Here is a 144179-nt window from a genome sequence, read left to right as displayed (position 1 = left end):
CTCACAAGACTTTATGTTAATTTTTCCGGGTTTGATGCTTTCACAAGGATATTTTCAAATTTAAAGAGGTTGTGTTGGACTACAAGACCAAATGTTCCATTGTTTTCCTACAAAACAATTAACAGTGGTGATAACAAAACACTATTTGGAGAAATTAAAGGCTGTATGATGTAGCTACGAGTCATAGAATTTACTGACTGTGCCACACTTTCTACTGTTTGTGTCCCTGTAAACACTAGAGTACGTCCCGTCTGCATTTCCAAATTAAACCGTATTGATCAGTTATAAATATTTTCTTTTCCAATACCATGTGTTGCTTCACATTCGCGACAAATGCATTGGCACTGGCTTCTACCTTTTTTTGGCTATAGATTTAATCAAACGTCCTGTTAAAATAAGTACAGAAAGGGGTTTCAGATCAGTCTGCCTTCTCTCAGTAGTCCCTACCAATTATAATTGTTCTTGGCTAACTGCAGAACATTTCAAACCAACAGACTATTTGTAATTGTAATCATCATATTGGATCCGCCAATTTGAATTTTGTAATTTTAACGTCAGGTTCTGAATCACCTGTCCTGAAACCCCCTTGGCAGTAAGCTGGCCGTGTCATTTAATCTTCTATTTTAATGATTATTTTCTGTTTATGCTTGGAGGCCACCTCTAACATTCAAAGGGTGGTTTCTACCCTTAAACCCGCCCCATTGCCAAAATATATAAAAATACGTGACGATTATTCTACAAGTATACAAAGTTTCATTCAAATCAGTAAATTACACTTCCGTAAGTCTCCTTGTTAGTGCTGTTCAAATGGAACAAAAATTTAATTGGCGGACATGAAGTCAAAAAATGAAAAAATACGCCGATGTTACTAAGAGACTGATCAATAACAATGTTAATCAGTTTACACTATTGCAGATTGGCTACACTATGACACTTCATGACTGTTCATTACAAGCATATGATTAATGCAATCAAATATTAGGCTATACACCGAAACGTCCTTTACAGCCAAGTGTCCTTACACCGAAACGTCCTTACACCGTAACGTCCGTACACCAAAACGTCCTACACCGAAACATCCTACACCGAAACACCCTACACCGAAACATCCTAGACCCAGGAAAAGTATGGGAAAACGTCCAACATTAAAAAAAAAAAATCTAGTAGTGATACTTACGGTAGTGACTATTCATCAGATGTCGAAATTCCATGGGCATTGCGGTGAGTAACTAACGTCTTTTTCAAATTGCCCATCGTAAAGCCATGCTTATTGTCACGAAATAATGCCTTATATTGAGAAAAGGAACGTTCTACATCACACAATGTTAACCTAGCGTATTTAAAAAGGGGCATATCACGAATATTCACACCAACAACTTCATTTGTGTTTTGGCCTTCCCATACTTCAGATATTATAGAGTTTTATAGAGCCGATGTTTTTCTTAAATAAATTCTTAAATTCTTTTTCTTACGACTTCAGCTTCCTTTCAACGTACTCTACTTGGAGTGAGTCAACAAACCGAAATTGGGAGATATGAAAGTCAAGTCACATTTCAAGCTACTGCCACTTACCAAAAGGGTGAACCATCGTCTGGGTTTAGTTTACTTACTATGGATACAAATGCTTCAAAATGATCCGCAAAATATAGTACTGCATCAAACCAGGTATCCCACCTCGTTGGAGGAAGTGAAAGATCGGGATTTGTTTCTTTGAAAAGCTCAGTTCTACTTTGCGATTTTACGAAAATGTTTTCCCATTTGACACTAACTTGTCCACTTTAGGATAAACGGTTCGGATTTTTTACACAATCGATGTAGGGCGTGTACGACACATGTCACGTAAATCATGTTAGGGTAGCATATGAAAAGAGCTTTACCAGCTTTCCTCATATAAGGAGCACCATCAGTCAGAAAAAAGCAAAACATTGTCGTATTTCACACCATAAGGCCATAAAATGTGCAAAGATTTATCGAACAGCATTGCAATTGTCACGTGTTTCGTAACTGAAAGTTATTTAAAGGCTAGCAGTGCTGTGCCTATGATTACTTCCCCTTCACCTACGGACATCCAACCCCCAGTTTTGGCTTCAAAATACAAAGCGCTCCTTTAGAAGTTGTTTGTTTGGTACAAGTTACCTCAGGCTGATAAGCAGAATTTATGACAACGCTGTTTCTACAGGTGAGAAATTGCTTGTAAATACGATAGATAGATTTATGTAGCTTATTCTTTTCTCTATGCTAATTTCTTTCAAGCCAAAGAAAAAATTGGTTACGAAATTTAGAATAAAATAACGGAAAATTATTAAAACTATGTATTTATAACAAAAATGTCCAAAATATTTATTTACATAACTTTTTACGGAAAATATGTATTTTTATGTTAAATAAAATTTGTAATTTGCACTTGCAGACTCTTAATTGGGATAATAAACTTTGTTTCGGGCATGTACGTGTTTCGAAAAAAAAATATGTTTTACATAAAAATCCGGTCCTTAGTAATAACTATATCTTTTTCTTGCAGTTTGAACTTGAAATCTGATAATTCACAATATCAACTACACTCGTAGAGGAATGATGTAACCATCAAGGATGAGTCATTAAGTTAGTGTTTTCATTTGATTTTCAAGAATATCACATTTCTAGAACCTTTTGACAACCATGCAGCAGGATAGCTTGTGCACGTCTTGTTGTTGTTGTTGTTGTTGTAGTACTATTTTCTCTGAGTGAACCGAAGGCCGCAGAAAAAAGTCAAGGGCCGTATAAACCCAAACCGTAAGTTTGACATGCCTGCCGTAAACCCTAAGTGGAATAATACGTAGTATAAAAACTGGAATCGTATCCATACCTAAGTGAGCTTAAATAAATAAACCAGTAGCTGTTTACGATGTTTTCAAACCACTGAACCAATTAGCCTCATTCTAAACATTTAAAACAAGTTTTCTATGCTTATTTTGTGTTCTTGATTTCGTTAGATATTATGTCAAATACAATGTTTTCTACATTATTTTAATCTGAACTAAGGTCAGTAAGAAAAGAATATAACAAACTTATATATATATATATATATATATATATATATATATATATATATATATATATATATATATATATATATATATATATATATATATATATATATATATATATATATCTTATTATATATCAATAAAATATCTTTAAAACGGATTCTATATATCTCCGAATAACTTTCAGAATAGAGAAAAAGGGAAGAAAAGTATTAATACCAGAACAAGATAATAATTATTCTGAAAAATATTTTCCAGAAACGGGTCTGTTGAGTATGTATTTTATTTGATGCCATAGATAACTTTCTCATGACAAGGCCAATGATTTAGATACACATAAGCCGACGTGTTCAAGATGAGTTTTGAATACTTAACATAAGATAGGGTTAGAAGATAATGTCAACAGACGAGGTGTTGATCCTCCATCTCTCTTGCTCTTGAAGACGCATAAATCGATAAGCGACCGTTAAATTCGATACGGCCATGTCATCGATTACTTGAAGCTGACACCCGCTGCACTCGAAATCTTAATTGAGTTACCCTAGTTCACTCCGGATTGGGAACATTTCCTGAGAGTCTAAACTCTTTCCTCTCTACCTCAGGGCACACGATAGCCATACATCATTCTCTGCGCCTCTCATCTGACGGCGTCTATAAAAGCTGGACAAGATGGGTTCCGAAGGATTACACACTTTAATCTCTCTTTAAACTACTCTTGTACTACTTTTGAGAGAAAATGGAATGCTTAAAGATTTTTTTGTTTCTTTCTTAAACAGAGCAGCACTAAAGCACGTCCGGGTAATAAAGTTCTTAATCTTTCGTTGAAGTTAACATTAGTTAAGAGAACAATACCCTTTGATAGTTTTATTAAGTTTCTATTTAGAATTTTCCACACCATTTTGTTTGAATTTTTAAACATAAAATTAGAAAACATTTATTGGCCTAAAATGTAACAACTTAAAGCAGAACACACGTTAAAAATTACATTAAAGTGAAATAATATTTTCATATTTTCATAGAAGCTTATAACATGTGCGTTAATATAGGTCATTTCAGGTTCACGGTAACGAATTTGGCACCCTTACCAGCTTACAATATAACTATCGGTGGCAGAGCCCAGTTCGATTCCGGGCTGGAGCTCATGTGGTTCGGATCCCACCTTAAGCTTTGATCCACGTTTCGTATAGCCTCGCTGCTGAAAGGGGCGCTAAACTCTCAATCAAATCAACCACCCAAACAGCAGCAATGTATTTGATATGCAAGGGCCCTATCTGTTTGCTATCACCTTGCATCCAGGTTTCCACTAAAGACGACAAAATTGAAGTAAAATTCCACCAAGTCTCTTCCTTTTTCCCAGACAAACTTTCCAAAAACAGTGCGCGGCTGTCAGTGACCCAATGCTCATTTCAACAACGGAAACCCATCAACATCCATAGGAGATAAATTAGAGACTTTCACAAGAATGTTTTTCTTTTTTTAAGCTTCGCCTTATCACTGGACACTTCGTCCCTCTGAAGGACAACACGAGACCAAATGGAATATAATGGCGGTATAATACTAATTACATAAATATTACTGTGTATGTTACCGATTTCGGTCGGATAAAAACTCAATTTTTTTTTCTGATTGCATTTTAAAGTAAAACCTCTCCTGGAAATCTGACTGGAAAGGCATGGTTAACTCAAATTAATTAATCAATATTTTTACTAATATATTATTACTAATACTAACTATTACTAATATATTATTAAATAAGTGAGTTAAACGAAATCAAGTGCTACTTATGCTTTTTTTTTATTTGAAATTCTACTTAATCGAATCCGACAGAAACACAAACTTCAAGAACAGGTTAAAAATATCCATTGTACTCTAGTGGAACTCGAACTAACCTTTAATAGTACCTCACGATCTACAACCGAACGCCTTAGACCACTTGGGTAGGGCGACAGTTTGTAATTGCATCAAACGTGTTTCGAGTAGCACCTCTTGTTACATAATGAAATGAAATTACATTTTTGAGTTTTACATCTCATGATTATGCCGGCTAGGCTAAAGGAGACGGTGATGATGAGAAATGAATGAAATGGTGGAATGAAGAAAGTGGGAGGAAACGGGTGAACCCCAAGAAAATCCACGCACACGGTGTTTGTCAACCATGTGTGTGTGTATCAAACTCAAAAAAGGGGCGACTCCCAAATGATGCATGAGATTGCAGGTCCCATCAAAAAGGTGTCCATGTAATAGGGTGCGATTCAACACAATGTTGATCTTTTTCTTTAATACATGGAAACCATTTATCATACAATGTTTATCTATTTGACTATAATTATAACAATGTCTTAAAGACACAAATGTACTTCTTGCAAAAGATCGTAATTTTCGACATGGCAAAAGGCGAGAGTTGATATCTGGCAACAATGAGCAAAATGGACCAGCACGTTTAAGGAAGGTGGTTACAAGTTTATTTAGTGTTATTCAAAAGGAAGAAGAGGATCTATGAATATGTTAAGAATCCATACTCCTCTGGAATAGCGGTTTACAAGGGCGCCAATTTCTCTGTAAATTTGGGGGAGCCATTCAGATGCAGAAGTTATATATATGAATATTTTAAGACAAATTGCACTCAAATTATGCCAAATATTGTATATTCATAAATACAATAGGGGACCCACATGAACTTTGGGGGGCCCGGGCCCCCTCGGCCCCCAGGATCGGCGCCCTTGCAATTTATACCTTAATGATGGCAACGGGAAGGATAGTGTTTAAAATTTTGATAAAATTAATTTCCAAGCAAATTAAAGGAAACCATTTTAATTTGATTTATACAGTTCAATTTGCGTAAAACGAAATCTATCACATTTTTTATCCTGGTGGTATTAACAAAGCTTACGAAATATAGAACACAAGAAAATTGTCTTTAGAAATAAGAATGAAAATTAACTCTTATTTAACACTTATCCTGGGGTTCAATTCAACATATGGAACTACATTGTAGTTATAGGTTCTGTGACAAAAAAGTAACAAATCAAACATTTACGGAAACTTCAGCAGAAATTTTTCGTTGCCTTCTACATTCATACAGTATTTGAAAACACACAGAATTGACACCACCAGTCTTAAAAGTTTGGTTACTATGATTTTTAAGCCAGAAGTGAAAAATGTTGAACTTAGTGCAATTTGTTGTAGGATGTGTCTGACTGCTTTCACGAGTCTGTCGTGGAATATTCGAAGAGGTTCGAAATGCATTATCTATCATTAAGAAAAATCATCTCTGTAACAACGTGAAAGTTTGGACATAGAAGTACATGATTTTGAGTTTGTTTTACGTCTACTCAAGACTTGGATAGTCTGGCGGAATAAAAACGAAAAGTGTCTGCATCAACTGCCAGGATTTCGTATTCCACTAACTTGGAAAGTTCATTTAAGCAATCACGACTACTCCAACCATCTAGGTGCGAGTAAATGGAGTCATAAGGTAAGGAGAACATACTAGACTATTCATGGAATCTAAAAACCTAAAACATTCTTCGGTCGATCAATAAAATCGCGAGTGATAAGAAAACTTTTAAAATCAAATTCCAAAGTAACCTTCAAAGATAACTAGAAAATAATTATATAATAAAATAATGGTAATATTTGTTATTAATTTTAGACCGACTTTACCTTTAGTAGTATAAAATTTTCTTTTACTACTCTAGTACAATTTCACTTTTGATTTTAAATGCTGTTCTATTACCTTCAACGTTATTTTGGGGGGAAGAAGGAGGGGATTGCGAACATAGGCGGCGCCAGGATTTTGGTAATGTGGGTGCAGGCTAGGATACGAAAATACATCCCAACATTGTTGCCGGAACGCTCTGCACTATTGAGCCTTAAGATCTCGAAAAGAAAAAGCTAGAAAAACACGGTATGATAGCAAGTAACTAATGGGAGACTTAAGAAGTCACTCAAATATATGCTAACATAGGAAACAATAAATAGGCCTATACAAAATAGAAAGGAATATTGTAGGAAATCTGGAAATCGAAATTAAAGTGGGTGCAGCTGCACCCACTGTGGCGCCGCCTATAATTGCGAAAAACCTTTTAATATAGATCCCATTTCTAAATACGAAGGTGGATTGGAAAGTTCGACCTGACCAACAAAACTAGAAAATATTTGGAAAAGTTATGTTTTATTTTTCCACGTAATTTCTCTCAACCGAGATACATTTACGCCACCTCTCCGGTAACCCTTCTGTAACACTTGTAAAAAATGGTTCCTCGCGCCCAGTACAGCACGTTTCACTTCTGCATCCGAAGAAAATCGTTGACTCCCAAAAACTTTTTTAGGCTTTTAAACAAGTGAAAGTCCCTGATGGTCAGATCAGGCGAATAGGGCGGGTGCGGCAAAAGTTCGAACCCACGCCAATGAATTTCTGCCATGGACGCAAGGAATGTGTAAACGAGTGCATTGTCTTGGTGAAACAACACCTCTCTTCACAGCATTCCTGGCCTTTTAATTCGATTTCTTCATGCTAACGTCGCAGAAGGGTGCAGTAGTATTCAAAATTGAGTCTTTTCCAAGAAATCAATCAGGATAATGCCCCAGAAAATTGATGTCATAACCATGTTTGCCGACAAAACTAGTTAGGCTTTCTTTGGGACAGGAGACCCAGGTCGTTTCCATTGTTTCGATTGTTGTTTTGATTCCGGTGTATGACGGTGTACCCATGTCTCGTCCATAATCACAAATCTGCCAATAAACTTCTCCGGATCACTTTCAAACAGTTCCAAACGATCACGGGAAAGGATGAGTCAATTGCGTTTGTATTCAACTGAAAACAACTTGGGTACCCATCTCGAGGACACCTTAGAGAACCCTATTTCGTTTACGATAATGTTTTGTGCTCTCTTAGAAAATACAGTGTCAGCTATTTCTCGAATTTTGATCTTGCAATCATTCAAAATCAGGTCACAAATTTTATTGAGATTTTCTATAGTGGTTGACATTGAAGGCCTTCCATTGCAGGAGTCGTCTTCAATGCTGTTTCTGCCAAATTTAAATTCAGCTACCCACTTTCTCACCACGGAATATAAGGGTGTGGGTCTCCTTGTGTCTCTACCATGTCCATATGAATTTCCTGTAGTGTTAAGTTCTTTTTATGAAGTACTTAATGACAACTCGATTTTCTCCATGTCACAAATTTCCGGCACTTCCGCCGACTTAGCGCCTTATACTCCTCACCTGAAACCAGTAGCGTAGCCAGGATGTGTGTTTGGGGGGGGGGCAAGTGCTGTTATAGGTACATATAGAAAAATTGCAAACAAAAAAAAATATATAAACATAAAAATATATATATAAAAAAGTACAAACATCAAAGTACCAAAGTACATTGTCGGATCTCTTTGGGAGGGGCGGCCCCTCCGTCCCCCCTTCCCTACGCCACTGCCTGAAACAATAGAAAAATGAAATTTTACACAGTGACTACAAATGGATATGATACGCAGCTAATGAAAACAAACAAAGAATAATTGCTTTCTTCCTACTCAGTCACGAATTTTCCAATCCCCCTGGTATTATTTTATCTGAGTTGCCATTTTAATTTGATGAACGAGGTGGTATAAAAGTAAATAGATTCGGTAGAGAACCGAATCCAACACACTCAAAATTTATTCCCATCTTAAGACTGATCTTCCTAATTTAATTCTATATCATGCCCAGCGTATGAAAAACACTTAATTTGTCATATTAGACAGTGGATGAATTGGTCGTCATACAATCACGAAAACTAAAGCAGCAACAAGCAGTGAATTTACCCGAGGAGATCTTAGGGGACAAATAGTATCTGGGTGGAATCGAGACCGAAAAGAAAGACATCAGATTAAAAAACACACTCCTATCGGTGATGGATGAGTACTAATATAAATCTTTGATGTATCTAAAGACTGCTATACACTACGAGATGAATCCTAGGAAATATCTTAGGCTAGTTTTAGACAGAAGCATTTATCGCTCTTCTCCATGATTTGTTTGCTACGTCACGACAGATGCTTATCAAAATGCTATCGTTCAAAAGCACCATATATTTTTATTATATGAAATATATGAATATTATATGAAATTTTTGGCAGCACATCTGCTACAAGAAATGTTACGATAAATGCTTTCGTCTAAAACTAGCCTTAGAATTTATCTTCGGAAAAATGTTATGACATATCTCGTAGGAAATCCTATCGTTTTGTGCCATACACGTGAGGAATTTTCGTGTCTCATCTCATGACGTTCTTCAATATTATGAAATAGTTCTATTTAATAAAAGTACAAGATTGATGAGTTCCTATGCTGACTACACTGCACACCCTATTAATATTAATATCAGACGCTATATTGTTAAATTAGATACCTCTAAAAAAAAAAAGACAAAAATCTTGAATAGAATAGAATATTTATTGTCATTAAACAACATTTGTTGCAATAGACATTGTCAGCATATAAATAAATATATACAAAGAAAGAAAGAAAAAAGTTACAATTTACACTTGGCTTCAAATTCGTTGATACTATAAATAGAATTACTTACAAGAAAAGATTTACAATGCTTTTTGAAATCATTATCACACATCATTCGTATATGCACTGACAATGTATTATATAGTTTCATTCCTGTATATTTATAACTTCTTTGTGTTATACTTAGCCTAATATAAGGCATATTTAAGTCATCTTTATGTCTAGTATTATATGAATGGATATTGTTACGATAACCTAAACTGCCCTCATTTTCTTTAACGTACATAAGACAACTATAAATATATAAAGAGGGAACTGTCATAATTTGTAAATCCGTAAAATATTGTCTACACGATACACTATCAATTAAACCTTTTATTGCTCTTATGGTTCTTTTTCTGCCATTTAAAGACAGTCTGGGCACCTGGTGAATTTCCCCATAATATTACGCCATACTGTAGATGAGAATGAAAAAAGGCATAGTATGCTGCAAGAAGCATTGTTTCTGTAACTGTTGTTTTCAGTTTACGTAATAAAAATAGCACTCTAGATAATTTCCTGCATAAATTTTCAGTATGTTCACTCCAGTTTAATTTCGGATCTAGATGGGTTCCCAGTAGTTTTACAGAATGGTGCATATGTACCTCAGTCATATGATTACTAAGAAAAAAATATATAGTCTCTGTTTTAGATTCATTTATATAAAGTTTATTATGCTTTAACCATATAGATGATATTTCAAGCATTTCATTGCTCTTAGTTTTAACACTTACTAAATTCTTACCCGTATTCAGAAGAGTTGTGTCGTCAGCATATAATACAGATTTACACGGTAGAAAACTTGGGAAATCATTTATATAGATAAGAAAAAGTAAAGGTCCTAACACACTACCCTGAGGTACCCCTGCTGTTACATCCAAAAATGTTGATCTTTCGTTAATAATACGGACAGATCGACGTCTATTACTAAGATAGGACTTAATCAATGACAACTCAGTTCCCCGAATATTATAATAATATAATTTTTCAACCAATATATGATGTGACACCGTATCGAATGCTTTACTTAGATCTATCAATGTTGCACACGTATTTAAATTATTTTCGAAGCTATCTAATATGTGTGATACTACGTTTTCTACTGCTTTAATCGTAAAAGGCCAGATCTGAATCCAAATTGCGAAGTGTGGAATATTTTATTTTGTTCAAAGTACATTGATAATTGACTTTTGGTGCATTGTTCAAAAACTTTTGAAATAATTGGGACTAATGATATAGGACGGTAGTTATTAGGATCACTTGTATCGTTTTTCTTATGTATAGGTACTGTAACTGTCATTTTAAGGCAGTCAGGAAAGATTCCATCTGAAAGTATCCAATTAAATAAGTAAACCAAAGGATCAATTATAACATCTATTATTTTTCGAAACAAATTATTAGAAAACCCATAAAGATCTTCACTGTTTGAAGATTTTAATTTGTTAACAATTTGTAAAACAGTCCTGGTATTTATTCTAGTCCACTGAAAATTCGAGTTAACGTTATTTAGGTTTTGCTATGCTAATAAACAGGGGTGGACTGGCTACGTAAAAAGGGCGCGGTCACATACTCTGAGAGGGCGCCGTCCATCTGAGGCTTTCGCTTGTATGGAATACCTACACTCTCCTAATAAAAGAAAGTGCCGGGGGGCTTCCCCCGGAAAATTAGTACACAAAAAAGAACAAAAGATTAACTAGCTATTGCAGGTAATCACGATAGAATCATACAAATTCAATATTTTCATGAACAGACAAAGAGACTTTGAGTATTAAATACGAGGCGTGTTTCTTAAGTAAGGTCCGTTTTGTTGTAGACACTAGTAATTCGGGCGCATACCGTAACTAGCGTGTGCGTCGTGTACCGACATGCCTCGGGAACAACTGTGCTCAGTTTCAACTCTGTAGCTGACCTGTACGGTTGTGTTCTGTGCTTTCACAATGTTTAAGACTATCAAGTCGCCCGCCGCGTGTGAGGTTCGCCCAGTGATATGGGTTTTGTCAGCAAGTAACCTGTCTGCTGCAGAAATTCATCGACAGATTTGCGAAATGTACGGTGATACTGTTATGAGTGCAAGCAAAGTGCGTAAGTGGGTACGAGAATTAAAAATGGCCGTGACAACGTCCATGATGAGTACTAAGGTGGCCCTTCTTCGATTGCAGACGATTTGGTGGCTTCAGTTGAAGCGAGGGTTCGTGAGAACAGGCGCTGCACAATAACAGGTCTCTCAAACGAATTTCCTGACGTGTCGAGATCAGTGCTTTACAAAATTGTTTCTGAACACCTAAAGTTTAGGAAACTGTGCTCCCGTTGGGTCCCGAAACTCCTAAAGAGGACCACAAAAACCAAAGATTTGAGTGTGCCATGAAGTTCTTAACTCGATATCACGAAGAAGATGACAGCTTCTTGAGTCAGATCGTAACTGGAGACGAAACATGGGTTTCGCATATCACGCCCGAATCGAAGCAACAGAGCATGGAATGGAGACACACACACTCGCCTGTAAAGGTGAAGGCCAAACAGACTCTGTCCCAGCGAAAATCATGGCGTCGGTGTTTTGGGATAGGCATGGTGTTTTGTTGGTCGACTTCATGCAACGAGGAACCACTATCAATGCAGAAGCATACTGCCAAACCCTGTGAAAGCTACGCAGAGCGATTCAAAACAAACGACGCGGCATGTTGACAAAGGGCATTGTTCTTGTCCATGACAATGCAAGACCTCACACTGCAGGTCAGACCCGCGATTTGTTGGACAGTTTTGGCTGGGAAGTTTTAGACCACCCACCCTAAAGTCCTGATCTTGGGCCGAGCGATTACCATCTGTTCCTCTACCTCAAACAACACCTCAGTGGCAACCGTTACAATGATGATGATGATGTGAAAACGGCACTGAACTCTTGGTTATTAAAGCAGGCGGCAAGTTTTTATGAAGAGGGTATTTTGAAATTGGTTGAGAGGTATGATAAGTGTTTGAACAAACTTGGCAACTATGTCAAAAAATAGAGTAAAGTATGTACTTTCTGAAAATACATTTACTTTTTTGAAACAACTTTTCGTTGTGTACTTATGTTCAAACAGCGTTACTTAAAAAACACGCCTCGTATATTAGGCCTATATAAATCTGCACACTTTAACTGAGACTACAAAAATCACACCAGTTGTTTAAATTCTTTGGCTACATTTGTTAACAGCCTAATTATAACTGAATATTTGAGTTAAGTTTGGGGCTTATGCTATTTTTCATACTTCTGTTCTTTTAAAGCTATGTTCATCATAACATTAACTTATATATCATCTATTTTTAAAACCGTTAATAAAAAGTATACATGAAACATTTACTACAAATTAACAAAAGTAAATTGAGAATTATATACCTACCTAGCGAAAAAAGAAATTCAAAAACAAAACTGGAAAATGAAAGTAAAGTCACTGCTTTATGCTTGAATGAAACTTCGCATCTCCTTGCTTTTTTCACACATTTTGTCAATAATAAGATTGTTGTCTATTTTGGTCAGGATGTCTCTTTCTGAGTTCATCAAGAACAATGATTCCAGATGTTCATCTGTAAGTCTTGAACGGAGTCTTGTTTTTATGTAACGCCATTGGCGTCTCTAACGGCGGGAGTGGGAGGGAGAGACATGTAAAAATGATCCAAAATGACCGAGATTAGAGTGAAATCAATATATTTCGAAGTCGCTGAGATCATTAAAGGAGCAGTTCGAGTTAAAAACAAGTTTGGTGCAATAGAAAGAGAAACAAAAAAATAAGAGACCCGTATTTTTTTATATCTTGATAGGCCGTCTCGTTCAGCTTGTACAGGCATTTGTTTTTGATGAATCGTAAATGGTGACGTCATGGGTGGGATACGCGAGAAACTCAATGTGAGTTAGCAACCACTCCTTTGGACGCAGCTGATAAACCTTTAATAGTGCATTGGATTTAATAGATTGTGTTTTGGATTTGTTAGCAGTCTTGTTCTGTATTGAATTCTTGAGGGAAGTTTTTGTTAGTTCTTTTTCCTATAGCATTAGTATAAAAAGAGTAGAGAGAGACCAGTAATTACGTTTGTTGTGCGAAACAGTGTTTCTTCCAGACATGTTTTTAGGGTGGCACTGTCTCCCGGAGCTCTGAGAGATTTCCCCGGAGGAGACCAAAATAATACGTCTATAATATAATAAATATAATAGTACTGTGTAAAAATAATGTGCCTCCTCGAATACTAAGTGTCCCCCGCCCCCGGTTTTTTTTTCTGGAAGAAACACTAGTATGATGTAGAAAATACGTGTTAGTACACCGCGTGCCGTGTCTGTGAAGTGAAGTAGAAATGCCTAACAGCTGCTGTGTTTTCGGTTGTAATTCTTGTGTAATTAAAGCTGAGGACATAAAGTATCTTTCCTTCCGTTTCTAAGTCGTGAGAAATCACCAGATCGATATAAATTATGGCTCAAGAAAATCAATGGGTAAAAATATACAAAATAAAATCACTCGTATTCCAAACATCTTGAAGAGCCTGCCTTCGAGAAGTCAAGTTTACTGAAAGAAAAGTTAATGCCAGTGGCGGATCTAGGCTGGGGCCAGGGGCCTAGGCCCCCAAGTTTTTGAGTGACAAAATTGATTTAAGCTATTATTTAGATATTTTTGAAAGTTTTTAGTAAACATGATATACATATCGTAGTCTGGGTTCTGACTCCCCCCCTGAGTTTTTACCGTCTAGATCCACTTCTGGCTAATGCCAGGAGAATTATTTACACGCAAACTGAGAAAGAATGCTGTTCCAAGTATATTATTGAAAGGTTTTAAAACCGAGCCGTTGAACAAGCACCGATCTATGTTCAGTTACCAACGTACAAATATCGTACAAGACGCAATTGACGGTTGTAATCAAGACGAGCCATTAGAGGGTAATAGAGATGATGACACTCATGATTCTGAAGATACTGCTTTAGAAATAAGCTATACAATGTGAATTAGGAAGTGAAATATACCGGCTTGTAGAAGGAATCAGTGACGATGACTGTTCCTCAAGACATTGATTCATTGTTTAATTTCTCTGTATCATGTGAAAATGATGATGAAACGGGTGATGAGGGTTGTTCCGCGGACAGCTATGCGAATAAAAGAAATTTAACCGGTGAAGTGTTTTTCGTGTTCTGGCAAACTTTACAGATGTTATTTCAATTTTGCCTGATATGTTACTCTCCTGTACATACCTTGAAGGACAAAATTATAGGGTCAGCGTTAAAAATTGCAACAAAACGTGAAAATGAACATACTTATGTTTGGGAATCGGAAGAATGATTAAAGAAAAGGTACTTAGGTGTTGCAGCAATCTCGTCCGCCATCTATTTACATATTGGTTTCGATTTTTTTTTTTTTTTTTTTGAAACGCTGAACTCATGCTTTATAGGATACGTTTTATAATATTATAAAAATGTTTGTACAGCCCATCATCAGATATCATTTTCTACATGCAGATGATATTTGTAAGTCTTTGCAATCACTTCTGGAAAAGGAAACCGCACTTAGAACGTGCCACCGCACCTCTCACAAATGAAATGCTTGGCACTGTGTAGTATGTAAGCCTGCTCTTGCTCCTTGCCCACCTATGACGTCATCACTAAATCTTTCTTCCTCTGTTACTCACTAACGACTGAACGTATCGCGATCAAACAAACACCATTCCTTTTAGAATTTTCAACCCTACAAATGGAAATAAATTGTAAAAAATGCATTTCTAAGTCGAACTGCTCCTTTAATGGTACCACCAAAGCCTAAAACAGAAAGGACAAGGCCGTAGGCTGAGTAAAGACGGGACTGGGGGCGGAGCGTTGGGGGTGGGAGGGTTGATATATAAAAATCATCCAAAATGACCGATATTAGAGTCAAATCTATAAATTTCAGGGTCCCTACGATCATTATAATGACATTCCCAAAGCAGAAACAGAAAGAGCGAGGCCCCAGGCCGAGCAAATACTGGCATTTGGGGTGGAGCATAGGGTTGGTAAAGGTGATATATAAAAATCGTCCAAAATGGTCCAATATTAGGGTCAAATCTATATATTTAGGGGTAAATCTTATATCATTAATAGCATTCCCACGCCGAAAAGAGAAAGAGCGAGGCCGCAGGCCGAGCAAATACCGGGGTCTGGGGTGGAGCCCTAGCTGGCCAAAGGCTAGCGAATTTATAAAATAATTATGTACCTTTGCTTTCTTTTTTTTTTAATGTGTTCAGAGAGGAAACTGTGCGCCTTCCCGAGGCTAAGACGGGTCTTAGCTCCTCCCGAGGAGGGCGCAGCGGGCATCGGACCGGTACTTGATTATGGCCAGTCCACCCCTGCTAATAAACTACTAAAATTATAGATTTGATTTTCAGAAGAAAAGTCTTCACTTTTTGACTTATCACTTAATTTCCTTATGTTATTTACAAAATGTTCATTGAATTCATTGGCGGATATTGGTATGGGGTCTTTAATATTGCATTTTCCGATTTCCTTATTGATTATAGACCAAGCCGCTGCACACTTGTTTTTTGAATTATTTATCCAATTTTCGTTTGCAGTAATTTTTGCTGTTTTAATCTCTTTTCTGTATATCTTTTTAGCAATTTTAAATCTCTCTTTATCTCTAGATAACCCTGTTATATTAGGAATATTATACAATGTGATTAGTCTATCCCGCTGAGATCTAAAATGTGGCGTGTACCAATTAGGAACTGTTTGTGAATGTTTACTTCCGCAGGTGGTATACCTCTTAATCTTTTCTGGACAACATTCATTTAAATATAGAATCAAAGTATTGATAAACTTCTGGAAAGCTTCGGAAACATTGGTACATTCAGAAAATAAATTTTCCCAATTAAGATTCCCTAATGTATATCTCAGATTTTGTATGTTAAGTTCACCTAACAATCTGAATCGTTTAGTTACTGGATAGGTAGCGTTCATATGTGACATCACAGGGAACAATAGCAATACACCTTTATGGTCAGACAACAAAGGTTGTACAGTACCACATAACAGGCTAGCTTTGTTTTCATTAGTAAAAACATTATCTAAACATGCAAAGTTTCTTGTGGGCTGATCATTAATATAATAAAAGTTATGAGACCTAAGAACATCACATAGTAGTGCTTTAATGGGTATACTAATAAGGACGTTAACATTTATATCGCCAATATAGAATGTTGTATGATTTTTGTATTTATAAAGATAGCTGTTTAATTTCTCCCAACCACTAAGAAAAATATGCATATCTGAATTCGGTGTCCGATACAACGTAATAACTATTACTCTGTTATGCTTAAGTAACACACCAGCTACCTTAAAATGTTGTTCTATGCAAAAACAAGTTAAGTCAAGAACAGAGTATTCAATACCTATACCATTTTTTACATAAATGCCTACGCCACCGTGTAATGTTTTATCCCTACAGAAAATAGTAGCTAACGTGTAACCTATTGGTGTATACATGTAAATTCCATCACTTGTTAGCCAATGTTCGTTGACACATAAAATATCACAAGGAAGAATACCTAAAAATAACTCAAGTTCGGCTAGTTTGTTCCTTATTGATTGCAAATTTAAATGAAATATTAATAAATTTTGCCTATCCATATGATTATTACAATTTTGAAAAAAGTTGAGATTGTTTTTCACATCTATTAAGTCATTTACATCATTCAGTTCAACACTCTTCGTTAGACTTGAGGTTTCTACCCGGCCCCACATAGTATTCAGTGTATTCATGGAGTCGGGTGTATTCAGTTTCCCTGAACTAACCATGGCATTCTTATTGCTACCTTAAATTTAGATTTGCCATAAAGATCCCTATCAATTATTTCACAAATTATGTTGCTCAATATTCTTTTCCCTCGTTGGTTGAAATGCATACCATGTTTCGTGTACATCTCCCTACTTAATTTATTTAAATCCAGAATTTCGACATTTTGGAAGCGGTTACACAAATTCTTTAATTTTACATTACTATTTTGAATTGCTTTGTTCACACACGATTCTTCAGTAAGATCATGCCTGTGTAAAATGTTGCTTACAATTACCTTACAGTGGTTTAGTTCAGAAAGCTTACACTTAATTCTCTTCACGACTTCACTTCCCTGATTACAAGCCACATCGTTAGCTCCACTTAATATCACAATATAGTTACCCTCCTTGTTTACTGTCTGACTATTAACACTGGATAATGTATCCACGCTTTTAGCTCCTGGCTTAACAAATTCTTCTACTAGTATATCGTGTTTCAAATCTTGGTTCACTTTTTCAGCCAATCCCCTACTTTTTCAGACTGTCAGCATATATGAGCACCTTAGGCTGTGTCTTAGGAGTTGTCCTTGCACTAATCATATTCATCCTTGCACTACCCTTCGCGTTTATGAAATTCAATTTCTTCTTGTTCATTGTTCCCAAACTATCTATAGTTTTGCTACTAATATTCACTGATTTTGGATTGTCCAGAGCTTCACTTTCAAAATTCGCTAAAACACTGAATTTATTCGCACACTCTACTGGGCTAGCTAGTACTGGCTCAGGTTGATTATATCTCGGCCTATGTCTATTATAACATACTCTTGTCCATTCATAGTGTGAAGTTTTGTTTGCATTAACATTTGATTCTAATACCTTCACTCTTTTTATTAAATCTTCGTTTTCTGATTTCAATAACCTCATATCTTCCTGTAGAATGTTTATGATTTCTAGCAAGTTACCGGAATAATCATCAGACGAATTCATGTTCATTGGGCCGCCATGTTGTTCACATGTTGGACAGAATCACTCTAAATCTTCATCAATTCTATGTTCATTTTCTATTTTACCACACTTAAAATGCAGCCATCTGTCACAGGAGTCACACAAAATTCCATTTTTCACAATTCTTTTGCACTTTGCACAATATTCATCGTATTTCAACTTAACTTTTACAGGAGCACAAGTACTCACATCATTGCTACTGGACGCCATCTTGGTGCACCACATTTTAGATTTATAGGTAAAATTAAATTCTTTGCATGAAAAGACATATTTATAAAGAAGAAATTTCTGCAAGGAATAGAATTAAAAGCAAAATAATACACCTATATTTTATGTTTACAAGTGTAGGTTTACTAGTGTAAAATCATTATAAGTGTTTTAATACGGATGAAATAAGTGAAGGACAATATTTAGAAGCAAGAGTCCAGCTATTTTTTCTAAGATATGTTACAATTTTGGAAATTTCTGTTCACATTAGTTTAGTTTAGGTTAGTTCAGCTTAGTTACGATTAGGTTAGGTTATATTATGTTATATTAGATTATATTAGTATAGAGGTATATAATTTCGCTTTTTTCTATTAATATTAGGTTTGTTTCATTAGGTTAGATTTGGTTATGGTGTGTTAGGTCTAAGTACTTGCATCTTCCATTTATCCTGTAAATTTTGTATTTTTTACATTCTCCTGGACCCCTTCAGTGAAACATTTACAAAAGTGAGTGCATATAAAATATGACCGGTGATACTATTTTTCACCACCAGTGTATGTATTTCTGCACGGTTTACAGAAGCTGTAACTTCTGTTTACAAATTGAGCGCTAATGATACCATGACAAGTGCTATTCAAACTCATATCATTGGCAAAACCCACTCGTTTTCACTACCTTCGCTGAGCGCCTGCTTCCATCGGATGCACCCCTTCGCTAATGCTCGGACCCCCCCCCCTTCCTTAACCCTGCCCTGACTAACATAGTTTCGTGATTTTCAGTGGCTTTTCGGTTTTTATACTATATATCCGGACGCTGTATTTATAGGCAAATCGTAAAAAAAAAATTGTTTTTCAATAATTGCTTTTGATTGTCCCCTTGAATTTTATCTATGCCATATGAGATACTTTCATGTCGCTCAGCACAAATAATTTAGAAAATAATAATAACGAAATGTGTCAAATTATAATTTTTCAAGAATTATTTCGAGTGGTGTGCCAAAAGTAAACCTGCGCGATCAGAAGATAGCAAAACATGCCGCATCAGTTGTTTGTTTTCACTTGTTTTGTTTTCGCTTTCTCTCACCTGATGTCGCTTAAATCGAAATCTTACGAATTTTATTTTCGAAATAGAGCGTGCAGTAAACAAGAGAAATCTCATAGAATCGTTCAGAACACAGGAAATGGCATGCGATCTGATGCCATACACGTTAAGATTTTAACTCTAGGATAAATCGTAAGAGATTTCCTAGGATCTATCCTATAGTGTATAGCAGGCCTACCTTGATGTTGGAATTCCTACAAATATTTCGATAGGTCTCATATGAGACTTCTTCCCCCTTGAAAACTATCTTTCCTTTGTGCTCTTCTTCTTCCTTTCCTCGTTTTCCTTCTCTCGCTCGCTTGCTCTTGTTTCTTTTCTTTCCTTTCGAGATAAAGAGAAGAGAAAAAGACGGTGGGCATCTGAGAAAAAGAGAGAAGCAGAGAGAGATAATAAGAAGCAAATGAGGAGGAAAGAGTTTCTTCCATTTTTGGCGAGAAAGTAAACTAAAGAAGAAAGGAAAACCAACTATGACCTAATCTGACCCACCACCAACCAACTTTTTTCTTCTATTCTTTCCTTTTTCTATATCTTATTCTTACTTCTCTTTTTTACTTTCTTTTCTTTTTAGAGGGAAAAAGAAATAGGTCAAAAAAGGAAAGGAAAAAAAGGGATGGAAGACGAGAGAAATATAAAGAAGAAGAACCGCTCTTTTCTCTTTTTTTTCCTTCTTCATCTTCCTCTCTCTATCTCTGGAAGGAGAAAGAGGGGAAGAAGGCGTGTATGTGTGTGTATGTGTGTGTGTGTGTGTGAGAAAGAGAGAGAGAGAAAGGAGAAAAAGAAAAAGTTTTCTCACTTTCTTTTTCAATATGTCTCTCTTTTTTAAAAAAGAGAGACAGAGCAACCCGTGTAGTCTTTTTTTCCCGAGAGAGAGAATCCCCAACCCCTACCACTCTGAGTCGGACCTCTCACTTTCTCTCTTTTTTTCCCCTTTTCCTTTTTTCTTCTGAGTGAGAGAGAGAGTCAGATAGACAGACAGACATTTTTGAAAATGAAAAGGAAAAGAAAGCAGAAAGGACAGAAGAAAAGTAGAGAGAAAGAAAGAGCGAAATATTTCCCCCTCTATTCTCTGCTTCTTTCCTCCTTTTCCCAAACTTGCTCACTCTCCCTCCCATTCTAAGGGTCTCTCTATCCCTCCTATTACGCCTAGAAGGGCTAAGGGGGTTTACTTCTCTCTTTTCTTTTTTAAGGGAAGAAGGAAGAAAGGAATGGGTGGGATCTTTTTTTTATTTCTTGGTGGCAGGAAAGAGGAGGGGGGAGAAAGACTCTGGAAAAAGTAAAGAGAAAGAAAGAGAGAGCAAAAGAGAAAAAAGCAAGTTCTCTTCTTCCTCTTTGAAGTGACAGAGGGAGGGGTGCAAGAGAGAGGAAGAGAGTGTGTTTTTCTTTTCTTTCCAAAAGAGAGAGGAAGACGGAGGGAATATTTTTCTTTTTGCCTTTTCTTCTTCCTACTTCTCTTTCCTTTCATAAAAATGAAAAGAAAAAGAAAGAAGAGAGAAGGGCAAGAAAAAAGACGACAAGTTCTCTCTCTCTCTGCCTCTCCCCACTCCCGAAAGAAAAATAATTCTTCCTTTCTTTCCCCTTCTGGAAGGAGAGAAGAAGGGAGGAGAGTGAGGTTAGAGTAAAAGATCGAAGGTAAGTGAGAAGTAGGAAGAAGAATAAATAAGGAAGAGAGAGAGCGACCAAAGATCTTTCTATTTCTTCTCTTGTATCCGCCCCTGCTTTCTATGCCCGAGAAAGGAAGGGGTGGGTTAGAAGAAAGAAGCAAGAAAAAGAGAGAGAGACTGAGGGGTTCTTTCTTTTTCTTCTTTTCTTAAGAGAGAGTTTTTTTCGGGGGGTCGCTCTCTGTCTCGTATGAGAGAGAGAGAAAAAAAAGGAGTCTCTCTCTTTATATATATATATATATATATATATATATATATATATATATATATATATATATATATTTCATAATTCCTTCACATGATCCTTGTTGTTATGCCTATAGAACAGTGGTGTGCAATTGAGCCTGACAGCCATAACCGTCTTTACCAGTAAGGTTGAGGGCCGCAGATGATGATGATAATAATAATAATAAATAATATAATTAATTATAATTTCTATTATTACACTACAAAATTAAAATATTAAAAAAAGAAGTATTTGAAATATTACATGCCCACTCAATGTGACAAATGAGGGTGACTAGCACCGTTTACAAGGGCTGGAATACTTACATCTATTCCTGTTGTTGCGAGCCACAGAAGATGTAAAGAGAAGAATCGTCAAGACAGCTTCTGAAGCGATTCTTCACAATTTTCATGGTGGAAAATGCACTTTCACACAAATAAATACTACCAAACATTGACAGTATTTTCCGACCAAACTCACAAGTGTTAGAAAGTAGCCTGAAAAAAATCTTCTTTCTCTGTCCTTGTGTGAAAGAATGGGTCAGCCTGAAGGTCACTAAGTTCGAGCTGTAAATTTGGAGGTTATTTTCGATGTCCGTTGTCAATGGATTTGTAAATAATGCAATGTCGTATTTTAGTTTGTCAAAATCTGAGAATCTTACATTAAATTCATTCATAATACTCTCGATGTCTCTACAGAACTCAGCTTCCATTTCAAATTTAATATCAGACGATTGCAAGTTGGAAAATGTGCTAAATTATTTTTCGCTAAAGCAGAATGGAAAACCTTCAATTTGTTCCGGAATCGATTCATATGCCCCATTAGATAAGAAACTACTTGACCTTTTCCCTGTAGTTTTATGTTCAGTTCGTTTAAATGTCTGTAAGATCTGATTGAAATGCCAAATGTGAAAGGACATCAGCATTTCGAAGCTCCTCTTCTAGGCATGTGGTGTCTGATGGAACGAACTGGTTAAGAAAATCAGGGATTTCTTTCCTCAGTTAAAAAAAATCGACAATTCCCTGCACTTAACCATCTAACGTAATTGTAAAGAAATAGGTCTCCATACTCTGATTCCGTGTACTCTAAAAATTAACGAACCTGGTGATGTAAAAGAGCTCTATTGCCACACCTTATTATATTAATAGTTTTGACAATCTTTTTGAGGACTTCGTCTTGCTTTAATGATTTGCTACAAAGAGCTTCTTAGTGAATAATGTCCGTACCCTTTGCAATGTCGCGAGGACGATGCACGTTAAACAGTTTCTCTTTACTCGAAAAATTTTCCTGTGTTGTTCGTATAAAAATCAGAAGCTGACTTACATCTGTCTCATCGGTATTTTCACCAAGGCACAAAGAGAAGAAACGGCACTTCTCGATTTCGTCCCCCCCCCCCCCCAAACTTGATCACCCATTTCTAACATTCTTCTCTGTACAGTCTGATGAGAAAGTGATGCAGATTCGAAGTGATTCGCTAATTTTGTGTCACCAAAAGCCTTTGCCATTTTTACTGTGCATTTTATCATTATAATTCCGTCACTGAAAGGCTTATTGGCTTTAGCAAGCTCCAGAGAACCTACACACGAAGTATGCAACGCATAGGTTTGAATTGTATTTACTTTTTACTAAACATACCTGTTTGACACTTCAATTTTTTCTTCACATCTTTGATCAATACTTTTCGAGCCTCACCTTCATATTTATTGATTTTCATGTATAGTTGAATAATCTCTCTTACACATTGTATTCTTTAGGCACAGACACAATCTGCATGCATATTAAAGCATTGCAGCTTTCCCACGTGATTTGTTTCGAAACAGTCATTTTTCCAACGCTCCTAATATACCCAATTTTCATTTTCTATTTTACGATTTTCTTCCATTCATTTTACCAGTGCAACAAACTCAAAACAAAATGAACACTTGTACAATAAACACTTCACTTCAACGGCCAATCACTGAAATGACGAGTGCTAAAATCCGAAGACAATCTTTAAAAAAGGAAAGAAAGATTTAAAATAAATAATAAAAACGGACACATTTCCAAAATTTCAAACGTTCTAAGACAGAGCTTATAAGATAAAAATTGTGTAGTATTTGATCATACTACACAATAAATTTTTTCTACAGCTACTTGTTTCTGCTTTATCCATTATCAACGTGGTAGTTTATGCAGGATGGTCCAAGACAATGCACTGCTAACATTGTTGAATTTCTTACACGACATTTTCAACATGCGGATAATTTCAGGTCGGTTTCCATACCAATTTCATGGCGGAGAGTCTTGGCCCCTTAACAATACAGACTTAACCCATGTGACTATTTTCTGTACGTACCTTAAGGAAAGATTTTTCTACATCATCCCCAAAATTTAATGGAATTCACTTGAGTGTGCAGTGAAATTACGGAAAACAGGGGTCATCAGGTAATCCCCATCCATCCATCCATCTTAGCTTAAAGGAAGTTCAAAATTAAAATGGTTGCCATATTGAACAAGTTCTGCATAGGATTCTGATTAGAACAATTCTGCATACATCAGACGGTTTACTTTCTGAATCTAATGAAGACAGTACTATGGCCGCAACATTTGGCAAATGAATGAGGCAGATGCAGTTGACAACTGGTTTTTCAAGATCAGGGGTAGACTCAGAAAGTGTCCAGATCAACCAGTCTGGGTATGCAGCAGTGTTTTCCGAAGAAGAATTTAACCAAGCTCTGCAAAACAGCATGAAGTCATTCGTAAGAAAATTAGTAGACACTCTTCAAGTACACAGGACAGAGGTCAGAAATCATAAATTTGGGCAGATATTGTACTAAACTGCAAGAAGTTACCAACAACATTGCCAGAAACAGCCTATGTTGGTCACTTACGGAAATTTCAAATGCACCAGTCAAACATTTAAGATGAAGCAAAAACCTTCTCTTATGCTTAACTACATAAACTGCATACTTGATCATTATACAGAATGATATACCTTCAAGACTAATGGAGATTTTGATAAATGTTAATAAAAGAAGAAGAAAGAAAAAGAAGTTAACGAAACGAGAATAGTGACGAAAAGTGGACATGACTCCTAAAGTAAGAGCTCTATATTGATTTAGATTGCCTCAATTGCATGTCGTCTCATCTCGTTTTGTTACTGAACACAAGCATTGTGTATTCAAGTTTCCTTCTGGAGTTCTCAATTTCAAAAAACATAACTACTGAAAAGTTCACAAAAAGACTGAAGCTTGTTTCAAAAACCGATTAATATTTTTAAGATGAATAATGTTTTATTATAAAGATAAATCAAAACTCAAATTAATCCTCAGATTATTAGTATGTTTAATAAGCTAGTCCCTGATACAATATCTATACAAATTTACATATCTTCTTATTAACAACAATTTCGTAACCATAGTTGAATTTAAGACAACATAGAAGTATGTTTATTACTATATATAAAATGGCTTTCTATTTACATTTTTATACATTTTAAATGGTTGTCACAGATTTTTATTTAAAAAAGTAATCTTATTTTCAATTAAGTTCCTTAATTTTGTTTACAACTGAACACTAAATTTTAAAACAATTTTAAAAGTGATACGAAAAAGGTTATCTGTATATATAAATTAATAAATGATTCTTCAAATTTGAAAGTCTTTACAATAATGTAATACCACACACATATATTTGATACTAATAAAACTTTTCTTTTTAAACTAAAAGCACCAATATATTTAAACACAAAATAGGTGTATTACTTTTATTTAGTAACGTATGTGAGCATCTTCTCAAATTGTTTCTCCCATACAATGTTCTTCGTTATTTACTATGTACAAAAAGATACTGTTAGAAAAAAAAAACCCTTACGACAGAGTTTCATATACATCACTTACATATCGGTTACTTTCAAGAATTCCATTGGAATGTTACACAATAAGAAATCTTGAAATATGTATATATATTATTTTAAAAAAAGATAAATACATATCTTGTGATGACATTTTATTTGCCATTTCAAGTTTCTTCATTGTCACTAGATAGAGCTATTTCATCTTCATCCCCTCCAATGGCCCGCCAAAATGCCATTACAGCCTGTTCAGCATATGCTTTGCGTTCCTCACTCGGGAGCTCCTGTGCTCGTTGTTTCATTTCATGTAATTTTTCAAAGAAAGTCTCAAAACTAGAAGTGTTCTCATTTTCAACACCAAACATTTCATACCCTTGCAATAGTTGATCTGAGAAAGAAAAAGGGAAAAAAAAGTCAGATTAAGTTTGTAAGTTTGTATCAATTCAATACAATAAAATAATGAAAAATTTTAGCAACGCACTCTGAATTAACATTACAATTACTGATGGACACAAAAACCGGTTTTTCGATTTTTGGGAAAACCGAAACCAGTTTTTAAAAATTTCCAAAAAAGCGGTTTCGATTTTCTCCATAATCGGTTCGGTCCGGTTTTCTTCAAAACTGGTTCCGGTTTTTTCCAAAATTTGTTCTATTTCTGACCAGAATAGTGTTTCGTTGTTCTCCCGAAACCGATCCCGTTTCCACAGAAAGTTTTAAATGTTTTCCAAAAGTTTTCACCGAAACCGGTTTCGGTGAAAAACCGAAACGGTTTTTGGAGAAAACCGAAACCGGTTTCGGTGAAAAACTGAACCGGTTGAGAAAACCGAAATGTCGGTTTTTCGGATTTCGGTTTTCTAAAAACCAGTTTTGCCCATCCCTAATTACAATACTTTCTAGGAAGGTAATTGTTGATACCAATCAAACAATTAATCGGATATAAAAGTATCGCCAGGTAACAATAATTCTTTCATTATTACAGAGGTTGATTTACTTATATTGAGCCGAATTTGACTGTGCCACTTATCTAAGAAATGCCGTGTTTTCATCGCTACTGTGTTCAATCTGCAGGATACCTCTACTGAATATTGCCCGGCATCGGAGTTTCCATTGCAGGGGACTACGTTGAAGCTGGGCCATGGGTATTGCATCCCATTCCTCTTTACTCGCTTTCATACACCAGAGACGTTGCGGAATAGACGATGGAACAGGCACCGCTTCAGGAGTCCGAAACCAGAATAGTTCATTGGGCTGGCATCTAAATTCTTGACAAGCATGTCAGAGAGAAGAAAATGGACGAAATTCTAGTTTCCTATTCCATACGCAATAGAATTCCATGATGTTTTCGCCGTGTGGCTGGATGCCTTGTCTTGGTGCAGTTCAGCCTGATTCATAATGCTGAGATTTCATGCTGGTACATTTCAATCAGGATATGAGTCTGGTAGTATGGAGCATTGATTTTGACGTTTCGACCCATCTTTTGGAGACGCAGTTTGCCCCTGTAAGAGAAACCGACCACAATCATGAACCCTTCTGAAGAACGTGCTTCGGCCTTTGGCGTCAATAGGTCTGTATGTAATGGCACGAACTAAACCACAGTCTGTGAGATAAATCCACACTTCATCAAGGGCAACAACAAACTTCCAAAAATCACCCGCTTCACGTTTATACAGCTTCTTGCAGTTCCTTTTTTCGCTCAGCCACATGACATGGTTTCAGGGCGTGCACACTGCTCTTGCGAACGACCTTGAGGCGTAAATTCCTGTAATAGTCCTGGGGCTGACAATACTTCTGTATGCAAGTCCCTGTATGGAGGAAATTGTTACTGAAATACATTCTTGCGTCCATAAAGAAGTAAAAAAAAAATGTTGGGTGTTTGCCCCTCATCCCCCCCCACTTTTTTGCAATGGCGGCTTCAAGATGGCGGCCATGGAAAATCACCTGAAAATAATTTTAACACTTTGTAACTTGTTAATAAATAAACATTGAAACGCCGTTTTACGCCTGATGAAGGAAAATGGACATAACATTATTTTCAACTAAAACAGGGTGTCTACTGAAATTCCAAAATGAAATTTCGTGACTTTTCGTGGCCTTTTCTTTACCAAATCATAAAATTTCCTAACATTTTCAAGAGTAAATTTGGGTGCAAATTAGGCCGAATTTTCATCCATGCGATAGAAACGTATTTTGCTTGCGATCTGGTGGCGTCTAAAACCGACCATAGACATTTTTGGTGGTGAATTTTGACGTTTTATAGAACAAAATTTTCCAATCTGTACTTACATTTGCACAGTTAAAAAAAAAAAAAAAAAAAAAATCGTGACCCAAAAGCTAAATTTCGTGACTTTTTCGTGACTTTCATGACCGTTTTCTGATTTCGTGACTTTTTCGTGACATTCGTGACTTCGGGACCGATAGACACCCTGTAAAATTAATCATGTGTGGCCGCCATGTTTAATAATGGCGCCCTAAATGGCAAAAAATACTGTTTCGTTAATGTATCTTTTGTCTTCAGCATTAAATAAAATACCATGCTACCAAGATATTGAATATTTATGAAGTATACAAAAGAGTTTACATTAAGAGCTTTCGAACGGTATCAGAATCATTGTTCTATCTTTAAAAATAACAAAAATATTCCACTGTGTATAGAGCAAAGTCTTCTGACCTGTCAATGGCTGTAATTGGTACAGCATTCGAATGCCTTGAAAATTCCTTATGCATTTTCTTTTCATACGTGTTTGTAAGTAAAGGAACTTTATAAAGTATGTTTATTCCTCTTAATAATAATAATAATAATAATAATAATAATAATAATACCGTTTATTTCTTAGTTTCCTTGCTGTTAATTTAGTCTCGAGCTAAAGTATAACTTACAATAGTATTAACTCAAAATAATTTAGGTATATAGATTTTTACAATCAATTTTGTCTTTTGCGACACTTCTGCACTTACAGAATAAGCAGCACTCCATTTCTGACTTCCGACACATTTTAGGTAATTACATGGTTGAATTAAATTCAGCGAGAAACCATTGAAGCGTTTTGTGGGCATAATGGCTCCATTGCTGAGTTCAAATCCAAACTTTAGAAGGTCTAAATGTACTCAGTGTTCATCCAAACAGTGTATTTGCATATGGGTATAGAATAAAGCTCTTTTCAAGGGCTCAAGAGCGCTGTTGCTTGTAGGAGGGAGATCCTGAAACGACACATTTTTTCCATGTGTATACAGCCATAGTCTGAGTTCATCTTGCAAGTCGTACCTTTCTTTAACACCTGAACAACATATTCCTCAGCACACTGTAAAACTTGGTGAAGTGGTTCACATGTAATTCCAAATTCTTTCAAATACGCCGTAGGGTTACAATGTAAAGCTGCTTTCTTTGTACCAACTTTACTGGTGTAGTGTGCACCAGATAAAGCGTGAACAGCAGGTAGAACTTAAGAATATTCGTGACCCAAGAAAGCTGCTATATAATGAATAGGAACAATTCTCGTGGAACTTCCAATACCGGCACGAATCCATAATTCGTTTACGCCCACGCTTTTAAGTTTTTCAAAATGATATATACATAGTACCATTAGGTCAGTGTCAGAAGTGACAAATACTGTTTTTCGACTTCTATTTTGTGCTGTATACTGTGCATGAATCATCATTCTAAAATCAGCTTCTTCTATAGAAAAATGATTCAGTTCTGAGAGAAGGAAGGGCACGCCATTACGAATGGTGTTACAGTTGACAAGCAAGTCGTCTTCTAACCCGGTGAAGGCGCTAAACGTATGGGTTTGAGAGGTTGGGTGAAGAATCATTATTTTTTGAACGCTTTCAGTTATGAAATTTTGGATCATCAACTTGTTTCTAGAGGAGAGCCAGAATGCTTTTGTTTGAATAGGGAGTTGCGTATCACCCGATGTTTTGGTTAGTTCTATGATACAACCAGTTTGTCGGCTTAATCGTTCAGAATGTTTTGGAGAAAACGCGTGGTAATTGTCAAATATGTGGCCGACTCGGGAGGCATTACGAGCAAAGAGCAGACGCATATGAAAGGTAAGTGGTAGCAACATCAGAAAATGTTTTATGATCCTTAGAGACTACTTTCCTCAGACAATTCATAACATCGAAAATGAAACATGTGTCCTCTTCCATATGAAAATCGGTAGTGATAACCTGAAACTTTTCTTTTCAGCTCTCTAACAGAATGCTTTTTTCAGCCTTAACAAGGAGTCCATGTTCATCTACTAGTTTGGACACATCAGTCAAGTCGTAACTGAACAAGCACTTCAGATCGTAGCCATGAACTTCAGCTATGTGGACTATCTTCGTAGCTAACGTCTGTGTAGTGGTCCCTTTAATTTTCTTTTTCTTCGGCCTCGGCAGCGTACCATAGTTAGGGAACTTCACATGATGAATTGTATCCCAGATACTTTTTGACTTTTCAACAAATCTTTGTGTTCTGTATATTTCATCGAGTTCTTGCCCTTTTTTCCATATGTTAAGTATTCTCTCTTTAAGAGGCCTCATCCCGGCGAAATTAAAATACCGCTAATTTTACAGTAATCATGTGATATCTTCAAATAGATAAAAGATAATTGAAATGTGGAACAAGAGCGCCCTAGACAATATTATTTTGCGGGAGGTACCGTTATCACAAATCACCTAGTGGCTTTCCGTTTTCAGCCGTTTAGAAACGCGAAAATAAATGCCGATTTTCAAAATGGCTCGAAATCGAAAGCAGATAAGTGAATCGTGATAACGGTATCTCATGTGAAATAATATTGTCTAGGGCGCTCTTGTTCCACATTTCAATTAACTTTTATCTATTTGAAGATATCACATAATTACTGTAAAATAAGCGGTATTTTAATTTCGCCGGGATGAGGTCTCTTAACTTACTAATTCAACATTTGTCTGTGTAACCAGGTTATGAAGAATATTCACTTCTTCGAGAAGGTTCACCTTTGAAAGTATGAATTGCATCATAGTAGCAATGATGTTATCTGTGTGCCGAGTTTCTGACATTGAAAGTTCATGATGAACTTGAAAATGTGATGATGTTGAAATTGATTGAGTTATTTCTCGATAGAAATTTGTTATTGCCAATAATTCATGGAATATGAGCTCCCACTGAGCAACAAATTGTTTCAGTTTGTACGCCCTATAATTCCTGATGTACTCTTCTGAGATCTGTTGATTGTCTGCTCCAACGCCATATCAGTTCCCACTGCTGTGAACGTGTGATCGAATCTTTTAACATGTTTCCCTTCCAAGAATACGTTGAATACTTCGGAATGTGTTAGTTCTAACCTCCGCATATCCTCCAAGTAGAGAGAACTCCAACGTTGGTAATTAATACAATCAAACACGGCAAATAAAGGCTGAAGTTGTTGAACAGTATACAAATGGAGGTTCCATAGTCCTTCTCTGTCAATACGTATCAGGTTTCTAAGCAGTTTAACCATTCGTAAGAAATTATCCCAGAATAGAAACTGCTCCGATGATTTCCTACGCTCTGCATAAAGGTCTGAAAATTACTTAGAAGACGTATCATCTGAACTGACAGGTAAGCACTTTTACATTGTCCAGAAAACTTAAAAACATGGGCGTAAACGAATTATGGATTCGTGTCGGTATTGGAAGTTCCACGAGTATGGTTTCCATTCATTATGTTCAGCTTTATTGAGTCATGAATGTTCTTAAGTTCAACCTGCTGTTCACGCTTTATCTGGTGCACACTACACCAGTAAATTTGGTACAAAGAAAGCAGCTTTACATTGTAACCCTACGGCATATTTGAAAGAATTTGGAATTACATGTGAACCACTTCACCAAGTTTTACAGTGTGCTCAGAATATCTTGTTCAGGTGTTAAAGAAAGGTACGACTTGCAAGACACTTGATGAACTCAGACTATGGCTGTATACACATGGAAAAAATGTGTCGTTTCAGGATCTCCCTCCTACAAGCAACAGCGCTCTTGAGCACTTGAAAAGAGCTTTATTCTATACCCATATGCAAATACACTGTTTGGATGAACACTGGGTACATTTAGATCCTCTAAGGGTTGGATTTGAACTCAGCAATGGAGCTATTATGCCCACACTCAAACATGCAATTGCCTAAAATGTGCAACGTGTGCCTGTTTGTGTCGGAAGTCAGAAATGGAGTGCTGCTTGTTCTGTAAGTGCAGAAGTGTCGCAAAAGACAAAAGTGATTGCAAAAATTTATATACCTAAATTATTTTGAGTTAATACTATTGTAATTTACAGTTTAGCTCGAGACTGTATGAACAGCAAGGAAACTAAGCAATAAACGGTATTATTATTATTATTATTATTATTTATTACATTACAAAAAGTGGTAGAGGAATAAACATGCCTTACAAAGTTCCTTTACTTACATACACGTATGAAAAGAAAATGCATCTCGCTGCACAGTACTATCTCGCTGGCTGCCTATACGAACGGCGTTTGCATCCTTTCTGCGTGTTATCCCATCTTCGTGCATTGAGATAAATCTGCGTTTTTTCGCATATGGGTGATGTATGCACCCAAAGCAAACACACGTATTTTCTGTTTTCGTTTCTTCTTTCTTCCTGCTCCTTATCACCCTTATCGCTCATTTCCGTAACACATTGTGACAATGTTGTAGACGTGATTGGTCCATTTCCGGATGTTCTGCTTTCTTCTCATGGGTGCGTTCTATCTCATTGAATTGCGTTGACTATGGGTAGTATTTCGTACATTTAACCTTTTCCGATATCTCTTCTCGTTCTCGCTATATTCCACATAATCTCATTTTGATCCCATTTTTATGCCCCGATTTGACCCTTTCAATGCGCTTGTTGGCCGATATCAAAAAATACGTGTCGCTTTTTTTTTCCAATATTCTTTATGTCTTTGTAATCTTATCATAATCGGTGTGTTACACCTGGGTACCCTGCCTTGTAAGTGATGACTAAGAGACCTTACGGAATACGGCTCCGAAGTGAAAGAGCCCTAGGTTTTTTTCTTTTAACTGGAAATTCTTCGAATCAAATTTTTTTTTCTATAATCTTTCTGAATAAAGATTATTTTTAACCGCAATCTGATCTTAAAGTTTTTTATTGAGAAATTAAACCTTTTATTCTACAACTGAAGCTTTTTCTTTTGCGCCAGACTGTATGGTTGTAGGTGGAGACGAGGAAAGGAATAATCAAGTAAGGACCTAGAACAGTGACAGAATCACGAATTTTATATTTGTTGCTGGTTCAGTTTAACAAGCCTCACTCCTAGATGAGTCAAATTTGTTAGATAGAGGAAAGAGCCACAAAATTCTTTATCCTTATGTGTGTTGCGTAGTAATACCGATACATTTAATCAATTTCTTAGCTATGCACTACGTACATACCCTAAAGTGTGAGAGGCTTACGTGGTAAAGATGCTTTACAAATTTCTTAGACGACAGAAAACTACAGTAGATTGATATCATAAGATACGAAAAATTGTTCGTGTTTTGTGTCAGTTCAGTTCGTTACTATGGGCATCCATTTCTACAGAATTCTTTACTCCAATCCATCATTTTCTCAGATACCGTTTATATCTATTATTCTTCCTATTTTAGGCAGAAACTGATGTACATTGTTCTTTGTCTGAACAGAAATTTTAAGTTATGTAATAATAATAATATATCCAAATATTAGATTTAGTGAAGTTTGAGTGCATTCAAGTGAAAATTAAAAGTACTAAGTATTGAAAGTTAATTTTTGAAATCTATGTACTATGAGACCCAGACAATTACGTTAGTCTGAGTCTAACAATCACTGGTACATAATTATTTTACTTTTTCGCAGAACTTTACAATTTCGGTGGATATTATTGAGCTTTCCTACAGTAGTACCAAATGTTCTTTATACAAAGAGGCTATTTGCATAATGCCTGTATCTCGTGTACCAGAAATTTGATTATATAAAACTTCGGATTTCAAACAAAATATAATTGGCCAAATTGGCCATCGGCAAAATGTAATTAGTTTACAAAACAAGTGTTTCCATGGCTAGGTGATGTTTCCTCTATATCCTCAAACTGATCTCAACTTTAACGTATATTCGTTAGGATATTGTCTACCTCACGGTGAAACATGATTATTTTTAGTACAAGGTTCGGATTTTATTATTTTCCAGAGATTCTTTCTTCTGCATTGTGTCATTTACCTCGCTTTCTGTATTACGATTTTTAACTTTTTTTTTTTTTTTTTTTTTTTTTTTTAATCTATATGTTCACTCATGTTAATCACGGGATTTATGTTTATTCAATATACGCTTTTAAGTAATTAATATTTCTACTCCTTTTATATGGGATTGGTCTATTTGTTTTCGGATCTTTCATTTGTATCAATTTTAAGGGAAAACTTCGTCAATCTCTTCATAAACCTGAATTCATAATTCATATTTCAGTAGATAATTAAGTGCCACCTATATTGCAACAAGAACATCTCCTATAGCCAAAATGTGTTTTCTTCTGTGTGTCTTTCTAAGTAATAACTTATTTATTTGAGGTATTCTGTAGTATCGGTACTATGTAATATTGATTCTTTCTTGTGGTTACCCCAGAGAGACCGTAGTTCGGAGTAGGTTTAGTGACCACGTGAGACCAACATGTCACCACACAAATTTTAGCAGATTGTGCCCAGACGTTGGACTCATAATTCCACAGGTAAGGCTGTTTCTCGTATTACCAGGTCGACTACTATGCACTGCAATAGCTTTTAATGTAAAAGGTGAGATCAGTGAGTCACCACAGGACATAAGCCAACAAGAAGTGTGAGACCAACCTGGCACCACGTGGCCGTAAGGAAATATTTTATGAGACCAACGTGGTCTCACGCGGCACTTAACGTGTTAAAATAGAACGATTTGATAAGAAAGGTATAATATATGCTTGTACAGGGTGCAAGTAACTCTGTCTATTAAAAAACGTTACTAACTTTATAAAAAAAAACATGGCATTTACAAGAAATAAAAAACTGTGTAATCACTAAGGTGATAAACATGTATTGCTAATTTGTGTTTACATTCAAAGTGATAAGGGCAGACTAGAAAACCTAATACCTGACACTACATGATCGTAACTAGATCGCATGCTGTTACAAAGTATGGCAGTCTGTTACGCAGGCGCAAAGATAATGGTGCAGTGTTCGCGAACATTGTGCTTCAGTTGATGGCAAATCCAAGTACTCATATTTCAAATTCAAGTCCCAATGTAATTAAGCATAAACTCTTTGTCAAGTTCTTATTCGGGATACAATAAATGCAGATGATTACCTAGCCATAATTCATAAACATGTGTGGTCTAATTTCCAGTTGGAACAAATCTATCTAACTTGTCCTACAGTGATGGTTACATAAGCACTAAGCGCTATCGTGGTGAACACAATACGCCAGCATGTACTGTTCAGCGTTATAGTGGTCAAACGGAGCATCATTGGACACAGCACACGATCGCAGCTGCTATGTAGTGAGGACAACCTCACTAGTGACTATTACACCAGTGAAGTCGTACAGGACGAGATCACACCCTTTCGACAAACAACTTGGGATGCCATATTTTCCAAAAGGATAATGTGCGGCTAGATATACATCTTAGAATGTGACACCACTTTCGAGAAAAGAAGAGCTGAGTTGAGTTTAACGTTCCGTTCGGCAGCGAGGCTATATGAGACGTGGACCTACTGATTAACGTGGAATCCGAACCACATGAGCTCCCGCCGGGAATCGAACTCGGGTCTCCCACGCCAAAGGCGCATACGCTAACCACTTAGCCACGGAGGAGCTCTCGAGAAAAGAAGAGTATTATTATTACCTTGCCCTGGATAGTTGTCTGAAATGTCGTTCATCGAATGTGTGTGTAGAATATGGTTATTCGGTACTTTCTCTTCATGATCTTTTAGGAGAGACTGTCGATGTCTTGTGAACTCGTATACAAACAGTGTGGCAGGTGATTCCACAGGAACACATCCAATGACTGCTTGATGCGATGTCATAGCCACAACGTGTAAAACCTCTGATTCCAGCACGTGAAAACCTCATGCCATACTTATTTATCAAGGTTAGAGATGTTGTGAAGTTGTTATCTTTTCTATCTAGCCAAATGCAACGAATCTGTAGTACACTCACACTTGTCTTTATTCGTGTTGCTATCTTCACACATATCACTATACACATATCTACTGTAAACCCACTCACACACATACATATTTCAAAAATAGGAAATACTTACCTATTCTTTCTTCCATGGCTTTTGCTCGTGAATTATTTGTACCATTGTTGTATGCTGGACTATGAGATTCCGGCAAAGCTTCTGAATGTCCATTTATAGAAACATTTTGCATTTGATTACTAACATCTGAAACGGATGCATCGTTCTCTTGAGCATTAGACAGAAAACCACTATTCAACACTGATTGTAAGCTACCTGGAACTTGGTGTGATTTATCTGTAAAGAAACGGAATCATATATTCTACCACAAATATTACTTTATCAATACAAAAAAAAAAAAAAAAAAAAAAACAGCAAGTTAACAATAAGAAAACAACAGCAAGAATGAGTGGAAAGATGTGCAATATTTCCGTTACTTCTTTGCTTTATGTATTAAGTTATGACAAAAGCTGCCTAGCTTTTCAACTACAGGCCATCGTGTTGCACAGCCTGAAGCCACTTCCAGCAAATTCTTGCACTGTAGCATTCATTTCCTCTTGGTAGCTGACGCTCGGCAAGCAAGCAGACAAACAAAGAATCAGAGTGTGCGAGATCCGGATTATATGTTGGATGTGGTATTACTTCACTTCTCTTAGCTTCCTGGAGTATATTTCGGCACATTCGAGAAGAATGTATCTTTGCATTGCCTTGTTACAGAAGAGCTTAATTCATAGTGAATTATCCATTCAAAATTTCACCAGACGCAGAGCATCGCAAGCTGTTTCAAACACCTGTGCGCCTGTTTCAAACACACGCAAGTATTGGGCAACACATTTTGGCACCTAGCCCTTATATAACCACTGCCTATATACGTTGGATTCCAGAACATATGTTCACTTTTCCTTGCACGTTATTATTATCTTCAGGAAACGCAAATCGCGAGTGCTTTCCACAGTTTCTCGCACACATCCACTCTCCTCTGGTTTGGACTGAGGTCAATTCGTGAGATACAATGTAGCAGCTTACGATCCTTTTGCCAAAGTCATGAAGATGAAGAATCACACTGAAAAGTGAGATATCGAGCATAACATCCGAATGCAATCGTTTAATTTGTCTCTCTGGCTGGCATATGACCTTAAAATCCACAATTTTCGATCTACTTGACATTAGCTGATCGGCGAAGTTTTTGAACGCGAGCAAAATCTCTTGAGAACCATCTGGTAACTGTGCAGTGATCACCTTTCGTCACTTCACCTTCCGAACAATAAATGTTTCGGGTTACTTCCGCGGCGTTAAAGCCCAGTACAGCAAAATTTTCCAAACTTTGAACATTGTCAAATCACACAAAAACACAGTACTGCACAATCTTTCAGGACATAAACTACCATTACCTATACCTGAGATAGCGAATACCTTCGACAGGCTAAACTAATTCGGCGAAATAACATACACGCTACAAACAATGCAAGTATGCCAATATTGCAAAACTTATCATTCACCCTTGTATATATACTTTTCCCAAGAAAATCTTCGTAGAAATACTGTTCTTTCTGCCTTACCGTTTGAGGCATAAGAACATAAGCAGCGTGTACTCCTATAATACTATTTGTAACTACACGAAATATGTTCCTTTTTTTCCTCTTATGAAAGAACATAAAAAATTAGAGAAAAAATTGTTTGAACTAAAGTTCGAACTGTTTGTCCAATATAGAGCAATAACCACTGAATTAACTCACTGAATTTGTGACACTGTTTATGAAATGTACATCTGAATTACGCCTCTATTTTAACAACAATGAAAAATGTGCTAACGGGTATTTGAATATCGGGCTACAGAAAAGGATCTGAGTCACATTTAAACATATTTACATATGATATGTAAAGAAGTTAAAAGCACATTCAAATCGGAATGAAATAGGCCCAAAATCCTGTTGAGCAAAGGGTGTTAAAAGGAAGGAAACACTGGCACAGCATAGAAATGTACTTAATTATGTCACTATTTGTTTTTTCTTTTCTTCAAAAATTATTCTCTCGTGTTTCTAGTAACCTTTTAGCCACATAAAGTCAAAGATCAAACATTATCTGAGTGCACGTATGGGCTGTGTCACAACAGCAGACCATGTCTAAAATATGTTAACATAGCTTATCATTGTGTAGTTACTAACAATTGCCCATGTAACTAAATTCAGATGAAATTAATTCTTCAATATTGTTGCATCTTGCAGTTAAAATCTAATTTGGTTATAATTTGTATAACTAACTACTTTTATAACTGACTATCTCTATGACTTATGGGGGGCGCGGTGGCTCAGTGGTAGAGCGTTCACCTCTGGTGCTTAGGGTCCCGGGTTCGATCCCAGCCCTCGCCAAGTGAACTTTGTGGTGGACAAACACCGTGCTCGTGGGTTTTCTCGGGGTTCTCCCGTTTCCTCCCACTTTCTTCATTCCACCATTTCACTCATCTCTCATCATCACCGTCTCCTTTAGTCTAACCGGCATAACCGTGGGACGTAAAACTCAAAGATTTCATTTCATTTTTTCTGACTTATGGAACTCGGAGGTTCACTGCCGCAACTAAAAAAGCTCTCGTATTGACTTCTCTCCTTAGCCAACTGAATCCAGTATATACTTAGTATTCCTATTCTACTTTATATTTTTTATAAGGTATGAAAAGTTCAAAACTCTTTCACATAAACACTATTGTAGGGGTGAGATGAAATTGTTAACCTCAATTTAGATTAAGTCTCATAAATTATGATAAAAACGTTCAAGCAGACATTCAAATATTTTCAACTATACACATATCATTTACTAGGCCGCGCCTCCATTGCTTCCGAATGCGATTGCGAATGCAAACTGCGAATTCATGTGCCTCTACTAAATCTAAAGTTATGCAAATGAGAATCAAGTTGCAATATCTCTTTGAAAGATTCAATGTGAAATTTTTCGCTTGAAAATTCGAAAAGTCTTCAGAGCACGAAGAAGACGAATGTGGATAAATGACATATTTTTATCAGGAAATGAGGAGGGAGAATTTAACTTGTTGCCTCAGCTATGGCAATAAGAAGAAAAGTTTTGCGAGTATTTTAGAATGTCACCTGAAACATTCTATTACATACTTCACAAAATCTCATCTGCACTTTAAAAATATTCAAATTTTTGAGAGTCGTTTTTTTTTTTTTTTTTTTTTTTTTTTTAAATCTCCGCACCTTGCAACGTTGTCTGCTGTCACGCAAAACAAACTTTCTTCTCTCACGTAGCGCTCAATTCCTCTGCAGACGACTCTCCATTTGCACAAATTCGGACAAACAATCCCAGCAGCTTGGGATCGTTCGCATTCGCATCTTTTCGTCGGTTTTCACAATTCGCAGGTAGGAACTAGTCGAGGTAGTCCAATTTATTTACACATGTTGCGAAATTCGCATTCGGGTCCAATGGAGGCGCGGCCTTACAGGTGAACTTTTAAGGGGTAAAAATTTTGTGATCTGATAAGCTTGTACTAAGACCTTCTGCGGATAAACAACTTTTTGGTTGTTGATTAGGACCACTAAGACCATGCTTGATTTTGACCACGATGTATGTTCAAAACGACTGTATTGGATTGGATTAGATTTCAGTTTAGAATCCTGTTTAGCAGCTGAGGCCACCCGGAGATGTAGGCCAACAGCTTAACGTAAAATCTGAACCACATGAGTCACGCTGGGATCGAACTCGGGCCTCCCATGCCAAAGGCACGTACGCTATCCACATAGCCACGAGAAAGCTCCAAAAACTACTGTAACACATGGGTTGTTCGCAGATTTCCACAAGTAATACAAGGCCATCTAGGGGAATTCTAATGGTAAACTGCTGGTTTTTCTAGTGCCAAGATACAAATTTTGATATGTTGACAGCAGCTATTATGTCTATATCCGGAGGTATGTCTCTCTGGTCCGTAAAATCGACTACAAAACTTGTCTCATGTTGACAATCTTTTTCATACTTTCAATATTAATTCAAGGTTTTGTAGCATACTAAGAACGTAGTAACAATAACTGCAGATTTCGGCACCTGAAAGCTATTCGTATGCAAAGAAAGTAAAGAATTCACTTCATATAACCGATAACAAATATCTAAGCACTTTAAATAAAAGCCGTATTAACAGACGTTTCTACACTTTTCTTTTATATATATTGTTTTCTTGTGTAAAAATAGATTTAAATATTTCATATATACATACTTAAGAAACATGAGTCTTAAAACTTTACATTTTACAACTATACTGACTTTAACAGAAGTGGTAGAAGGCTGAACATAAAAGAAAAAAACAAATACACAAATCATACAAAATAATTCGTATTAATGATTATACATTATGAACAGACGTGAATTCACTGCTGAATAAAAGTGTCTTTAACTCTTCTCCATAATAATCTATCTTCCGATTCTCTTTCATGTTACTCTGCAGTGCTATTTGATTTCGCCACATAACATTCTATAAGAACGTTTCCTAGGTCACTTCTGGTCTCTTGATACTCAGTAAAGAATTGTTTTTGTCTGTAAGGCATTTTCTTGCAATGTCAGGAAAAGTTCCATTTCAGTATATTTATTTCCTTCAATATACTTGTCGCTTTCATTTTTCTGATCCATGTACTTTGTGGGTGATTCATAGTATGTATCTTCATGTTTCGCTGTGTAGTCTGAAAACAGTGAATGTCTGTGTTTCCTAGTGTGCTCATCTCTGATACATGTCAAAACATACAATGTATTCAACATTTTATTTATCTTAACATGAAGTTGTTTCTTAAGAAATGCAACCCAGCCTAGCTTAACATCTCTGTTAATTAAATTTTAAAACCCACAGGAATATTCAATCTCAGACGTACGTTAAGTATTCACTGCTAGTTTTCTATTTTCAACTTTCATCACTGACTTCCCTGCGAAATTTCTGATCATCATTTTCATTTTTCTTATATTCACCTGTAACTCCACCTCCTTATCCTGTCAATTAAGTTTTCCCATCTTGCCTGCAAAGAAAATGATGTTATTACTCGCAGCAAAAAGAAAGATGTTCCCATTTATATGTATTAATTTGTTCTCCCAATTCAGTAAACGGAACATATTTAAGTAAGTTTGTAAAAATTTTGGGAGAAATAATTACTCTATCATACTGTCTCCTTGATTTTCACCATCTATATATAGCCATATAGTTGAATATTCGTAGTGCCTTATTTATAGATGTTATTAATAACTTTGATGTATATTCCTTCGTCGCCACTAAATTTAAGGGCAAAACTAATTATTGGGTTCCGACACGGTTCAGGGTTTCACCAAACCTCTGTAAAATGGGTACTTGAGGAAACCTGGGAGAGTATAAACCGCTGAAATATGGTGATGTCATCATCTTCTGTACGTGCCGAAGTGGAGTAAGTGTGAACCCTACCTCCACATAACCTGTGGGCCACACTAACGAGATCTTTACCGAATCGAACGCTCCATGTAGTCAATGAATGCAGTAAACAAGGGCAATTCTTACTCATTCAGTTTGTCTGCCCTACTATCGGAATATAATTCTGCTATATCCACTTCTAAATCCAATTTATTATAATGTTTGGCGATTTTTTTTTAAAAAAAAGAAAACGAATCAGTGCATCAGTACTTACTTAATATGCTTTCTTCTCTTCCCCTTTTTTCCAGCTGTATCATCATGGCACTTATCCACTTCTAAGGATATTTATTACTTTTTCTGGCCGTAAACACTTAGTAGACAGGTATGCTACGATCTTTTCTGCTTTTATAGTAAGCCTTTAGTATGTCAACCGTAATTATACTTACTGGTGCCTGCCATTATTTTATATTTCTACCAGCACATGCAACCTCTTCGTGCAGCACGAGATTTCTGATTCTTCCTTACCTTCGTTCTCACTTCTGATTCATAGTTTGAACGTAACTTGAGATTAAACTGTCGAATCTCTTGCAGAATTTCTCCGTAAAAGTTTAATGTTTATGCAACGTTCTTTTTAATGCTATGACCTGCTTTCATTCACGCTTGGTTTTGTTCTGCCTTATTAAAGTTCGCGTTGTTTACAAGTGTTCTCAGGAGAAAATGAAAATGAAATCTTTAAGTTTTACGTCCCACGTTTATGCCGGTTAGGCTAAAGGAGACGGTGATGATGAGAGATGAGTGAAATGGTGGAACAAAGAAAGTGGGAGGAAACGGGAGAACCCCGAGAAAACCCACGAACACGGTGTTTGTCCACCACAAAGTCCACACGGCGCGAACTGGGATCGAACAGGGACCCCAAGCACCGGAGGTGAGCGCTCTACCACTGAGCCACCGCGCCCCAATTACTTCTCACGAGAGTTCCCTTATCTGTTATGTATCTTCATCTTGTCTTACAGAATTTATCGTTGTTAAAATTTATTTAGTTTCTTTTCTTCATCATAATCGTGGGAAGTTAAACTGAAACTTTTTATTTCACTTAATTTTCAAAGCATCAACTGTCAAAAATTAAGGAAATGAATAAGTTAGGCATTTTTTAAATTAAGAACTGTAAATGAGATCATAATGAATACAATGTTAATGAATTATGATCATGAAATTCTAGTAATCGTGTGATACTGTTGCAAGAGAGAAAGGTAAAGAAGAAAGTTTTCCAACTTACTGGATAAAAGAACAATGGTTGCAGAAATTAAAAAGAAAATGAATGGTATAATTAAACAGAAAATTTTGGGTGTTAAATTTGTAAGAATGTCGGGTCTTAAGTATAAACAGCTCTCAAGGGCTGAAATTACCTAACGAATGGACAGAATGTAACGTATCTTGTTTTGGCGATAATGATGATAAGTGACGGTAGTCTACGAAGAAAAATCTACGATCAGAAAAGTAGTACACCTTATTAACTGCACATGAAGATACGACAAAAACCAAGTGAAGAGGAGCTGTAGAAATCGACTGGAATACAGGAGAACATTATGAAACACATGTCGCGTTTTTAGAATTTTGTATGCATTACGGAAGCTTAATCGATCTTCCATCGATTACCAACTCCTCTAGACTCTTGCAGTCTTTGAATGCTTTGGATGCAGGTTTTGAGTCTGATTATTCATGTATCGACATAACGAAACACATGGCTAAATCAACGAAATATAATTTAATTGACCCAATTCTCAAATATGATTTAAAGATACGCCTAATAATCGATGAGTTCACAACTGCAATTAGGAAAGAAGCTTTGTTATTTGCATCAGAAAAGTGATTCTTGGCCTTACTGAATCGAGTACTTTCTCGTTTTTTATTTAATAGAATTTGGTAACGCGAGTGCTAGCACGTGTAATAAATTCAATGTTAAGAGCTTTACAGAAACATGAAATAAGATAGAAATTTCTTGCGAGAAACCTTATTTCTTTGCTGAGGCGATGCAGGAAGAAAGAAAACGGGGTTCCTAAATTATTAATGGATTTTTTTTTTTTTTTGTTTTTTTTTTTTTTTGTTTTGTTTTGTTTGACGTTCCAGCAATCATCGTTTGGAACTTTCAGTTAACGATGTAATTAACAAAATCACTGAAACTAATAACATGAAACATTTTTTTAAAAATAAACTTCAGTCATTGCACTCGACACCACCAGCGATAAGAACTGATACCCTGTACGCATTCCTTAAGTGTAAGATTAAAATCAATCAGACGTATGGTTCTAGTTCGATGGGTAGATCAAGTGCTCGTACTATGTGGGCAAGACAGCCAGACAGGGACCCATACTTCTTTGAGGTCCGTTTCTCCACCCCAATACCGACTTCTCTGTAAGTTTCGTCAAATTTTAGAAATGAATTTACAAATTTTAGTATAACTTATCCTAATATTGAATTTCGACACCCCCCGAAAGCTTTTGACTCCTCCCGAAATTCCAGTGAGCGTGCCTGCTACAAGGCATTAGTTAAGCATTTTGATATAGCTAGTAACAACCCAAAAGGAGACAATAAAAAAAGAACTACCTACAATGGATTAAAGATATATAACGGACAATGCTTTCATGTGTAATATGGGTCTTTTATATGACATGTTGGTCTAAGTGAAAGATCTATTGCTAGAATTTCAGAAACGTTCTACTACACTTTTTTATGTTCCCATAATCTCTTAAAGTAAAAGTTTAAGGTAGAAATATAGATCCTATATATTCTGATTCAATACCCTAGCAAACATTTTCAAATTCCCGCGAAAGCATTCGATGAAGGGTGCTTCAGGAACGTTACTTTACACATGGGAAAGTCGAATGAAATAAGGTCAATTTCTTCGACGTCTTATCGAAAACATGAAAGTGACATATTGTCACTGAGTTTCCATTCCCGTGAGTTTTAATGCTCGACAGAAGACTTGGTTTTTTACATATCGTAATTTTTAACCATTTTTTTTCACCATCCTTCATGTTTTTTATCCTTTTTGAAGTCTACCACAGGCTGATGAAGGAAGTAGCAGCTTCCGAAAGCGCTACCTGTTGCATGTAGAAGAAAATTCTGCTACATTTTTTTTTTTTTTTTTTTTTCGGTGAGTGCGGTGGGTTGCCTTTCCGCTTTTTCTCAATGAAACCGACATGTTTACAACGCAAGCTTCGCATTGTTCCACTAGTGTGGATATCATAAACCAGAAAAAATAAACTGAAGTGCTTTAAAAATTGGAAGTTTTAGACAACACAAAGAGGCCTCATAACCCAGATGTGTGATTTGCTGACTTGTATACATTTTTCAAATTACCACAAAGAACAACCCAACAGTTCATTCGAGGATTTAGAGAAGTGTTGATATTGGATTGTAAAACAATTGCGATTTACAACCACTACTTGCTGTTTGTAGCGAAATTTATTGATTCTGTACAAGTTCTGATTGTATCTACAGCAGAATGCGAATGAATTTTCTGTTTGATTAATGATATTCTGATACCTACAAGGGACTCAGTAACTCTGAAGGTAATGATACATCTAGTGTTTTTGAAAATAAATGGATCACCGTGCAAAAGTTCAAACACTAGGGATTTGTCTAATCTTCGATTGGGAAAGGAAGGCATCATGGAGATGTTACAGCAAAGTCAACCTCGACTCTCTAACAAGAAAACGAAAACGAATTCACCTGCATTAGCTGTCTGGAAGTACTGCGGTGAAGCCAGCTCGGATTGATTTGTACAGAAAAAGTATTTTCTTTTCAAATGTTGGAACAATGATTTATATCACAAAATGAAGTGCTTAATATCCTTATACAGTCAATTCTTTAGTTTCATTGGGCTTGGCTTTCACAGATAGGTGCATGAAAATTAGATATTATGTAAGAAAGGAGTCGGCCATGGCCTATGTTCAAGGTACCATCCCGGTATTTTCATGGTTAGGCTAAGGATAATTAATGGAAAATTACAGTCAATATGGCCAGCCTGAGATTCGATCGCAGTACCCTCCGAATGAGAAACCAGCCCTTCATCACATACTATTATATTAAAATTCAACATTTTATTGGATGTTATAGCAAGACTATCCATTGCTTTGGATTGATTATTTTAACAAAAGAAACACTGACCAAAGTTTCAAACCCACTGCATTTTAAACTATAATTTCATTTATGTTCTATAGTGTCTGAGGAAGGATATGTTAGATATCCGAAACCGTTATATATTATAGTTTAAAATACAGTGGGTTTGAAGCTTTGGTCAGTGGATGTTACAGTTGAATATTGAAGTACAAAAATATACAGGCACTTCTCATTTTCCATTTCGACCACTGCCTACATGTAATGCTAAACGATAACTTGCCCAGCTAATATTCGACCACCAGACAATGAGGGCTCCCCCATTTCCCTCATGATTGAAAATAATTAAGTTCGAGACATTTGGTCAAAAGATCACCGTATTGGACAAACATTTAGGAATCATTTCTTTCTGTTCGAAATCCTATCATTAATGAAATCACAAGGCTCCACCGTGGGGGAAATATATATATAGATATATCAAGTCTATAGCACTGGTACTGTTGGATTATAGGTGGAGTTATAGTTGGTAGGTATAGGTGGAGCCCTAGGTGGGGACGGCGATTTCCACGCGTTTTTGACTCATCTCAGTATGTGAGTCTTCTAATCAGATATCAAAGTTACTTAGAAACTATTAGTATTTTAAGAGATCAGTTTTTGAAATGAAGGTGTGAAAACTGGGAGATGTACATGATTTTGAATTTCAGGTGAAGTGATTAATGTGAGATAAAAAAGATTCATGGGTTTCTGGATTTCTGAAGAGAATCTCGCAGTAAAAACATTATTACTAAACACAACAGAACCTAAATCATAGCTTTTTCAAAATGCTTTATCAGACAGGGAGAGAAAGAACCAGGAAGAAAATAAATGTTACAGAATGGATTAATCGCTGATAAACTTGTGAAGCGACGTTGCGATGAAAACCAATCACGTGACAGTGCTGCCAGGTAAAAAGTAAGGGAATTTAATGAAGAAAAACCCAAGGGAGGATTGGCTGGTAAGAGTGCAGGAGAAGATAGAAATAATTCATGAAAGGTATTTATACAGGTTGACATTCAAAAATCCGGTTTTCGATAATAATCAGGTTCTTTCAGATTTCTGTGACGGATTTCGAAGTGCACTTTAGAATTTATCCATTTACGCATACTGTTTTCTGGAGGTGCCTATGTGTTTGGATGAGGCTGTAGTCTGTAATCAATTGGGTCTGGTTTGTACCTAAACAGGCATTTCTGTTCATTCTTTTTCATTTTATCATTTACTTGCTTCTTTCTTTAAATAACTCTACAGAACTGTGTAGGAGTATGAGACAGAATAAGACTTAGGGTATGGAATGACGCTAGGCTTGAGTAATACTTTAGGGCGGAAAGTATTTTAGTCTTAGAACTGAACCAGAAAAAGAGAGAGATAGAAGACGAAGTGAGAGTGGTTGCTATGGAGTTAAGAAGATAAAATGTTAGTTGTTTTATGGGGGTATGACGTTAGTTGTTTTAAGTTAGGAGTTTGTTGCAGAACAATGTCGAAAGAAAAAAAACAGAGTCAAGTTAGAGAAAGTGGATGTAATCAGGTCAAAAGATGTGAAGATGATCAAAGATATGTTACTATTAAAAGGTGCGTGAAATAAAGAGTATCCTGTAAAGTACAACGTTATGGTTTATGATTAGTGAACAGTAATGACGAAGTTTTTAAAGGAGAAGTTTAAAAGGTATTACTAAAAGGCATTGACATTGTAAGGTTACTGAAGGCAAGAGTTTACTTTAACAGATTCTATTTGAAATATCTTAACAAACTGTAACAGTAATTTTCTGTTAACTAAATACAGCACACATAGCCATCCAAATTCTAGCACTTATAAGATTCGGAGGTTCCCGAGTTTTAAATGTCAGCCTGTATGTACACACTGAATAAATCAAATATTAATTATTAACATAATAATAATAATAATAATAATAATAATAATAATAATAATAATAATAATAATAATAATAATATTAATAATAATAATAATATAAAATAGAAATTGATAATGACAATAAAAAATAAAACAAAGAAGTACTAAAAGAAACTGTTATAGTAAGAAAAGATATATGAGAAACGACATTTAATGTTGTGGGGAGTGGATTAAAATCAGACGAATGGTTCTCTGATAGAATAATAACGTATCTTACAATCTCTTTATGACAAGTTTGGCGGAAGGATCTTGAAATGAATTTCAATACTGTAATTATCTCTCGATGTGTTTGATTCAAGGTAGATAGTAATTGATGAATAGTCTTGTTTCAAAGAGAATATATCACTCTTCTTTTACATACTTTAATCTACATCAGCACTGGTTTTTATACGTACCAATGTACCATGAATACAAACCTACAACATGCAAAGATGAATCAATTTGCATAATACATCTCTGTGTATAGGGCATGGTTCTAAACTTTCACGTAAGTGACGGTACATATACATATACATATATATATATATATATATATATATACGAGGGAGGTTCAATAATTATTGTCCCCGGCATATTTAAAATACTTAAGCTGAGATGGTTGATGGGGGTGGGGTATTGTAGCCTAATGTCTTAGATGCCCATATGCTAAATTTCAGAACCGTAGCTGCTATATATATATATATATATATATATATATATATATATATATATATATATATATATATATATACTTTTTTGTCGTTTCAGATGTGAGAGGTGGCATCTAGCTTGAAAAATGGAGGAAACCGAACAACGAGCTGTCATCAAGTACTCCAGAAAAAGGGGTTAAACCCAAAGGAGATTCATGAGAACATGATCAGTGTGCTGGGTGATGGGTCTCCTCCCTGCAGGTGGTAAAGAACTGGTGCCACGACTTCCGTTGCGGCAGGGAAAGCTGTCAACAGGCCTCTGGTGCTAGTCCTCCAACAACAGTATGCATCCCAGAAAACATTGATGCTGTGCATGATACGATTATAGCAGACAGACGAATCACGGTGCAACAGTTAGCAGACGTCATGCACATCTCTATAGGCTCAGTGGAAACCATTGTGCATGAACACTTGGGATTCAGAAAAGTGTTAGCGCGATGGGTACCCAAAATGTTATCTCGTGAACATCAGAAAGACAAGAGTTCGATGTTCAAGGACTGGTTTGGAGGTTACAGGGGCAGACCTGAAACAGTTCTGTGATTGATTTGTGACAGTGGATGAGACGTGGCTCCACCACTATGATTCCGAGTCCAAACGAGAGAGCATAGACTGGTGGCACAGCAGCTCGCCTCCCCCACGCAAGTTCAAGGTGCAAGCATCGGCACGCAAGGTTATGGCCGCAATTTTTGGGATGCGAAGGATGTGCTCCTTATTGACTACCTGGAGGTTGAACACACTATCACGGGGGCCTATTATGCAGCCCTAATCCCTAAGTTAAGTGAAGCAATCAAGGAAAAACGGCGCGGGATGTTGCAGCGAACAGTGCTGTTCCACCAAAATAATGCTACGCCCCACAAATGCCATCTTATTGGTGCCGCAATCCATGCTGCTGGTTTTGATGTGTTGGAACATCCTCCCTATTCACCCGACCTCGCACCTAGTGACTTTCATTTGTTCCCAAAGTTGAAGGAGCACCTCAAGGGGAAGAAGTTTCAGTCAAATGCAGCTGTTATTGAAGCTGTGGAGGAATGGCTCACGGCTCAGCCAGAGGCTTTCTTTGAAGCTGGCATAGTGGCTTTACAGCATAGGTGGAAGAAGTGCATTACTATGAGAGGAGACTTTTTGGGAAAATAATACTCCTTGTAGATCAGGGACAATAATGATTGAACCACCCTCATGTATCTGATTCCCGACACCGAAACCAGCAAAAACGTCTTCTGGAACTTTGGTCAGTGAAGGATAGTTAGTTTCGGCGGATATATATAGTAAGGAAGTGTTAATTCTTACTTAGCAACCTAGCTATTTTTCAGCAAGTCAAACTAAAACAATCAATTTTCAATATGGTTTTCAATTCTGTTTTTAAGTTTTCGATCTTCTATATTCCACGTACCTTTCATCTGAAGATTAGGCCACATATGAGCATGTAGTGCTTGCACTACTCTTTTGATTCCGGTTGTTTCTGCAAAATCACAGTCTTCATCGTCGCTATCTAATTCTGGATTAAGTTCAACCAACTCAAAACCATTCTTTATGCACCACTCCTGGGCTGAAAGAAAAGAAGTTACAATGTTTAAGGAACTTAGTACCTTTCTAATTGCAAGAAATGTTTCTTGAAAGTACTGTTAGCACAATCCATGTTCAGACAGGCTGAGGGGTGGAAATCATTATCTCCGATTTACGTGAAATTTGAATACGTGAAAGCGAGAGAGAATCTGAGAAAAACAAATATTTTGTTTCAGTTTATAAAAAGTGCGTACATTATAGTTGACTATGCGGAAACCAGTGACAAACGTCATATATATATATATATATATATATATATATATATATATATAAAGTAAATCACGAAATCAGGTGTTTTTTTTTTTAAAAAAAAAACAAGTACAAATATTGATACGTAGTCCTTTGCACAACAATTACAAAACACTTTTTTTTTTCATGAAAAACTCTCAAAATTTGACAAGAGTTGTAGATCTGAGAGTATTAAATTTCCTGAAAGCAAGAACACGCCACTTTGCCTCTGGATTTCGTAATCAAATTTTGAAAACGTGTAAGAATGTGTAACCAATATGCAAACAATGTGCAATCACATTTCCTATACTAAAATTGAAACAAAAACATCTGCCCAACATTCAGTCCATCATTGTGATTTTGCAGAGGATTGATCTGTTATTCTACCAAGAGAAGTACAGAGCTATCATTGGCAGAATGATGAAATATCAATTTTTACAGCAATAACCTTTTGCAAGAATGAGACAAATGCTTCGCAATTGTAAGTGATGACACAGGAAATGATTCTTCTGATTGTTTGCTAGCACTTCAGAAGACTAAAGAAACTCTTGGTATCAAATCAATCAGAAGTAGCCAGATAGGGCTGCTAGTCATTTTAAAAACCGATTTCTACTTTTTGAACTTTCAAAATTAGCAGCTTCCTCAGAATAGGTTTTTAGTACAAGTGGACATGGAAAAGAACCCTGTTATCGGTTCGAGGGTCTACTGAAACATTATGTCACTAAACATACCTATCGAAGCACGTAATAAGAGTCATTCAGAGTACTACTAGCTTTGCGTAAACAGTACCCAATACACTATTACAATTATGTGTATATTTTTATGCACAAAAGAAGATTTTTTTAAAGCCAGTTAAAAGTATCAAAAAGTGTCACTCGCTGTTTTTCCACCTCTGTTAGCGCTATCACTTCTACCTGGTTTTCGTAATCATCCCATTCCATTCTATCCATAGGGTTACGTGTAGAAATATATTCCTTTCTACAGCAGTACTTACAATGTATCATCGCACATTCCAGCGCCTGATTCGTGCATTCTCCTCACAACCAACAGTATTACGGCCTTTGGAACCTTATAACAGTATTATAGCTAGACTGGGTATAATAATACAACATTTTGATAATTCTGATTTGTTTCTCACAGTTTTCTTTCCATAGCACTGGAAGCATTGGTCCCAATCTTATTATTATTATTATTTTAAAAAAATCTTTGTTACATAATTTAGAGTCAAACTGGCTTCTTTAATTCTCACACAATTCCTGTAATATTTTCAGAATTTTTGAGACTGTTGTTTGTGAGGAAAAAAAATTAAAAATTGCTTTGTAATTGTCGTGCAAAGTTTGATTTTGAACACAGGTTTACATTTACTTGTTCATACTATGTAGGAATGAAAATACATAAAAAAGATTCATCATCTGGGTTGAAGTTTCCTTTTTCTTTAAAAAAAAAAAAGAAAGAAAAAAAAAAAGAAAAAATGACATTTGACAATGACTTCCACACTGTCAACTTTGACCTGCTATATCTTCGATACATTTTTTTAAACTTAAACAAACTATGTGTCTTCTTCAGATTCTCTCCTAGTTTCACATATTCAAATTTGAGGAAAATCAAAAATGACAGTTTTCCTAGTTTTATTTTTATTGCCCGTCTGAAGATTGATTCTGCCTGTTGTATTTACGCGTACATAACATTAACTTTCTTCCAAATTTTAGCTCCAAAAAAGTATAATGTGTGTTTTACACGGAATAATTCCAGCAGCTACATGAAACCACGTGTGCTTTCCGTGGCTTTTGCGTATAACATATAGATATTAACAGAAGAGTTCAAATACTCCCACTGATTTCGTCGGGAACCCACAAACAATTCGAAAACAAAAGAAGTATCTTTCAATATTACTAACTCATGTACTTTTACGTAAGTGTACGCTCACCAAAATTAACGCTGTTAAATACTCTTTTCGCAAGAATTTTATTCCGCACATGGTGCCACGTTGTTTCCATAAAATGTTGATTACCATATTAATGTATAAAATGCTAATACTGAGAACTACCAATAGCATTTAAAAATTTTGGCTATATGACTTAGAAGAAATACATACAGAGCTTTTCGAAATTCATTTCAGCAATGACATATATTAATGATATACTCTAATACAGACTAAGTATTATACTAACCTGCAACTTTACACAAACCAACAGGCGGGTTTTCACCACATCGATCACAAAGTAAAATATTAATTTCTGGTTCAAACTCTTTTGTAAATGGTAACCAACTTTCTACCAACTCTAACGCATTTTCCTGAAACAATCAAAGTAACTATTCACAAACTGAAAGAATACATTTCTTTTCTGTATAAAGTTAATATGATCATCATTCATGTTAAAACAAGCTTTTAAAATAAACAAGCAAATCAGAGCATTCATCTCAAAATTGTAAGCAGCTCTGTATATAGAATTTGTTCAACATTATTTTAAAGGTAGTTTATGAGTATCAAACATTTTCTCTTATACTTATCTTGACGATTTTTGTTCTAATTTTATTTTTATCTTCGTTAACAAAACGAAAATTTGCATGCTTGCATAACGTTCACAAGATGAACACAAACTCTCTTTAAGACGCTCTATAATGGCCTTGATAAGGATATTATAACAGGTTTACTATAAACGTTGTAAGACGACAAAGAAATTACATTTCTGGTGTGAACTCCTACAAACAGTAACATGGAGCAACCTAAAACAAGTGGTGTTTTTGAACATTATTACGCATAAAGACTGGGAACTTCTAACTTTTACATTACGAATACAGCAAGTATATATAAGTAAAACTGAACGAAATATTAGACAAAGCTAAGATACAGTACATTGAATTTTCAATGACCCAGCTGTTTGGTATCAAAATTTAGTAATAAACTTTCATACTTTGTTTTATTTATTCTACATTGCAGCAAGAAATTTACCTAGATTTGATAGAAGACATTACGAAAAGTTGGGCAAGAAAATTGGAATATCTTCTGCTGACGTGTAAGGAAATCTGCCTGGAAGTGAATGGAGATAAGAAAAAGAAGCTTGTGGTGACAAGTAAACGCTTTCTTTGTTATCTCCATTCACTCCCAGACGGAATTCGTATGGAAACAAAATAGCTTTTTCAGTTTAACGTCCCATGACTATGCCCTTTAGGTTAAAGAAGACGGTCATTAAGGCAAGTGAATGATGATGGAAGAATCGTGAAATGACAATGTGGGAGTAAACGGGAATACCCCAAGAAAACCCACGGACACGATGTTGTCAAATACAAATTTACTTAGCTGGGGATCGAACCAACGATCCCACGCATCACAGGTTAGCGCTCTACCACTGAGCCGTGTGCCCCCCCCCCCCCCTATCTCATATAGAGACAAGTATAGATAGTTTTCCTGTAAAAGTCCTAATTAATATTATATATACGAGACAAATAATAAAATGGATCTAAACAGTGATTATGAGTCTCATACATGTACACAGATTTACTCCAATCCAGGAGTCTACGTTTCAGCAGCAACAGTATTAAAATAGTCTGCCCAACACAGGAGACAATAATCGATGCTTACGAACCATTATGCAGTAAATGTTACAGAACACTGGAAAAAGATTACTGATTTAGTTGGACGGAGTTTAGCGTCCGTTCCAGCATTCAGAGTATGTCGTTGCTGAAATAACTAATAGGCGTACCTCAAATATTACGATTTTGAGTTAACACCGGTATCTCGCATAATTTTTCAGGATCTACTGATCACCGTACGAATAATTAGCGACAGAGGCCTCATTCCTAAGGCATCAAATTGATGATAAAGTAGATCTGGCGCATCAGATTTTGTTTATTTTTGCTCTCCTTTAAAGTAATGAAAACTGACATACGTCTATTGGTTATTCGAGTGACAATATGAGACGTGACCCTACAGTTTAAAGTGAATTCTGAATCACTGTAATGCGTTCAAATTTCAACTCTTCCACCGGAAATTGAACCCAGGACGTCGTGAAACAAAGGCACGCGCGCCCTATTCACTAGACCAGAGAGGAAGGCTAAAGAGTGGTTCAGTATCCCCTTGGAATTTATAGGACAACCAAAGGAAAACATGTGATGATCTGTCAATGTAAATAAAAACGATTTTTGATGCTCCTCATAAAAGTTGGGTTTCTGTTTCAGAGAAAGGAAAGTAGACTATTGTATCATTAATGCCATAACAGTTAACTTTCTTATGAGTAAATACTCAAACGAACACTCTTCACCCTTGATAATCAATTTTCCGAACCAAATTCAATAATGCATGCAAAAAATTTAAAACATTTAGATTAATCTCTAAATCACGTGCACATACATACAAAACATTCCTATGCTGTATCAAAACTATTATCGGATTATTTTAAATATTCTTGCTCTACAAAAGGAAAATCGCAGGAACAGCTAATCATTTCAGGGCGCAGAGATGCGAGTTCGATTCCAGCTTCGTGATAAATAATTTATGCGAGAGCTTCTTTCATATACCGGTACTTCCGTCTTCCTCAGTATCGACGTTTCCTCCATTAGCTTCCGCAGTATACCTGCAACACTTAAGACCTACTTTTCACTAATAATTGGCATTGCTTTTCACATTTCCCTATTTCGTTACACTAATCAGAATTCAAAACAATAAGAATCAATATCAGAATTCAAACTTAGCTTCTGCTACCAAATTATAATTTTACTACTTCTTTCGATACTATTTATAGCTTTATTTTACCCAATTTCCACGAAAACCTTCAACTTACATTCGGAATAAATGTAATGAAAATTAAATTTTGGAAATATTTTTGGCAAAAATCTGGCCTTTCTGTGGTTCCTGGGAGAAATATACAAAATACTAGAACTTATCATTGCTTATATTAAAATGTTAGAAGGAAAAGCTACGTTAATTTTAGCTGTTGTAGTTATTAAATAATTTACTTACTCAATGAATAAAATAGTTTACTTACTTCTTTCCCACACAAACGGTAGATAAATTCTAGATTTTCTTTGAAACGGCAGCAGAAAATGGCCAGGCAACAAATGGGAAACTTCGGAGAGAACTCAAATTAAACCACAGTTCCCTCCGAAGTTTCCCTTACGTTACCCAGTTAGTCATACTGACTATATGGATTTCCGATACTGAAGAGACCCTAAGAATAATCGAATTTTCGCAAACCTTGCTATAAATAAATAAATTTTAAGACACATTTACAAGAATGAAAAAAAAAAATTAATATCACTTACTAAATCAAATCACGACAAATCCAGCTGCAAATACTTTATGATACTTCTGCCACATGCTGAAGAATAGTAATAGTATTGTGAATAGTAATTGTTATTCAAATACGAAACTTCATATGTATATATATATATATATATATATATATATATACCGGTATTTCTTCAATCTTCTACTGCCAGTTATGAGATTAAACTTTTTAAATAATTATTCTATTCAATGTTGTATCTTACCAGAACAGATCGTCATTTGAATATTATTTGTCACATACGCAAACGCTCTAAAACTAAACAAGCAATATTACTGTACTCCCAGGTAAGACGAGCATACATTTCATCCCACCGAATCTATGAAAAAAAAGAAGAAAAAGAAAAAAGGAAACAAAAAAATTACGACACAGAAAATGAATTTAATAATGAAGGCGTTTGCAGTTCTGAGTTCTTTCTTTTAAGTCCTGCCTGATTTAAATACTTGGCTAACCTGGACGAGTCACATAACTTCTGTCTTCATATTATCTTCTATAAATGTGTACAATATTACAGAAAAAAAGAAAAGAGAAGATCAATCTCAACGCGACTGCGCCTTTTATCTTTAATGTACGCGTGCTTAATTCATTACTATATATAAACCTGAGCACGGAAGATTTTCCCTGATTTTCAGTGCAATGAAAAGATAACAAACTATCCAAACAGGGTTGAAAAAATCATAAGGAAAAAATCAATTGTATTAATATTTTAAACTTATACCACTTATTTTTTAAAACGTAATAAAATTTAAGTGTAGGAACAAAAGTTAGATTGGAAGTTTCCTGATGTTTATGTTGTTGTCTGCAACGTGTTTCTCATACGTAACGAAAGTAATAAATGTTTCAAAAAACTTGACGGTAAAATTGTTACCATGAGTCTTAACGGATGGTCAAATATTCACAATAAACATATAGTGAGTGCATAACTATTAGTTGCGATATAGAAGTATTTCTCTATGAAACAGTAGATACAACAGTAAAGTGTATACAGGACAATTGTTTACAGTTCTCGATCAAGTTCATTACTGGCAATTATCAGCAGCGACTGCATTCATCGATTAACTTAAAAAAAAAAAAAAAAAAAATCCATTGTGGAGAACGATTTTTCACACAGATAAGTAGTTCAAAAGTGGAAAGAATGCCACGATCAAATTTATGCAACTGATAACACTGTTCAATTTGAAGTTCAGGGGCAAGGGTTTATGTGTCGGCGTTAAAGAGATTTTGAAAAATTTTGATGTCGTTTGCAATTGCATGGAAATATTAAAAACAAAACACAAAATAAGGACCCAGAACTTCAACTGTAAAATCTACCGAAAATGGTGTCTCAGTTTGCTGGCTGAATGTTTGCCATGTATTAAAATGCGTGAAACATTTTTATTTTAACTGGGACTGAAACAAAAAAATTTTTGGAAGAAGGGACTTAATGTGAGCGTCTAAAGCAAACACAAAATGGTTTCCTCATTTTAATTGTATATGTTTCATATGTTTAGTTAGATCTACATAAAATATTAACTTCCATAACAACTCATTGTTATGTAACTCAGCCAGAGGTCGATTCTTTTCATTTAAGAAATTTTCGATTATTGTTCGGAGCTCAAAAAATACTGTTAGAACTTTTCCACAGCTAAGCCAGAATAATGCAGTATATAATATGGTACGTCATTTCCTCCCATCTCTTCAATAAATTCACGAAATTGACGATGACTGAGTGCATATAATTTGACATAATTAACAACTGACATCACTGGTTTTAAAACTCCTGACATATCCAAGCACTAACGTCAATTACCCGCTTCGATAGGTTAAAATAAGAAAAATTATAAGTATGTTCCGTTAGTCAGTCACTTTTTACTATTACTGAAGCGCTCTCTGATATCAGTCATTTTCGATCATTTTTATATACCTCCCCTTCTCCTCCCCAAAGTTGGGGGGCTGAATTTCGGTTTAAACGGCACCGAAAGTGTCACTGTTCATCTCAGCGACCCCGAAAACTATGGATTCGACACTAATATCGATCATTTTCGATCAGTTTTATATATATATATATATATATATATATATATATATATATATATATATATATATATATATATATACCCCTCCCCAAAGTTGCACCGTCAAACTGAAATGATAAAAACCACCTTCAAGCCCGATCCTCATCTATGTTGAAAATTTGATCGAAATCGGTCTCGTAGTTCAAGAGTTATTAAGTCACAAACACAGCTACTTTCATTTTTATAGAAGATTCTCCGCACAAAGACTGTTGACGAATGGTGCAATGTACGATTAATGGTTTTGAACCACTGTCATTCTCTATGGCCTTTGATACGAGAACATCTTTATTTTTCCCATACATGTTTTTGACGCCACCACCAGTAGTGATACACTTTATTTATTTTTTCATTAAAGATTGTTTTTCTGAACAGCACTTTCAACTCCTTTAAAAATATCTTCTAAAGTCGTGCCGTGCATGTTATGAATGTCAGGAGGCTCTTCATACTTCATAATTTTTATCTATCCCTCGAATAAAAAATAACATATAAGCAGTATCTGGAACATATATTGACCAATTCAGAGCCAAGGAAAACCACTCTAAGTATCAATTTTTGTCAGACAATTAAGATAATATATTTGCTACAATATCATCTACTCTTCGAGTCACAGTGTTTGCTGACAAACTGATGTTTTTATATAAATTAGCTTTTTCTGGAAACATTTCTTCTGCTGCTGCAATCATGCAATCCCTGATTAATTTGCCGGCAGTAATGGTTTCCCATGTCTCGCTATTGAATGAGTTACATGGAAATTAGTACGAGTTGCTGCTTCTTGTTCGCCATTTAATTTCTTCAAGAATTGCTGATATTTCAACACACATTCCAAAGAGTCATATTTTTTCTAACCGTAGGCTTCCTGTAAATGTGGAGTAATTCTGAGAATATTTAGTCTCATAATGACGTTTTATATTGTATTCTTTGAGAACTTATATTATTTTATTGCAAATTACACACATTGCCCTATTCTTATTACTTGATTCAATCACGAAATACTGATATCCCCATTGTTCTTTAAATGTTCTGCACTCACCATCTATCTTTCATTTCTTCCAAATTTATACAAAGTTACACAAAAGGCACGTAACTTCAAAATAATGGTCATTACCAGAGGTGTTCATCCTCGCGAGGGTTCCCTCACGAGGGCATCCTCACCCTGAAATTCCCTCGCCCACAATGACACAAGGGCGAGGACAAATTCTCAACACGAGGGTGAGGGCGACGGACAACTGTCTTCGCGAGGTCAATGGACAACTCGCTTCACGAGAACGAGGGCACGCGAAGAAGGAGGACAAGTTTCCTTAACAACAACTATTTTGGAATTTGCTATTTGACCATTTTTGGAAGGAAGTAACAATTAAAATAACATCTGCCATGTCCCCTAAACGAAAAGACAGCGTCAAAGCAAGATTATAAATTGGTTATATTCTTCTTTTCATTTAATTGCAGTAAAGAATTTCTCTTGTGTACTTCTACATAATTATTTAAAATAATAATGCAAATAAAAATAATATTTACGTTTCCCATAAATGTTTCTGGATAGAAATAGTGCTACGTTTAGAAGCGGGTGTGCCTCAACTGTTGCCCTGCCTGTGCTAGAGACTTTTTAGATAAAAAAAAAATAATAATAAGGTTTACACTATCATGTTTAAAGAGTGCTGGTAGACAGACAGTCACTCACGTCATTCAGCAGTAATGACATAGTCTTAAGAGTGCTGATACATGCACATACATAATCAGTGAGAGAACTAACAGAATGCAGTAGATCAAGTGAAAGATACAGTAGATCAGGAGAACAGAATGCAGTAGATCAGACTTTACACAATAGTACTTATCACTTTTAGCTGTAAATGCAGCGTCATGAAGAGAAATTGGAAAAAACTCAACAAATGTAGTAATTTCTTAGATATTTTTTTGTTTGTACCTATCGCCATCGAAACTAGCGGATCATGGAGGAAAGAAGGTCTTAATTTCGTCAAGGAAATAGGTCAACGAAATCACAGAAATCAGACGACACATGAGCTATTTCCTTCCTAATACAACATATTAGTATGGCAGTACATCATGAAAATGTTTCTGCCATTCTTGGAATAAATCCCTACTGGTAAAGACTTAGAAGATTTTTTTCTCCTGTAACATAGTATTTTTCATCGTTTGTTTCTCTATTCATCTTGAACATACTTCTTTATATTTTAAACCGGATGGTTTTGATATGCATGTATATATACTTACCAAAACTTGTATTTGAAATCTATCTTTAACGAATATATACTATGACTTAGTACATGAAGTAGATTTAAATAATCCGTATGTTAACGGAATTTGTCGTCAACGAAATTTACCTTTTTATATGAATCATTTTATATGTATCATTTATTGAATCGTATTGTATTGTTTAATAACAACCAGTAGTGGCTATTAGGGTAGCATGGGGCAGTTGCCCCTACTTTTGCCACCACACGATTAATTAGTCACAGCCTTTTGATTCGTAATTTAGTACTGGCAAATTCGCACCCCCTCCCTCCAGTACTTACATTAATCGCCTCCACTGATAACAGCCTATATATAAATATAATAGTTTAGCGCCCGAACTTGACCGCATCTGTAGCAGTCGTCGCTACTTTGTCTGGGGTTCGTTTCAACCGCGGATAATTTTTGAATTGAGCAGGGTTGACGAAGCTAATGTTCTAGACGGGATACAGTTTTTTCTTGTTTGGTGTTCATCCTCACGAGGGTGGACCTCTCGACAGCACCCTTACTCTCACATTCCCTCGCCCACAATAACGCAAGGGCGAGGACAAATTCCCAACAGGAGGGCGAGAGCGATGGCCAACACCCTTCGCAAGCGCGAGGACTAACTGCCATTGCGAAGGCAAGGACAAGTTTCCAGGACGAGGGCGAGCGAGGACGATGGGCAACTCCCTTCGAGATGGCGAGAGTCAACTGGCACTACGAGGGCGAGGGTGACTGAGGTGGGAGTAAAATGAAGACCTATTCTTATTACTACCATTACAAGCCGCGGCTCTGAATAAACAGAATGCACTGTGATATTTTCCATAAGTAGAAGCTTTGCTTTGTTATAATTAAATATAAACTAATTATTTGCTGAGCAAAACTATATATTTTCGTTAAAATTCAACACGTGTTACAGTTTCGCCAACTAACTCTTTGGCTTCATCAGACACTATCTGATGAAGCCAAAGAGTTAGTTGGAGAAACTGTAAGACGTGTTGAATTTTAACGAAAATATATAGTTTTGCTCAGCAAATAATTAGTTTATATTTAAGAATGCACTGGTTTTATTTATTCACAATTAAACACACTGTATTTCACTAAGAAACTATAGTCACAAACACACACTAGTCGCATTTCGCTTTTCAGATCACACTTGTCGCTCAGAACTCAAAATTTGCAACTGTCCAACTCTCGGTTGTCTCCCGTATTCATATCACGCGTCCCTGATATTCGAAAACATTCGAAAGTACTCGAATCGTCCAGACAAACGATCACACAGCAGAACTCTTCCAGAACATGCTCTAGTTCTCTATTTGCTATAAGATGACACTGTACATTTCCAGTGGACAAGCATAATTGACGTTTTGTATAATTCCGCCACTCCCCATAAGATAATGCTGGCGCTACAGTATGTTGGTATTATAAACTAACTAGGTCTTAGCCCTTGAGACTTAGCGCAGAAGTTAGGTTAGTCCTCAAGCTAAAAAGTTTGGGAGACCCCTGGTCTAACGGGCATAGCTGTAGGACGTTAAAGTAAAAAATTTCACTTCATTTTTTTAACGTGTGAAATTTCCTATTACATAATTTCATATTTATAGGACATGAAATGGTTCTAATTGACGTTCTTTCAAAAAAAAAAATGATTTTTTTATTCAATAACGACAAGCATATTGTTTCATCAATTCTGAAATAATAATAATTATAATAATAATAATAATAATAATAATAATAATAATAATAATAATAATAATAATAATAATAATAATAATAATAAGGCCGGTAATTACATTCATGTAAAAATATACTTCAAAATCTGTAATACAATTATGGAAGGAACAAAGGTCTAATTAAACAATTAATATCATTTTGATCTATTTTATAAATCTACTTCCATAAAAACATACTCGAAGTACCTATAAAAATAAAGGAATGTTTCACATCTCACCAACCTTATTGCTATCGAAGTTAATAATAACTGCTTCAACACTGTCAGCAAACTCTCTATTTCCTATAGTCTTGCTCGGTACGGAGCACACATGAATATCAGTAGTATAATATTTAGTATCAATATGCCATGGGTACGCCTTAATATTATCCTCAATTAGTGTAGAATTCGGAAGTTCACCAACATCCAAAATTACTGAAAAAGATATAGGAAATTAATTATTACGACACTGTAATAATCCATCAGTTTTAAAAAGTTACTATTAGTTACCCAGTTTTAACAAGTTCTCTCGCATCATCTCCACTTCAGTTCAACCACAACAATTCCTTTTGGTTGAATGCAGTATATAAAAAATTATTCCCCATACTTCCACTTTACATCCACTCAGCGAAGAAGCAAGGTTTTATTTTATATTACAAGACTCTAAATACGTTATCATTTACTCTTTGAGATGTTTAATGTTGTAGTGCGTTTATATCTTTACAATAGTGTAGTTCAAAATAGACATAACTGAGAATAACTATACTACACTCTAAGAAATATAGACCTATCTTCATACCGTATTTTCTTGTTTATACATTAAGTAACATCAATATTTCAATCCTCACCGAGATTAATTTTGGGATCAATTCACTCTATTTCGCTGAAAACTTAGAAATATTTTGTAAGGAAATAAAGAGATGATAATAATAATAATAATAATAATAATAATAATAATAATAATAATAATAATAATAATAGTGTGAAATAGGGTTTGTATACATTATAATTAACAGCATGATCAAAGATGTACCAGTGAAAATACCAAAACCGTTATTTATGAACTGTGGTTCTCTTCAGCTTGTTACTGGACAGGTATAAATCAACCTAAAAATTCATAAGTAGGAGGTAACTGATTTTTTTTTTTTTTTTTTCAAACAAACATTGAGAGATATTCGTTTCCTTTATACGACAATACAACATGTAAAATCCTAAAGAATGAAAGTTAACAAGATTCCAGCAAAACAAAGTGAACTGATCACGAAGAATATGGACGTGAGGATTGAAATAATGATGTTACTTTAATGCATAACCACGAAAAACACAGAGGTAGAAGGATGAGCCTAGTATTTGTTATATAATATGTATCCTATATGTATATCTTCCATTAGTAATTACTATACTCTATTACGACATGTTAAAAGCAAATAATGAAGTCGTACAAATATGGATGATCCCTCATTATTATTATAGTTTCATATTTAAACTACGAAATGTAGTCAGATAAACCTTTTAGGTAATAATAATCAGAATCGTATAAATTAACAGAGCGAATATTAATTCAATTTTTTTTTTTTTTTTTTTTTTTTTTAAATTTAAGACAAATAAAATTAGTCAACCCTAACCTACATATCCAAAGGCTCGGAGAAAGAAAGGAAAGAAAGGCGTGCTTTATTTTTATTATTTCTGTAAATTGCAACTTAAATGGAAAATTAGTATTATTTTCTCCCCTAACATGGAACTACTGTATTTTAGAGGAAAAGAAAGAAAGAAAATGTTTCATTCCATTGGAAAACCGTAGTGACGGTAAGGAATTCATTTTCAAGAAATTATTATTTGCAACATTTACGCATGAATTAAACTTCAAGTAGTCCGGTAGCTTACAAGTTATACCAAAATTACGATGGCAGAACGTACGTTATCCTACTGCCACCTCATGGGTGCCAAATGAGGCATCAGCTCGCTTAACTATTAAAGATATATGTTTACACCTGAGTTCTGAACAGTACGAAGGTTCTGAACAACAGGAATATATTTAAAAGCTGTGAGATACTTTGTGAAGACGTCCCGCACTTGAAATTGCCATTACAACGTTTATGGCTAGCTCCTCTCTCGGCAGGGTTGGAATCTTACCTAGCTCAAAAATACCCCGTGAGCTTTTTTCGGATAAAGCCCGCATAAAAAAATACCTCCAAAAATATACTTCGAAACTTGCAAACTACTACTACCTTCAATATACTTCGTTTTTTCAATCATGCTTCTTAGAACACACCAAGTTTCAGAATTGTCTTAAAATATGTATGTATCAATAGAACTCCAGAAGAGCATTTCATTAAAGAAAAATATGCTTAGGAAATATGCATACCAAATTTTGTTTGTACTCGATCATATTTGATGTAACGGTGTTAAACTCAACTGTAACCTGGACCCCAAACACCAATACTACTATATTCCCCTTGTTTTTGTAGTAAATACTTGGGTATTAGTATAAACAAATAGTAAAATGTCTTTGTCCCTGTGTCAGTTAATTACAAATCGAAACGCTTCGCTTTAAAAATGTAATTACCTCTATTTTCTCAACACGACAGTTGGAGGTACTAGCTCAATGTTTGCCTGGGTATTTTGAGGGGGAAAACTAATGAAATCTTCAGTTCGAACGTCTGACCCAGCGATTTGAATCATAGGTGTATTAGGGGATTTTATTCCTATTTTATAAAAGAAGAAATACCCGTTCTTCGCACGGACAGAATAGATTTATGGACGAAATTTGAACCCCCTCCTTCCCTTAGAATACGCATTTCAATGAAAGTATAATTATAAAAATCCGTAACATAATTTATTTTTGGCATACATTTTGAACTCCTGTACTGACTTAGGATCAGGGTGGAAAAAAAACACGATTTTTTTTATTTAAATCACTGGTACTTGATTAAAAAGACAGTAAAATTTAAATGTTAATTTTTGTTATTTTCTTTTTGATAAGTTCCGGAGATTTCCCAGTTCCTTTAGTTAGACTAAAAAGTAAAATTGGGGGTTTCCCGATATTTATGGTGTGTTTTCTGAAAAGTGTTTCTCATACATGGCAATTAGTCAGGAGCAGTACATCATTGTTCTCCCAACCTGTAAAAGTGATGATCACCTTGATCTCGGGAGTTCAAATCTCAGTGATTGGACGAAAGAAAGAAATCGTATGGTTTTCTTTCATCTGAATTCCAACTGCAAGCGAGAAGAAATTTAATGCAAAATGCAAGATATGCAGCTCAGAAATGCAAGGTCTTGTGATCCGGCTCAAGAAACATTTAGAAGTATGCAAAGCAGAAGCACCAGTGGAAGATTTTGGGGGTGACGAGAGTGATATTAAAAATTGGCTAATTTTGTTTAATATATGTAAAGAACGTCGATAGAAAACAGACAAAAACGATACAGAAGGAAGTAAAAAATGTAAATATTAAGAGAAATGTAGAACACATGGTCCAAATTCTCAAGCCGATCTCTGTTGCATTGGACATAACTCAAAGAAATGAAACAACAATATCTGACGCTGTAGGAATATGGAAATGTTTTCACGAAGAGACGCCCTCCAAGACAAAGAAATGGAAAATAAATATGAAAACATGTATAAGGAAGCATTAACGCCTGCCTATTTCTTGGCCTACCTTCCCGATCCAAAACAGCGAAAATTCAAACTGTCGCCAAAAACGATTTAGCTTTGAAATTTGCAGAAGCTTGTGTGGTACTTCTCTTCTACCCATGGTAATTTCAAGCCAAGTCTCCTCCTTTCTCAAGTGTGATGTTCACTGACTAAGTTCTACAAAGTGTAAAAGGCATTGAATGGTGGAAATCACATAGAATTATGCTTAACATAGAAGAACGAAGTCAATTACGCAGTTGTTTACAGCTTCTGCTTCATCTGCAGAAGTTGAAATATTTTTTTCTTCTTTTGGTTTTGTATAATCTAAGATACGAAATCGTTTAGGCACTGTATTCCCTGAGGGCACGGTGACAGTGGAAGAGCGCATACCTCTGGTCCGTGGAATCCCCGGTCAAGTGAGTTCGTGATGGACATCATGTTCTTGGGTTTTGTCGGGGTATTCCCCTTTCCTCCCATTTTCTCATTCCACCAAATCTTCCACCATTATTCACTTGCTTTAATCGCCGTCTCCCTTAGCCAAAAGAGCATAATCGTGGAACCTTAACTGAAAGATTTTACATTACTTTCCTTGTCCCTCCACTGAGAATATTTTGATGCAGTCGAATGTACATCATTTGTTACTGGTGATGCTGAGAACACATGTGGTGTGTTACCTTTATTTCTGACTTTCTGCATTTATTTAGAATATTGTTTTCATTTTTTTATTCTTATTATTTAATTTTTAAAGTGCTTATGTAGAAATGGGTTATACGAAAACTGAAATCGCGACGTGTTTTTGTTATTAAATCAGTTAAATTAAAAATAACGAGAATTACATCATGCCGTATTACAACCTTGTGAATTCCGCAACTTGGAAGTCAATTTCTTGTCCTTTCACACGCTTTCTTTCCTTTCTGTTTTTATTTTTGGGATTTTCTTCCTAAATATAATTAACTCATTGTTTTTTCAGTATACACATATCCTGTTTCAAATTTTTATTACTTTAGGAACCATGACGGGAAAGAAATTTGTCCTTATGTTTGGAGGACTGGGGATGGGGGAGAGCATACCATGGAGTAAGCGAAAGGAAGCTATTGTGCAGTTGCTATAGAGCATTCAAAGTAACACTGATGATTGATGCGCCGAAGGTGTATGAGTGCTAATGTCTTTAATTACTGTCACTTCCAATGTAGTCCTGAGATGAGATTTTCCTCACATACTTGGCTCTTCTTTTGTAATTGTAACCTAACTTTTTTTTTTTTCGAAGGTTATTAACACAATATCTATTATACGGGTTAGACTTGGCTCAGTTGAGGAATTTGTACTCATAGTCATTATCTTGTACGTATTAAATAAACTATGCGTGTGTGCACAGGTAAAAAATACTTCCTTTAGTCTTTAGAAATATACTCTGCGACCTTCAAAATATGGGAAAACACACTTCAACAATCACAATATTCCAAAACTTAAAGAAATAAACTTGCAATGACGGTTAGCACCGACTCAATTTCAAAGACAACAGCGGGAGACCGTCAGTGATTACCTTGGCTCAAAATGTTTCGTAGAGCGCACAAAATGTAAGTAAAAAGAGAAATCTCTTACACCGGATTTCCTATTTACTAGCAAATTTGATCAAATTGACAGTTCTGAAAAATGTGTCTGTATAGTAAGGAAATCTATGTCACACATATTTGTGTAACCCAGAGGTAGGGTTGTTAAAAACCCGATAGAAAGCCCACTGGGGTTTGGGCAATATTGAGCTTTATTAAATCTTCTATGCACATTTACAGCCGTGTTTCTCCTTATAATACCATTTAAGCAATCATGTTCTATTGTACACATGACACTGTGGAGTTTCCTAATTCCAAGTCGCACAAAGAGAATCTGTGAAACCCTATCCATATTTCTTGGGACAACTTTACGTAACTGAAACTCGCTTATATTTCATTTTTTTTTTAGAAAGAAGGAACTGAACAATTTTGTAGAGTAACAAAGAGTTGGGTACATCTATAGTCTCCTTTACGGGTGTACATAAAATGTCTGTGTAGCGTATATGATGTTTCAGTATGACTCTGGAGCGTTTGGAGCAATTTGAACCAAACTTGGTATGACTTATAACCTGGAAAAATATACTGAGTGGTGACATGTAAAAGTAACTGAAATAGACTGATACCAGTATCAAATCCATAGCTTACGGGGTCGCTGAGATGAATAGTGACACTTCCTGTGCCGCGTAAGACACCCTCTAACCCTTACGGGCGTGACATGAAAACGACAGAAATTAGTGTTGATTGCATATTTTTTCGAAGTCGCTGAGATGAATAGTGACACTCGATGACGATTAAGGCCAAATTCAACCCCCATCGGCATAGAAATAAGAAAGAATGAAAAATAAAATGTCCAAAATCAACCTTCTCTGTTGTTTGTGAACGCATCACGGGGAAACAACCGACGTATGTGAAATGAATTTTGGAACACAGTACCTCTCTCAAGCTGGATTCTTGTCATGTCACTGTGATTAAAGAGTGTATCCTAAACTGCGTTGTTTGATTTAAATCGCATGATTTAGAAGAAAGAAAAAAAAAAAAAAAAACGATGATTTAATTTTTTTTTCTCAACTGAAATACTTTTGAGCATCCTGAAATTCCGACCGAATTTAAATCTAAAATTCCTATCTTAATCCGTAGTGTGTAGCGGTAGTGATGCCAGCTAATAGGATCAAAAGAAAGAACGGTCTTAATAGATTACTTTGTTTATGTGTAGTGATGAAAGTTAGTTTATGATTGAAGTAAGATACATACTAAGATCAGATCAGATTATCGTATTTCTTCGAATGTAATATTATTGATCATTAAATAATGTGACGAATTATAATTACTAATCGTGTTTGTTTGCTTATAAGTAGATAGCTGTCAGACGATACCATTTAAGAAATCTAAAATTAACATTTACCCAACGTCGCCATTGCTGTGCTGTTTATTAGTTCCAACTCACATATTTTAAGATCATATCAGCTAGGATGCAAGTTTAGACCAAATATAATTTCCTATGATAAAAGTTCCTGGGCCAAGAATTTTGACAATGTAGGATTCATTGTCAAAGATAATGAAGAATTTAGAATTCAATTTTCACAATTTTCTGTTCAGAATTTTACATACCATGTTTGGTAATATACCTATACCACAGACTGCTTTTTTTTTTCTGTAACTGCAATTTACCGTAATAAGAACCCTGAAAAAAATATTTTTAAGAAATGGCATTCTTTATTAGAAACTAAATGTTGTTCGTTTATGACAATGTCTACGTCCTGTGCTAAACTTCTCTCTAGTAACTACTAAACCATCTTACATACTGTTGTATTTTGAAATGAAATGAAATCTTTGAGTTTTACGTCCCACGGTTATGCGGTTTGGCTAAAGGAGACGGTGATGATGAGTATTGAATGAAATGGTGGAATGAAGAAAGTGGGAGGAAACGGGAGAACCCCGAGAAAACCCACGCACACGGCGTTTGTCCACCACAAAGTTCACTTGGCGGGGGCTGGGATCGAACCCTGGACCCCAAGCACCAGAGGTGAACGCTCTACCACTGAGCCACCGCGGCCCAGTGTTGTATTTTGTTGGTTATACTCAGTGTAGATAACTCGAAGTAATTTATTTATGTATAACATATAAACATATATAGCATATATTATATTGATATACAAGACTACCTAGAATACATTTACAGTTTTTAACCGGAAGATACTGAAGTGTAGCAAAACAAAATTAAATATTTACCTATACAATACATCTAGTGATTATTCCTCTTCTATAGGTAAATATAAGTGCAAACAAGAAATATGAACACATGACATTACATAAAACAACACTGATTAACATTATATAAAAATATACTGATAATCATTATGATATATTGCCAATAATACTCAAAATAACAGCCACCATAATTTCCGACTACTGTAAAGCATACAACTGCTTAAGCGATCAAGTTTACATATTTTAGGGGAAAAAGGGGAGGATAACACAATAACAATACTTAATACTAAATAACTATAATGTTAGCATTCAACTTATTTAGCTCCGTGTTTAACTATCTAACACTGTGAAGGTCACACATCACCCATGGAATTATTTTATTTTATCTTTCTTAATTTCGCCAAAACCACGCCAACTATGGAAGTAGACTCATCCTAATTAAATACTAACCTAGACTGTGAGCACAGAATTAAATTATGTTAGTCCCTAACCCCCACAATATTTAATCAAAGACATTTACAGAAGCCCACATAATTATAATATTGAAGTACATCAACCTCTCAAATGGACTACTGGAATACTAGTTAACAACTTTTATACACAAAAATTTACCGTAATATTAATCCACGAATTTACGTTTAAAAAAAAAAAAAAAAAAAAAAAAAGCCCTGATGGACACGTACAGAGGATGACGACAGGAAGTGGTTGAAGCGCATACGAATAAATTAATACATACGGGTGCTTAAGTGAGTTCAAGGCTAGTATTTCATTATTAAGTATGCATCCTATCAGATCATTAAGTAATGTAAACTCATCATACACAATAAAAGTTAAAAAGTTGTCAATAGAAATGAGAAGTTCTAAGGTAGCTGCTAGAAGACGATTTTGTCCAGAAGTACTATATTTTAAGTTAGTATTTATGGTTACTTTTACATTACACGCTCCAGTTCCTCGTACTCATAAAAACGTAGGGTCGGATTAGAGACATGTTGGGATAGATGGCGTCGTTATATCTATACAAATAAAAATATAACTATTGTGAGAAAAACACCTAACGACCGGTGTTAGGTGGTCACTACAAGCTAGAATTAGGGACGTACCGATACCACATTTTCACCGATATCCGATACCGATACTGAAAAGGCTGATGCTGTCGATACCTATACTTTTCGACATATTTCTTATATATTATTAGGAATTTTCAGAATAATGAAATGATCCACATAGTAATAGGGTATATTAGATATAAGGCCAAAATTTGACAAAGACGAAAACCAGAATTTTATATTAGGTTCCACGAGTGATAATGTACTTTGATAGTTACATTGTATTTACTAGTCTCCATGACATACATATAATGCAAACGGATACTATCGTTCAGGGTTGGCAAAAACCATGGTTTTTATTGAAAAAAAAACAACAAAAAAACGGGTTTTTTTGTTTAAGCCAGGTTTTTTTGGTTTAAATAATTTGCTCTATGTATTCATGTCACATACGGACAGGAATAAGTTTGTTTCGCCTTGGTGTTATTATGTAACAACCGGGTTATACTGGAAGGAGTTACATAAGCTTAAATCGGGATCCAAACCGCTTCTCGACTTACATCCGAGAGAAACTGTCCTCCATTTGAACTCGGAACCAGGACTAATTGGCCATAAATGCAACACGTCTGCCGACTCACTCACGAAGGACTCGTGATAAAAATACGTTGTACTAATCTTTACTTAGGCCTACTTGTTAATATAATTGTCAAGAGTCATTTCAGAAGAACAAAAAGATAAACAGTTGCAGAAGTGAAACCATTATACAGAATTACATATGGGCAATTTCAAAGTACTACAGGGTACAGAAGAACTAATTTAGTCCAAGTTAGTTAACAACGACTTCTATTAGTCCAAGTTAAAAAAATACGACGACTTAATTTGCATATCAGTAAGAAAAGTGAATAAAGATACGAATTATTTGAGTCCACTTTGGCTCAGACACATTTATACATAAATAGATAAAAAAGATACTTCTCATTTCACTAAATGCCTCTCGTGGGGTTTGTATGACCCCCCCCCCCCTACACACAAAAAAAATACGACATTTCGATGTATTTTATCAATAGTAAACATTATTGAAACGAAACAATATTTAGAATTTTTCTTTGATTGCAATTACATAACAATAATAACAAACTATAAAAAAATTACAAAACGAACATTCATAAACTTATATATATATATAAAAAACTTGATTTTGTAGTATAATCTTTTTGAGTAATGAATGGGGAATTTAAGTCTGAATATAATACAAATAATATACAGGAGTGAAACGTGATAACCCACAAATGTGTGTTCATCAAGATTTTACAAATACTTACACATTTATGAACATTTTTCCTTTTTTGGTTTAAACCAACCAACCCTGCTACCGTTACAAATTTTTATTATTTATAAAATTATGCGTGCTGAACCAGATGTTGCTGTGTATACCATAAAAAAAAAAAAAAAATAAATAAAAATAAAAATAAGAGGGCTATTTAAGCGAAGTCGAAACGATAAAACTATTTATTAACTTCAGAACTAATTGTTCTTAACCAGTAAGTAGGAGAAAATAATGACAGAGTGAGTGTCTTGTGGGTTTCTTCCATAGCATTTTCCTCAGAATCGAAACCTCTGTCTTGTTTGAGATTCAATTTACGGGTCTCCTATCCTGACCATGGACGCCCGAAGGGAAGGGCAGGGTGGATCCCCCCTGGCCCACGAAAATATAAACGTAATATAGCAAACCACGTATATTAAATACCAGACGTAATACAACAACCATGGAATGGGTGCCCCCTAGAAAATTTTCTTCGGGCGCCCATGATTTTGACTGAGGACCTTTGGCTTTTCTTCACCACTATTTTTCGATCGAGGGACTGAAAATATCAGTTGAGTACGAGTAGAGAATATTAAAGGCGTACACATGCATAAAGAAATTGATTGTACAAGTGATATTAAATCAACTTTAAGTCTAAAAGAAACCGATAAGTGTCACTGTTAATATTGAAAATAGCTCGGAAAATGTATCGGTAAATACAGGGTTTTCATAAAGTCTGGACGGATTTAATTTGCTTATAATTTTCATAAAAATGCTCATAATGATATCAAATAAAGTGCAAACTGTAGCGGAAGGATTAAATTTTTACTTGGCAACACTGTTAGATAAGCGGCAACTCTGAATACGTTGAGAGAGGGAGGGCAAGGGTCAGTTTCTTACCAAATTCCATCCATTGTTGTTTCAATGTTGACTGTTAAAAGTAAGTTGTAAGCTGTATTGGTGTATGTGTCTTAAATAAATAAATGAAAAATTCCTCTGAGAAAGCTATTTTTTTTTTACCGTATCAAAGATGGCGTCGGTGAAAGAGAAAGCGCAATGTGTTATGTGGTACGCAGAGCTAAAATCACCAATTCTGGTGTGTCGAAAGTTCACCAAAGAGTTCAAAAAGCCGGCACCGACTGAGAGTGCAATCCGAAAGTGGCATGCTAAGTTCTTGGAGATAGGAAGCGTCCTGGACCGTCCTCGAAGTGGGAGGCCGCCAACATCGCCTGCAACAGTGAGCAGGGTAAGGGAAAGCATCATCAACAGCCCACAGAAGTCGATTCCTAGACGGTCCACGGAACTCGGAACTTCTGGCTTTAGGGTCATGTGAAAACGGAAGTTTATGCAAAGAAGCCAAGTGGTTTGGAGAACTTAAAGGACAAAATCAGGGCGTCTGTAGCTGGCATTTCGGATCAAACACGGCGGAACGCTGTGAGTGGATTCCAGCGCCGCCTAAACGAATGTGTGGACGTAAATGGCGCCCAGTTGGAGGTGTGGCGGTGAATGAACTGAGCTGGTGCAGATTACAGGTAAAAATTTAATCCTTCCGCTACCGTTTGCACTTTATTTGATTTCAATATGAGCATTTTTATGTAAATTATAAGCGAATTAAATTCGTCCAGACTTTATGAAAACCCTGTATTGGTGTCCATTTCCCGATACCGATACTCCGAAAAGTGGCCGATATCACCGACACATCGGTACATCCCTAGCTAGTATTGAATCTAATCCGCGTTTGGGCAAGACCAAGCAGAAGTGCTTGCACGATAACGAATCCGTAGGGAGTAGGCACATTAGTGAAGGTGAATACACGTATAAACAAAGATTTGATTGTTTCATTATTACGTTAAATCTATGCAAGAGTGAGTATAAAAACGCAAAGTTGCTAACAAAATAACAGCCTTGGTTTCGCAGAAGGGGACCAATAACATTGACACAAGAATTTTGATCTAAAAAAAAAAAAAAAACTTAGATGATATCATTATTTTTAATAAGTTAGGTTACAAAGCACTCTTCTGTGAAATCCAAAATAAGTAGTACGTAGAATACTCCTCTCTTTTTTGACATCTCGTCAACCTTCACGAAAGAAAATTCAATTGAATGGATGTCAGTGCTCAGTGTGACGACCGGAGTCATTACTAATTTAAGAATTATTTTAGTTTATTCAATCCGGTGCAGATTGATTGTACAGATCCACAGATTTGTAAAGTTTACAGAAGATATTTTAATGAAGTAGTATGTAAATAAACAACATATGGTGTGATTTTACCTGTGAGATGCGTATGTACGTGAAAATACATTAATGGAAGTCGAACCTGGTACGCACGTATTCGCCCATAATGTAAACATTGACAGATGAACAATTTCTAAAATTTACAGAATAAATTAGTAACAATATTGTACCAGACCAGTATGTGAAAATCGAAGCATATTGTGTTCTTACGTGCAACAAGGACTTGTACGTAGAAAAACAGAAATCGAAATGTAACATATTCGAAACATATTTACCTTCATGTAGCCAATGAGAACAGTGTATAAAGTGAAATAGGTGATTCAGGGTATACGAAAGTGAAGAGTTAAGAAGCGGAACCATTGAAGTATTGGTGTAGTAGTATGTATACACTGAAAGATTATTTATCGTGTTCATGCTGGAATTGTGAATAATGGCAATAATGTGTGATATTGTACATAAGTATCAATGTAAATTAAGAAGGAAATTACACCTTTCAGAGATTGGGAAAGATAAAACGTTAGGGTTTAAGGTACCTTCATTTTTTGTCACTTTTAGGTTCTAAAAGAAATTATTTCATAAAGTTCCTACAAGAATGTAAATTAATAAAGGACACTGTGACGTGCGACGAATGCATCGAGCAAATAACTTAAAAAAAAAAAAAAAAAAGGAAGTGGATTGTGAAACGTTGCACAAAGACTAGCATAAGAACCAAGTCGCGGTTTGTGAAAGTAGGCTAACCATTTATGAAGTACTGGTTCTCCATGCAGAAGGACATAAGTTCGCAAAAGAATAGAGGAGGAATATCACTTCATTGGAAGCAATTTGTGCAAGAATAGTTGAATGCGTTACACAGAACAGTAGGAACGTAGGTGGAGCTGGGAGGACAGTTGAAAAAGATGAAAGCAAATTTGACAAAAGGAAATATAATGCAGTCCGTATTGTGGATGGGCAGTGGGTATTTGGTAGTGTAGAAAGAGAAGGTGGAAATTCTGTTTTGATACGAGGGCAGGAAAAAATAAATTCTACTGACATTAATACAACAGCGGATAGAACCGGGATCGACGATAGTTAGTGATTGTTCGGCAGGTTACAGAAACCTCTCTACCAAAGAATATCCACCTTTGACTGTGAATCACAGTTTGAATTTTATACACAGCGTAGGTGCTCATACAAATACTGTACAACGAATGTTGAGATCAGTCAAAGGAAGTCTTCCAAGACATAATAGACAGCAGGAATTAATAAACCATCTCACCCAATAGCCCTATATATTTAAGAAAGAAGCTTTGACACAAGGGGAGGCGTATTTCTGAAGATCTTATAAATCGTCAGCACTTACAAATCGAGTGGTAAGAGGTGGAGACAGAAAAAAGTAAGATCCAGATTTGTAAGTGAAAGTATAAATGAAGGGTAAGGTTCTAGAACACCGGGCCTCCTTCCCATTTAGCTGTAACAAAGACAGAAAACAACGTGCCAATCGCGGCTCCAAATTTCCTTCACACGCTAACGCTCGCTCGGCAATACTATGTGAATTTCTTTTACGCGCATACCCACGATCACTGACGCACCTGCTCCCTACCGACACCCAGAGCGGGCTCCCTGCTTCGCTTCTGCCCAGATTCCGTTAGATATCAGGGTCAGTCTACGTTGAATCCTATGTTCAATTCTCGGTCGAACCACAACCCTTCTTTCATGTGTAAACCAAGTAGCGGTTTCGATGTCACTTTAAAGCGAAAGTCTTCTTTCTAACCTCGGTATTACATAAAGATGTTAAGCCTAAACATACGAAGAGAAGCTAAATTGTATGTTTTTGCTTGCCTAAATGCTTGTTATATAAAGAAGCAAAGGTTGCCTAAATGTATTGATAGACATTGGCAAAATTTATCGACTACCTACGTAGCTTCCAACATCAGCTTGGATTGGACTTCATTTTAATTTTATTGAATGATATCTACATACTAAATTTGGAATTTAATACCTCAGTTTTAGCGTTTTATGATACGTTGACCTTAGATTTTACATGCAAAGCAATAACAGGATTTGCTTTGCATTTAAAGTAATAACAGGATTTTCCCAATGGCTAACGCGTGAGTTCCCCGATTTATATGTAATTCTGTACAATGGTTTCACTTGTGCAACTATTTATCTTTTTGTCCTGAAATGACTCTTGACGATTATATTAACAAGTATGTAAAGATCAGTACAGCGTATTTTTATCAGGGGTCCTTCGTGAGTGAGTCGGCAGAGTCACTGCATCTGTGGCCAATTAGTCCCGGTTTCGAGTCCAAATGGAGGACAATTTATCTCGGAAGTAAGCCGGAAAGCTGTTTGGATCCCGCTTTAAGCTTATAAGACCCCTTCCAGCATAACCCTGTTGTTGCACAACAGCAAGGCGAAACAAACTTATTTCTGTCCATATGTAACATAAATACATAGAGCAAATTATTTAATCCAGAAAAACCTGGTTTGAACCCCCCCAAAAAAAGTTTTTTTCTTTTCTCAATAAAAACCATGGTTTTTGCCAACCATGGATACAAGTCATACTCGAAGGAGAAAGTAGCCAGGATCAGTGCTGCAGTGAAGAGGAAATTGCTGAATGTACCTTCTATCAATGAAGACAGTGATACTGAATGTGATTTTCCTAAATATGTCAAAAAGATATGTGCAAGGTGCACTAGAAAAAAAAAATAAAGGTTATGTTGCTGACCCTTGTGCCTGATAATTGCGTATAACAAAAACAAAGCAGGAATTTCAGGCCCCCAACTACATTGTAAGACAAGCGAAGATACTTTTCAAAGAAAAAGGTGTCTTGTCGAGCCCTGACATGAAACCCGGGAAAGACCAATCAACGGAAACTGTTAACTGTGTCAAAGACTTTTATGCAAGTGACAAAGTCAATCGAGTGATGCAAGGAACTAAGGACTGCATTTCTGTGGTGGACAACACAGGTACTAAAGTTAAAGTGTCCAAAAGACTGATGCTTTGTAATTTACAGGTGGCCTACGAACTGTTCAAAGAGAAGTTCCCAATCAAAGTGAGTTTTTCCAAATCTGCGGAATTGAGGCCAAAAAACTGTGTTTTTTTGCTGGTGAGAGTGGCATACATTCAGTCTGTGTGTGTGTACCACACATCAAAATGTAAAACTCATGATAGAAAACAGTAGAATGAAATCAATTACTAGCGGTAAGGTAACTAAATACAAGGACTGTCTACAGATGGTGGTTTGTAATCCAGCTTCTGTAGACTGCAACTTTTCAAAATGTGTTTCATGCTCAGGTGCAAACCATCTGGAACGGTCATTTGATGAAAAAGATATCAAGACATTTACCTTCCGTGGATCTCAGTCGATAGGTATAACACGGAAATACTCCAAAAAACAGTTCTCGAATTTGTGAACCTATTTTGTGAGAGGCTACCTACCCTACTTCGTCATGACTTCATCGCTAAACAAGAGTTCTTTTTTACGTAATTTGAAGGAACACATACTGGACACAGAGGTGGTTGTTATTTGTGATTTTTCTGAGAATTACTCACTTCTTTCGGAAGATGAAGCACAGTCATACCACTGGTCAAATACACAGGCCTCAATTCACCCTTTTGTTATGTATTTTAAACAGGATGGATTGAAACATCTCAATTACGTAATCGTATCAGACTACCTGCACCATAACACTACTGCTGTCTACCTATCCCAGACAAAATTGATTCAGTCCCTGAAATCAAAATTTGAATCATTTCCTAGTAAAATGTATTGTTTTTCAGATGGGTCGGCTGCTCAATATAAAAATTATAAAAGTCATCAACCTGTGTCATCATGAAGAAGACTTTGGAGTTGAAGCTGAATGGCATTTTGCAGCCACAGTTCATGGAAAGAACCCATGTGATGGGCTTGGGGGAACAGTTAAGAGACTGGCAGCTAGGGCAAGCCTTCAAAGGCCATATGAAGACCAAATAGCAACTCCCAGGCAACTCTTTGAATGGGCTGACAAGAATATCTCTAATATAGACTTCACGTATGTAAGCCTTGAGAATACATTACAACTGCAGAACAAATGGCCAACTGATACAGTAGAGCTATAGCTATACCATGTACACAAGAATTCCATACTTTCATACCCTACCGGGGGAGACAAAGGAAATGTTAAATCACTTTCTAATTCAATCATTACAACCACCTATTCTGTAACAATTGACGGAAAGGGGGTTGCCTTCAGTAATATAAATGGATATGTAACTTCCATCTACGGTGACAGGTGGTGGATGAGCTATGTTCTGGCCAAAGATAAAGAGCTACAGATCATACAAGTGTCTTTCCTACATCCTTCAGGACCATCACCTTTATTTTCCTTTCCTACAGCACCTGATATACAGTGGATTCCCACTGCAAATGTGATCTGCACAGTCAATCCAGTCACACCAACTGGTCGATCATACAATTTACGAAAAAAGGAAGTGAAAAAAAATTGTGGAGACATTCTAGCAATTCAAGGCTTGCCACCAGACATAGTGATACAAGTCTAAATATTATACTAATTTATTTATTTATTTATTTTTAAGCAATATGTACATATTTTGCATTTCTCGCCTGAATATATGTGTTATGCACCGTAACTCCTAATTCCATGGAGATCCCAGAACAAAACTTTGGGTGATGTAAGGAGACATTATAAATTTACTTTGAGATTTGTTTTCAAAATTTTAAAACTGTCACTTTTTGAAAAAATAACCCTGAAATTTTTTTATAAAATTATGTTTCTCTTCAAAATAACTCCTACCAAGTAGCATCTCATATGAAAGCCTATTAAAAGAGCTTTTAAACCATACCACTCCCAGGTCTGTATCTTAATTGGTTGCTGCTCTGCACTTCATTAAAGATTTCAAAACGCATCCAACTTTCCCGAAATTTTCAAATTTCAAAATTAAATAACTTAAGAACCAATGGAGCAAGTGACCTATAATTTGATATTTTCTCATACGTTTATGAGGCCAACAACTGTACCAAAATTAATCTAAAACTAAACAGGTCAGTCTGGATGACTGTGTTGAGTTCATGTGGCATAACCCATCATTCATGTTTTTAGTGCCCACCTAGTACAGGTTTGTTGCTGTTTTGCACAAGACCCCTTAAGTGAATCTGTACCGGGGAATGCAAGTGCACATCTCAAAAATGATTGCTAAAGGTACAAGAAGTGGATGCAGAAAGACGTATATATTTCACGAATTTATGTATGGATCCGTACAATCAATCTTCAGGAAAAAAAAAAAAAATATTCATTTTTAGTGTAAACCACATTTACATTTGATCCTCTTTAAAGGGTTCAAGTGCTATATCGCGCGGCGAATTTTAGGAAATTTACCGGGTCAATTGGAGAATTTATTTAAGTTAGTGAGGAAGAATGAGTGAAAGTCATGTAAGAGGAATAGTAAAAGTTAATATCTTTTTTTTCTTTCTCTAACGTAGCACTATATGAGAAGGAGGATGAACTATTTCACAGAGAGGTACACCTGTTAAGATATAGTAACGCGAAAGGCAGTGTGGAAATGGTGCCTGTATGTGAAGGTATGACGTATCATGTGTGAGTTATATAGAACTATTCCAAAATAACGAGCAATAGTCAATAAACTGTTGTACACATACGATCATCTTCTTGAAATTGGAAATGTTTACAAGCCACAGTTTGGAAGGTAAGTGACTTCTAACTCAACAACAACGCAATTTCTCCATAGTGTACAGAAGCTGTATTTTATGTTAGTAATGTTAGATTACGTTACATTAGGTTAGGGGCATAATAAAAAGTACAATGCAAAAAGCCAACCAACCGGTGCTAGGTGGCTACTAAAAGCATGAATGCTATCTAACCGAGAGAACACAGGGCAAAGCTGGTGGTTCCGCGCGGTAGCGTGGGGGTGCGTCCAAAGGGAGCAGGGGCGTATGCGATGGTTAGTATACGCATAAGCGAGGGTAGTGAAAAAATGTGGGTTTTGGCAATCATATAAATTTCAATAGGACTTGTCATTATTTATACTAGTAACGCTTCACTTGTAAACATACAGGGCATAGTATACATGAAGCTGCATGAGTTCCCGAAGGAGCAGGACGCTCATACATTTCGGGATTATTCATTGAGTATGTACGAACTTACAAAGGGGGTAACAAAGCGACTTATATTTACTTATCGCCTGATACGAAAATAAAAAAAGAACGTACCTGTACTTTATATCTGTATGTGTAGTGCCCTTGTACTTTATCTATGTGTGTGGGGGGGGATTTAAGGCATATCGCATGTCTTGTGCACATGAATACTTCTTACTATTGAACTACGTACAAAATTTATGGTACTTCATGTAGAAGTGGTAATAGAACACAGAAGAAACGCAGATCAGAGGGTTCTCATGTATACTATTACCCTTAATCTAATCCAACCGAATGCAGTACATTTCGGTACATTTTTTTCGATTTTCAAATTGGTCCGGCGATACAACACTATTGCCCTTTAAAGTGTTAATAACACTAAAGTAACTATGAAATAACTATTTGACAAACTTACATTTCACAATATCGTCTGGATCTGTATCACTACAACTCATTACAAGAGCAGAAGGTACAGCTGCCATTTTTACTATTAGATTTTCCTCTGTATATTCGTACTTTACATTTACAGTGTGTTTAGTGAAATAATAAAGTTTAAAGAACAGAATAGCTTCTATGTACGTGCCTAACCAAATGTTATCAACCGCATCCACCTAATGCAGAATTCAGTACTCAATTGTTTTTTGCACCAGGCAGTGCTGCCAGCAAGACTCCGCTTTCTGCATCAGATCCAAGATCAAACCACCACTACTTATAAATGTTATAAAAATCACTAACCAGACTTTCCAAACATTCCGAAGCGCAACAAGTCGCAGAAAATTGAAAATATCAATTATAACTGCATGCTAATAATCGCAAACTAAAATGAAGATTTTGCAATAATAGGCATTACATTTACAATTGATTTTTGCATGGTTTGTGTTTATGCTCTTCCCAATTCTTTGCGATGGCTAATACGGAATAACTCAAGCCGCCTTATGTAGAGTCATTTTGACGTACGGTTAGCGTGATACTAAAAATCTGACTACTACAGGAAACTCTTTAGGATGGCAGTAATCTCGCGTTAGAACGATTCTGCATACTGCCCAAGATTTTAGAACAGTAAATTTTTCTGAGGCCAATAGTAGTAGTGGTCGACGTATATTGAGCCGAGTCAGCAAAAATTTTCTCGATTCTGATTGGCTGAGAGAGGTCACGTGACGTTAGGCCCCGCCCACGCGGGAAATTCAAATTTTTTAGGTCACGTGGTATGACGTCATGAGTCACCCTGCGGGGAAATCCCTCATTCTCTTTTATGACTAGGATTTTTGAAAATTGTTCCCTTTTACGGGTAAGATGTGTGTTTTGATTGGTTGACAGCTGTCACATGATCTTAGACCCAGGGATATTTGAAAATTCGTTCCCTTTTACGGGTAAGATGAGTGTTTATGATTGGCTGATAGAGGTTACATGATCTTAGACCCGCTACACGGTGAACAGGTCACATGGTATGACGTCATGTTTTACCCTTGCGGGGAAATCCATTACTAATTCGTTTCCTTTTACGGGTAAGATGAGTGCTTTGGTACCTTGATTCTGATTGGATGATAGAGATCACGTGATTTTAGGTCCTAGGATTTTTGAAATTAGGGTGTCCTTTCCGATGTATACTTTGGTATCTCGATTCTGATTGGTTGATAGAGGTCACATAATTTTAGACCCACCACACGGTGAACAGATTACATGGGAATACCCCTCACTCATTTGTTTCCTTTTACAGGTAAGATGAATGTTTTGGTACATCAATTTTGATTGGTTGATAGAAGTCACATGATCTTAGCCCCCCCCACCCCATGAGTGAAATATAGAGCGATATGTCGGTGATCACCCTAGACCTGTATTTTAGAATTTTGTTCCCTTTTATGGTTATCCTTAAAGTTCCCATGGAGGGTTCAACCTCCTCCTTAAATAACCCTTTTTGGTATCATGATATTGTACTGAAGTTTACATTAAATATTATCGTTCTCTTTGACAGATAAGATGATTACCAGCTTTCTTACCTTGATGGAGAGACAGCTTGCCTTATACGTTTACGTATGGAGATCATGTCCTTGAATTAGTTGCCTATGCCTCTGGAAGTAACAATGGTGAAAGAGGGGTGTCGCTTGTAGATTTGTTATAACACATTGTTGTGAGTTTAAGCGATTTTTTAAACGCTCAGTAAGCGCTTCATTAATGGAAACAGTGTTGCCAGATTTTTCTTACCGAAACTGCTCCGATTCTTTTCGAAACGGTTCCGCAGAGTGCAAGAAAATTTAAACTAAAAAATTTTTCGAACTAAAAAAATTTCAAAACTAAAAAAAATTTAAACAAAAATTTTCGAACTAAAAAATTTTGAAACAAAAAAGTTTCAAACAAAAAATTTTCGAACCCAAAAAAAATTTTCGAACTAAAAAAAATTGAAACAAAATTTTGTCGAACTAAAACATTTTTAAAAACAAAAGTTTCGAACTAAAGATGTAAATCACATCTAAAAATTTTCAAATCAAACTTTTTATCGAACTAAACTTTTAAAATTTTCGAACTAGAAATTTAAACCAAGTTTAAAAAAAAATCCTAAGAAATGTTTCTCCAGGAATCGAACTCAGGTCTTTCAAACCAAAGATGTGTATGCTAAGCGCTTAAATGAATTCGGTTTTAATCGATCTTGGTGGGTTTCGAACCATGGTCCTTGAAAAGGATACACATATACTTTAAGAAAATAAATCTGACAGTGTAACGCTTCTCAAATCAAACTTTTTATCGAACTAAACTTTTAAAATTTTCGAACTAGAAATTGAAACCAAGTTTTAGAAAAATCCTAAGAAATGTTTCTCCAGGAATCGAACTCAGGTCTTTCAAACCAAAGATGTGTATGCTAACCGCTTAAATGAATTCGGTTTTTTAATCGTGCTTGGTGGGTTTCGAACCATGGTTCTTGAAAAGGATACACATATACTTTAAGAAAATAAATCTGACAGTGTAACGTGGATTAAAATAAAATGCTGATAGACTTCTTTGTGTGTAGACATAGAAGCACATATGATTGAAAATGCAAACGTCAGCGGATCGCATTACTTTTGTTTTACTACGAACGTGTCAGCATGATTCATGAAAAAAGCAAACATTGACATTCTCGTATGGAATATGAGGAAAATGAAATGTCGTCACAGTTACGACAAGTAGTGACATGATCCTGACAGAAAGCATTTGGGATCAGAACTGTGATACTAGATGTTGTAACTATTGAGAAACTTGAATGACGTCACGATCGATTGTTACACATCGTTTTGGTTCGTGATTCATGACAAAAGCAGCGAGCGTTTTGATTGGTTCGTTATGACATCATTTTATAAATTTCCTCGTTTCTGATTGGCTGACGGTGACGTCGTTTTCACAGCGACCTAAATAAAAATCTAAATTTCATTTTTCAAATCCTACATCGCTCTCAACTATCGAGTGATAAGGTCTACTTTTAAAAGTGTCTTCATTTAAGAAGCTTTACTGCACCGACTTTGTGTTCATTGAATTTGAGGTAAGTTCAGTGAGATTTTATTTTTCACCCAAGATTCGAAAATCATTTTTATTTTATATTTGTGGGGGTGGATCACTCATACACTGTTTTACTTTTAGTACGAAATATTTAGACTATGAAGAAATTAGTGGAATGGGAAAGTGGGAGTACGAATCAGGAACCCCCACACATTAGAAGTAAGCACGATAAATGATATGGTTTAGCGTCCCTTCAGCGAGCGCCCGTCGGGAATTGAACCATGGCCAGAAAATGTGTGCGCTTAGTTTTGAAAAGAATGCATTACAAAATTTCAGAAACTATGCCTGAGAATAATATGGTTCGATACCCTTTGAAACCATTAGCGGCCCCTTCAGCTTAACGTGATATTCGAGCAATCACCTGGGATTGAACCAGGGCCAGAGGTGTGTACGTCAATCATTTAGCTTAGTTTTGAAAAGAATGTATGATAACGCATGAGAATATTAAATTTCAGAAAAGGCTTGACAGCGATCCGATGTGGGAAAGCAAACCCCACCGAGGATTGAACCAGGACCTTCCACGTTAGAAGCATGTACGCTAACCACTTAGCCACGAGTACATGAATATGTGGTTAAAAGATTTACGCTATACAGATTTTGTTTTGACAATTACGTATGTATAACGTTAATGGTTGGTGAATCTCTTCAACTTGCAAACGCATCATTTAAAGGTCGTTGTGAGTAGAAAAAAATGCTTACGCGTGCTTTATCACATCTCAGTACTGTTGAAACATTCATTCATGCATTCTTTTTTTTATCACTATAGAATGGTAGGTCAGTTACATGCTGATGTAATGGTTTCGAGTTTGACAGCAATAAAACACTCATTTCAGTAACATAATTATTTAAAAAAACTTTGATTTTTAGTACGCGTGCTTTCATAATGAGATTCTGAACGTCACCGCCAGGAATCAAACTCAGGACCTTTACATGAATTACTTAGTTAAGAATTTATCATGAATGTTATGATTTCCTGGGCTAAGCGGTTAGCATACGTACCTTTGGCGTGGGAGACCAGGGTTTGATTCCCGGCGGGAGCTCATGTGGTTCGGATTCCACGTTAATCAGTAGGTCTACGTCTCATATAGCCTCGCTGCTGAAAGGGACGCTAAACTAAAAAATCAAAAAATCAACTCAAATTCACGCTGCTCAATTCCTTTTTCCCATTACATATTTGTTTTACCGTACCTGTTTGTTTGTTTTCATTTTTAACCATGGTCGAATCGGGTTTTACTGTTCGCAATGAAATCACTCGTCATTATAGACGATTTATGTACGTTTATGTATTATGAGGTGTGTACGTCAACCATTTAGCTTAGTTTTGAAAAGAATGTATGATAACGCGTGAGAATATTAAATTTCAGAATAGGCTTGACATGCCCCGACGTGGAAAAGCAAACCCACCGAGGCTTGAACCAGGGCCTTCCACGTCCGAAGCATGTACGCTAACCGCTTAGTCACAATAATAAAAAAAAATACGCTATACAGATTTTGTTTCGACAATTACGTATGTGTATCGTTAATGTTCGATGAATCTCTTCAACTTGCAAACGCATCATTTAAAGGTCGTTGTGAGTGGGAAAAAAAATGCTGACGCGTACTTTGTCACATCTCAGCACTGATGAAACATTCATTCATGCATTCTTTTTATCACTATAGAATGGTAGGTCAGTTACATGCTGATGTAATGCTCTCGAGTTTGACAGCAATAAAACACTCATTTCAGTAACATAATTATTTTTTAAAAAACTTTGATTTCTAGTACATATGCTTTCATAATGAGATTCTGAACGTCACCGCCAGGAATCAAACTCAGGACCTTTACATGAATTGCTTAGTTAAGAATTTATCATGAATGTTATGATTTCCTGTTTATCAGGTGATTAAGATTTTTCTTTCTTCTTTTCTTTTGTAGTAAATTCACGCTGCTCAATTCCTTTTTTCCCCACATTACATATTTGTTTTACCGTACCTGTTTGTTTGTTTTCTCCTTTTATTAACCATGGCCGAATCGGGTTTTACTGTTCGCAATGAAATCACTCGTCATTATAGACGATTTAACATTGAAGGCAGAATGCTCGAAGTTCAATTCAACGCACCGCCCGTAGGAACCGATATCATACAGTATGTACATAATAGTTTCCAAGCAATGCTAGACCATTTGTTAGCCAATGTCGACGATGAGGCGATGGTTGGTTTATCGGTAATATCGCCACGTAACACGAATAAACCATTTTGGGTGAGTTTTCGCCAAGCACGAAACTTGACACTGGAAACGATGTGGGCCTCGTTCGAAAGAGTGTTACAAAGTAACAATGCATTTCTCCTGCACGAACCATTCACCGTGCATTTTCATCGTGTCGATATTCCACGTGGCTATGGCGGTTTGCGGCAAGGAGTACTTCAAAATGAAGAATTATTACGTTGCAAACGAGGGATTGTACGTGTAAAAAATCAAGATTCAAGGTGCCTGGCGTACGCCCTTGTTATTGCTATTGGCCTGAAAAAATACAAGAATGTAGATGTGAAACGACATAGACAATATCAAGATCAATCAAAATGTGTTGTGGACGATGAAGTGAATGCATTATGTGCAAATGCAGGAGTGAATTTGGATCATGGTGCCAGTGTAAATGAAATTCGACAATTCCAGGCATACCTCAAAGAATATAAAATTACAGTGTATACTAGTTTCACAGGTCATGACATCATGTACGAGGGGCCCAACGACGAAAATCGCACTCCCATAAATTTGATTTGTTTAGCTGGACATTTTGACATCATCCAATCTTTAACTGCTTGTTTTGCAACCAATTTCTACTGTGAAGCGTGCCATAAAAAATACAGTGAACGTAACAGACATGTGAAAAATTGTCCTGTAACATGCTCCAAATGTCTACAGAGACCTCTATGCGACAAGAACCAAACGCCAATATTATGCAACGACTGCAATCGTCAATTTTACGGCGAAGAATGTTTTAACAATCATCGTAATATTGTATATCATCGTGGGGAACCTGTATGCAAAATGGTGCAGCAATGTACTAGATGTTACAGAGTATATTCTTTTGTGCATACAGGACAACGACTTCATGATTGCAATGAGATCTTTTGCAATGTTTGTAAGAAGATTGTTCCAGGATCCCATCAATGTTTTATGCTTCCTGATCGACAATGCTTGAAACCTGGTGTTCCTTCACTCATGCACGCAAAGAAAGCCTTGTTGATATTCTATGATATAGAATCTATGCAGGACACGAATATTGGCGATAATACGTATGTACACATTCCAAATTTATTGGTTGCACAACAAGTATGTTATGCATGTGTTGAAAACAATAATATCCAGCAGTCTTGCAGTACGTGTGGTCAGCGCCAGCATATTTTCCAAGGAGACGATCCAGTTTATGATTTTCTCCAGTACTTGCGGGAACGTCGTCCCAATATAAATAGGATTTTCTGTGTCGCGCACAACGCTAAGGGATACGATGGGCATTTTATCCTAAAGACCATGGTCGAACAATGCCAATGGAGACCTGACGTCATATTAAATGGGACCAAGATACTGAGTTTAACCTTGAATAATCTGACGTTCATTGACTCGTTGAACTTCCTACCTATGGCATTAAGTAAATTGTCAAAAGCGTTCAATTTACCCGCAACCAAAGGCTACTTCCCACATTTCTTCAACACCAAGGAGAATCAATCGTATATTGGACCACTTCCAGAAACGAAGTATTATGGTGCAGATGAAATGGCCGTCGAAGACAGAAACAAGTTCATGCATTGGTACAACGATCATCGTAATGACACGTTTGATTTTCAGAAAGAAATTCTCAAGTATTGTATTCAAGATGTCAATGTACTGCGACAAGCATGCGTTTCGTTTATGACGTCATTTGAAACAGAAACCAAAGTGAATCCCTTCTTGGAGACGATCACGATTGCAAGTGCTTCCAATTTAGTATTCCGCCGGAATTTCCTTAAACCTAATACCATTGGAATTCTACCGGCACATGGCTATCGATGGAGAAGTACCCAATCGATCGCTGCAATGCAATGGCTGGCCTACATTGAAAAAAGCGAAGGAAAACAAATCTTACATGCGGCCCGACAAAAAGAAGTGTTTATTGCGGGATTCCATGTTGATGGCTACTACCAAGATCCTGAGACGTTAGAGGAGCACGTCTACGAGCATGCCGGCTGCTTTTACCACGGGTGTAAAGTATGTTTTACTACAGGCCGTAATCAGCCCATCTACAGCAATCCAGAAGACACCATGGAATTCCGTTATGAACGAACGCAAAGAAAAAATGCAAGACTGCGTGAATTGGGGTATATTGTACATGAAATGTGGGAGTGCGAATTTAATCAGTTCTTAAAACAAAATCCTGCAATGGCGACGTATCTGAAGAATCACCCGTACATGAACCGCAGACCATTAAATCCAAGAGATAGCTTTTTTGGAGGAAGGACCAATTGCGTGAAATTGTACCACCAAGTCGACGAAAAAGCAGGGGAAGTAATAAAATATTTCGATATTGTCTCGCTTTATCCTTATGTAAATAAGTGTGCTAAATACCCTGTAGGCCATCCACGAATTTATCTACAGGGTGATGAAAATATACCACCAATAAATAAAGTCAATGGTCTAATCAAAATGTCGATATTACCAAGTCGCCATCTTTATCATGGTCTCCTGCCTTACCGATGTAACAAGAAACTACTCTTTCCACTGTGTGCTGCGTGTGCCGAAGAAATGAACCCAGACCCTACAGCAACGTGTACACACAATGATCAGGGGCGGTGCCTCACTGGAACATGGGTATCATATGAAATCCAGAAAGCAGTAGAATTAGGATATCAACCAGTGGAAATTTTTGAAATTTGGGATTATGACATTGAACAATATGATCCCATCACGAAAACAGGTGGCTTGTTCACGGAATATATCAATACGTTTTTGAAATCAAAAATGGAAGCTTCTGGCTGGCCTAGTTCCTGTGTGACCGAAGAAGACAAATCAAAATTCATACAAACCTTCCTGGAGCGTGAAGGTATTGCATTGGATCCGTCCAAAATTGAAAATAATCCTGCACGAAGAAGTTTATCTAAGCTTTGTGTGAACTCATTATGGGGAAAGCTTTGCCAAAGATCAAACTTTAGCCAGACCACAATTATTGATCGGCCGGAAGAATTTTATGAAAAACTCACTTCCCCCGACATTAAACTCCATCAAATTGTACCCATCAATGATACGATGTTGTATGCGTTCTGGGAGTACAATGAACATGTGCCTGTTCAAAACCGAAACACCAATGTCGTGTTAGGTGCATTTACAACATGTCAGGCACGCCTGGAACTGTACAAGTACCTGGAAATGTTGCAGGAACGTGTTTTATATTTCGACACGGATTCTGTGATTTTTACAGAGAAGCCCGGGGAGCCAACCATTGAACCTTCAACGTACTTGGGATGCTTATCGAATGAGATGGAGTCTTACGGGCCACGAGCATACATCAAGACATTTGTCAGTGGAGGACCAAAAAATTACAGCCTAGAAATATACAATCCGGATACCAACGTCACCAGTTACATATGTAAAATTAGAGGATTTACATTAAACTACAATGCCGGACAACAATTAAATTTCAATACGCTAAAAGAAATGATTACAAATCAATGCCGTGGACAAGTCACCATCACTATCCCCCATAAGATATGCAGGACCAAAGACCATACCATCGTCACACGCAAAGAAGAAAAAATGTACAGTATCCAGTACACAAAACGTCGATTTAAAGAATTCAATTCTTATGATACGGTTCCGTACGGGTACGTTAAAAAACAGAAGATGGAACTGGAAAAAGAAGATGAAGAAGAAAAAACTGTAAATACCCAATAAGGCCGCCATTTCTTTTTTCCTTTTCCTTTTCTTCTTTCCCTTCCTTAACCACAAAGCAGCAACACCAAGAAGAAAATGAAGTACCCACAAGAGTTCATAAATCATCAACATCACCATCAGTGGAAGAAATGCAGTCATCTCGTATCCAAGGAGGAACCTTGACCATAAAGCTGCAACACCAAGAAAAATGCAGTACCCAGAAAAAGTGCGTAAACATCCATCAGTGGATGAAATGGTGTTATCTCGTACCCGAGGAGGAAGATGAGCCTAAACAGATCCATCATTTACGAGTAAGTTTTATTTCTCTCTTATCAATATTGACTCATTTTTATTGTTTCAGAAAAAAGAAATTCTTAAAGTAATCCGTCGTTTCTTCTTTTTCTTTACAGGATACGTCTACAACATTCGAAGATGATGACACGTCCAACATATTCATTAAACTAGATCCTGTATTTATTATGTTAATAAACTTGTATGAGAAGAGCACATACCTTTCGTTAAAATACAACAAGTTGAAAAAAAATATGTTTTATTATTTCTTGAAACCCTGAACACTTGTTTTCAAATAAATGGTAATCTTGAAAATTTAAGGTGGAAAATATATCCAAGATTTGGTTTACATGATTTTGTTCGAAAAAATAATTAAAGAATTTTTTAGTGTCCAAAATTTGGTTTTTAATTTAGTTCGAAAAAAATTTGGATTTGAAAACTTTCAAATGTGGTTTACAACTTTAGTACGAAACTTGTTTTTAAAAATTGGTTCGAAATTTTTTGTTTAAATTTTTAGTTCGAAAAATTTTGATTTGAAAATTTAGTTCGAAAGTTTTTAGTTTAAAATTTTTTGTTAAAAAAAATTATTTAAATTTTTAGTTCGAATTTTTTTGAAATTTTTGTTTCAAAATTTTTAGTTCGAAATTTTTTTTGTTTGAAAATTTTTGTTTGAAATTTTTTTAGTTCGAAAAATTTTTAGTTTAAAATTTCTTGCACTCTGCGGAACCGTTTCGAAAAGAATCGGAGCAGTTTAGGTAAAAAAAATCTGGCAACACTGTTTCCATTAATGAAGCGCTTACTGAGCAATAAATCGCTTAAACTCACAACAATGTGTTATAAGAAATCTACAAGCGACACCCCTCTTTCACCATTGTTACTTCCAGAGACATAGGCTACTAATTCAAGGACAAGATCTCCATCAAGGTAAGAATCATCTTATCTGTCAAAGAGAACGATAATATTTAATGTAAACTTCAGTACAATATCATGATACCAAAAAGGGTTATTTAAGGAGGAGGTTGAACCCTCCATGGGAACTTTAAGGATAACCATAAAAGGGAACAAAATTCTAAAATACAGGTCTAGGGTGATCACCGACATATCGCTCTATATTTCACTCATGGGGTGGGGGGGGTGCTAAGATCATGTGACCTCTGTCGGCCAATCAGAATCGAGGTACCAAAACACTCATCTTACTCGTAAAAAGGGAACGAATTTCAAAAGTCACAGGGCTTAAGATCACGTGACCTCTATCAACCAATCAGCATTGGGGTACCAAAAGGATTCATCTTACCCGTAAAAGGGAACGAATTTTAAAAATCCCAGGGCCTAAGATCACGTGACCTCTGTCAGCCAATCATAAACACTCATCTTACCCGTAAAAGGGAACGAATTTCAAATATCGTAGGGTGTAAAATCACGTGACAGCTATCAACCAATCATAAGCACTCATCTTACCCGTAAAAGGGAACAAATTAGTGAGGGATTTCCCCGCGGGGTGACTCATGACGTCATAACACGTGACCTAAAAAATTTGAATTTCCCGCGTGGGCGGGGCCTAACGTCACGTGACCTCTCTCAGCCAATCAGAATCGAGAAATTTTTGCTGACTCGGCTCAATATACGTCGACCACTACTACTCCAATGCTTTTACTGACCTTGACCAGAGGCCCGTAGCCTGCTCGAAAATTTAGGGGGGGCCCGGTGGAAGTTAGGGGGGCCCGATCCAAAAATATTAGTTCATTCCATATTATAGTTCATTTGCAAACCTACCGTGAAAATTTTAGAGGAGGCCAGTAAAAATGTAGGGGAGGCCAGTAAAAATTTAGGGGGGGCGGCCCCCCTAGACCCCCCTGGATACGGGCCTGCTTGACCATGATCTCTGTATCTCCGATTTGGTCCACGGACACGTGCTAAGTTGTGGCCTTAATTTTGCGAAGCCTAGGGTGAATGAGCCACAACCTAGTTACCGCGCATGAAATTATTATTATTATTATTATTATTATTATTATTATTATTATTATTATTATTATTATTATTATTATTATTATTATTATTATTATTAAGTAATCTGCCTTTTGGCAGGTCCTGGGACTAATGAGGATTTTTCTTTTCAATTTTAGATTTGAGCCTGGAAATGTTTCTTCCACTTTTTTCGATCTTCAGCTTCCTTCAGCTAGGAGTGCCGAATAAGATGCCCAAGCATTCTGTTTCTTCTTTTTCCTATTATTTCATGATCTGTCGTCCTTCATTAGCTTCCTTTAGTATGTCTTCATTTCCTTTCCTTTCCGTCCATTATATGCGCAGCATTCTGCGCCAACACCACATTTCAAATATTTCAGCTTTTCTCAATGTCCACGTCTCTGATCCGTAAAGCTTGATGTTAGCAGTCCTCTTTTCCTATCGAATGCTTGTTTAACCTGCGCTTTTCTTGAACTTACGTCTTTTTCACTTCTTCCGTCCGAGGATATTAGATTTCCTAAATAGGGGAACGTCTTAGCGTCTTCGATTTACCCTCCCTTTTGCCGTATGTTTGCCCCTTCCCGTTCTGCTCTTGTGCACTTTATCATTTTGGCTTTCTTCTTATTTATCTTCATTTTGCAGTTGGTCGTTCAAGTTTGAAAGTGCTTCCTGCAAGTTATTTTCGTTCTCTGCTATCAGTTTTATGTCATCAGCAAATCTTATTGTGCTGAAAATCTACCCATTTACTTTTACGACTTTCTCGTTTTTATCATTTTTATATCCTCTTCTATATAGTAGACGGTGAACAGGAGAGGTGACAGTCCACATCCTTGTCGTACTCCTTTACTTATTCTTGCTTCCTTCTGATCTATTTCTATAACAGCTGTTTGCAGTAGCGTAGACAAGATTTTTGTTTGGGGGGACCTTAATGTTATATATATATAATATGCGTTTGTAGCGCCGGAAGATTTAGTTTTAATAATAATAATAATAATAATAATAATAATAGTAGTAGTAATAATAATAATAATAATAATAATAATAATAATAATAATAATAATAATAATAATAATAATAATAATAATAATAATAATAATAATAATAATAATAATAATACACCTTTTTCTGAAGTTCTGGCTTCTTTAGATATTTTTCGTTGATTTCGATTGTTGTTTTTGCACATTTTCTTTACCAAGATTCACACCAATACTGTTGTTCTTTTTGTTCTGCCCACTTTTCTAAAAGGTTTTTCGAGTCTTCATCTCAATTAACATCTTTAGACTTTTCTCCATTGTTTTTCGGTTTCTTTGTTGGCGCGTTTTCCTCATCGAAATGAACACAATTGTCTTTTTCCACTTTTATAAAACATTTTCCGAGATTTTGCATTGCACAATAAGTTCTTATATCGACACGCTAAACACGTCAAATTCAAGTAAATCTTCTGAACTGCTCTAACTGATCAAACATCAGAGATATCTGTGACATAGTCATACGCTAGAAGTCTTTACTATTGTTTTCCATCCTCTCCTGTTAACCATTTCCCCTCAATATATTTCATCTAAATGAAACCAAAACAATAAACGAAAATCTTTATTTATACCACTCCTTTCTTTCTTTCTTTCTTTCTACTTTTAGCTTGTGTGTTAAGGAAACTAGTTGCCAAGCATTTATCGAAATCAATTGATTGTCATTTTCTTTGACGCCAATTGCAGCTAGAAATTAATGGTATTAAACTGAGATATCCTGTTGTAGTTAATCCAGGGATGCAAACAATCACTCGGGGCGAGTGGTTCATCGGTGTGAGCGGGTATTTAATATCATACCGAAGGTAAGTAAATTATTTCTATTGTGGGATGTAGGCTAGTAGCTTTTTCTCTTGCTCGAGTAAAATTTTGTTGCTTATTTGCATCCCTGAGTTAATCCTATTGGGAACGGTGGTAAATGTTTCAAAATAGACGGGAACAGGTCACGTGTTTTGTTATTTTTGTCGAAGTCAATGATTTCTTGGGCTCAAATACGTCCGTTGCTTCTTGAACTAAGAACAAGATTTTTTCGGAGCCTCCTTTTATGATTAGAAAGGAACTAATTCTTTTCAGTCTTACCCAGGGCCGTGCCGTGGGGGAGAGGAGCGGGGCAGGGGGTCGCCGAAGTAAGGGGGCGAAAAAATTGGGAAAAAAAGGGGCAGAAGAAAGGAAGGAATATATCTATTGCGGCCCATACACGTAAACACATGCCTGAAGAAACAGCCCGACTTGCATGAACAATGATAAAACCACAGGCAAGTTGATCGTGTATGGCCTCGTTCATTCATGTTGAAAGTTTTCAAAATCTTCTGAAAACATGCTTGATGTTTTTGCCGTTCTGCATGCATGTTTACCGTGTATGGGCTCGTTCATGCAAGGTGGCTGTTTTATATTCAGGTCCGCCAATCACGACAGCGGAAGAAATCACATGACTCTCTCCTCCGTCGCATGCCAAGCTCGTTGAAGATGAATGGTCTGCGTTGACAAGGTCGTTGAAGATGGATGATCTGCGTTATATAGCGCGCCATAGACGCACGCACTTGCATTACCAACATGTATGAAAGGTTTCTTTCATCAAGCATCTTGAAAGAATTTTTTGACCACACACGTACCAACGTGCTGTCCAACATACTGAAAGTAGTTTGAGAAATGTGGAGGACGAGGAAACGCGTGCTTTTTCTTTCTGCAACTGCACGACCTTGGCATGCGACGGAGGAAAGAGTCACGTGATTTCTTCCGCTGTCGTGATTGGCGGACCTAAATATAAAACAGCCACCTTGCATGAACGAGCCCATACACGGTAAACATGCATGCAGAACGGCAAAAACATCAAGCATGTTTTCAGAAGATTTTGAAAACTTTCAACATGAATGAACGAGGCCATACACGATCAACTTGCCTGTGGTTTTATCATTTTTCATGCAAGTCGGGCTGTTTCTTCAGGCATGTGTTTACGTGTATGGGCTGCTTATAACAAGGGATTCTTGTCGTGAATTTATTCAGGTATACAAAGAACTACCATGTTTGTGGAAAATAAAACAAAACAAAAAAACCTATTATGTGGGGAAGGACGTAAAGAATTCTGCATATGAAAAACTGTTAGAAAAGCTGAGAGAGTTTCAACCAGACGCCACAATTGATGACAAAACACCAAAAAATGTGTTACAGCTAGAGATTTCGAGGGCTGAAAAAACGGAAAATTTTTGTTTCCGTCCGAAAATCTAAACACATTGTTTTTTAAGCTTTTTTCTTCGTAAATATTATAGTACCAGGTAGTTTTTATTATACTTAACCAAGAACTACTGCCCCGAACCAAACGTTATACCTTTGTGCAAAACTCTTTCAATCCAAGTCCTTATACACAGAACCTATCTACATAAGACTGATTTTTTTTTATTTCATTTAATTTCTTTAAAATTTCCTGACAAAAATATTTATTTATTATTCGTGACTAAAAAACACTATAGTTATTTTATTAACAGCTATATATCACTTCTTGTACACCAAGTGGAAAAAGGCGAATAAAATTCAAACTGAAAAACTGAATTAAAACGTTGTTTTTCCACCATATTTTCCATCTGATAAAAAATGTGTTTTTTAAAACACTCAGTTTAGTGCGATAGTTTTGTAGCAGTATTTATAGTACCTTGTTGAAACGTTTGTCTTCAAACTGTCAAATATAAAACAGGGGCGGATCCAGGACGGACTCCTGGGGGTCGGTGGGTTATAATACTGCTACTTAGAGCTACCTTTAAGAGCTCCAAACTCTGGGATGGGTTTTATTTATATATAAAATAAGAAATCATCATCTTTTGTTGGGCTATCGCCCCTTCTGGATCTGCCTCTGATATAAAATCACAGTAAATTGTGTAATCTGCTGTTACAAATAAGTATATATATATATATATATATTTCGAAGTCCATTTGTTTGTTATGAGTTTATATTGACACAAATCTAAAGAAAAATTACACAAAATATTATAAATGGTGTGGAATAATATAGTTCCATTATCTATACCATTTCCATCCAATTTGGACATGTTGGCGTGGGAGACCGGGGTTCGATTCCCAGCGGGAACTAATGTGGTTCGTATTCCACGTTAATCAGTAGGTCCACGCCTCATATAGCCTCGCTGCTGAACGGGACGTTAAACTCAAAATCAACTCAACCAATTTGAGCTCCTCCGTGGCTAAGCGGTTAGCGTACGCGCCTTTGGCGCGGGAGACCCGGGTTCGATTCCCGGCGGGAGCTCATGTGGTTCGGATTCCACGTTAATCAGTAGGTCCACGTCTCATATAGCCTCGCTGCTGAACGGGACGTTAAACTCAAAATCAACACAACCAATTTGAGCTCATCCGTGGCTAAGCGGTTAGCGTACGCGCCTTTGGCGCGGGAGACCCGGGTTCGATTCCCGGCGGGAGCTCATGTGGTTCGGATTCCACGTTAATCAGTAGGTCCACGTCTCATATAGCCTCGCTGCTGAACGGGACGTAAAACTCAAAGTCAATCAATCAAACTCAACCAATTTGAAAATGATCCGCATAGGAGTACTAGATCAATCGATTGTAGCAGATGTGGTAGCAACCTGTGCATTTGGTCATTCCTTAAACAGAAGAGATACCATATTATTTTTCAATCGGTAAATATTTAACGTAAATTATTAATTATATGTAGACTTTGTTATATTTAAATGACTGGAACGATATAATTTTACGATGATGTTTTAAAAGCTGGTCGTTTAGGGGTCCAGGAAATCATTTGGGGGGGGACTAGCCCCGACGCCCACCTCCCCATGGCTACACCCCTGTGGTATTACGATTAACTTTAATTTTTATCGGATCAGGAAGAAACACGTGTAAGCAAAAGCAACCTAGACGAACACAGCAGTGATGAAGAGCCTGATGAGTCATCTCCACAGGTAATTAAAATAAAATATTATTGCAACTAATTTTATTTTCACACTTATTCCTGTGTACTGACATGTAGAGTTAAGAGACCTCGATGGTCACTACTAGTTGGTAGCAATCATATAGTCTTACCATTCGACTCTTCACGGTCTCCGTCCTCCACATTTCTCAAACAACTTCTAGTAAGTTGGACAGCATGTTGGTGCGTATGTAGGCAAAAATTTCTTCCAACATACATGATGAGACAAATCAATCATGATGAGACAAATGTTGGTCATGCAAGTGTGTACATGTATGGGCCGCTTATGGGGCGCCGTCGAATACTCTCGCCCCGGGCGCTGATTATTTACGGCATGGCCCTGGTCTTACCTGACTCAGTCTGCAAACACTGGCTTTGGGTCAAAGAAGATACGTGAAAAATATGGTCATTGCTATGTCAAACAGTATAATTTCAAGGTCACCATATACATATAGGTCCTCCACACTCTCTTTTTTTCTTCCCTTTGAACAGCAGGGTTTCTCGTAAAACTCGAGTTCATACCTTCAAAGTGCAAACATGTTTAATGAATAAAGACGACTTTGTGCAGAGTTTGTCTTGGAACTGTTTACTGATATATTTTGTTTTGAAATAAACTACATAAAAGTCAATTGTTTTTGTTCCGGGAAATAATTACAAACATCAAAGTACCAAGTATGTTGTTGGAACCCTTTGGGGGAGCCTGCCCCCCCCTGGCCCCTCTTTCCTAAGCCGCAGTCTGGTTCCTGCAAAGTTGGTATATTATTCTTCTGTCTCTGTAATCCACCTTCAGATTCTTCAACTCTCTGAACATGATATTCCAATCTACATTGTCAAAAGTTTTTTTCTATATCTACAAATGCTTTCACAACATTGGTTTGTTTATTCTGATGTGCTGTTCCATGATCAAACGTAGATTTAGTATTGCTTCCCTTGTTCCTCTTTTCCTCTTTAATCCAAACTGGTGGTCCGATAGCCGATCTTCGATTTTCCCTTCCATTCGCTGTGCAATAATTTTGCACAATATTTTTGATGCATGGGAAAGCTAACTTAACGTTCTGTGTTCTTCGCATTTCCGTGTGGCTTTTCTCTTTGACATAGGGGACAATATGCTTTTCTCGAAGTTCCTTTGTATTTTTTCTAAGATGTACATTTCATTAATAAGATTAAATAGTTTCTCCTTTGTTGCTATTCCGAGATTCTTAATCAATTCCGCTTGATATTTCATCTATTCCTGGGGCTTTACTATGCTGCATTCTCTCCAAAGCATTGTCAAATTCGCACTGTAAAATTGATAGTCCTAATTCATTTTTATCGATGTCTTCTTCCTTCTCTATATCTTCTTCTTTCACTCTGCTTCCTTCCATCTTCTTGTTATCTGCTCCTCTTCCATTAGCGTTGTCCCGTCCTTGTCGATGATAATATCTGTCGGTTTCTTTTTTCTCACCGAACTGTTTCCTAACTTTTCTATATGCCGTTTCTGTATTGCCTTTGACTATATTTTCCTGAATTTCCTTGCACAAGTTGATTATCCAGTTTTCTCTGTTGATGTAATTTCTTCACCTTCTGTGTTCCTCTTGTTTGTTTGTTATCTTGAACTGTCTTCTTTTCTCCATCATTTCCAATATTTCTGCTATTATCCAGGGATTACATTGGTTTCTCGATTCTCTTCCTACGTGCTCGTCGGCTACTTTTATAATTCCTGCTTTCATGGCTTCCCATTTGGAGTTGGTGTCATCACCCGCTAAAGCTACCTTAGATGTCTCTTTATCTGTCGTAGCTGCAAATTCCCTTTTCGTGTTTCCATATCTTCTTAACTTGATTGTGTTCCATCTTTTGTTTGGTGCTACTACTCTTTTCTTCTTTAGTCGTGGTTCGCTCTTCATCAAAATTAAATTATGTTCTAAGTCACTGTCTGCACCTGGGTAAATCTTTCTGTTCTTCATTTGATTTCTAAATGCTTGTGGGACCAGTATATAGTTTATTTGGTATCTTCCTTTGTCTACTGGTCTTGTCCATGTGTATCTTTTTCTTAGTGGTTGTTCGAAGAGAGTATTTGTTACAGTCAGATTATGGCTTTTGCAGAACTCAATTAATCGTGCACCTCTCGCTTTCCTTTCTTCTAGACCGAAATTCCAAGTTACATTCTCTTCTTTGCCTTCGCCGACCACTGTGTTCCAGCCACTCATGATGATTAAATTGTCCTGGTCTTGAACTTTCAATATTTCTTCTATTTGCTCATAGGTTTCTTCTACTTCCTCATTATGGGGCCACGGTGGCTCAGTGCTTGGGGTCCCGGGTTCGATCCCAATCCAAGCCAAGTGAACTTTGTGGTGGACAAACACCGTGTGCATGGGTTTCCTCGGGGTTCTCCCATTTCCTCCCACTTTCTTCATTCCACCATTTCATTCATTACTCATCATCACCGTCTCCTTTAGCCTAACCGGCATAAGCGTGGGACGTAAAACTTAAAGATTTCATTTCATTTTCTACTTCATCATCTGTGTAGCTTGATATAAGCATACATATACTTGGATTATCGGCATATTCCTAGGTTCTGTTGATGTCTCTATCCTATCCTTTCACTGTATCTCCAGCTGCCTATAACTTTCTGTTCTATCTTATTCCAAACAAAACCGACTCCTGCTGTATCGTTTACAGCTACTGAATGAATCATTCTGAAGTCCCCGCTCCACATGTCTCCTCCATCAGGCCACCAAACTTCGCTGATTTCCAAGATATCTATCTTCATGCGTTCCATTTCTTTCTTCAGGATTCTGCACGCGTTTCGTTTGATGACGACCGAGGAGGCCCTGCTTTGTTTCCCTCCACTTCTGGGAACGACCCTCTGTGAAACAGTAGTGTCGTATTCACTAATATTACATTCTCTTATTTCTCTTTCCATATTGTTTTCTACGGACTGATTAAAGATGGTTATGTCCCAAGTTCTTCCACCTCGCAGTGAAACAACCATAGAAGACATCATCCTGTCCTTGCCTGCTTTTGTCCACATCTGAGCCTTCCGATGTCAATAATCTTCAGCCTCAATGTGGTAAAGATGGAGCTTCTGCTCACTACCACAATATGTCTCTTCGTCTGGCTCCTACCCCTAAAGACCTGTCTGGTATCGGAAACTCTCTAATAGCGAAGCTTTCTCCGGCTAGCTCTTGGGATCATTGGAGCATGCAAGCCCCTCCCCCCATATGTTATGGTAAGGTGGAGATATTGTCGACTTGTTTGACGTAAAACCTTGAGATTTTCAATAAATGTTTTCCTGCCATCTTAAACTGAAAATAAGACAAGGTTTCAGGAATTGCATATCCTAAAACTGTATGGGGAGGGGAGTATATGTTTGTTTTTCTTTCACCAAGTCCACGAAACTATAAGGCGTAGAACTTTGAAATTTTGTGTAAATGTTCTCCTATCATCTTAGGCTATAGATTTTGCAAATATGAATCTTAAGATATAATGGAAGTTTTTTTTTTTTTTTTTTTTTTTTTTTTTTTTTTTTTTTTTTTTTTTTTTACAAGATGACCGAAACTATTGAACACAGAAGTATGAAATTGTGTGTGTGTGTGTGTGTGTGTGTTATTCACTTGGATTCGGTAGCGAAGATGAAGAGAAATGGAACACAGGGAGAATAAAAGAAGAAATGCGAGATATTGTCCCCTGTAACGTATGGGGTTATACGATAGTAAGACTATAAGTTTCCATGAAGTAGTGCATTTATGTAGCACTGGATATTGCTGCTGCCGCTTTTGGCGTTGACTGGTACAGTCTGCCTCAAAACTGATATTTACTAGTTATTAAATGCTTAATGATTTTTAAATTCTAAAATTTCGCGACACAAAGCTTGGGAACGGCTAATCTAAGGAACAAAGATTGGCCGAGCTCCGTCAAGAATGAGCTCGGCTCGGTTTCTATGTGGAACTTTATTTCGCGGTAACTACTGACCAGATCTGAATGAAGTTTGGTGGGCAAGTTACCCCTTTTTTTCAATTTTTAAGGAATAAAAATCGCTATATTGGGTACCAAGCTCGACTGGCAAAAGACTCAGCTTACTTGCACTTTCTATGGGAATTAATGTTTAAATGAGTATAAGGGGACAACAGAGGCTGCGTTTCACATCTTTGAACGCCGGGAGCTTCTGAGTTCGGTTCACCGATTATCTTTCTCCTTGTTAGTTTTGTCATTATCCAAGAAAGAAGGAAACCCTACTGCAAAGCCCCAACCGACAAGGTAGTTTTCAGACATAATACCCATATAATGACGTTAAAATCTCAACTTTAAAGCACAGTAGTGTAGTGCCACTGCCTCACCTTGTTTTGCTTTGAACAAAACCTGCCTACATAAAAACTTGATCACCCCTGTCCGTAAATAAAAACTCATCCACTCGCGAAGTTACGTATCAGAAACTAAAGCATTCAATCGTACTACCTTTCAAATTTCTTCACCAAAAGTGTCTATGTTCATCAAGAAACCAGAAAGCAGAAAGTATCTGCATCTCGAAAAGGACTATTTTTAGCTTTCCTGTTACTAATCTGCAAGATTTGAAGCAAAGACATAAAATTGTTGGTGCACAAATTGAAGAATAAATTAAGCATCATGTTACTGTCTGTGGCTTAAGCTGGAATACTTATTGATCGTTCCAAACGTTCCCAGTAGATCATTCAACGAATTAACTTACAAGAATAATTGAATCGGTGAGTGCAAAAAGGAGAATATTTAAAAAATAAAGGAGAATATTCCACGACACCAATTTCTGTATAACTTATTATACAATTTAATTATGCTTTTCGTATTTTGGGAAACCAAAGGTCTTAAGATAAGTATATATGTCCCGTAGAAATGATTTTGCATTACCGGTGATCTTTTTGGTAAGTGATTTTGTTTTTTGTTTCCCAAAAGTAAAGTAATGTGGAATGTTCTTTATCCACTCACTGATTGAATTTAAAGGTAAGATGGAGCTGACTTTTGCTATATTTTATTTTGTAGAAGATAAAGGGAAGTTTACTATACTTCCTCTGAGAAAGATTGTAAATATTAGACACTCGAGTCATTCTAAAAAGAGGCTAGTTACGCTACTGACGGTCCATGCCATTTATTTGGCCTGATAAGACTGTTCAAAATAAAAGGGAAAGGCCTAATATGGAACTCATGACATCTCAGTTATGTAGTGCATGTTGTATGTCTTCTCAAAGATTTTGTCACGAAAATTTAAGAATAATTGATCGACGTAAAAATTAATTAACAAAAAATAAAACCGGGCAGAAGTTAAAAGAACCTATCGATCTTTACAACCTGGAATGTTTACTTGTGATATTTAATATACGACGCAAGTCTACCCATTTCTAGAAGTTTCGTACCAAAAAAAAAAAAAATCATTGAAAATATTGTTTTACTTCAGTTGTGAATAAAGTCTTCCTTTGTTCTACCGCTGACACGTTTCTAATTTAGCTAGGATATCTATTTCTTGCGTGACTAATGGTTCATATGTTTGGTGTATTCATGCAAATATTCATGTCTCAGTATTTACATAGCGTTTCTTTATTGAAGGTGCTTGAGTGATCAAAAGTTGTGAATCAACAGCAAATATAGAAGTCTTCAATAGAGAACAATAACCTACAGAAATGGGATATCAATTTAACCGAAACGCACAGAAACTTTGCGGGGAGTATTGAGCGTTATAACAGCGTAAAGGATCGTGTGAAAACATCCTTTCGAAGTGATCATGACGGTGGTCTTTCGACGAGTGCCACTACAGAAGAAAGTATCAATCAATCCAAGAGCAATTAGTAAAGTCAGGAGTATAAAAACATAAGAAGTCTTCCGTCTAAAAATACATAAATAACAGAAGAAAAGCGAAATGAGGTATCAATTTGCAAAATCATGAATTATTATTATTATTATTATTATTATTATTATTATTATTATTATTATTATTATTATTATTATTATTATTATTATTATTATTATTATTATTATTATTATTATTATTATTTAATGAATGCAAAGGAGTTACTTTGATGGATTATTTGTAGGAAGGAACGAGGAGAACACTATTATGGTGAATATAATTATAACATTACAAGCTACAATCAAGAACAAGTATGAAAAGTTGAGTAGCGGATGTTTCTTCTAAACGACGTTGCTTTCAATATAGGTGCTAACTTCATAGATACTCAAACACTTATTATAGGGGACCACGGTGGCTTAGTGGTTGAACGTTCACCTCTGATGCATGGGGTCCCTGGTTCGATCACAGCTCGCGCCAAGTGAACTTTGTGGTGAACAAACACCATGTGAGTGGGTTTTCTCGGGATTTTCCTGTTTCCTACCACTTGATTCATTCCACCATTCCATTCATTTCTCATCACCACCCTCTTTAGCCTAGCGGCATAAGCGTGATACGTAAAACTGAAAGATTTTATTTCATTTTTTTCAAACACTTATTAGAGATTTTTAATGGGTGCTCAGCGTCCATTCTGTTTTTGTGTTGAAGCTAATTTTAAAATTACATTTTCATATTGCCAAGAAAATCAGATCACCTATTGTGAGCTTTACCAACAAACATAGTATAAGCAACTGTAATTACACGACACAATCTTAAAAGAGAATAACAAACAACGAATAGTTCTGTGCGCTTTATGTTTAATTTATCAAAGGTTCTATAGTCCGCGTCACCCGAATTGGCATGTGGTATCAGCCAATAAGCTCGCTGTACCCTGTTAGTAAACCTTCATGGAGGAATCTAATCATTTATATTTGATTTTGTTCGTATTTATGGTCAATTATGACTGATTAGATTCCTCTCAGAAGGTTTAGCAACAGCACAGCCAATTCGGGTGACACGGACTATAGTAAGGAAATAGCACTCATTCTAGAACATAGAATTCGTAGAACTTTAAAAACAGGCATATTCCCTGACGGGATGAAAATCGCAAAAGTAATACCAATGTACAAAGGCGGTTTAAAAAAAACATTTAAATCTAATTACAGATCAATTTCGATATTCTCTATTTTGAGCAAGGTATATCAGAAAGTAATCTATTCCAGGTTAGTAAGAGTTCATAAGAAACATAAAAAAATAATTCAAGAACAATATGGATTTCAAAAAAATAAGTCTACAAAACTTCCCATTAATGGTTAAACTACATCTCAAATGCTCTTGATGAGAGTAGTTATGTGTTAGGTGTGTTCATTGATCTTTTTTTTTTTTTTTTTTAAAAAAAAGTTCGATACCATAAATCACAAAATATTACTTCAGAAACTACAATGTTGTGAAATACGGAGAGTCGCCTTCAACCTTATGCAAAGCTTCTTAAATTAAGACCCCAACCATGTGTATTGAAGGATTCTCAGTTCTGTTTGTTTGCGTACGATACAGTTATATTCATGAAAGGACAGAGTTTAAAACAACATAGAAGTCGATTAATTTTAATTTAGATAATCACAGTGGTTTCAAATTAACAAATTAATCTTAAATGTTGATAAAACTAAGTACGTATTCTTTAGCAACAGACACAAAGTGCAAATGATTAATGACTATTCTATTACAATAAACTCTCAAAAAGTAACACTTGTTGAAAATAAAATACCTAGGTGTATGGTTTGATGAACATTTCACATGGGAGAAACATTGTTCTGAAATTTAAAAAAAAAAAAAAATCGCTATACTATACATTGTGTTAATGTTTAAAATATCCAAAATGTTTCCGAAATCGACTGCAAGAATATATTACTATGCATTCATCCACCCATACGTTTCATACGGAATCGAAGCCTGGTATGGAAACTAAAGTGCCCGGTTTAAATATAAGCTCCTCGTTCTTCAGAAGAACGTAATAAGAATAATAAAAAAATAAAAACACTTCCTTGCATATACAGAACGGCTATTCCACGAATCGAAATTATTAAAATTAAATAAACTTCATTTTTGTAGGATAAAATAGCATCAATTACCCACTTCACTAGCTTAAATTAAGAACAAATAGTCATATGTTCCGTTAGTCAGTAACCTTTTACTATTACTAAAGCGCTCTCTGATATCGGTCATTTTCGATCACTTTTATATTTCTTCCTCTACTCTTTCCTCATGTTGCGTGGCTGAATTTGGATTTAAACGGCATCGGAAATGTCACTGTTCGTCACAGCGATCCCGAAACTATGGATTCAGCAATAATATCGCTCATTCTCGATTATTTTTATATATCCCCTTCCCTCATGTTTTTGGGCACGGCATCGGAAGTGTCATTGTTCATCTCAACGACCCCGAAAACTATGGATTCGAGACTGATATTAGTCATTTTCGTTCATTTTTATATATCTCCCTCCCCCAAGTTCCGGTCTTAATTTGGATTTAAACGGGATCGGAAGTGTCACTGTTCATATCAGTGACTCTGAAAACTATGGATTCGACACTACCAAATATCGGCCAGTTTTGAAAATTGATATGTATCTCGTCCTCCACCTCCCCCAAGTTACGGAGATGAATTTTGGATGTAAACAACATTCGGAAGTGTCACTGTTTATCTCAGCGACCCCGAAAACTATAGATTCGACATTAATATCGGCCACTTTCGATCATTTTTAAATGTCTCTCCCCTTCCCTTCCCCTAAATTGCACCGACAAAGTAATATGATAAAAACCATCCTAGGTCCGAACCTCATCTATGTGAAAATTTGATTGAGATCGGTCAAGTGGCTCAAGAGCTATTAACTCACAAATATGGTCACTTTCAATTATATATATATATATATATATATATATATATATATATATATATATATATATATATATATATATATATATATATATATATATATATATATATATATATATATCTTCCCCTCCTCTATGTTGCTCCGTCAAAGTGAATAGATAAAAATCATCCCAGACCCTAACCTCATATATGTTGAAAATTTTATCGATATCGGTCGGGTGATTCAAGAGATTAAGAGTCACAAATATAGTCACTTTCAATTTTATGATATAGATTGCCTAAGATGCTGAATCCTCAGAAAGATGCAATTATATTTTCACCACAATTTATTGAAATAAAGCACCCAGTTAGTACACGACAAACAAAGAACTTGAAAAACCAACATCATATCAAATTATATTACCGAAAGTATCAGGTATCAATGTATTAAGGCCTGGAACGCCCTACGATTAAGTGTCAGAGAACTGCAAACTTTTAGCAAATTAAAAAAAAAAAAAAAAACAGTAGTTGAAAGAGTATTTTAAAACTGAGACACTACCATGTTAGTATGCCATTATTATTATTATTATTATTATTATTATTATTATTATTATTATTATTATTATTATTATTATTATTATTATTATTATTATTATTATTAATAATAATAATAATAAGAAGAAGAAGAAGAAATAGAAGAAGAATTTATTAAGTAATTATAACATCATGTAATTTTGTGTTAGCTACATATATTATGCATTTACCCGCCACATTATAATATGTAAAAGATTTCTGAAAGGGAGAACCCCAAACGGCAGAAACTTTGCCACTCTCTGAATCGTTTATAAAGATTGTTTAGTAACTGTTTTGTAATCATATTGTAAGGTTCCACGTGTTTTGACACTATGCTGGATGTAATCATATGTTTCTACACCATGTGCTTGAAGTGAACACTCCTCAGACGACAACCACGAAGACGTCGTCCACCATTGCCAACGGTCGGTAAGTGACGGAGATCAACGAAGGTAGCCGACATTTTAGGATAAAAGAGGAGAGCACCCCACATAAGACATCAATCTCGCCGGTTGACTAAACCACCAACTCTCTATGACGTCTGTTCATTGAGAGCTACTCTTCCTATACACTCTAAGACGCCTGGTCGTTTAGCTTCTTTCTATCTCTTTAAGACGCCCGCTCATTGAGGAGCACCTAATCACCAAATTCTCTAAGACGCACAGTCATTGAGAGCTCCAACTCCTCTCTCTAAGACATCCGGTCATTGAGAGGAACCGATCCAATACGCCCTGAGATACATGATCAATGGGCTCCTCTCAACTTCCCAACAATCCTCCAAGATATTAGAGGTAATTTGTACTATTTGTAATATCTATCTTGCATTAAAGAAGACAATTTTATAATAAAAAGGTTATGGGAAAGTCCAAACTCCTGTGTACTATCTTTTGCTCTACCCTATTAACAGAAAACTTTACAATATATATGTTAATAAATTCTAAATTCTACTACTGAAATTCCATTACTGTAACTATCTATATTGATGACTTCATCTCGTCTAAGAAAGGCATGATGGGTCACTCCCACCATAGACACCATACTCCAAGCAACATCTTCTATGGATGTAAAGTTGGTTTAGGATGTTGATCACGATCCAGCCATTATCCTGATTTGTTTACGATCGTCTTAGCAGATATTGACCATTGTCAATTCATGTGGCACCATTGAATCCAACTTTTTTCACTTACCGCTTGCACAGAGTTGCAGAACGATAGTGGTACGGTGTATACTTAACTCGTCTTCAATACCACGAATACTTTTCCAAGGAGCTAATTCAACTGAGTCCCTGAAGAGCTTACCAGAACATGAGGTTTGTCGGTGTCACTGAGGATCATTTTCCAATACTGTATCACCGGCACAAAATTAGAGAAACCAACGGCCGCGGTGGCTCAGTGGTAGAGCGTTCACCTCTGGTGTTTGGGGTCTCGGGTTCAAACCCTGCTCCCCCCAAGTGAACTTTGTGGTGGACAAATACCGTGTGCGAGGGTTTTCTCGGGGTTCTCCCGTTTCCTCCCACTCTTCATTCCAGCATTTCATTCCTCTCTCATCATCACCGTCTCTTTTAGCCTAACCAGCATAACCGTGGGACGTAAAACTCAAAAATTTCATTTCATTTTTTTAGACCAATTCTGAATGGTGTGCTTATTCCTGGTCCAAATACACTGTTAACATTTATTGTGGCTTACTATGCCGAATGTAACAGTTTGAATTCGCAAAGAAAAATTACTTTCAATTGTGTGTTCTCCATGGTACATAAGACCCTATTCAACAGGACACTGCCCCTCCTGAATCTTTGGATCCCCAGCCTGTTTGCTGGATAGGTACAGAATTTGTGACGTTTGTGACTTTAGCCTATCCCTACGCTGTGTTTCTGACATGACTTTTGTCACCAGACATCAAAGCAGATATTTTATTCGTTCTAACCTAATACAATGCACAGGGTCTACGTACTAAGATTGCACGTAACCCCCAAAACTGATCGCGCTACAGTTTCTAAATTTTCATATTGTGATTGTGTTGATCTGGGTATTAGTTGAGGTAACAATGGGTTCAAGAATTAAGAGAAAATAAATTACACAATAAAAGAAAAATTAAAAATAACACAATAAAAGAACAATTAAAAGTAATTGAGGGAGATAAATGGCGTATTGAATGGAATATCAGAAGGTATAATGCGGCTCTAGATGAAAAGTGAAGGAAAATTGCGTACTTTTGTGTCTTCTATCGAAAGTGATGTTGAACTGTAAAGGATAATAAGTCGAGTCGGAAAATCTTTAAGTTTTACGTCCCACGGTTATGTCGGTTAGGCTAAAGGAGACGGTGATGATGAAAGATGAGTGAAATGGTGGAATGAAGAAAGTGGGAGGAAACGGGAGAACCCCGAGAAAACCCACGAGCACGGTGTTTGTCCACCACAAAGTCCACACGGCGCGAGCTGGGATCGAACCAGGGACCCAAAGCACCGGAGGTAAACGCTCTACCACTGAGCCACCACACCCCCATTACTTCTCCCGAGAGTTTCCTTATCTGTTATGTATCTTCATCTTGTCTTACATAATTTATTGTTGTTAAAATATATTTAGTTTTTTTTCTTCATAATCGTGGGAAGTTAAACTGAAACTTTTCATTTTATTTAATTTTCAAAGCATCAAATACGTTGAATTAGTGTTTGAGTTTGAAATAAAATCACGTATAAATAAAAATTAAGAATAAGGAATATTCCGAACTATTACTAATGCAACCAAAAAGTATTTGAAACATATGTAGAGAATGGTATACGATTTTTTTCTGTAAAAGAAGGTCATAAAATATTCCATACTACGCCAACACATAAAAGTCCTAGAAACGCCTTCAAGTTCTGTGACAGTGGATAATTAGTTTTCATGCGTACAGATATTGATTTGCTCGCTATATATTTTGACGACAAACACGAAATGGGTTTGTGTTGAGCAATGATCCACGTGGTGGAAAAAAAAATGCGTGGAGGAGGGAAAAGTTTGTTTAAAAAAATTAATCGAGAAACAAATTCGACAGAAGTGTTGCTGTGTCTTGTTTCGTTGGCCGTTGCTCCGCCTCTATGACAACTACCAAACAGTGCGCTGTGCCATGGTGATTCAGTCGTGGTTGTTAAGTTTTACCTGTGATCAGTTTCTGTGAGACAGCAACACACATTGAACGTACATTACATGTCACGCGAAATAAACCGTAATGACGTGATAAATGACAACCTCATCGTATCACTTCAAGAGTGTCTGTTGAAAGACTTCCGTTTTATTTGAAGGCTCGGAATAGAATAATAAATGGCTACATCAGATTTACCTCCAAATCTTACCACACCGCAAAAACCGAAAAGAAAATCATGTTTCAAAATCTTCATTAAATACCTTTTCTCTCATATTGGACTCTTTATCCTCGTTTGTTTGTATGGAATTTTAGGTAAGTAAATTTATTGTGCAACCAGTTTGTTTGTTGGTGTGTAGTGTTAACATTGACGCGCTGTTCTTCAAGATTTGGAAGCTCACATGGTGATGCACACGAGGTAGAAAGTATACAAACCCGCTAACCAGATCAACCATGCGGGTTGCTCAGAAAAGGCGAATGGAGGCAGGACTCCCGAGATCGTTACCACTAAACTTACTTAACGCCTCGTAATGTTATTGGCTTTGCGACTTCACGTTTCTAACGAAAGAACGTTATCATAGACACTCACAGCCGTTCATTCTTATTTAATCTTGTTCAAATTCTAACTTGAAATGAAATCTTTCAGCTTAACGTCCCACCATTATCCCCTTTAGGCTAAGGGAGCGGATGATTAAGGCAAGTGAATGATAATTAAAAAATCGATGGAATGAGAATTTGGGAGGAAACAGGAATACGCCGAGAAAGTCCACCGACATGATGTTGATCACCCACAAACTTAATTCTCCTGAGATCGAAACAGGGATCCCACGCACCACAGGTAAGCACTCTACCACTGATCTACCGTGCCTGCAAAATTTTAATTTGAAGGAAATCACATAGAAAATAATAAAGATTTGCTTACAAGTCGAGTTCGATTTGTTAAATAGGCCTACTAAAATAGGTCAAGGTGTAGTGCACTTACGAAACACGTTGAACAAAATCTGATTTCTGAACACGCAATGCGTGCGGATATGGTAGGTACGATTCAATGCCAGCTACTTAAGTTCCTTGGAACGGAAATCTCAACGAATTTTTTGTTATTGCGGAGTTCACGTACTATAACAAAAGTGTTAAGAAAGTTCTGATTGTATACCTTCCTTGTCCTTCGTTTGCGAGAATATTTTTTTTAATCCAAATGAGTTCTTTTGATTTCATTGTTCATTGACTGTAATTGAAAACAATTAAAAATTCGGTTTCTCCAGTAGTTATACTAAACACTGTGCCGTTGAATGGTTAGCGTTTACATTGACAAGATGTGTTTAGTTTTCAGCTGCCATCAACGCAAGTTCTTTTAAATATTTCTTTCGTTTTCGCGAAATTCTTTAGCACTTTCGATTATATCTGATTACACCAGTGAGAGTTATTCAGGGCTCGCAAGGGATCGGGCTCACTTTTTCCTCAATGAGGCTCGAGCACGTAAATCTGAATGATACTCACATAATCTCAGATTCGCTCTCGCTTCGACCTCAGGCTCATCCTAAATGAGGCTTGCATCCGCTTTGATCTGCACTCATCAACCTCGTTGCGGAACCACTCCTTCTTGCGCTCCAGCTCTGGCTCGCTATCGAATTATAGAGCTCGCTGTGGCGCGGCCTCGTGCTCAATTTTATTGAGCTCAAGAGCCTAGCTCGCGAGTTTGGGCAGCTCGGTACGTTGTGCTTTCGAGGACCACTTTAAGAAGAAATCTGAAGATGCTCATAGAAGGCTATTGAGCGAAAACGAATCGCGCAATTTATGAGAAAATTTATGTTTGAATATTTTTATTTAGTTCAAATCTTAATTAAAAGTTTTTGGTTTTAATGTTTCAAATTGGATTTAAAAAATGAATAAATGTTTTGTTAATATTATACAAGCAACATCAAAAATGTTTAATGAGTCTCCTGACAACGTGAGAATGATCATGTTTGGAAATTGTTAACTCGGGACGCCTACTGACAGACAGTGACTTATTTTAAATCATATATTTTTTTATTATTACTATATTGCTTCCATTAATATTGTTTCTACTTAAGATTTCTCTAATTAGTAAATTTATAAAAATAACTCTGGGACGGGATACAGTTATGTTCTATAATTATAGGGAAATGTTCTAGATAGAAAATATTTTAGTAGTGTTCCTGTGAATCAGTGATAGATTCTGAAACACTTAAAACACTCGACTCCGATGCTCAATGTCTGGACTGAGATATTAAATGCCCCATGTAAAACTCTATGTACATGGAAATTTTCAGGATAAACCAGGGATGAAAATGGAATTCCAGAACTAAAAGGACGGTTATTAATAATACAATATGATGGGGCTACGTCAACCAGACACAAGCCAGGAGGGGGAGGCCGTAGGTCTCCGGTTGACTTCAGTCAGCACCAAATAGGCTTTGTGGTAGACAAACATCATTTACACGAGTTTTGTCTGGGTTCCCTGCAAACGCCTGAACGCCTCACAATCTAAACCCTCAAAAAGAAGTTTCTTTGGTTGCAGTCGACTAGCCTATCAACGTTCTGTTGATGGCGTAAAATGTGTAAGTTCACAGATTATAGTCAAAACTGAATTATTTTCAAGTTTAAAAATTTGAGAACAAGGAATCAATTACATGATATTGAATAAAGACTAAACAATAAAATAAAAATAATAGTCGTAAAAAACTATTAAAAGCAATGCTTTTTATAAAATGCATTAAAAAGGTGAAAATATATGTTTATTTATTTTCTTTGACAAGATACTTCAGGGTTATTGCCTTATTAGCGAAACCTCAGAAAATGCACTGAAGATGAGAAAATATTTTTTTGGTGGGTAAAACGAAGAAATTGAACTAAAACTGAAAGCATTGGACGCGATTTAAGTTTTACTCATAAAAAGTTTAGTTCTCAACCTAGGAAGAGAGCCCAAATTTTATTCCCATTTCTTCATTTAAGGCCATTAAAAAATGTATATTTTTTTAGTGCTTTTTATAAAAGTATTGCTTTTAAAAGCTTTTACTTTAAAGAGAGACAGTACGAGAAAAGAAAGTATTATGATCATGAAAAAAAAAATGTGAATTCAACCGATTTACGAGTTTAATGTTCCTAGGAACTTAAAAAAAAGAAAAGAAAAGAAAAAAGTGACTTTTCAGTGTCTGTCCTGTTCATTCATTTGTCCCAGTTCATGTACAGTCGTCTGCTAGAGCAGTGTTTTCAACCCGTCGCGGGTCGGTACGTGAAATTCTTCTGCCGGTCCGAATCAGAAAATTAATAATTTCATTTACACTACCCTGACAGAAAATAAATAAATTCCCCAAAAATGAAAATGATCCTGTAAGTACGTTCAGTGTATTGAAGAAACTATGTCTGGTGCTGGAGCTAATACAGTCGGTGGAGTTTTTTTTTTTTTTTTTTTTTTTTTTTTTTTTTGTAGCGTGTATACTTTCAAAACTATGTGTCATGGTATTAGCAGCTCTTTGATAGCATCTCTCAATAATTAATAATATTTGTCAATATAGTATTTCAAGTATTATAGGGAGCTAGCTTGTTTACCAGCGGGGGCTGAGGTAAAGGGGAAAAAATTTCAAAAATTTTTCTGCCTGACTCTTGCAATACTCCCTTGCCCTCCTTCTATATGTCAGCGTTGCCAGGGTTAAAAATTTGTCACATGAATGTCATTCTAAAGAGTGTGTGAGTTGGTTATTTGTTGTGTGCTGTTGTGGTTGCGGTTTTGTTGCTTATTATTCATTTGACAATGGCTTCACAGCATAAGAGAGGGCAAACTATACACAGCGAAGCTAGAGAAGTAATAAGGAAGGCCATAGTGCGGTGCGACGAAGAAGCGAAGGAAAAAAAACTGAAGCATTTGTTATCACAGCCTAATTTGCGTGTGTCCACGTATACAGGGATCTTCGATAGGGATTGCATAATTGCATAAACTCTTTGAATTAAGTGAGTATTAGCTGAATTTTTTCACAACGCACTGGCAACCCTGCCCAGGACCGTCGAGTGACCGTTTCTTGGCGACGGGGTGGGGAACCTGCCAATCAACTCTGAATTCCTCAGCCTCGCATTAAAGCTAGCTCCCTATAATAGTTATTGCTTGATTCCATGTACAGAACATATGTGTGTCCATTTATGACAGTTAAGTCGTAGGAAATACCAAACATTTTCTATGGGATTGTTTATATCAGGGGATTGTTCGGGCTTTGGCGTAGTTTGAACACCAATTGCCTCTTCATTTATCAATTCAAAATCGCCATAATAAAGTTTATATCAATCGTTAGTTCTACTTTAGTGTTGCTTTATACTGTAAGAACAACGTTAACCCTCCTACGTACAGAAAGATAATAATAAATTGAAATGGCGATTCTATCTTGGATAAAGCCAAAATAGACACTTTTACGAATGAGCCTTGCGGGGAAACTCTAAAGGGCTTTAATCGTTAGTGTTACATTAGCGCTGGTTAGTGCTACAAGCACAACGTTAGTGCTTCCTCGACCGAAAAGTTATTGGCAAATTAAAGTGGTGATTCTGGCGGTAAGGTTTTGGGCGCATAAGATTCGGACCTACAATTTCTCTTATTTTTATTGAAACACTCCTCATAGGCACTATATTACGTGTACTGGTTAAAAAAAATACTCTGTATACAGGAAAACGGGAAATTTCTATAAGAGTGAAGCATTGAGCAATCGATAATAATATACTGTATGCTAGCCTCATATCTGGAGGTAATTTGAAATTCATTTTCAACTAACTGTATGGTCCTCTGTAAAATATGATGTCGATTTGACACTTATCAAAATTTTAAATGAAATTTGGCGAGTTATCACATCTCCTTGTGGACTGTGAAGTGAAGTTTCGATCCACCAAGTAGTTTATATAAAGCAACCTCTTAAATTTGGGGAGAAAAATCTGATATTGTAACTCATTTCCATGTCACAATTGGTGCGCCTGGTTCAGAGCTTGATTTTAGGTGGGGTAGGGTGGTTCGGAATTCACGTCAAACTGTAGGTCCCAACCTTTTATAGGCTTGGTGCATAAAAAGGACATAAAAATAAAAGAATCCAATTACTCCAAATTTGCAACCATCGATCCGAAATGTGTTGAGAATTCACACAATGAACTAAATTAAGTTATTACAATATTGGTGATCACACAAGCTTAATTTTTATTGTCAGCAACAATAGCATGTCTATCTTATTTTAGCGTAAAATATTAAAACGATTGGCATCACCTATCAAGCACAGCAATATATAAAGTTCCTTCTATGATTCGAACTGCTGGTCTTTGGATTAGTATTTACTTTTTTTTATCCTACAGATCACGATCGCAACCATCTTTAAAGGCAATTCCTATTTGTACCACTATTTCTAACTTTATACGCCACTTTCCTTTGTTTAATAATTATTTTATGTTGTTATCATTTGTGTCTACTATGAATAATTTGTGTTTACAACTTTTGTATCTCTTAAACGAATGCTTGAGACCTTCATTGCCTCTCCCCACCAAATTACAAATTTTACTGATTTGATTCTCATATTCTGTATCAGTAGGTGCTGAGATGCCAGACTCAAAGACAGATGTACATTTAGTTTCTTCAAAGATAGTACTGATGGTTTGAAAACCTTCAAGACCATATTAGGCAAAAAAAAGTCCGCATCTTCATGCAACAAGCTGGGTGCTACACCACGACCACGGTATATCGGCATTTCAACAAGATTATGTTTGATTACCTTTCAAAAGTGAATGTGACATATAAATCCTAGTTATTCTATTGTCTAGATTTAGACCCGTATGACCAGTGGCGGATCCAGGGTATGACCAAGGGAGAGGGTAAACCGTAGTTGGCCGTTTTATCTAGTGTAAACCAGGATTGAAGCCCATTTTATCTACTGTATACCTGAGCGTCAAGGGGGAGAGCTATAGCCTCTATAGCCCCCCCTTGGATCCGCGCCCGCGTATGACTATTTTTTCTTTTTCTCAGTTTGAAGAATCGTTTTGATATGTAATGGGTACTACTTTAAGAAAGACCATTAGAAATATGTGGATGAATAAAAGTACATAAATTAATGATTATTCTTTGTTGAATACATCTTGTAATATGAAGAAGAATACAGGGAAAAGGATTATAATAAGCTTTATGAACATGTGTAAGGTCGTTATAGCTTTCGATTATAACAGACTGCTACAGTGTCAAGTGTCCATCCGCCTATCAATAGAGTCAGAAAATTAATGAATGAGCTACGTCTAAGAAATGAAGTTGACATGTAGACAATGTCAATCTCTAAAAGGAATATCCTGCAGTAATTCATATATTTTCTTGTCATTCTGCTTGTGAATTAGGTGTTATCTGTCTATAGATTTATACTATGCTATACACGATTTTAGTATGACATGATCGTTACTCATGTAAGCAGACATTTATAATAAATCAAATAAAATACTGTTTCTGCTATAAATTTACTGTATATTACAGCGTGTGTATTGAATCAATAATAAAAAAGGCTAAATCTCGCAGTATTTATCTTATGTATTTTTTTCAACGCTTAGTTATACTTCGAGAAAGTATTCCTAGAGATAATGATGACATTTTGTAAGGAAGAAATCAGCACAAATTGCTTTTTCTTCAATTTCAATCGTGGAAAGTGAAGTTTATAACGATTCTCCGATCTTAATAACTTAAAATTTTGGAGAAATTATATATGAGAGGTGCTTTCTTTAAGCTTTAGATTAGGTCTACCAATTATCCCTGTTGATCAAGGATAAGGAGTGATCATCCACCTTTGGTAATCCTCTATGCGTCATACTAATTCTAGTACTGAACAGTTACGTTAATAGATGTCGCTACTTGCGCTGTAGTTTGCCAGCCTAATGCTAATATGCTTTTTACCCTCGTTATTGGTTGTTAAACTTTGAAGATAATATCCAGATTTAAAACTAATAGTTATTTAACAATCTCAAAAAATAAAATGCAATTTAGTACCACATAAGTTTATTACTATCAGCATTACTGTATTTCAATTAAGTAACAATATACGTTTCTTTATAACGTACCACGCTGCTCTGAGAATAAGGGAGACAGTGATGATGATATGAACAAAATAGTTGAACCCCAAAGTAGGACGAAACAGAAGAACCCCGAGAAATTCCACATACACAGTGTTTGTTCACTAAACTGCGAAAAATTTACGGGTCTGCGGTGATTTTTAGGAACTTGTAGAAGAATGACTTTTCAACACTATGGAGAATGATAATTGTTCTTGTCCGTTTTACGTATATTTTCTCCTTACTTTTCCAGATAAAAATGATGACGCCAAAACTTATGAGACATGACGTCTTAGATAATTACAGTAATAATGGAGCGACCCATTATTGATCATGTTAAAACTCAAGTGCAATGGAAAATCACAAAATAGAAATGTTATAATTCCAGCTGTTGCTAGACATTCACCGAGGCAAACATGGAAAAATCACATAAATGAATGGTAAAAATTCCGTCCTTGACTGCATTTAAATATGTATGTGGAGCCTTAAGCACTGTATATTCCAGTTAAATCAGCATTCACTACTGTGAAAATGCTATGACGAAAGGTTACGAATACATGCTTTGACTGCATTGTTGTTCTTATGCATAGACTTTCTTAGCACGGTATAATGGAATGCTTGCAATCAGCCAGGAACGAAATTAATAAAAGGGAGACTAAAACCCAATCCAGCAATGTCTTTTTATCATGTGCATACAGACTATTTCTCCAAACAGCATAATAAAGCTTGCAGTAAATTATGCACAAAAGTACTAATAGAACATAGACTCCACCACAGAAGACTAAAATACACTCCTTCGGAATGTGTAAATTATAGGCACCTATTTGAAGGAAACAACGAGCGCATCGTTTTCCGAGTATATCATTAATAACTTGCTACTGGCTGTGAGAATTTATTTCTTCCTTTCCTCTCACTTCTTTCGTTTCCTCTCACTTTCTTCATTCCACCATTTCAATCATTTCTCATCATCACCGTCTCCTTTAGTCTAGTCGGCATAACCGTGGGACGTAAAGCTTAAAGATTTCATTTTCATTTCAAAATGTAGAAGTAATACACAAGTATTTTAAATGTGTTGGAGCATTTACTTGTTTCTCCCACTCATGCGCAGCAAGAATAACTCTCCAAATGTCAGAAAAAAATACTTTGATATACGAAAAAGATATATTGCCTTCCAGTTCACTTGTTTCTCTCTATATGCAATTACTTTATGTTGCCCAAATGAAGTATAGAAAACTGAATTCAGTGATAGGAAGGCAAAATTGGTGCGAAATTCAGAGGGCCGTAGATGACACGTCTCCTGGTATAATACATTGTGTCCCTGGAACGCATGACTTCCCCCCACTTTACCTATATTCACAGGAAAAAATTAAAGAACTGGATTGTTTTTATAAGAAAGGAAAGAATACAGATATAGTGTAAGTTCAAATCTTTAAGCCACATTAATAATTTCTCTGTTAAAGCAAGTGTAGTTTTATTAAGAACGTGTACAAATGTCTGTCAAGTTACTAAGAAGACTGTGCATGTGGTCCAGATCAAATGGAATTTCCATAAGTGCGCCCTGGCACAGACAAAACACAATTATTATTATTTTTTTTTAAAGTACGGATTCTATGGACCCCTCTTTGGGTGCCCCTTGGCTGTAACCATATTTCCCGACGGTTGATACTAACGATGCAACTACAACAGTACGCTGAGAAGCCCATATGTAATTCAGTTATATTACAAGAGTTGACTTATATATGCAGCAAAACGTTGAATATATTCCTTATAAAATCTGATTTAAAATAAAAGTCCTTTTATACAATGTAATTCGCTTTCTTTCTCCCTATTAAAATATTGCCATCAACATTATTATCAATCAATTCTGATGGTTAAATCTTTGTTTCATTAAATGTTTGTTGTTTCAAATTTTACAATCATTTCTCCTTGTCCATCAGGGCCACTTATCATTGCTGCTCAAGAAAATTTTAAATAGCAAGGTGTGTAATTTAGCATTTCATTGAAAAGGTAATGGAAAATAAACATCTTTTATAGGAAAACGAGTCCCGCAAATCCGTCTACAAGTCTTCTCCTACTGTATAGTTGACCTGCTTCTCTTCACTGCATTTTTTTTTAATATTTAAGCTGTACGGGAAGTTAGCCATTCTCTGATTCGTTAGTTTAACATACTATTATTTATTTTTTTAGTTAAAAATGTTTTGTGTATAAAAAATGATTGCATTTCCTTGTACGCAAAGGTTTGTGTAATTAAGCTGCAACACTAGTAAACAACAACGATTTATTGTAAAACTGAAAATGAAAAGATTTTACAGTTTACTTTAAATACAAAAATTAATAAATATTAGCCTATGACATATTTAAAAATTATAATTTTCAATTGTATCATTGCTTGTATGTTTATTTCTGTTTCTCTTAGATTTAAGAGTAAACTGAGAACATTATAGTTAACTCAAAATTGCACAAGTAAAACAATAATAGAAAATTATGATTTTTCATAATTAGAGTAGATTTTAGGTAGTTATTTAGCAGTAACAGAATATAGGAAATATATACAATTTTAAGCAAATTTCTGATGTAATAGATTTCACTGAACAGTTTCATGACAGTGTTGTGTTAAGAGAAGTAAATAAGTTGAAGAGATGATAATGAGTGCGGGGTAAGGGGGACTCAGAAGGGTATATACAGTGGTTCTATTCAGCTGGTTCGCAACGGTTCGAGTACGCAGAACCGTTTGTTATACTCAGACACAACAGTAAATTTTACCCAGATATACCCAGGAATAGTAAATTTTAGTTTAACTATCTTTGTTTTCAGAAATTCTTACAGCTACAAGGTTAAACATACGATCTCTCAGAACAAGGTATAAGCATTTATTTCTTAATCTCAAATGCTTAGATATAAAGAATGAGGACTGGCTTCACATGAGTGTAATGGAGAGGGTTATTTATATTTGAAACGCATACACACCGTTATCAATTGTCAATCCATTGCTGAATTAAGGTCTTTACAATACTTTTTGACAACTCTCTGTCTTGAATAATTCGTTTCGCCACACTACCTTCTTGTATTATTATCATGTAGAGGTCTCAACTTCTCACTTATGGTATACTAGCAGCGTTCACCCCGCTTCGCTGCGGTCACCCCCGAACGCAATAAACTTTGTTACTTAGATAATTTTTACTTTTTCGCTTTCAAATTGCAGTAAATTTTAACATTATAGCGCCTGTCATTTATGTTAACCCGCCCCGCTTCGCTGCGGTCACCCCAACCCGCCCCGCTTCGCTGCGGTCATCCCGGAACGCAATAAACTTTGTTACTTAGATAATTTTTACTTTTTCGCTTTCAAGTGATTTATAGCGCCTGTCAGTTATGTTAACCCGCCGAGTCACAGGGTCATGCGGGTTGCATATAAATACGTTTATTTTTATACCTATGATGAACTAATAACAAAGGATTTGTACGTATGGACACCTGAATGGTCAATTATCTCAAGACACTGGTAATTGAAAATTAAAGTGATATGATAAAAACCATCTAGGGTCCAAATCCTAACAACCCCCCAAAAATGAAAGAAATCGGTTCAGCCGTATTAGCGTGATGAGCGGACAAAGGATTTTGTGCGTTCTCTTTTATATATATAGATAGATAGTAAAAATTTTGCTTTTGTCTACCTTGTAGGGTTTGTTTCCTAAGACACTTATCCATCAACTTTCTCTTTACTATATATACTGTTGCATAATTCGTGTAATTTTCTACAGCACTAGGAGATGAAGTTTTCACACTATTAATGTAAAATTTGGCACTCTTATTGAGAAATATCTGAAGTTTTCGAATTTCTAAAGGCAATAAGAGAAAATTGCTGTATAGCCCCCGTTTTAGAGGTGTAAACACGAAAGTTCATTTTCCTTATGAGAGATTCAACGTTAAATTTTGGAAGCAGTTTTCTCCAATAATTATTCGTAAAGATTTTGGAGCAAATGAGTTGTATTTGTTACAAAATGCAAAAAAAAAAGAAGAAGAAGAAACACTCATTCGCAAAGCTAGTAAAGCCGTCTCAAACATTATTTTGGGAACGCCCCCCTTTTGGGGGCAGGAGGCTTAAAAAGGTGGTGGGTGATGTGTTGCCAAAATCCCAAAATTTATTTTCGGAATGCCAGTAAGCGTCAGATTAATCACAAATGTCAGAATTAATGCTCCAACGCTTCTTACATGCAAGAGTTACTGATAATGGGGCTACAGCCCCCTTTCAAAAATAAAAGAAAATCAATATAAATATCCTTAGTAGGGACATACGAGAGGGGAATTCGTGTTACTATTCGATTCAAAATCTCTTGTCGTCGCGAATTCTGTCGAGGAATTTGAAGCTTAAAATATACAAAACGATAATCATGCCTGTTGTTCTGTATGGCTGCGAAGCATGGTCACTTACTCTGAGGGACGAACATAGACTGAAAGTATTTGAGAACAAGATCCTAAGACGAATATTCGGACCCAAGAGGAACGGGAATGGGGAATGGCGAAAACTTCATAACGAGGAACTACATAATTTATAGGTCTACCCAACATTGTTAGGGTCGTCAAGTCTAGGAGGCTTAGGTGGGCGGGTCATGTATCTAGAATGGAAGAAAGTAGAGACGCTCTCAAAGTCTTGACTGGAAGACCAATCGGAAAATGACCATTAGGAAGACCTAGGCGCAGATGGGAGGACAATATTAAAATGGATCTCGCAGAGATTGGAATACAAAGTAGAAACTGGATGCAGTTAGCTAAGGATAGAAGTCAGTGGAGAGCTTTTGTGAACGCGGCATTGAACCTCCGGGTTCCATAGGCCATAGAGTTAGTAGTTAGTTAGGGACATACGAGAAGAAGGTATTTTTTGTTAATTAATGTGAAATTTGGCGTCATTGTAGCAAAAGGGTATGCGTTTTTCAAATCTGGAATGTTACTTTGGTAAGGCACCGCCTTAGGGGGCTCAGGGAGCGAAACATTAGAAAAATGAAATAAATCTTTGAGTTTTACGTCCCACGATTATGCCGGTTAGGCTAAAGGAGACGGTGATGATGAGTAATGAATGAAATGGTGAAATGAAGAAAGCGGGAGAAACGGGAGAACCCCGAGGAAATCCACACACACGGTGTTTGTCCACCACAAAGTTCACTTGGCGGGGGCTGGGATTGAACCCGGGACCCCAAGTACCAGAGGTGCACGCTCTACAACTGAGGCGAAGCATTAAATGATGGATCTTTATAAAAATTCAAAATTTTGTTCCAGAAATGCCAGTGAGCGTTAGATTTTTCCCAACTGTCACTGAATTAATATTCTAATGCTCCTTGCATGTGCCAGTGACTTATATGAGGCTACAGCCCCCTATCAACAATAAAAAATCACCATAAATATCCTTAGTAGGAACATACGAGAAGAAGGTTTTTTTTTTGTCAAATTATGTGAAATTTGGCGTCGTTGCAGCAAAAAGGTATGCATTTTTCACATCTGGAATGTTATTGTGGTAACCATCGCCTTAGGAGGGTACAGAGGGCGAAGCATCAGATGATGGATCTTTATAAAAATTCAAAATTTTGTTTCGGAAATGCCAGTGAGCGTCAGATTATTCACAAGTGTCACAGAATTAATATTCCAATGCTCCTTGCATGGTCAGAGACTTATATGGGGTTACAGCTCCTTTCCAAAGAAAGAAAAAAGAAATCACCATAAACATCTTTAGTAGGAACGTAAGAGAAGAAGGTTTTTTATTTTATTTTTTTTATTTAATGTGAAATTTGGTGTCATTGTAGCAAAAGAGTATGTGTTTTTCAAATCTGGAATGTTACTTTGGTAACGCACCGCCTTAGGAGGGGCACAGGGGGGGAAGAATTTAAGAGAAGAAGGTATTTTTTGTTAATTAATGTGAAATGTGTCGTCATTGTAGCAAAAGAGTATGCGTTTTTCAAATCTGGAATGTTACTTTGGTAACGCACCGCCTTAGGAGGGCACAGGGGGCGAAGCATTAGATGATGGATCTTTATAAAAATTCCAAATTTTGTTCCGGAAATGCCAGTGAGCGTTAGATTTTTCCCAACTGTCACAGAATTAATACTCTAAGGTTAGTTATGTGCCAGTGACTGATATTGGGCTACAGCCACCCTTTCAAAATTCAAATAATTTACGATAAATATCCTTAGCAGGGATGTACGGGAGAAAGGTAAATATGCCTTACAATTAATGTGGAATTGTCATTATTGTAGGAGAATGTTTTGATTTTTTTTTAAATCTCGAATCTCGACGTAAATGAATATCGTCAGTCAGTGTACCGGATTGAGGATATAACTTCGTTGTTTTGGCATCACTGGAATATAATGAAAGAATTTTGCGTTTTTAAAAACCAAATTGGACTCTTCTTATAGCATAAAATTACACATACAAGTCACCTGTATATTTTCTGGACACGTAAGCAAACCAGCTCGAAATAGAACACAAAATGACAATGGAAAATGCTTGGGGTACAACGAACGAAAAAATCTTAATGAGAAGTAATATTTTAAAAATTAAAAGTCTAATAGGTGACCTTTAAGTTTTAATCTTGTTTTCTTTATTCATAAAAAAAAACGTAACTTTTCCCTACTTCTTACACAATAACAGTATGATCCCACTTTCCACGCAGTAGCTTACTCGTATACTGCACATGTAAGCACGTCAGGAAATTGTATACTATGGACACATGGTTGTAGTAATAATCAATGTCTCGCGAGGAAAGGATCAAGTTGAGTAAGGCTATACCATAAACCCAAGAATACATATTATTCCTTTTTAAAAACAACATTTATTTTGGCTCAGTTGTCATTAAGGCGGCAGACTACTAAATATTTTTGAAAAACTAATAATTTTTCTTTTGCCCGTTTTTCGTGACAAAAGCGGAAAGAGGTAATAAAATGTAGCTTATCACAATAATAGATAATGTTATTCTACACCCGAAAATACGAATCGGAAGAATTTTCAGTGTTGCCATCCATAGAAATTACAGTGTGACCAGAATTTGAATTACTCAAAAATCTAGGTAAAGGCAGCGACTAGAAAAATGAACTCAACGGTAATTGATGACTTATCATGTTGTCTAGGTTTCTTGTTTACTACTTTTTAAATAATATTTCTATTTATTTTATAAAACTTACATAAATTATTACAAAATAAATAAATTATTACAAAATAAATAGAAACAGTATTTGAAAAGTAGTAAACAAGGAACATAGACAGCATGATAAGTCATCAATTACCGTTGAGTTCATTTTTCTAGTCGCTGCCTTTACCTAGATTTTTGAGTAATTCAAATTCTGGTCACACTGTAATTTCTATGGATGGCAACACTGAAAATTCTCCCGATTCGTATTTTCGGGTGTAGAATAACATTATCTATTACTGTGATAAGTTACATTTTATTACCTCTTTCCATTTACGAAAAATGGGCAAAAGAAAAATTATTAATTTTTCAAAAATATTTAGTAGTCTCTAAACTAAATTGTTTAAAGATTTCATTAATCTAAATGTAAGACAGATAAAATGAACTTACTTTTATTTAGCATGCCCTCGTGAACAAGCAAGACATGATTAATGCGATTTACTAAAGCCACTGTGAACACCTTCTCCAACATATTTGAAGTGATCATCTCTACGCTCTGGACAATTCTTTGTTTTAATTCATCTACATTTTTACATGAATTTTGTTAGAATTTGTTTTAGGATTCTCCACAAGAAAAAAATCGCATAGAGCAAGATCTGGACTAGTTCGTGGCGATTCGACACTTCACCCCATAGAAATAAGTCATTCCCCAAACTTCTCTTTTAAAATATTTATAGTCGTAGTCGTATAAGAAGGTGGTGTGGATATTTATTGTGGTTTTCAAAGTGATTTTGGGACCGGGAAGGGGAAGTTATAGCTCCACAATGTCCACTGGCACATGCAAGTAGCTTCTGAACGGAAATTCTGTGATTTAGTGATTATTTTTACGCTCACGCCAATAACACAAATAACGAAAGGTTTGAATGTTTCTTGTTGCTACTGTTGCCTAATAAGAAGGAATGGCCGTAATAAAATTCCAGACGCATGCACCATCATAGGTACAAGCGAAAGAGTGTTATTGTATTTTCTAACTAAAAATGCAACTTTACCGCAAAATTCTTACAAATAATTAGAGAAAACTGCTTTCAACATTTCACATTGACACTCTCATTAGACAAATTCTGAGTTCACGCCCCTAAAAGAAATCCACATATGGGTATTATTTTATTGTCACTTAAGAATTCTTTCTAAACAAACATTATTTTTTAAAAATAATGCCAAATTTCACATTAATTATAAAAAATCTTCTGTCAGTAGGTCTTTGCGTAAGAACAATCATATTGAATTTATGATGCTTTTCAAAGAGAGCTGTAGTCCCATATTAGTCACTAATACATAAAAGTAGTATTCTGTGCATATGAAATAGCACTGGAATTTTATCAGGAATACATTGGTACTAACTATTGCGAGTTGAGAAGTAACGTGCAAGAAGGACGCATATAAACTCTGTAATAGTCTCCCTAGTATGACGCAAAAACTGCCGCTTGGAGAACTCTAGTTTGTATACAGAACAAAGGAAAAGTATGTTTATATGCAGAATAGTTGCGAGTAAGGGACAGAGAAAGATGAGACTAAAGATGAGTCCGTGCCACCTACTTTGTGTCCAGTTTGCAGACAGAAAATACGCGAGAAAGCTTATTAGCTAATATATGCGTTATTAGTGAAGTAATCAAGTAAGATAGAGTGGTTGGTAGGAAGGTTAATTAGTGTTTTAGTTTGGGACGTGCGACAATAATCCCTGTATTGAAGATGAATGTAGTTTTTGGTGAATATTGGTTCAGTGGTCGAAGAATAACAAACGTTAGAGATAGATGATAGCGTGTCAGGTGAGAACAGCTCTTATGTTTTTATCACACTCTTATAGATACTCTTCACATCAACTGTCCTTCATAGATTGCTATGTACCTCTATCAGTATACTTACTTATGTGGTGATACATGTTATTTTCTTTGAGAAGAACCGCGTCGTAATTGTAACTGTAATCCCCACTCCTCCTTTGTGTCGGGTATTCTAACGTGACAACAACTATCTTTAACACTGCAATATTACGAGCTCTTTGCATGTGCAAATGTTCTTTGTAATCTTTTTTCTAGATCTGCATCATGTGCCAACATTATTCCGACAGGTTATTCCGACGTTTGTTCAAATATCTCCTCACGACTTTCTTGCATGTTACTTCACCACTCGCAGTAAAGTTACTACAAAATGGTTAATACCAATGAATTCCTGGTAAATTTTCAGTGCTATTTCATATGCCACATTACCCATTTTCTCTTTTACAGTGTGAATCCGGATTCAAGATGGCTACTCAATATGGCGGCCATGATGTTCATTATATAGTCTATAGCAGATCTTATCATGCATCTACTACTAAACATTTGACCTTACTTACTGAAACCATTCACGCGTACAACTAGTGATTCCTTAGCTTTCTCTGTTGCTGGGCTCTATAGTCGGACATATTTCTTCAGGCTCTCCTGCTTCTCCATGTTGCCCTCAACCGCTATAAATTTTCATATGCACATAGTTTCATACCCTCTTTCATATCTGATACATGTTACCCGGCAACTCGAGTACCCCATTTGGACCCTTCCCTGGTCAGTGTACAAAGCCCACTTGGTGCAAGCCTGGATCGAAACAGAATATCATACATCAGAGGTGATCGCTCTACCACTAAGTTATAGCGACCACCAGTAATATAGTGCATATTTCAGTTTACTATTGTTCCGTCAATCTAGACCAACTATGCCACTAGAGGCAAAACTAAAAGGCTCACTTTGTGTAGAAAATATAAGATGCGATGTATATCATTAAATTAAATTCTTGTTTCATCAACTTTGTTCTCTATACTGTGTCATAGCACTTGAAGAGCTTTGTGGTAAATGGGATCTATTTCAATGGACATTTCCACTGATTTTTTTATCGCTCTAAAAAAAAAAATAATAAAAAAAAAAACTTCAGAGCTAGCTGATTACAGAGAACACTTCCTTTCGCTCATGCGACGATTCTGACTAGTCGAAATTTACGATTGAATTCTGTTCTGCTACTGGTGTGCTTAAAACAACGAACACCATGTTTATACGTCACAGGTCGGTACAGGGGAAAAGGTATACGCCACTCACTAGGGAAACGGCTTAGCGAAAGATACGATGCATGTTTTTCAAATATGTACGACGTTGCTAATAACCCAAAGAATAAAAAAAGGAAGGTTTATTTAAAAAGCAAGCTATATATATATATATATATATATATATATATATATATATATATATATACCAATTATTTGAATATACCTGAATATCTAAGGACAAAGTTGAAGTGTACTAATTTGCTATATTATTGACATTGTTGCAGCCTGAAGTAAGAAACTAATTAATATTTTCATGTTTCGGTCACCGACCGACCTTGCGAAGCGAATTTTATTCATTCTTAAGAAAAAATCAACAATATAAAAGCATAATTATTTGATAGTAGAATGCTGATTTCTTATATGCAAGTCCATCCTGGATTCGATAGTTATGCGCTCAGGGGGAATCAATCTAAATTCTCTATTGACTTCAACACAAGGACGCACAAACTTACGCTGATAATTATGTTCATGAGCATTCTGATAATTTACTAGTGCTATTATCGAACTACTTTACACATTAGCAATATTATTTCATAATAATATCTTCGCGCTTATTCTTGTTATCTTTAGAAATAGATCATACTCGTAAATTGTTTATATTAGTCCATGTGAACATTTACAAATTGGCTGAAGTGCTTTGAGCACATGAGTTTAGATTTAAACCAACAACTAAACAGACATGTTCTTACAGTAATGATAACCAACTAGTTATAGTGGCTTATTACTGAATAAAATAAAATGAAAATTCTACTTTTATGTTCCACGAATATGTCCTGTAGGCAAAGGGAGACGGATGATTAATGAGAATGAATTATTATAAAAGAATCGGTGGAATGGTCATGTGGGAGGAAACGTCTGAATCGCGAGAAAACGCACGGACACGATGTTGTTCATCACAAATTCATATGGCTTGTATTCGAACCATGGGTACCACTCACACTAGAGGTAAGCACTCCACTATTGATCCACTGTGCCCTTTGATAATGAATGTTTGTGATATGTGATGACGTGTAATGAACACAATATTCTGTTCCAGTGAGTGAAACAATATAAGAGAAATCAATCTACTGGACGAAACTTAACAAAGGCTGAAATCTTAAAACGTTTGATTTTATGTATGATTTTTTTTTTTTTTTTTTTTTTTTTTAACTTGTGGACCTTAGAACACAAAACACACACTTTCACGATATAATATTTTGCAAGTACTACCTTATATCAAACATTAATCATCTCAGAGCTGAGGGGAGGCTTGTAGCCACCCCAAAAATGTAGGGGGGCCGTGTAGAAGTTAGGGGGGCTAATCCAACCATATTATGGTTCATCACTAGAGTCTAGGTTTTAATGTAATATCAACCCCTTAAATATGTACATAAATATGTAACAAAAATCGTTTAAAAATGTAAGAAATATGTAATATTATATAAGAATATGTAATATTACATATGTTATATATTTATGAAAACGTAATATTAACACGCGTATGAGTATGCAATATTTAAACGAATTATGAAAATAAAAAGGAAAATCTACTACACTTTATCCTGCTTAATGCAAGCCCCCAATGAAGTGAAGTGCTTGAACAGCTGAGACAGCCATACGTAACTGACATGACTGATTGCAGGATAATAAAAATCAGACGCGAATGAAGGAAGATGTTCACATGAGTTACACTACATGTTCACATGAGTGACTCACTCAAGAGGCTCACAAGATCTAGTGTGAAAGTGACCTAAGGGGAAAGGTGTCCGCAAGGCCTGAAAATGAGACACCGCGTTACATCAACTGCTGTAGGAGATAAAGACGGGAACGTAGTAGAGCTTTGGGAAGCAGACAAGCGTGAGTCAATCGTACATAGTACGCGTGTGAAACACTGAGAGTATCAGGGCATTTTTAAGCTACCTTTTTGTATCCAAATGGATACCCAAACCCAGCACTTGGATACCCAGGCCCAGCAGTTTGGATACCCAGTGCACTTCATAAATCGTTAAATTACTGGAAGAGTACTTGAGCAATAAATTACTTGAATCACTGTAATTTTAAAATTATTTCGATATACTTTGGTTTTGTAAGTATATGTGTTAGCTTGTATTCTGTGGATAGGTATAAAATTGGAGAGCTTCATTCTTGAAATTTCAGATATTTCTCATTCTTTCGTTTCGCGTACTCATTTGTCAACTTTGAGATGCTAGCACTACAATTCTACTCTAATTTAAATTAAGTTAACAGACCGACTAAAAAGATAGAAAGGTTGAAGCCGAACTCTCACGTGTAATGGTCTAAATGACGTTTGGCTTATTTGGTGCCCACCCCCCTCATGTCCATGACGCACCCCCCTCAATTGTCTATCCGTAGGTGTTCTTCCATGAAAAAAAATCTTTTCGATTAATTTTTACACCCCCTCAAACATATTTATATAGATTTTTATCCCCCCCCCAAATATTTCAATGACGCACTTTGCGTCATAGCCCCCCCTTGTGGGCACCCCTACTTTTTGAATAGACTCTGAGAGAAAATAACAGAAAACAAATTGCTATTTGGATATTTAATTTTTATGAAATGGAATGTTTACTTATCCTTAGCTTCAACACTGTTTTAGTTCGTTACAATTAAGACTCGTTATTTCTGATAAAATATTGTAAATAGAACTTTTACACTTTTGGGGAACACTGCGTTGCGACGTTAGCCAGTAGTGTTTCTGACCTGGCAACCTTAGATCAAAACGGCGAGATGTAGAGCTAGAAGGAGGTGCTGATTCAGTGTAGTGTTGCCAGATCTACTGATTTTGCAGGAGATCTCCTGCTTTTTCTATGTTCTACTGATCTACTGCGAAAGAAAATGAAAAGTGAACAATCTCCTGCTTTTTCCTTACTTCGAGAAGTTAAAGAAATATATTATTATTAATATTGAAGGTTCAATGTTTCCTCACATAAAAAGACGTAATTTCTCTGTTATAATACACAAAGCTCTGTAGAGCATATAGTTATAGAGTTTTACTGTATATAATATGAATCCAAAGAATACAACTGTACATCATCTTCTATATGCATTATGGTTAGCGTTTTTATGACTTTCTGGAAGATTTACAAGTAAGTGTTGTTTAGATTGGAACTTGGGTTGGAAGAGTTTTCTCCACGATCGTCAGCAAGAAATCGTCTTACGTCACGATGACGTGTGACTGCACAACACAGTTACGTTATCGCTACGTGCATGAAAAGACATTTTCCCACTCCACTTTGCTCTTTCACTACGGTTTACGGTGATACATGTGTGTATCAAATAATATTAATATAAATCGGGACTTTTCCCTTTCATTTGCTCAACGTAGTTCATCGGAATTCTGGACTGCTTGTTTTGACTACTGCCCCCTTAATAATGGCAAATTTTATTGCCTCCCCTCGGATGTACATTCAAGCGCTAACACTGTATGTGTCTACTGATTGCTCCTGTTTTTTGTCTTCGAATCTCCTGCTTTTCCAACTGGCTGGTCTGGCAACACTGATTCAGTGCCGATGCCGATAGCCTTTTTAGTAAAAGTGTCTCAAGCCGAATGATTAATGTTGCTACGTGAAGTCAAAGCCACGATGATTGCCGTCTGTCATCTATAAGGTAGGCAGTTTCTGATCTTCATTACAGCGATCCTGTAGTTTATCAAGAGATGCTGGTAATAATTGCGAAGTTAGGAAAAGAAAAGTTGTGCGAAAAACCGAAGAGTGTGATTTGCAATTTCTCACAAGTAGATAGCAGCTGTGACTGTCAGCAGAGAGACAATAAATTTGTTTCTGCAAGATACGTCTCAGGTAATAATTTTTCTGTTAAAATTTTATTTTTAGCTGTTGGCGAGCCTGATGAGTGCAGTGCACAAGGTTTGTTGCACTGTGTAGCAAAGACTATTCAGAAATTCCAGAAACTCTGCATACAGAAACTCTTCTAGGGCTAACTACAGATGGTGAATCTGCGAACACAAGGAAGGACGGAGGATTATAGCAAATTGCAAGAAATTACGTAGGGCACAATACCCTTACTGTTTGGTGTGTTTGCTACAGATCCGATCTTGCAATGGAGGACATGTTGGACTGTGTTCCTGAAATGACACATTGGCTGTCAAGTTTGAAAAGTGTTGCAACGTACTTCAGAACATCAAAAATAAAAACAAAAAATGCTACACAAAACAATGCCCAATTTCCATACTTTTCCTGCCTACTTCGAGGTACGATTTGCTGAACACTTGCATACATTGATTGCCGCTGTACTCCACAAGTTACCTAGATGAAAGATGGTTTGGGAGGCAATTGTCAGGGAAGGGGAAACGAAGGATCGAGTTGCTGCGACAGGAATGTTAGACGCGTGAGCCGAAAATTCGATGCAGTTTAAGCTGACAGTTCACATGTGTGACATCACCAGTATTTTCCAATAGATGCAGAAAATTCTTCAATGGTCTAATCTTTTGTTGCCTGATATCCTTACAGCAAGGGATGCAGCATTAAGGAAACTGAATTTAATATGTAAGAATCCCTTTCCCGCTGAAAAGGAGGACTGCGTAGTTAGCAACAACGTGGATGACAATGAACATTGGCGACAGTGCCGTACAACTCATAATATGCATGTGACTCATTGAAACAGAAATTGGGAAGCTGTTCGAAGAGAAATAGTGGTCTTGCTTAAACTTCCTTGGTATTCAACTGAACATAGAAGATGACATTCTCAGCTCCATTCAAATTACTTTATCCGCATCTTCAGTACAGTCGATGATAAATGCTGCTCGTCCATTAGTAGGAGCAATATTTGGAAAAGAAGAAGTACAGACTTTTGCCTCAAATGTATGCGACAGCTGGCCAGGAATTTAAGAAGTACCATTACTAGTGGATGTGCTGATGCAGTAATGAAATATTCTGTGAGACTGAGGAGACTATTAGCAATCTCCCCTGGAATACTGCAGAAACTTCTTGCTGCCTTACTTGCAATATCGTCTCACAGCATGTCAGTTGAACGAGCTGTTTCGCACTATAACCAGCTTTGAAGTATTCATGTTTGTCGATGAGTGAAAACATGACTAATGATCGACCTATGATATCGCTAAATGGAACAGGTGCTGCAAACTATGACCCAAGACCGGCTGTAGCGGAGTTCTTGAAGCAATAGGACAGACGGGAGAAATGGCCTGATAGTGGTATGTATAAAAGGAGGAAGTTTGTGAAGTTTTCCAGAGTTGAATATGCTGTTATATTCAAAATCAACATATTTATATCACATAGGCCTCTGTTGCGATATGTTATCAGACAGTGTCCTTTATTCGGTCCGTGACAGTAATACAGGTGTTAACACTGCTAATAACATTAGCGGCTCGTCAAACCTATGGTAACTAGATAAGAGACTTACTCAATTATATTCTAAACATGAAAAAAAAATCCAGAAGACATTCAGGTGTAGAATGTGAAAATAATAGCAGGAGTGTAATTAATAACAACTGGGATAACACGCTTTAAAGCACGTGAGAAGCCAAATAGTGTGAAACAGGTTCAGCTTTAAAGTGTGAAAGTAATAACAAGAGTATAACTATTAATAAATAGCCTAAAACGCTTTAAATACACGTAAGAAACCAAATAATATGGGACAGGTTAAAATTTGAAGTGTGAAAATAATACTAGAAAATAACCAGTTACAAATACGCTTTGAAACAGGAGAGGAATCAAACAATATGAAACAGATTGAGATTTAAAGTGTAAAAATTATAGCATAAGTGGAACCACTAACAAAAAGGCTTGCATGCTATGATTTAAACCATAAATATAAATTTTTGATTACATTGTTTCTTTAAAAAAAAATAAAGTATTGGTGATAATATTTAGTATTGAATACATACGTATACACATAAAATGATTTGTTAGGGAAATGTTTACTCAAGTTGACGTATTGTTATTTCTTTGATGAGTAGTTTGTGTCTTGTATTCTGTGTTTTGTATCCTCTCCATCTGTACCAGTAGCGTTTCTTTGTCTTTGTCCTGTCTATGTCCAACTTAAAAATATGGATATAAAAATAAATAAATAAATAAATAAAGTAAAATATTTAGTTATGATAGCACAGTACGGTTTTATCTTTAAGTACCGGCCTGAAGGCGGATCTGACAGTGAGCCAAAATGTAAAGAAGAGAATGTCCGCTCCTGTTTGATGGCGATATGTTGAAAACGAAACGGATAGCAGAAGCCTGACAAATACATCATTTTGTATGTCATTATTTCAAAAGTGTGCATTATACAATAATGCACTTTTAAAAATCTCTATGTGTTTGAATTTTGCTATTTGTGTCAAGGGCTCTTTTGTGCCTGGATACGCAGTAGCAATTTCTTAAAAAATGCACTGGACAGTATGTATGTTCAAATGGGCAGTTGTAAGTGTAAATATATCAAGTGAAAATAGCGTAGCTAAGACAAAATAAATTTTCCGAACAATTAGAAGAAATTACTAAAGTGATGCGTATATTGAGTAATATTAAGAAAATAATTCGTCAGATTAACAATAATGTCCAAGCTGCAGAACTAACATGGCGGCCTAAATGGCCGATTTTGTATTTCAAATATATACCAGCTCTAAACGATGGAGCTACATGGTTAAAAATTCAGAGGCCATTTTATACGCCTCTATATAATTTCTCTGGTTAATTTCTCTATATAATTTATTTTCTTAATATAACTTCATTAAGCTAACTAGTGATGCATACCCAATGGGTAATGGCAAGGGCACTTGATAGATTTATTAACCCGGCATTTATCTGGTGGGACTGAGAGCGGACATTGGCGCATTTTCTATTCAGTTCATATTTTCTGTTTTCATTCTACTCTATTTAACTTCTGTATTGGCAACTGCGGGCAAAGGCTCCGTCCCATCAATATCTGATAGACAAGCCATTGTATGGTCCATTATTTCTGATTCTGATCGCCTGCGAAACGAATGCTTCCACTCCTACACCAAATTTGGTGCAATTATCTCTGAGTCACATTACGCTCTTCCGTCGTCAGTCTAGGAAGTCAGAAATAATGGCATTATTGAAAATAAATAAATACACGGTTCACGTAACCAGCCAGTTGAACGTTCACTATTTTGCTAACGACTAGGCTCTATGGGCCTGAGAGTTCTTTCCATCTATTTTATCCTACCAAACTTCTATACCTAATATTATATTTTCTTTTCTGTTTCTTCATTTTTCAAATGCTGATATTAGTAGAATTAATTTTCCAATGAATACGTATGATAGACGTGAAGCAACATGTGGACGTTGAACATCAACATATGACGTCTAGAATTACTCTTATTAACTAGGGTTTATTCTAGGTTACCTGTCCGCATTTCAAGATTTTTAGTTCACTCATTGAACAAACAAGTTCATAGTTAACCTTCAGAGTTTCTGGTTCAATCATTGAACGAAAAGCCAGGTCTTAAAAAATCAATATATGTTGACTCCAACTTACTATAACTAACCATGTTCATGTGAAAACGCGAAAAATATATCTATAAAACAACTGGAAAAGCAATTATGAGCACGCAAATGGTCAATACATATAATCGTTGTGTCATATACTAGCCCACGCAAAGTGCTATCTATGTAAATACTAAAAATAGTTCATGGAGTGCGATATGTTCAATTCTTATCTTATTAGGATGATCAGTTTGCACTTTCTTCCAGTAATCAGAAATAAGAAGAAACAGCGTTTTTCAAGCTCATTTCTTTATAGAACGGCCTACAGGGAGAATATTTGAGATGTTTGGTTTACCTTCGCAACCGCAGTAAATATAATGGTCAAATTTCAAAAGGCGAAAACCTTTTTCGTGAAATCTGTTCGCTACAATGTGAAGTGAGTAAATAGGTAGACTGTGCAATTCTTCTCGAGAGACAGTGGGTCAAAAATAATATCTAGTAGCTGCTTTTTCAGGAGCAGCAGGAATCGCATTCGTAGAGCACATTTTGGTAATAATCGAATACTATGTGTTTTATATCTTTTGAGGCTTAGTCAACATTAGTTCGTAGATTTGTATTGTACTTTCGTAACTCTGATGGCACTTCAACTAGTGATATGTGGTCAGCACATCGTATCTTCTAACGACATTATTTCTGTATTTATTTTGACTTGTGTATTCGAGTAGCTCTCCTACTCAGACTCGTATCCAGGAGGGTCTAGAGGGGGCCGGGCCCCCCTAAATTTTTTACTGATCCCCCTAAAATTTTCACAGTAGGTTTACAAATGAACTATAATATGGTGATGATCTGTAATGTGAATGGATCGCCCCCCCCCCTAACTTCTACCGAGTCCCCCATATATTTTTGGGCTGACTACGGGCCTGCTCCTACTTATGGTAAAACGTAGAATTAACAAAACAAAAACAAAAAAATCAAATCCCGAACCTAATACTTTAACTAGTAAGTCTAATGGCATACGTGGTCGAAGTTTTATAGCTTGACAGAAGTTTTGTCGCAGCTCTATTCTTCCTTAACCTCTACAAACCAAGCATTTTTCTAATTAGAGCTATATTTTAAAGTTCAAAAAAATTCCCTGAATTTTATTTCCATGTTTGATTACATTTTGTTTAGTATTGGGTTTGTGAAGAAGGATACAATTTACCCCTTATATTTTTTTTCTATACTTGTGGTTTTACTAGGGGGCGCGGTGGCTCAGTGGTAGAGCGTTCACTCCCGGTGCTTGCGATCCAGGCTCGCGCCGTGTGGAATTTGTGGTGGACAAACACCGTTCTCGTGAGTTTTTCGGGGTTCTCCCGTTTCCTCCCACTTTCTTCATTCCACAATTTCATTCACTTCTCACCATCACAGTCTCCTTTAGCCTCACCTGCATAAACGTGGAACGTAAAACTGAAAGATTTCATTTCATTCTTTGTGGTTTTCTAAATACCACACTAGTTCGGTGATTTTTCCTTTAGAAAAAGTTGTAGTTGTAAGAGGTTGTAGTTTTACCTCCTCTCTGACTACAATCAATTAAAGCCTGATGTTCTGTATCAATATTTATCGAATATTGCTACTGACATATAGTACATATGCTACTGATATACAGTAAGTAATGAACTATAAACGTTGTGTGCCAGATACACTGACATGTTTGAGCTTGTGAACTGTCTTCATTTGCTTGACAAGTTACAGAAAGAAGGTCTTCTTCTTTAAGGTCACAGCCCGGACCGAATGGCGTACGCAAGGGAGTGTTTCATGGGTTTAACATCCGCCCGCCTTGAGCAAAATATAAAAATAAACATTTACCATATTAAGATGTGTATACAAATACCTTAAATTACATGAACTTGGGAGCTTAAACCTTCCCCTCGACGAACTACTGCGTATATCATTGTTATTACCTAGTAGTACAATAGTTTTCATTATAACAATGATTAAGAGACTATATATTATTGTAAACGGTTACACAAACAGAAGAGTTTAGCTAGAAGAAACAGGTTAGATTTGGGGATGAGAAAGAGCAACCCAGAGGAATATTCAAAGAACTAATTGAATAGTGCAACACTCCTTTGGGAGAAAGGGGGAACGTTCTGAGCGGGATTACCAAACCCTGCCTTTCAGCTATGACCATGGTTTTAAGATCTCAAGGCAAATAGTAAATAGGACATTGATAAATAGGCTGAACCTTTTCCAGTCGAAAGGATGGGACATACGTTCAATTGCTCTACACTTCGACAACAGCAACATTTTGATTCAAATTCAAAGATGAACATGTGTATACGACGTTGAAATATACTGATAGTTGTGGAATAAGATACATGCTTCTCCCTCTTTATTAGAGTTCCGATTTCAATGCCGAAGGAAAATAAAATGTAGTAAATTCGTCTTTCGGATATATCATCTATCGCAGCGTTTCCCAACCGGTGTGCCGCGGCACACTGGTGTGCCGTGAATGGACCGCTGGTGTGCCGCGACGAAATCGAAACAAATTATTAATTCTATAGGAATCAAATTGCAAGACAGGAAAAATGTGGAGTGGATTTTGAGTTTAACGTCCCGTTCAGCAGCGAGGCTATATGAGACGTGGACCTACTGATTAATGTGGAATCCGAACCACATGAGCTCCCGCCGGGAATCGAACCCGCGTCTCCCACGCCATAGGCACGTATGCTAACCGCTTAGCCACGAATGAGCTCAGAAAAAATGTATATTTGTATTTCACATTTACTATGAACCTCTACTATGAATCTACAACTTTCGTTTCTACAAGTTTCGTACCGTGTTAGTTTTCTGTATATTTTTAATTTTGAAAAAAGTATTTGTTATGTTATGACTATTATTGCTTCTTTATTGCTACAGACTATTTCGTAACTTGAAATTTTAAAATATCATTCAATTATTTCGACAAAGCAGACATGCATACATGTACAAATTATCTACATTTGTGTTTTAAAACTAAAAGAGATTTGTTTGTTGGTTCGTTATTTAGTGATGTTTCTTGTTAGTGAAGGTTGGATATAGTTTTCAAAAAAGAAAGCATAGTTTTAAAAACCTCAGTCCAATATTTTATTGCAATTGTTTTCTACTTTTAAATTAGAATGTAAAATAAGCATAATGATTTACCATGGGGGAAAATCAGTGATCGAGCTTTCTTCTCTGTGAGATCAGTAATCACAGACAAAATAATACCACGGTATTTCATATTTACAAATAATATCTATCAGTGTGCCGCGAGAATTCAAGTTACAATCGTAGTGTGCCGCAAGTTGAAAAGGGTTGGGAAACGCTGATCTATCGGGTTGGAAGGACGCGTGTAGTAGAGGGAGGAAACCCCAGCAGCACAAAAGAAAAATTCACACAATGCCTACACATGCTTTTTGCTGCCGTTTCTTAGTTCGGGTTCTAAAATAAATTGATATATAAATCAGATATTTATTTATTTATTTATTTATTTACAGATTTCGCCGACTACTACTTACTATAGTATTACACGTGTGTAGTAATCGAGCAGAATATATGTAAATCATTCTTATGTTATTTAATGCACTATGACCTTGTTTGCATTAAATAACATACGAATACAAACAAGAACAATAAAAAGAAATAAAACTGACCTGAAAATAGCGCTCAATATGAGAAATGAGCTTCGTTGACATGAAATAAAAGTCAATACGACGCATGGAGTATCCTCATAACTAATGTATTATGTACAAGTAGATAATGTTAATCCGATAACTATATTCGTGACTTGAAATGTTTTCTTTTATTCATCAGTGACGAAATAAGCTTCTATAATCCATTGTATCACTTTGACAGAATTGTGGTTATTACTGTAACCTTGGAAAATACAATTGCAGCTGAGTGACCATTAATATTAATTAAAACAGAAAAGAATGAAGACTAACAATAAGAAATAAAATGCATTATTCGAAAAGTATTTTTTATATTCTATTCTACAATTAGTTCTTCATCTTGCAGATGAAAATCAGTAGCGTTAAGTCAAGAATTAAGGTTACCTACTGTCCAGAGTTGGCGTGGTCAATGAAAACTTGACCCACGACCTACTGACTCACCACCCACCGTGACCCACTCTGACCCACCACCCACCATGAACCACTCTCATCCACTGTGACCTACTCTGACTCACCAAAATCCATCGTCATCAACTCTGAACACGGTCCACGGCCTCTTCTGTACTGACTAAAGAGTTTACACTTGTAATAAAACAAGACTGAAATTGTCACTAATCGGAGTTTGAATTTCTAATCAATCGCTCAAGCACCACTCTGTTACAATAACGGTGGATCTGACCTTTACGATATAATATGATAAAGTGTTTGTCAGTGAGGAAATTGAAACAGTCCCGAGGCGGGGGAGAAATTAGTGTGTGCCTAAAATATACTTGTACTAAGACAGTATTCTTGCAAGTGTTAATTTCTGAACGCATTCCAAAAGAAACTTCGCAGGAAACGCAGAAAATGCCCCTGTACAATATGGAAAATGTTATGGTTTCTCAGTTCACAGTATTTTTCTCACAAAAGATTTGAAAAATCAGTTTTTCATAGTGTACAAAGGTGCTCGGGTACCCTATGTGAGAGAAACTTCATAAAGTATGCTCATAATTGTAATTTGTGTAATCACTAAAACACCCCTTTAAATTTAAGTTACAAATATGCATAATTGCAATTATTATGAATATTTATTCAAGATAGTTTACCTAAAGCAAAGCAAAGAAAGTTTACTAAAAATTAGGTATAAAGTTGAATAACATAAATAAGCCATTAGTAATACAAGTATACAAATCTGAAATCAGGTTTATTTCCTGTTGGTAATTTTTTCGTGGTAAATCATCCGCAGTGGAATGGTCCTTCATCATCATCGTGGTAAATCATCCTTCAGCCAAAAAATAACTAGCTCGTCTACTTTGAGCTTGTCTAGCGGTGGGCCATTAATATTGATGAACAACAAGTTAGACAATGTTTGAGCACTTAGTCTATTTCTAATATCAGTCATCTGTAAATTCATAAGGGGAAATCCCCGTTCGCACTCTGTCGTGGAAATTAATAATACTTCTACCCGATTTCTGCAACTCCTCATCGACAATCTGCTTGGGGGGCGCGGTGGCTCAGTGGTAGAGTGTTCACCTCCGGTGCTTGGGGTTCCTGGTTCGATCACAGCTCGCGCCGTGTGGAACTTTGTGGTGGACAATCACCATGCTCGTGTGTTTTCTCGGGGTTCTCCCGTTTCTTCCCACTTTCTTCATTCCACCATTTCACTCATCTATCATCATCACCGTCTCCTTTAGCCAAACCGGCATAACCGTGGGACGTAAAACTTAAAGATTTCATTTCATTTTTTTTTTCGACAATCTACTTGTTAGACTTAAGTCTGATAACGATTTTTCTTGGTCAGTTTTGAAATACTCAGCAAGCAATATCATCTCTCTATCACCACACAACATCTTTTCCATATCGACCATGTCAGTTGGCAATGTAGACTCATGGAGAACAGAAACTTCATCTACCACACCTTCGATAGGAAATCTTGTGCATAAATTATGAATTAAAGCCTGTTAAACTGATGATTTCTTATTTGTTTATAAATTTAATTTTTGTAATTACACATGAAGGTTTGATGCCATTACCAAGTTCCCTACCCCGTCTAGAAAGCGAAAGGGAACGAGGTACCTGGAAAGTGTTCAGAGGTGAATGGGAATTTCCCTCCTTCTTCCCCTTCATTTACCACACTGATGTTTGCCATGTGCCAAATTACGATGAATGTCAATTAAATTATCATAGTATAATTACTTCCTTGTTGAATTATCGATACTTTTCAGTGGAAAAAAGGATGAAATTTGAAAGTTCCAAATCAAGGTAAGTAGACCAACATAAAGGGAAAAAAATGTAAAATTTTCCATATAATTTTGCGTACAATCCAAACTTAAAATTTCCGTGTAATTAAGCTTACAGTACAAATTTTATGTCTATTTTTCTCACAACTTTATGGGTTGATTGCCCTGTGTTGTAAGCGCTCCATATAATAAACATACACTGAGAAAAATCCATTATCCGGACAGCGGTATATTGTACAAATACAAGGATTCGTTATGTTTACTAAGGAAATCTGTACGGAGCGTACTTTATCCATATACTACATAGGTACTGCCTTTTACCCGCTTAGATATTACATCATGTCGCTGGAGGATGTCTGACATCTAACAATCTTCCGTATTTTACATACGTATACGTATGTTAAATACTTCAGCTATATGTTAAATACGTCCATCTGTGTGTGAGATCCAGACCGCCTATAGACACTCTTTCTTTCGCCATGGCTGACGTCATTGAACTACCGTCTTTTGCTTGCGAAACGAGGTTGTTTACAAACGGAGCAGAAGAGAGGAAGGAAACCTGGGAAGCCTGGGTAAGTACAATAGTTAACTATTACTTTAGTTAAATATTCCCATTAATTATATATTCTTTTAGTGTAACTTGCTTTAATATAGTACTAAGTAAGTAATGTAGTTTATGACTACAATTCTTACTATTGTAACTCGTAAATGATTGAGGAGAATGGAATGGGTGAATCTGAATTTTGAAAAAACTTTGAATATTAATGTTTTGAAACATATTATGTTTCAAGGTAGCAAAATGAATGTTATGTGTTTATTCATTCCATTTTATATGTGACGATTTATTACTTGGTGCAGATTTACTACAGGACTGCTTAACATAATTGCTAATAAACCGTTTTCAGCGCGGAAATTTCCTTGTGTAGTGAAGATTTAGGATTTAGATTTCTGGGCTTTCGGCATCAATGGTCTTGTTACCCCATTTGAGGGATGACTTTCCTCGGCGAGTACACTATCCGGGGAAAGGAAGGGAAGAAAGGATTGGGGAAGGAAGAAAACGGCCTGGGACCTATATGTTAGGTACCACTCCGGCATTTGCCTGCTGTGAATGAGGAAAACCCAAGGAAACCTCATTCAGGATGGCTGGACTTAAAATCTTTTGATACTTTTTCGACCGAGTTCTCCCCCGGGATCGAACCCGGAACCGTTCGCACCGAAGGCGAGAGCGCTAGCGACTACCCTACGCGGGGCCACTTGTGTAGTCTAGAAAACTCATTTTTACTAGGATATTTGCAAATTTTTTTTTTTTTTTTTTTTTTTTTTGCTTTTAGTTTAACGTCCCATGATTGTACATCAATGTAAGAGAGAAGGTGACAATGAGATACATGATAATGGTGGAATCAAGAAAATGTAAGGAAACTGGAAAGTCTTAAGAATAACCACACCTACAGTGTTCACCAAAAGGCTATTTGTCGGGAGCAGGAATCGAACCAGGGACCTAACGCGTCAGAGGTAAGCGCTCTACTACAAAGCTTTCTTTTGTTTAAAGAACTTGTTTACATTGAAATATATATATTTTACGAAGATACTAACATATTTTACAGCCTCACTGAAATTTAAAAAAAAAAAAAAAAGTAGTCAGGGAGAGTTTACTTGTCAGATTTTTATTTTTTAATTTAATTTATTTTTATTTTTATTTATTTTTGCTTTGTTATGTTCCCTAGTTAATTAATGTTTGGGTTACTGAAAATTAAAACCTTTTTAGTATTATTGTTATGTCATCACTTTGGAACCAAAAAAGTTAGATTTTTTTTCTTGTGTTTTCATATAGGAAGTTGGTAAGTTTGTGCCTTAGCATTGGTTTGGTTTCTAGAACGTAATTGAAGGTCATGTTGAGTTGAGTCTTGGCGGGTTTAGAGTTCGTGAAGTGTCAGGCACTGCTTGTGCCCCTGTCTTCTGTCTGTGATGTTTCCTGGCTTTGGGCTGTGAGGTATTTATGTTGAGGAGTACCAACGCAGGCCGCGTGATATACAGGTAGCTTCAACAGCTACGAGTGCCAGATGTTCATCTTTCGTTACGGCGTGACTAATGCAGTATAGTACTAGGTTCAAATTCTATGGGTGGTAAAAATGGTCGTGGTGTGGTAAGAAATACAACGTAATTGTTATTAGTTTATTAGTGTTTCTTCATAGTATAGTTTCACTATTTCTAGAAGGAATTAAGTATTAACGAAGTAATAAATAAGCAAAAGCACACTTTGATTGGCGTTAACTATTTCTCATACTCCATTGAGAATGTTTTGATCCTCAGTTGCGCAAACATCCAGTGTGCGTTTTTTTGTTTGCTTACACTGCCTTATAGATGAGCTCCCTCGTGGCTAAGTGGTTAGTGAACACGCCTTTGGCGTGGGACACCCGGGTTTGATTCCCGGCCGGGGGCCGCGGTGGCTCAGTGGTAGAAGGTTCACCTCTGGTGCTTGGGGTCCCGGGTTCGATCCCAGCCCCGCCAAGTGAACCTTGTGGTGGACAAACACCGTGTGCGTGGGTTTTCTCGGGGTTCTCCCGTTTCCTCCCACTTTCTTCATTCCACTATTTAATTCATTACTCATCACCGTCTCCATTAGCCTAACCATCATAACCGTAGGACATAAAACTCAAAGATTTCATTTCATTTTTTCGATTCCCGGCCGGAGCTTATGTGGTTCGGATTCCACGTTAATCTGTAGGTCCACGTCTCATACAGCCTTGCTGCTGAAAGGAACGTTAAAATCAAATCAGCACTGTTTTACAGATGCAATTGTTCGATTCCGAGTTCGAATGAAGCTTTTTACGGGCAGGGGGCGACTTTTATATATACAATCCAAGGATTTTAGTTATTAGTCAGTGATGCAATATATAGACCTATATATATTACAAAATTGAAAGTGACTATGTTTGTGACTCTTAATCTCTTAAGAGCTGCGGTGGCTCAGTGGTAGAGCGTTCACCTCCGGTACTTGGGGTCCCGGGTTCGATCCCAGCCCCCGTCAAATGAACTTTGTGATGGACAAACACCTTGTGCGTGGGTTTCCTCGGGGTTCTCCCGTTTCCTTCCACTTTCTTCATTCCACCTTTCATTCATTGCTTATCATCAGCGTCTCCTTTAGCCTAACCGGCATAACTGTGGGACGTAAAACTCAAAGGTTTCATTTCATTTTTTCTTAATCTCTTTGGAATCTTGTACTTAGGTTCACAGCGGAAGCGACGAAATAACTCGACTCATCCATTGTAGCTCTCTTCGCAACCAGTTTCCAAAATGTTGGCAATAAGTTTGCGAAACGGGATATGACGACTCAAATTTTGGGTGAAAAGTCGCTATAAAAAATAATAGAGAAATTCATTGTCTATAAGCATTGTTCTAAAGTTGTAGATGTAAACTAAACAATATGTTCTACTCACTGGCGCAAATCCGTGGGGGGGGGGGGATGACGGATACATGTCCCCTCCAATCTTGGAACTGAGGGGGACTTCTCCCCAATAATCCGATTTGAAATGTGTTTTTTGGGAGAAATTTGATTATTTTTGTCCGATTGCTACAAAGGAACGTGAGATAAAATAGATGTCCCCCAGAATAAGCCTCAAATCTGCAGCCTCCCAACGCTGAAGACAACTCTGATCCTCCACAACATTGTTTTTCAACTTCATAAGTATTTTGGACATCGTCAAAAAAAGTATGGTAACGGTCTTACCCCCCCCCCCTCCCAATGTTGAAGACAGATTTGCGCCGCTGGTTCTACTCACATCTTTGTAAATAGGGCGCAACCAATCCTTTAATTCAGGGATCATTTTTTTGTAAAAGAAAAAGTGCAGAATAATTAAAAGACCCCAAAGGACAAATATAACAAACATCTTCTTCGCCTTTATTCACGCAATCTATAGCTAATCTTGTTGCTATCGGTAATGATGTATTACGTGTGTTTCTCAACGGAAACTCTGCGAACTAAAGGACATCAAGTTTGTAGTTGTTCTTCGTTAGAGGGCAAGGGTAACATAACAATGCAGGATTGTGGGGCAGTGAGTATGCTGTATTTCCAAACTCTTCATCAGTTGCGCTGATTAAAACAAACAAACAGAAAAAAAGAACGTAAAAACTGTTTTGAACTAATAATGCTTCTCTACAGATGAACATTTTGTTTGGAGCAGAAAGTCGCTAAATGTGTAAGTAGGTAAATCGTCATTTAAAAATCACCCAAAAAAGTCTCCAATCGGAAAAAAATATTTTTTGTCGCTATCGTAGGGCGACCATACGTCCCGTTTTGACCGGGACAGTCCCGTTTTAGTGGCGTGTCCCGGCCGTCCCGTCAGTAGATGGAAAAAGTAGTATTCGTCCCGTTCTATGTAAATGAAAGAAGTAAATAACAAACCCAGTATCTTTACTCCTTTTAAAAGTATTAATAATTAATAATAACAAAGAGGCAAAAATTGAACTGAAATTCCCTATATTAAACATACTCTATAGTTCGCAGTACTGCTCGAAAGGCAGCAGAGGTTTTAGCAGTTGATTGTGTGTTGAACAAATTTCAACGTGTCTTTCCTTTTTCATAAGTACCCGTTCTGTAACAAAGAGAGAGAGGAGGAAATCTGATATCAAGGCACTGATAAGAACAAAGGTAGATCTAAAAGTCTAGGGTTGCAAGAACCTGTCCCGTTTTTAACTGAAAATTTTATGGTCAACCTACGCTATCGTTGAGGTCGAATTCCCCTTATTTAGCGACTTTACCCAAAATTGGCAACATTGACCCCCACCGAACAACCAGGGTTGAATTCAGGGGGTAGCCCGGGGGGAATCTCCCCCCCGAAGAAAATTCATTCCCCCCCGGAGAAACTCCCAAAATTTCAGTCACAAAATGTAGAAATTACTTCACCCAATTATTTGCTTTTCTGTCCGTGTACGTGCAGACGAAATCCGATCTCTCAATATACATATAAATGACGCAGACCCATTCTATATAAATGTTAACATGTAACATCTAAGATAGAATACCAAATAGTGAATAAAACTTGTATTTCTTAACGCTATGACTGAGTTTGGCAGAACATGAAATTGTTAACTGTTGAAGAAAGGTTTGTATTTTAGTAGGTACTATACTCTCGCCCTATATTATATATTAGTAGGTAGCACTAGCACAGGTTGAGATACGAAAGGAAAGATAGGGAAGATCTTTCGATCATTCCATATAATCTCTCATGTCAGCAGACTTCAGTTCTTGAAAATATACAGTTCCTACATTATTTGAAATAGGGCGCCTAAATCCCATTTCTCGCATCGGAAGTAACAGACGTAAATGTGTTTTACGATTGTTAAAGTAAACACATCTTTCTTTAATTAAAAATAATTCAGTTAAAGGGTGAGATTCAGTGGGCGTCATTTAGAGGGATCAGGGAGGAACAGTTATCCCTCCTTGATTAGAGACTTATATAGAATTTATCAATATGATAATAGTATATCAGTGAAAGATTGCTATTGAAGGTGGCCAAGATCCTGCTCAGTGCCGTTCCATGGGGGAGGGGCAAGCGGGGCGACGGCCCCGGGCGCCGAAGTAAGGGGTGAAAAATTCGGGAGGGAAAAAGAAAAAAGAAGGAAAGAAAAACAGAGGAATGAAATACATGTGGACATATATAAAATGAAAGGAAAAAAAAGTAATGAAAAGTGCTCAAAATCAAGGAAAAGCAGGGTTTACTTTTTAAAATTTTCCCACCTTTGGCGGCTGGTCTGTC

General features: G+C 36.3%; 1 protein-coding gene across 1 annotated transcript; it reads right to left on the bottom strand.

The window, feature by feature from the left end:
* Positions 1-24819: 24819 nt before the first annotated feature.
* On the bottom strand, positions 24820-79447 carry LOC145678338 (alpha- and gamma-adaptin-binding protein p34-like). The gene is made up of 6 exons (XM_081748369.1): positions 79224-79447; positions 60949-61139; positions 51600-51723; positions 49028-49183; positions 35598-35813; positions 24820-25733 (listed from the first exon to the last, which is right to left on the bottom strand). Exons 1-6 carry the CDS (start codon positions 79288-79290, stop codon positions 25513-25515), a joined length of 975 nt encoding a protein of 324 aa, XP_081604495.1. The 5' UTR covers positions 79291-79447; the 3' UTR covers positions 24820-25512.
* Positions 79448-144179: the final 64732 nt, after the last annotated feature.

Source organism: Thermobia domestica, chromosome 2 (genome assembly GCF_964235325.1).
Source record: "Thermobia domestica chromosome 2, izTheDome1.hap1.1, whole genome shotgun sequence".
Classification (NCBI taxonomy): domain Eukaryota; kingdom Metazoa; phylum Arthropoda; class Insecta; order Zygentoma; family Lepismatidae; genus Thermobia; species Thermobia domestica.
This window is presented reverse-complemented; position numbering and strand designations above follow the sequence as displayed.

What these genes read in the sequence shown, in the direction of transcription:
- LOC145678338 (XM_081748369.1), bottom strand. Translation starts at nt 79,290, where the DNA reads ATGGCAGCTGTACCTTCTGCTCTTGTAATGAGTTGTAGTGATACAGAT. An exon ending in TTAACTTCGATAGCAATAAG is followed by an intron (nt 51,724 to 60,948) that starts GTTGGTGAGATG and finishes TGATTGTTTCAG; the next exon opens with GAAAATGCGTTAGAGTTGGT. An exon ending in GCCTAATCTTCAGATGAAAG is followed by an intron (nt 35,814 to 49,027) that starts GTACGTGGAATA and finishes GTTTCTTTACAG; the next exon opens with ATAAATCACACCAAGTTCCA.